This window comes from Monodelphis domestica, chromosome 4 (assembly GCF_027887165.1).
Source record: "Monodelphis domestica isolate mMonDom1 chromosome 4, mMonDom1.pri, whole genome shotgun sequence".
In the NCBI taxonomy this organism is placed as follows: Eukaryota; Metazoa; Chordata; class Mammalia; order Didelphimorphia; family Didelphidae; genus Monodelphis; species Monodelphis domestica.
In genome coordinates, this window is record NC_077230.1 from 281,238,926 (window position 1) to 281,383,104 (window position 144,179).

Genomic DNA, 144,179 nt, shown 5'->3' on the forward strand with positions numbered 1-144,179 from the left:
CTGTAATACTGATACTCACAGTCGTCTCGTGAGTTGGGGTGATTCAGTTGAGGCCCAGACTAGTGAAAGGACTTGTCGTCCAAGGTCGCACTGCTGGTTAGGTGGCAGCGGAGCTGCTGATTCAGGGCTTTTGCATCCCAAGTCCAGGACCTTTCCACTGGCTCACATAACCTAGTCCTAAACTCGGGTCTTGCTCTAATCCTCAGGAACAGGCGACCGGAGGCTGGGCTGGGGGCGCGGCTCAGCCGGGCAAAGTTTGCCAGTGCGCTGTCCCTCGGGGGCGGGGCCGGGGGCGGGGCCGGGCCAAAGGGGAGGCCACACCCTGAAACTACCTGAGTTCAGGAGGAGAGGAGAGTAAGAGTGAGAGCGAGAGCGAGAGTGAGAGACTCCTGGACGGACCAGAATTGGGAACGGACTCCTCGGGGCACAGTGCCGGCCTCCCGGGAGGGGAGCGGAGTGGGACCGGGACCCCACCAAGCCGAGCGGGAATCGCGGGAACACCCCTTCTTTCTCTTTTGTCTGTGCCCGGTGATTTCTGCAAAGTCGCATCCCAGGCTGCGATGGGAGTGGGCTGCTCGCCGAGAGCGCGTTGCTGAGACCCCAGTCTGGTTCCATTGGTAGGGCCGTCCTTCCTCACACCTTTCTATCGGGGACCATGAAGAGCAACCGGGCCCAGAAGGGCAGAGGCGGTAAAAAGGACCTTGGCGCCGGGCTTAAGTACAGTCAACAATCCCAGGTGAGAGTGGGGCCCAGGGTCCCGCTCCTGGGCAGCTCTGGGCTGGCTGGGGAGCACCCCGGGAACCTAGGAGACCTTGCTTCCTTGGGGGCGCCGAGTGGTGGGGAACTTGAACAAGTTGTGGGCGGGGTACTAGCTTTCCGATTTCTGGGAGCTGCTTCCTGCTTAGGTCTGGAACCCATTTCTAGAGAACAATTCAGGGTAACAATAGTTCTCCTCCCTCAGGCCGCCGCTGCCTAGCTTCCTCGGCCCCCGTCGGGTTCCCACCTTGCGCCGCATTCCCTATTTGTATCTCACGACGGGTGTGGGAGAGAGTCCTGCAGTGATTTCGGTCTCTTCTTTCAGTATCAGAAAATGACTCCCCTCCCCTCTGAGGCTCCTCTCCGTCTGGGACTGGAGGTCACCGAAACGGAAGCAGGGGAATTGTAGAAGTTTCTCTCTACCTTCCCCTTCCCTTTTCCTGGCCTGGATTGAGACCGCCTTATTTCCCTCCAGGCCCGGGGCCCCTAACTCCCTCACCAGCCCAGTGAGCTGGTCTTTGGAAAGGGAACCCACTAGCTCTTTCCCCTTTTGTTTGTTGCCGGCCCTTACCGGACAGGTGGAATTTCCTGTTAGGCAGGTGCCTGGCCTCTGCCTGGTGAGGGAGGGCAGGGAAGAAGGACTGAAGCTGTTGGATTGTGGATGCACGCCAGACCTTTGGGAGCAAACCCCAACCAGCTGAAAGAAAATGGGGGAGTTAAGTACTCTAAGTTTGAGAACAAATGAGGCAGAAGAGTGGTAAGGGCTAGGCAATGGGGGTCAAGTGACTTGCCCAGGGTCACACAGCTGAGAAGTGTCTGAGGTCAGATTTGAACCTACTACCTCCAGTCTCTAGGACTAGCTCTCAATCCACTGAGCTACCCAGCTTCCCCCTGTTGTTGTTTTTTTTTTTCACTTTGTAAATATCCCTGGGCACTGCATATTGGAAGGGCTTTTTAGGTCCATTACCAACTTTTCTGCCTTTGTACCTACTCTCCTATCCTCTACTTCTCTCTCAGTTTTACTCAGCTCTGCTGCCTTAAGCTGCATTAACATCAATGAACCATGCTGTTACATTTGCATCTGGGCAAAGGAGGCGGGAGAGTTCAAATCCTGATTAGGTTTGGATGGGAGGAAAGAAAGAAAGCAAGGCATAGAAAACATTTTGCTGTGGGGTGGACCAGCCTCCCACAGGAGATGGGGTCTTGGAGGTGGGACGGTGTCAGCAAGGATGTTTTAAGGCAACTTCTTCAGTATAGATTCTCAACCCCCCATTTCAGGATCCACAAACCTGTGATTTCTTTGATGTAGGGAACTTCCTGTGTGAAAAGTGATGCAGATCTGCAACTTCTCTGTAACACAGCCTTACAGATTCTTTCAGGGGCAGATCTGCCCATGTTCACACAAATAGTATGTACCAAAGGAAGAACCATCCTAAGGCTGAGTCTATACTATATCATGGAGGCAAAATAAAGACATTAAAGCAGAAAGCTCCAACAGCTTAACCATGAAAAGATGAAGAACCCCTTCTCCAAAGATCTCAAAACAGAATCATAGAATTTCAGAGTTGGAAGGGATCTCAGCAACCATCTCACCCAACCTATATATGAGAAGAATCCCTACCCCAGCATATCCAGTTGTGCTGAAAGGCCACCAGTGAGGGGAAATCTAGCCCTTACAAAGTAACCTATTCCATTTTGGGGCAGTCTTAATGGTTAGGAAAGTTTTCCTGACACCAAACTTAAATTTATCTTGTTAAAACTTCCATACATTGCTCTGGGATCATTAGTTCTGTCACAACTTTTTTTTTTTTGAAAATTTTATTTAATTAGTCAATTTAGAATATTTTTCCTTGGTTACAAGAGTCATATTCTTTCCCTTCCCTCCCTCTCCCCCCTCCCGTAGCCAATGTGCAATTCCACTGGGTTTGACATGTGTCCTTGATCAAAACCTATTTCCATATTGTTGATGTTTACACTAGAGTGATCATTTAGAATCTACATCCCCAATCATATCCCCATTGACCCATGTATCACAACCTTTTAAATACCTAAATATAAGATATGTACATAGATCTTTTTCTCCTCTTCCCTTTCTCCAAGTTAAATATGTCAAGTTCCTTCAACTGATCTTCATGTGACACTTTTTGTCCTGATATAAGACAGAAGAATGTAGTAGTTTCTATTCTTTTTTTTCCTACTTTGCACTGACTTGTGAGTCGCTTAGTTTAGAGATCTCTTGGTATTTTGCAATTTATAGTCTTTGTTGCTTGGCACACCAAAAAGGAAAACTCCAACATATGGCTGGATTTGAACTCAGGTCTTCCTGATTTTGAGGTCAGCTCTTTATCTACTCCTCCATAATATCTAGTTCTTAGTGCCTTAGGAAGAAAAACCCAGGGTAGAACTATCTACTCTCTTTAAAAAACAACAACAATATGGGAGCAGCTGGGTAACTTAGTGGATTGAGAGCCAGGCCTAGAGATGGGAAATCCTAGGTTCAAATATGATCCCAGATACTTCCCAGCTGTGTGACCCTGGGCAAGTCACTTGACCCCTATTTTTTGTGTGTGACCTTGGGAAAGTCACTTGACCCCTATTTTTATTGATTCCAAGATGGAAGATAAGGGTTTAAAAACAACAAAAACCCCTTACCTTCTGTCTTAGAATCAAATCTGTATATTGGTTTCAAGGCAGAAGAGTGATAAGGGCTAGACAATGGGGGTTAAGTGACTTGTCCAGGGTCACATTAGTAGGAAGTATCTGAGGTCAAATTTGAACCTAGGACCTCCCATCCCTACAGTTTGGCTCTCAATCCACTGAGCCAGCTAGCTGTCCTGGAGCCATCCATTCTCAGTGTAGACACAGCACTCTCCCAGTCTGAAGTGATATCCAGGTAATCAAAGCTCACATTACTCTGTCTCACCAGGACCCTGGGTGAGAACTCTGAGAGAGACACATTTTCAGGCTCTTAGAGTTAGGTTAGGAGCTTTTGTTACAGTGTAAGAGATGGAAGAGTGACATTGCTTCATTCTCTACTTCCTTTCTTCTCCTGGATATGTGCTTCCTCCCCTGTGGTGGAGAACAAAGCTGTTGATTTGGCTCCCCCATCCCTCCCTCCCCTACTCCTGAGGCATATTTCTAAAGCATTTCTGATCTTGTTAGCCTGTTTTTCCTCTCCAGATATTCATCCTGAGGTATAGCGCTTACAGAGATGTAGTTTGTAGGGCTACCTTAGCTACACAAACCTTGAAGGACAATTGAAACCTGAGAGCTGTGGTTTTCTTTTCTTTCTCATTCCTTGAGAAAGGAAGTAATCAGAGCAGGTCCCTAGCTAGACTTTAGTCTCTGTGTATTCTATCTATGATTCCACCCTTGATGTGCAACACATATACTCACTTATCTTTTTGTTTTCCTTATAGTAATTGTGGTGTTTATGATTTCCTGATAATTGCCTACTTGGGCTTTAGCCTCCTGCCTCCTCAGCAGAGATCCAGTTATTTGTTATTTTAAGATTGTTTTTCTCCTGTGCCCTCAAATCATCTATTCTTCCCATCTTTCATTCCTTTGGGGACTGCCTCCTGCTGACAATGGAAACCTTGGTCTCACTTATTCTTTATCATCTCTTGGTTCTATTCAATACACACATGCATTTGCTTTATTCAGAACACTGGGGGGGATACAGAGTCTTCTATAATCAAGTGAATTTCATGAAGAAATAAAAAATAATATTAAATGCATAAGAGATACAAAGTAAGAGAAAGAAAACATCATTTTCTACTTGTGGTAGGAAGGAAGAAGATCCCAGAAGGATTTATGAAGGAGATGATATTTGAAATGGAATTTGAAAAAGTGGAAATTCTTTGGGGGGGGGTTATAATCAAAGGTTTAAAAATACATTTAAACAATAGCTTTTGTTTTTAGAACATCTATCTTTGAAAAATATATCCTTATACTGAATACCTCATACCTCCCTATTATGGGGAACAAATTAGATAATAGATGTAAACCATTTCCAGAGAGCCATGCAACATTCCTTTTCACAGAGAGTCAAAGAAAAAAAACCCCACTATTCCACAAAACTAAGTAATATATTCACTAATAATCTCATGTGTATACTGGTCTCTATCCCCTCATGACAAAAAGATTGGAAGGACCTTTGTAAATATCTTTTTGGGGACCAAATTTGGTCATAATTTAATAGTATTCAGTTTTAGTTGTTTTGTTGGGTCTTCCCATTGACTTGGATATATTCACAGTATATAATGTTTTCCTGGTTTGCAGCCTTTCACAGTAATCCTCCACTGCTTCTCTGAATTCATCATTGTCATTATGGGTTTTTTTGTCTATTTGTTTTACAGCACATTGACAATATTCATTTCATTCATGTATCACAACTTCGTTAGCCATCCAGAAGTAGGATTTCAATAGGTAGAGATAGGTGTATTGAGGAAGAAAATGATATTTGAAGTGTAAGGATGAGTATGAGCAAAGGCTCATCCTTCCATTTTGGTGGGAATATAGCATGAATGTAGAAAAGTGTGAAACAAGGCTGGAAAAGTCATAAGGTAGCACCAAATTGTGTAGGACCTTGAATGTCAGGCTAAAGAGTTTATCCTCTGTGAGACAACAAGAAATTATTGAAAATTTTTGAGAAAAGGAATGACATGAAAAACAGTATGAGGTAATAGGAAAAGTGCTGGACTTGGACTCCAGAAAAACTTGTGTTTGCTTTCTGTTCTTCTATTTACTATCTAAATCACCATGGCAAGTGACATCTAGGTGGTTAATTGGACCTGGACTCAGGAAAACCTGAGTTCAAATTTGGATCCTTAATAACTGTATGATTCTAGGCAAGTCACTTATCCTCTGTTTCCTTATCTGTAAAATGGGAATGATGATAACACTTCACAGGATTATCAAATAAGATATTTTTAAAGTATTTTAGGAGTAGCTCTGTGACTAAATGGATTGGAAACCAGGCTTAGAGATGTGAGGTCCCTGGGTTCAAATATGGTCTCAAACATTTCCTAGCTGTATGACCCTGGGCAAATTACTTAATTCTCATTGCCTAGTCCTTTATTGCTCTTCTTCCTTGAAACCAATACACAGGATTGATTCTAAGGTGGAAGGTAAGCGTTTTAAAAAACAAAACAAAACCCTGTAAAGCACTTTGCAAACCATAAAGTTTATGTAAATGCTAGTTATTATTATTAAGTCATTTACGCTCTTTGAGGCTTAGATTCTTCACCTGTAAAATGGGAACAATGATACATCTAGTATCTGATTGTTGTTATGATCAAATGAAATAATGTGTGTAAAGTATTTTGATTTTGTTTTTAAAATCTTTACCTTGATTCTTGTTGAGACTCAATTAGCTAGCCTTTGCTATTTTATAATTTAAAGGTGAAGTTAAGATTTATAAGGATAATAGTAGTAGTTTTTATTTAGATAGTATAAATTTGGGTTAGTCAGATCAGGGAGGATTAGTGTAGCCTGTGAAACACAGGAAAAGCAGTTCCTTGTTGGACCTGGGAGTTTATTTGGGTGGATTTGGAATCCCTTCGAATTAGAAATCCTTTATTTATTCTTATATATTTCAATAAACATTTTAATAATAAGAGTTTCTTTAGCATCCTTGTGCCTGGCCCTAAAGGGAAATTCACATTTGAGCTTCACTTCATCACTGAGGATACTTTTGATTGCATCTATCAAAAGTATCCGAACAGTTTTGGAACAGTTTTGAACCTATATTGGAACAGTTTTTCCATCTAAATATTTTATTTTTATAACTCGCCAAATTTATTTTTACAATACTGTGTATTGGTTCCAAGGGAGAAGAATGGTAAGGACTGGGCAATTGCAGGGAAGTGACTTGCCCAGGGTCATACAGCTAGGAAATGTCTGAGCCCAGATTTGAACACAGGACTTCCCATGTCCAGGCCTAGTGCCCTATCTACTGGACCACCTAGCTGCCCCATGTAAAGTATTTTGTAAACCTTGAAGTGATATATAAATGTCAATGATTATTATTATCATCATCATAGTCATCATCAGGTTTGTACATAACAAAGACTAATCTGCCATTCATATAAAGGGTGGATTGGAGTGTAATAAAAACTGGTTTGGAGGATATTGTGATAGTCTTAAGTGGGAGGTAATGAAGGCCTGAACTAGGGTGGTGGCAGAGGGAACAGAAAGGAAGCAGGCATCATGGTGTAGCAGTGGGAACTCTGTCTTTCGAGCTAGAAGACTTGGCTTGAAATCCAAGTTCTGCTAGTTATGGATGCCCTTTAAGGTGTCTGCTTCTTCACTTGTGAAAATGAGGTCACTGGACCAGATGATATTTCAAGGTTCTTCCAGCCCCAAAAGCTGAGATCTCTGAAGGGACAGAATCAAGAGATATTAGGGATGCAGAATGAATATAACTTGTCAATTGATCATTATAACAGCTGACATTTCTATAGCCCTTCAAGCTGTACAGAAGTGCTTTTGGCCCATTATCTTATTTGTTTTTCACAACCCCAGGAAGATAGGTAGGTACTACAGGAATAACTAGCTTCACTTTTACAGCAAAGGAAACTGAGGTTTCAAGGTCAAGTGACTTTCCCTTCTATACAGCTAGGAAATGTCAAATCAAGAATTCTGAAAAATGAGAAAGTTAGGTGTTGGCTCTGAATCTGTGTCAGCGATTATCATTATCTCCCTCATCATCATCATCAAATCAGATGTTAGGTTGTCAGCAGAGACTAATCTGCCATTTGTATGAAGGGTGGAATGGTGCTTTTCTCTGCCAAACTTTCCCCCTACTTCCTTTTCCTCACACTTTATGTAAGAACAGAAGTTCATATTTGCCATCCAGGGTCATTATTAAACTGCCCAAGGCTACCAAACCCCTTTAATTGTCCCTAGCCTTATTTACTATTGGTGTACCAGTTCTTCTTCATTCCACTGAATCAGCAAGCCCATCCATTCAGTTATTCAGTCAACTCTATTGGTTGAACACCTACGATGTGCAAAAGTACTGTGAGAAATACAAAGATTGAGCCTCTGCTCTTCCAGATCTTATAGTCTAGGAATGTCATATAGTTGAAAGGTGTAGCCCTCGGTTCGAGCGACCCATGAGCTGTCTTCTGTGCAAGAGTCCAACAGAAAGCTACTTAGTAGCTGTGGCAAGTCATTTTATGCCTCAGTGTTTCATTTGTCAAGTGGGAAAAATAATAAATTAGCTGATTCATAGAGTTGTGAATAAAGATCTTTAAAAATCATAATGCATTTTACTAATGTGAACCTTGTTAGTAGTAGTAGGGGAGATAATTAATGCACAGGAAAATCTCAAAGTGTGATTAGTTAGGTACAAAGTCCTGAGGGGATTACTTCCATCTGGTGTAAATCAAGGTATGCTTCTGTGAGGGAAGATAGCGTTTGAGCTGGAGAGGTCTTGAAGGATGGATAAGAAGAGTTGGACAGGTTGAGCTGGAGAGAGGAATATTTCAGGTAGAAGGAATATAATGAACAAAAATACAGAAGGGGAAAAACTTGGAGCATGTATTTGGCTAAGTTTGGCTATGATTATGGAGTATATGATGGAATATATTGGGAGATTACCAGAACACAAAGGAGAACTATTGAACATTTTTGTTCAATGGAACTTGACTTGATTAAAGGCCCTTTGGAATTCTCTTCCTTATCCATATGTTATCTTATCCATTTAAAGTCCAGTTTATAAGGTACCATCTTTGTATAGCTAGTCCTAATTTCCTAATGGCTTTTCTATCTCCACTTCCTACCTTCCCTGGCTTTCTTCAAATCCCAGCTTCTTTAGGAAACCTTTCCTGATCTCCCTTAATGATAGTGCCTTCCCTCTGTAGATTTGCTTCAATTTTTCCAATATTGCTTGTTTGTAAGTATTATTTGTAAGTTTGTAAATATTATTTGCATGTTGTCTCCCCATTAGATTGTGAGCTTCTCAAGAGAAGGGACTGTCTATTGTTTTTTTTTGTATCTCCGAGTGGTTAGTACAGTGATTGGCACATAGTAGGCACTTAATAAATGTTTATTGACTGACTAACCATCCCCAAACTTTGGTAATCTCTGCTTCATCTGGACTCCTTTTTTATGACACTTTAATGACACTTAGCACATTCTAACTCCTATTTTTTCATACTTATCCTGTCTTTCATACTTATGCTTACTAGCTTATAAGGGAGACAGGAATAGAGCCCTTTTGTATTTCACACAGTGCCTTGTGAATAATATCGTCCTTGAAAATATTTGTTGAATAGGTTTGAATACTATTGTTCTAGGTGGTGGGGTCAGGGAATGGCAACCTATTTGGATAATGTCAAGGTGAGAAGAGATTTCAAGTCATCTCAGCCAACACATTTTACAGATGAGGAAATAAATTCACAGAGGTTAAGGAACTTGTCTAGATCACACAGGTAAATGATACAACAGCTGGAATTTGAACTCTTCTCCTCAGACTTTCAGTATCAATTTTTTTCTATTGTACCATACTGATTGTTTTATTTAATTCATAATAAACTGAAATCCTGAAGAACTGTTCCAAATAATTTTCACAAGATCACACATAATCAGCAAACTTAAAGCTTATGAACTGCTTGATAAAGGAAGAACTAGGCACTTAAAACAATTAGAGATCAAATTAGTCTTGGGATAGCTAGGCATCACAGTGGATAGGGTACCTGTCCTGGAGTCAGGAAGACCTGAGTTCAAATCTATCCTCTAGATACTTATTAGCTATGTGAGCCCCTGGACAAGTCACTTAATTCTGCCTCATTTTCCTCATCTATAAAATGAGCTAGAGAAGGAAATGGCAAAACTACTCTAGTATCTTTGCCAAGAAAACCCCAAACAGGGTCACAAAGAGTCAGATAATGACTGAAATGACTCAACAAAAATAATCTATAGCAAAATACTTACTTGCATGGTATAATCAATAGATATAACCGTTGCTGGTGGGATGAATGAACCTTTGAAGTTATTAAGTATAGTGAGCTCCCATTGTGGAAAACTCTTCCTTAGATGAAAATTGTCATCTTCAACTTGTCTTGACTGTTGAATGTCTTGTCTATAGCATGGATCCACATCTTATGCCTCTGTAAAAAGTATAATGGGAGATCAGTGTTCTCATCAAAAATATCTCTTTGAATCCACCTTTTCTAGAGTGATTTGAATATTCCCTTCCTTCTTGAAAATTGAGTCATTAGTCTCACTTTTCTGTTTCTGTTATAACAAACAGCCACACAGACGACTAGTGCTTACGCATAATGTGCACTCTTTAACCTCGTGTACACACCTGTTCTGGTGATGACCCAGCTGTTCATGTGGCTTGGGTGTGGTTCTTTGCATTTAGTACTACCTGCAAACATTTACTGTCCCCTTTGCTAGAGAATGACTGGGATCCTACTTTGCCCAGTTAAACAGAGCAATTCTAGTCTTAAGTCTTCTGTGAGCATTGGATTTAAAAGCATAGAATTTCAGAGCTGGAAGGGACCTCAGGAGCTATCTAGACCAACTCAATGCAAAGAAGAAGCTCTCATTCTAGCACAGGTGGAAAATAATTGCTCAGACTTTGCTTGAAAATTTCCAGAAAGAATACTATGCCCCGAGGTAGCCCATTTTACTTTGGAGTACTTCTCAGTGTCAGTAGACATCAAGGCCAAATACACTCCATTGCAATGCGACTGAATGGGTAAAAAAAGTGTGTATATAATAATAAATGTAATAAATAATAATACATGTAATAGATTATTGCTTAGTTGTAAGAAATAGTGAGTATGATGAATACAGAGAAGTATGGAAAGACTTACATGAAGGGCAGCTAAGTGGTTCAGTGAATTAAGAGGCAGGTCTACAGGCAGGAAGTCCTGGGTTCAAATGTGGCCTCAGATACTTCCTAGCTATCCTGGGCAAGTCACAACCTGCATTGCCCATTCCTTACTGCTCTTCTGCTTTGGAACCAATACGCAGCATTGATTTTAAGACAGAAGGTAAAGGTTTAAAAAAAGACTTACATGAACTGATGCACAGTGAAGTAAGCAGAGCCAAGGAAGCAATATACCCAATGATTACATTGTTGTAAATGGAAAGAACCACCCACGAAACAATCAAAATGAGTATTGCAAGAATACAAAGAACAAGCATGGCCTCAAAGTTGGGAAATGAGAATATTCCTTCCTTTACTCATTTGCAGTGATGGGGAAGTGCATGAGTATTAAATATATTGTTAGTTTTTTTCAACGTATTAATCCAATTGAGGATTTTTTCTTTTCCTCTTTGAAAAAGTTATTTTTTTAAATATATGCTGGTTCACTAGGAGAAGAAAGGGAAAAGGGAAAAAATATAGGTAGAAATCTGGGTGACAATAAAAACAAGAGATATTAATAAATTATTAAAAAAAGATTCCCAGGTCCTCTGTGATTCATAAATGAGATGGATGAGTGATTTTGAAGTTGCTGCAAGGACCTCTAGATGTACGCATTCAAAGAACAACCTGAAGTGTGATGTTATATTAAATATGGGGCCATTCTTCTGTCATATGCACGTGTTGATTTCATTTTTAAAAAAACTTACCTTCTGACTTAACCATATATTGGTCCCACTGCAGAAGTACACTAAGGGAAAGGCATTGGGGGTTAAGTGATTTTCTTAGGGTTGCATAGCTAGGAAGTATCTGAGGTCACATTTGAACCCAGAACTTCCTGTTTCTAGACTTGGCTCTCAGCCCACTGAGTCACCCAACTGCCCACTATGTATAGATTTCTATTGAAAGTCCTTGATCAGAACTGCTTTGAGCTTCTTGTCTTCTGCCTTTGACCTCATTTAGAAGATTGGTCCCATTTCACTTGTCCAGTATCTTCCTCAACCTACCCTTTCAAGGTAACTTTATTGTTCTTATTCTTTCTTTCCCCCAGTATCAGTTAAGAAATACTCATTCAGAAGTTTTAACCTATTATCCTTTTAGAGTTAGAAAGGCACTTAGGGACCACACAGTGGTGAGAGGACTGAAGTTGGAGTCAAGAGAGCTGGGTTTGAGTCTTGGTTTGGCCACTTCCTAGTTTTCTCTTTTGTAAAACAGAAACAACAATACATGCATTACTTACCTCTCAGGGAAGATATTTGGAAAACATTTGCTGTATGTTTTTAAAAAATGTTTAAAATGCTTATTTTTTATTGATGTCTTTTGTTTGTATATCACCTTAATTTTCTTATTTTCTCCTTAAGCTCCTAACTTTCTGCCTTAATATTTATTCTAAGAAAAAAGATAGTGGCTAGGGCCAGGCAAGTAATTTTTCCATGGTCACCTAGATAAGTAATGCTTGAGGTAAAATTTGAACCCAGGTCCTCCTAACTCCAGGTCTGCTGCTCTATCCACTCTGCTACAGAGCTGCCTCCTTCATTTCCAGCTATCTCTGTCTCCCTTAACTACTCAGAGAGCCTTATAACAAAAAATAAAAGAAAGAAAAAGAAAAAAAAGCAACAAGTAATACATCAAACTGAGGATATGTCATTCTCCATGTCCATAATCTCCTACTCCCAATGAAGTGAGGGAGTTGTATTTTTTTCATAATTTTTTAGGGTCAAATTGGACTATAATTAGACAGTGTTTCCATCCTTCCTTCCTTCCTTCCTTCCTTCCTTCCTTCCTTCCTTCCTTCCTTCCTTCCTTCCTTCCTTCCTTCCTTCCTTCCTTCCTTCCTTCCTTCCTTCCTTCCTTCCTTCCTTCCTTCTTTCTTCTCTTCTCTTCCCTTCTCTCTCCTCTTTTTCTTTTCTTCTTTCCTTCCCTCCCACTTACACTTTTGTGGCCATTTTGTACATTCCTTTCTTGGTTCTGCTTTTACTTTGCTTAAATCTACTCAGATGCCTATGTAGTCGTCATATTCATTGTTTCTTGTGGTGCTTTGTGGTTTGGTTGTCTTCAGTCATGTCTGACTCTTGGTCACCCCATTTGGGGTTTTCTTGGCAAGATGTTAGAGTGACTTGTCATTTCCATCTGCAGTTCATTTTACAGATGAGAAACTAAAGCAAAGGGATTAAGTGACTTGCCCAGGGTCACACAGTTAGTAATGTCAAATTTGAACTCAGTTCTTCTTGACTCCAGGCCTGGCATTCTATAAACTGTTCCACCTAGTTGCCCTTTCTTATGGTGTAGTAATATCTATTTCAGTTCTATGTCAGAATTTGTATAGTTTTACTGCAGTCTATGGACATATATTTTTTTTTTCTTTCAGAGGGGCTGTTGTGAATATTCTGATAAATATGGGGCCCTTCTCTCTTTGACATTCTTCAAGTATATATGTCTAGTACCTAGATCATCAAGGATGAGAGCATTTCGGTCACTTTTTAAAGATTAATTCCAAGTTGCTTTTGTTGAAATTGTGAATTAGTCCAACCTCTTTGAAAAGCATTTGGTAAAAACTGATGTAAACAAGAGCTGTTATTATCTAGGCCAGACCTCTTGTTTTAAATCATACTTAAGACATATCAGCTTATGAAGCCTCAGTTTTCTCATCTGTAAAATGAGGATAATAATGCCTGCCCCACCTATTTTTACAAGTTTGTTGTAAGTCTCAAAAGTGAGAACTGGGGGCAGCTGGGTAACTCAGTGGATTGAGAGTCAGGCCTAGAGATGGGAGGTCCTAGGTTCAAATCTGGCCTCAGACACTTCTTAGTTGTGTGACCCTGGGCAAGTCACTTAACCCCCCATTACCTACCCCTTACCACTCTTCTGCCTTAGGACCAATACCCCGTATTGATTCTAAGATGGAAGGAAAGGATTGAAAAAAAAAGTGAGAACTTCAGTTTTTTCCAAACCTTCATGTCCTTTATAAATTTTTTATGTTTTATATTTAAATCATATTTTATATATATATATTTAGAGACAAGAACCCAGGATATTAGAGCTCTTTTTTACATGCCTCTTTGCCTCTTTCCTTCCTGCCTTACACTTGGGCTGTGAGATCCTGAACTTGCCCCCTCTTCCCAACCTCGCACAGATACCAAAAGACTTGACTGCCCTGGAACCTGGTTCACACTGTGTTGCCTAGCAGGTATATACATGTCAATTAGTACTCTCATTATGGGGAACTATAGAACCTGCCTTATGAAATAGGCTGGATCCTGCAGGGCACTTGATGGTAGAGACAAACTTTCCTTTCTGCATCCCTTAGTTCCTTCCCAAACCAGATACCTGGACTGGATCTAGAAATGTTCAGAGCTAATCTTTCTCTAGGAAATTTTGCTGTAGCCCTAGGTTTAAAGCTCAGAAGAAATATTCTCAAACATGGAAATTGGCATTAATAATCTGAGTTTTGAACCCAACAGTAAAAGGAAAAGCAGCTCACTGCAAATGGCATCTCTATGGTCTTGTAGATCAAAGAAAGATGGAGTCATCTTCTATCTGTAGAAAAAGTGAAGACCAACTACATTGACTGGAATAAGCTAGAGGGAGGATCATAATGGATTATGTGGCCAACACTGGCTTCATATTTTACTAGTAGAACCTTTAAAAACTGGTTCATTTTGGAGACCTTTATAACAGCAGCTCTCCTAGAAGTCTTGCTTGAGGGCTTCTATTACCTCTCAAGATGGTCTTGAATATCTCTAACTATTAGGAAAATTTTCCTGACATCAAACCTAAATCTACTTCTTCATAGTTTAAATCTACTTCCACTTATCCTTTGTTCTCACTTCTTGGGACCATGTGAAAAAAATTTATGTGGGCAGTCCTTGAAGTATGTGAAAATAGCTATATCTTTTCATCCCCAGGTTTGAACTCAACGTTCTTCAACTCTCTAGCTTATCAATGAATGACTTTGTTAAAAATGGCAGCCGAGACAGAACATAATACTCCAGATGTGGTCTTAAAGAGGCAGTCACTGACAGAACTGTGGTCCCTGTTCTTAGAAATTATGAGGCTCCGGAGCTGGTTGGTTGTTGTGATGGAGGAGATGCCAATATTCCTTTTTGTGGTTGGGATTAGCAGTCAAGGCTGTTATTTAGCACCTAGTCAGTTTGGATTAGATATTTGCTTTTTCTGGAAGCCCTTTAGACTTTTCTTCTTTCATTTCATAGCAGGACTAGCAATGATAATAGATAACACTTTAAGGTTTACAAAGCACTTTACAAATATCTCATTTGATCCTCACGATAACCCTGGGAAGTAGGTCCTATTATTATCTCCATTTTACAGATGAAGAAACTAAGACAGGCAGAGGTTAAATGACTTGGCTGAGGCTGGTTTTGAACTCAGGTTTCCCTGATTTCAGATCTAACATTCTATCCACTATACTAACTGAGAAGAGAAAGGATTATCATATCTATTTAGCAGATGGGAAAAACTGAGGCCCTAAGAAAAGAAGGAACTGACTTATTGGAACCCTTGAGTCTTTGTTCCCAACTCACTATCCCATTGAGCACAGCTACCTTTTATAAAAATAATCACAAGACTCTAAGTTCTACCAAACTCAATCCAAGATACCTTGTTCTATGTTCAGCCTTTGGTTCAATGCCTTAGTAACCACAACTTCCGTTGTGAGTATCATACCTGTGGCTGTCTGTCTCTCAGGATGTTGTGGTCTCCAAGTTCCCCATTAGGTTTGTCTGTCTCTGGTTTGTGGTTCTGCCCAAACAGTTGGCTCACCTCTCTCCTAGGGAAGCATTATGTTTAGGAGATGTGGAGGAACAAGAGGCATGTTTTCTATACAATGGATCATGGGACCTTTGGCTTTTAGTGGCTTGCAAGTGTTCTGTACAAACTAGAACATCTAGAATATCAGCAGGAAAAAAGTTCACAGGATCTTACATTTAGAATCAGAAGAGATAGTAGTAGTTGGTCTAAGGGGCAGCTAGGTAGCTCAGTGGCTAGCGTGCCAGGCCTGGAGAAAAAAGGTGTTGGGTCCAAATCTGGTCACAGACATTTCCTAGCTGTGTCACTTAAACCCCATTGTCTAGCCCTTACTGTTCTTCTACTTTGGAACCAATATGTAGTATTGATTCTAAGGCAGAAAGTAAAGGTTTAAAAAAAAAAGAAGTCATCAATCCAATTCCCTTATTTTACAGATAAGGAAAATGGAGTCCAGGTAGTTGAAGTGAGTTGCTTACAGTCATGTAAATGGTGGATGGCAGAACTATGGTCAGAAAGTCTTTGTCCTCTTCCCCTCTCAACTAAACACCTCTCACAGTTGCCTTAAATCATCACAATGCAAGTGGGAAGAAATATATTACCGAGACTGGAGTTGAGTTGTATTTTGAGGGGATTCCGGATAACTATTTATTTCATCTCTCTCTCTCTCTCTCTCTCTCTCTCTCTCTCTCTCTCTCTCTCTCTCTCTCTCTCTCTCTCTCTCTCTCTCCCTCCTAACCTCCCTCTCTCCCTCTCCCTCTCCCTCCTTCTCTCTCTCTCTCTCTCTCTCCCTCCATCTCCCTCTCCCTCCTTCCCTCCCTCTCTCCCTCTCCCTCTCCCTCTCCCTCTCCCTCTCCCTCTCCCTCCTTCCCTCTCTCTCTCTCTCACTCCCTCTCCATCTCCCTCTCCCTCTCCCTCTCTCTTCCTCCCTCCTTTCCTCCCCCTCTCTCTTTCTCTTTCTAGATTATAGATACACATATGTAATTATTATTTAATATTTTTATGTATATGCCATATATATGATTCTGTGAAGTGTGAAGCTAAGCAAAACATGGTATTGTGGTTATAATATATGCACTCCTGGGTGCAGTATTTCTCAGAATTAATGTGTAGACTACCCTCCAGGGCATTTGGGGACTGTCCCAGTGGGTTGTAATTTGTTCATTTTATACTTTCTGGAGAATATGAGTAAGAGTCTGAGACTGAACTGATACACTTAGTGATTATCTAGTGTCATGGAAAGATGGGAATTGGCCAGGGAGAGGCTTTCTAACCTTTTGTCCAGCATTGTTTCCTTTGCCTCTGCTTTGGCCTTAGATTCTTAGAGGGCACTTTATAAAACTACATGTGATGGATGAATTGAAGCCCTCTAGACTTGACCAATGTCCTAGTCACCTGTCCAAGGCAGAAATAGGCTTAACCTTGTTCATTAGAAAAATGGTAGGATATGTTGTTAAACAGATGAATTATGAAAACTTACAAAGGCATCTCTAATTAAGATGATGAACCTTGCCAGACTAACCTCATTTCCTTCTCTGTTAGTATTATTATATTAGTAGAATAGTATTTGCTTTCAGCAAAATATTTAGCAGAGACTTTTGTGGTACTATTTATGTGGAAAAAATGAAGAAATGGAAACTAGATAAGTTTAATTTGGTGAGTTTTAGTTGACTCAGTAGCTTGCTTATCAAGGAACTGAAGCACACTGCTGCTAAGACTTTATGCAGATACACCTGGAACATTAGCATTCTAACTTCCATTTTGAACCCAGCAGTGGATTAATTCTGCTACTTATCATTTTAGTCCTACCCTTCAGAGTGTGCTAATTTCCCAGTCTTGGTGCTCTAGGCTTCACTGTTTTTAGGAGCATATACATGTTTCTAGGCACTCATTACTTTAAAAATTAATTTTTATTGCTATGTTTTGTTGTATCAATGAAGTTCCCTCATTTCACTTCCTATTCTCTTCCTTATTGCTCTTTTGCCTCAGAATCAATTCACAAAATTGGCTCTAAATTCTGGCTTTCAATCTACTGAGCCACTTAGCTGTCCCATTACAGAACTTTTTTTTTTAAAGAAAAAGAGACCAAAAGGGAAAAAAAACATAACTGATCAATACATTGAAAAAAAAGTGAAACTGTATGTGGTATTCTATACCCATGGACTTCCCGCTTCTGCAAAGAGGTGGGGGAAGTAACTTCTCATATCTCTTCTGTGGAGCCATACTTGTTCTTTGTAATTTTTCAACCTTCATTTTTAACTGTTTTGCCTCATTCCTATTTCTTTCACATCTCTTCTTCCCCCAAGACCACTCTTAAAATGGTTTACTCATCTTCTAGCCTATTCCATGTGGTCTTTATAATACCTTCTGTAGTCTTAAAAAGCTCCTTATGTCCTTGAACTTTTCAATCGACATTCCTTCTATATCCTTGTTTGTCCTGGAACTTTGTAGAGAATTGCATCCCTTGTGACCTTCTCCATTGGAAGCCTCCATTGGATTGCTTTATCTCTCCCTCTCCCCTCTCTCATAGCAGGGCCAGGAGGAAGGTAAGTACACTTCTTGTTCTCCATTGTACCTCCAGATTATCTTTCTACAACCATCTATCTTAAGGACCATTCAGAGTATCCTTATCTTTACTGTTGTCATCGCTTAGTTTTGTAGACACTCTCAATTTTCTCAAAGTATGTCTTTCATGTTTTTACCTCAATACCATATTGAAACATCACTGGAGAATTTTTTGAAAGCCCTTACTTTACATCTTAGATTCAATACTGTGTGTTGGTTCCAAGGTAGAAGAGTGGTAATGGCTAGGCAATGGGGGTTAAGTGACTTGCCCAGGGTGACACAGCTAGCAAGTGTCTGAGGTCAGATTTGAACTCAGGACTTCTCGTCTCCAGGCCTGGCTCTTAATTCAGTGAACCATCTAGCTGCCCCCCTCACAGGAGAATTTTGATGGAGAAATAAATCAAGGGTCTTTTAAAGGATCATAAAAACCTAGCATCAAGAAACAACTTGGGGGCAGAGATCAGCATAAGAGGAGAGGCAGCAGAGATATGAAGACTCTGGGTATCATCTCTCCTGATGAGAAGATGGTATGATCCTCATCTTTCAGGTATGGGAGAGGAAAAATAGCAATGGGAATCTGGTAGATAGATACTGTCTTAACTTTTGTCTTAGCCCTGGACTTCAGTGCCTCTGGAAGAGAGAGTAAGACGGAGATTTTGAGGAATTCTGCCTCATTTAAATCCAATTCAGGCATAAGTTATGAATTCTCCTCTAAAAGAAGGATGAACAACAAGGTAAAAAAGATGCACCTACACTATCTCAGGTCAGAAGAGGAGATGAACCAAGGCTCAAGGATGGCACACCATATGGCTCTTCCTAGGGAGAAAGTACAGGGACCTCCTCTTCCTACCAGATATCACCACCTTGTGACAAAGCCCTGTTCCCCCACGTTAGTTATAATTCTGGGTTATAGCTGAGAGATCTCATAGAAGAAGGCCTCAGTCTTCTAAGGGAAGTAGGAGACTAGGTCATCTGCTATGACTCTTGGGGTATGGTTACATGAGAAGAAAGAAAGAACAGGATTGGAATGATAGCTCCTGAGGAATGGGATAGGGATTTGGAAAGGAGAGAGCAGAGGATTGTCAAGCAGCAGCAAGAACCCAGCTAAGGTTAGGTAGCATGAATATGTAGTGGGTGAAGTCAGCTCAGTTCTGTGACCTTCTCTAGGGATATTCTACAGCCCTGGAAAAAGAGCAGAGAAATCAGGATGGGGGTTACTTAGGGATAACGATTCACTGGTCAGCAGTGGCAGAAGGTCAAGGGAGTTGGGTAGCAGTCTAGTAAATTGTTAAAGTTTCAGACTTTTAGGGGAAGGGATCAAGGTTGGTTAAGAAGACAAGTGAAACTAGATAGTTGGAGAATTTGGGAGAATATTGGGGAGATACAGATGACTTGAGGGTCCAGGAACCATAGTCTATAATTAGGGCAAAGAATGAATAGGTAGGGAGAAAGGAAGAGGTCTAAGGATAGCAGATTGTAGATGATAAGTATAATTTCAACATTTCAAATATTGGAAGGGGTAGAATTCTGAACTAGAGAGGCAGCAGGGAGATAAAGCTTCAGAATCAGGATTCAAGTTTCAGATTCTGAGATAGACAGATAGACAGACATAATATCACAGATACATACATATAAGCTGGCTGTGATTTTGAACAAATTGAACAAATTACTTGATTCTCAGTGCTTCTAAGCAACTTTCTTTAAAATTTTTTGTTATAATTTTATATATAGTATATGTCATAATATATATATATAATTTGTTATAATTTTGCCAATTATCTGTAAGAACAGATTTCCACAAAACTTTTCTGAACTTATATAAATCAAATCTCCCTTCTTCCCTTCCCTCCCACCTCTTGGAACTCTTGGAAAGCAATGTGATTGGGATCATCCATGTATTACGCAAAGCATATATTGTTCATTTTTGTAAGAGAATAATCATACTTTCTAAGACTTTTAAGCTTCTAAATAGTTGAGGATCCATATTAGCTGAAGAAATCTTTCTCACTCAGAACTCCTCACACCAATCTTAGATCCAGCCAAAAAATAAAAATATCCTAGCCAAAGAAGTGAAGCCTGATGTGTGTCCATGCTGGTGTGTAGTTTGTGGAATGATATGGAATGGAATGATGTGGAATGATAAAGTTCAGCTGTTACAAAGTGAGTCCCATTATATTCAAGGAATCATGCCAAGGTGCCATCCTGCCTTTCTAGCCTTGATTCATATTCCTACCTCTCTGTAATCTGCTGTAATCAGCTGGAGTTCTCTGTGCAGTGTTTGGTATATAACAGGTACTTCATAATTGTTTATTTCTTTCCCTTTCCCTTCTGTTCTTTTCTCTTTCCTCTACTTTTATATCCACTCTTCTCTCTGTTTGGAATGCTGTCCCTCCCCTTCCTCATCTATTGAATTCCTACCAGTTCTTTAAAGTTCAACTTAAATGTCCCAGACTTTCCCCTTAGGACTCTCAAAGTCATTTTTCATCTCCACTGATGGTGCCATATTGTATCTTGTAGCCATCTATACTGGTGTCTCATCCCTACTAGATTATGAGTTTCAAAAAAGGAGTAACCTTTCCTTATGTAAACTTTGTGTCTCCTATGATATCTCTATCATACTCTGCACACAGTAGGCCTTACCAAATGCTTTTTGAATGAATAAACAAACAACTGTATTTATAGAATAATGATGTCATCTTAGAGGTTGGACCTTAGTGGTGTGCCACAGAGCTGTATACTGGCCCCTCCTGTTCCAACATTTCAGTGAAGTCATAGATGATATGCTTATTAAATCTGCTGAGGATACAAAACTGGGAGGGATACTTTATAGACTTATTGGGTTAGGGCTGGAAAGGACTTGAGAGACGAACTTCCTCCCACCTGTAAAGATGAGGAGACTAAGGCCCAGGGAGGTTAAATTCACACCAGTAGTAAATTATCAAAGAGATAATTTAGGTGTTTTGACCCAGGTCCTCTGACTTTAGAACTACTGTTCTTTTCCTACTCTTCATTTAGTTAATATTCAAATCAAGCCAACAAGCATTTATTAGACCTACTATGTACCAAGTAGTGCTCTAAGCTATGAAGATACAAAGAAAGACAAAAGGTAATAATCTCTGCCCTCAGGGAACTTACAATCAAATATATTGGAGGTCTGAATCAATATTCTAAAGTACTTCCTTCTGCATTTAAGGTCCCTGCACAATCTGACTTTCCAGCTTTGCTTGTCCATTTCAGTTTTGTCTAACTCTTTGTGACCCCATTTGGGGTTTTCATAACAAAGATACTAGTAGTAGTTTGCTATTTCCTTCTCTAGTCATTTTACAAATGGCAAAACTGAGGCAAATGACTACTGGGTCTGTATTCCAAAGAGATAATGAAAAAGGGGAAAGGACCTACTTGTACAAAAATATTTATAGCAGCTCTTTTTGTAGTGGCAAAGAATTGGGAATTATGAGTATGTCCATCAATTAGGAAATGGCTAAACAAATTATGGTACATGTTGGTGATGGAACACTGTTGTACTATAAGAAATGATAAACAAGATGATTTCAGAAAAACCTGGAAAGATCCGCATGAACTGATGCAAAGCAAAATAAGCAGACTTGGGAGAACACTGTACATAGTAACAGCAATATTGTATGATGATCATCTGTGAAAACTTGGCTACTCTCTCACCAATGCAATGATCTGGGACTATCCTGAAAGACTAATGTTGGGGAATGTTATGCACCTCCAGAGAAAGAACTGCTGGAGCCAGGTAAATACAGATCAAAACATACTATCTTTCACATCAGTGTATTTATGATTTTATTTTGGAGTTTTGGTTTTGTATGATTGTGCTCTTACATCAAGACCAATATGGAATGACACATGTAAAACCCAGAGGAATTACACATCAGCTATAGGAGGGGGGTTGGGAGAGGGCAGGGAAAGAACATGAATCTTGTAACCATGGAAAAATATTCTAAATTAATTACATAAAAATTTCCAAAATTAAAAAAAAGAAAATATCAGGGAAACAGAGTACACTGATGACTTCTTGTCACTTAACAAACTCAGCCCATATCTCTTAGACTGTCAATTAAGACCCAGCCCAAACTGCAAACTTGTAAAGTGCTTCAAATTCCATATAAAGAATTTTACATTAAAAAAAAGACCAATATGGAAGTGTGTTTTGCATGATAATAAACAAACCCCCAAACCTAAGGCAAATGCCCTGGTCATACAGCTAGTAAGTGTCTGAGGCTAGATTTGAACTCATGAAGGTAAGTCCCTGATTTCAAGCCCAGAGCTCTATCCATTACCCTACCTAACTGTCCTCTCTAGGGTTAGCTAACACTTATTTCCCTTCCAAATATCATTTGTCTTAGTCAACCAAACTACTTGCTGTTTCCAGAACATAACCATGGACCCTATGGTCTTTGAATCGTAGATCACACAGTCCTTTATGCGCATGATACATTCTTCTCTCCCATCCTTTACCAGCTCAAATGCCTGCTCTTTCCCTAAACTTCCCTATCCATTTTGGCTAATAGTCACATCCTCCTCTAAACGTACATTGTGCCTTGGTTCTAACTTTGCTACATCCTTCACTTACCACATTCTGCTTTGTTTTTCAGTTTGAATGCTTGTCTTCTTTATTGGATTGTAAACTCCTTCAGAACAGATAATATTTCATCCGCCTTTCACTCCCTCAGTGCCTAATCCTATGCTTACACATTAATTGTCATCCAATACATCTTCATGGAATTGAATCTTGTGAAATTTCAACTTATTGAGGGATGATGGGCCAGAATGAAAATGATAAAACTTCTTAGGAACAAATGTATATTATGTAGGCATTTAAAGCAGTTAGTTATGCATACACAGCATCAGGGACATTTTACTTCACTGTCCTTCATGGAAGAGAGTCTGAGAGGTTGTAGTTTATTAAGAATTTCCTCAGCATTCTTCAATAGACAGAATGTGACTGCCAAAAAAACTCAATGTGGAGGCTGCCACATATCCAGATGACACAGAACAAGGAAGCTCCCAGCTCCACTCTACCCTGGGACACAGCGCACAGGGTCTCAGGTTCTGTTCTTAGGTGCCATCTTTTAGGAGGAACATTAATAATATGCTGGAGTCCAGGAAAGGGCAACCAGGTTGGTGTGTGCCATATAAGCCATATAAGCCACTGTTGAAGGAGCTGGTAATGTGAAGCTTGGAAATGAGAAGTCTGAAGTGTGGCTTGATGGCTATCTTTAGATATTTGAAGGGCTGTCACATGGAAGAAGGATTAGACTAATTACGTTTAACTCTCAAAGACATGAGAAAGTGGGGGCGGGAAGACAAATAACCATGAAAACGCCTGTGCTAAGGGCTTCGGTGTATATTATCTCACTGATCCTCTCAACATCCTGTGAGGCAGGAGCCATTTTTATAATTATTATTTTTAATTTTTAATTAATTATTTTTAATTATATACATATATAATTAATAAAATTAATTATTTTTAAACACTTACCTTTTGTTTTGGAACCAATACTGTGTTTTGCTTCTAATACCAAAAAGTGGTGAGGGCTAGGCAATGGGGGTTAAGTGACTTGCCCAGGATCACACAGCTAGAATATGCTTGAGACCATATTTGAACCCAAGACCTCCCATCTCCAGGCCTGCCTTTGTATCCAATAAGCCACCTAGTTGTTCTGTAGGTGCCATTATTTTTATTTTATTAAATTTTTTCCCCATGGTTATGTGATTTTTGTTGTCTTCCCTCTTCCCTCCCCATTCCCAGAGTTGATAAGCAATTCCATTAGGTTATGCATAGATTATCACCAAAATCCCATTTCCATATTATTCATTTTTGTAATATAATAATATTTTAAAATCAAAACCTCAAATCATATGCCCATATAAACAAATGATAAATCATATGTTTTCTTCTGGATTTCCATGCCATTATTAGCCCTCTCTTTTATAGTTGAAGAAACTGAGGTAGGTAGAAATTAACTGACTTGCCTTGAGTCATACTGCTAGTAAATGTCTGAGACTGGATTTGAACTCAGGTTTTCTTGACATTAGGCAGTGTTCTGTCCATTACTTGCAAAGAGGATTTCTGTTTCATGTATAGTTGGTTTCTGAAAGCCCTTCACTAATTCCCTATCCTTTTTTTTTTAAACCCTTTCATTCCATCTTAGAATCAATGTTGGGGCTCTGTGCTCCATGATATAAACAAAAGGTAAGATGAGAGGTAGAGTATTTTCAGAACCTCTGAATGTTAAAAGATCCATGGAATCTTGCCCGGTTAGAAAGTACCTTCAAGATCAATGTTATATATTGGTTCCAAGGCAGAAGACTAGTAAGGTCTAGATTGGACATTAAGTGACTTGCCCAGGGTCACATAGCTAGGAAGTGTCTAAAGGTAGACTTGAACCCAGGACCTCCCATCTCTAGGCATGGCTCTCAATTCCCTGAGCCACCTAGCTGCTCCCTAACTTGTTCCACTTTTGCAATTCACTAAATATCTTTGGGGTAGCCAAACTAGCTCATAATAATGCTTGATATATATATATATATATATATATATATATATATATATATATATATATATATGTGTGTGTGTGTGTGTGTGTGTGTGTGTGTGTGTAAGGAGCTACAGAGAAAGCAGCTGGGAAAACCAGTAAAGTCTCCTCTTTCTTTCTATGTGTTTGGTTTGGTTTCCATGGGAATCCACTGGAGCAAGAGGCCAGGACAGTCTCTACTGTTGGAGGCTTCTGTTCAGAACCCGACAATGGGAGAGCAGGAAGCTGGAATGACAGAGATGGAGGGGCAGCTTCAGGACTAGGGGTAGAATCAGAATATATTTAGTGGGGTGTTCCTTTGCCCCTTGCAAAAACAGGCTGCTGGATCTTACATTTTCTTAGAGCTTGAGACAAAATTCTTGGGCTGTAATCACCAAAATAGGCTGAGTCAAGTGGGGTTCTCAGGAACAAGGTTAGTAGTCTGGAAAATCAGACTGGGATAGCAGCCTGAGTGGAGGGGGAGGGAGGGAAAGAGAGAGAGAGGGAGGGAAAGAGAGAGGGAGGGAAAGAGAAAAAGAGGGAGGGGGAGGGAGAGGGTGAAAGAGAAAGAGGATAGAGAAAGAGGGAGGGAGAGAGAGAGGAGGAGAGGAAGAAGGGGGAGGGACAGGGACAGGGATAGGGAGAGAGAAAGAGGAGAGAGATGTGTTGTCTGTGTGTGTGTCTGTGTGAAAATTGCTATAGGGAGCAAGCCTAAAGGTAACATCTACCCTAGCTCTAAGGGGCAAACTTTAAGTGGGCTATTGCTATAAAGCAGGTGGTCTTCAGATTAATAGCCTCCCCTCCACCAGGCAGCCAATATTGAACTAGACTGTATCTACTTGAGTGCAGTAACTCCAGAGTGGAGACATTTGGAAGCATTTGTCTGGTGGGTGACGTGAACATTTTGCCTTCTTCTAAGGGAAGAATGGAGGGAGAATGGATGAAAAAAGGGCAGACCTTTAAATCATGGCACTGGAAATTCCCCAGGAACCTTGCAATATATGAGTTTGTTTGCATTAGAAAGAACTTCTAAAACTGTTGTTTGTCAGTTAGCAAATATATATTGAGTGCTCCCTTGATGTTCTAGGCACAGTGAACAGTGCAAAGATATTAGATTTTGATCCTGCCTTTTGTTCTACACAATGAAACAAGAATAAATGCTGCCTTTTACTCTCCATGTGACTTTGGGCAAACTACTTAATCTCTCTGACACTAAATATCCCACATCTGTAAAATGAAGGTAAGATAGGTGAGGTTCTGTCTAGCTGTAAGTCTTTGATCATTCAAGAGACATTCATTCAGTTTCATGCACTTACTAGGCACAGAAGATGAAAAGAAAATGTTGAAATGCTCCCTGCCCTCAAGGAGCTTACATTCTTAGTAGATCATAGGATCCTATGAAATACTAAATGAATGATGCAGACAATTAGTGTTATAGGTGATGAGAGGAGGGAGGTATTGGAAATATCACTGTAGACTGGGCTATTCCAGACTTCTCTCCTGAAGCAAACTCTCAGCTCCTCTCCTGCTCTGCTGTCTCTCAGAGAGGCCATCACTTCCCACCTTATGGAGATGCCACATCTCTTTACATCTTTATTCCTCTAACCCTCCTTTGCTGTAGGCTCAGAGAATATGGAGGACCTTTTTCTTGCCAAGATTCCTTGCCACCCTCACCTTATACACACTGGTATTTTTTTTTAGCTCTCTTATGGGCTAGACCAGTCTGACAGTTCATATTTGGGACTGCAGTGAAATACTTTGAGATATTTTAGAAGATATTTTAGACCTTCTAACAACTAACAAAAAAGCTTCCATAGCCACAACATGAAAAAGATGGTTAGCAAGGATATGGCTTTAATTCCACTGGATATCAGTGTTGTATCTAACTTAAGGGAGAAGCCAGCGATTCTTCCTGTATTTGTTTTTTTGTTTAGGTCATCAGAAAACTATACTAATGGCTCAAGCCTCTGGGCCAAAAATGTCTCAGGGACTTTCACTACCTTTTTTTGAGGGGGAAATTAGCATAGTCTACATGGTAAGTATTTTAGTATATGCAATTCCCACTACATCTTATCAGTTATTTCTTTATTCTCCAACATGTTCAGTCTCTTTTTCCTGATGTCTAGATATGTAATCATATCTGGTCCATCTTTTCAAAAACTTTCCCATGATCCTGCCATCCTTGTTCTTTATTGTTATTCCCAGTCATCGCCAAACTCTTGGAAAGGGTCGTACAGATTTAATGCCTTTACTTCCTTACCACCTTTCCAATCCTTTACCATCTTCCTTATAATTCTATCAATCCAATAAAAATTTCCTCTTTGTTTTTTAATTACCAGCGAATTCACAATTAATAGTCAACCTGGTGACTTTTTTTCAGTTTCCTTCTTGACTTTTCTCTATCACTTGACACTATTGGTCATTCGTTTTTGCTGGCTACTCTTCTCTTTCCTGGACTTCCATAATATTGTGACTCTAAACCTCTTCTTAACTGTTTGACCAGTTTTTCTTGGTCTCTTTCAGTGGTTCATCATCTTCCTACCCTCTAAGTGTGGCTATTCTTCAAGGGTCCTCTTCATTCTGTAACACTTGATGATTTCATCCACTCCCGTGAGTTTAATTATACTTCTGTGCATATGACTGTCAGAACTATATATCAGGTTCTCATCTCTCTCCTAAACGTAAGGAAGGCATTTCCAGCTACCTTCCAAGTATCCCCACCCAGATGTTCTATCATGACCTTAGATGCAGCATGTTTAAAACTTAACTTTTCATCTATTCCTGTATCCACCCTCAAGTCTGTCCTTCCAACTTCCTTATTTCAGTCAGTCAGTTAGTCAGTCAGGCAACAACTTATCTGTTAAGCATGTACTTTGGACCAAGCAATGGGCTAAGTCACTTGAACATCATTCCTATTGTTTTTTTCAGCTTGCCCCTTCCCCAACATCTAGTGAATGTCCAAGTTCATTTGATTCTGCCTCTCACATCTATTACATCTCTCCCTTTCCTTCAACTCATATCTAATATAGTAAATCTGGCCCTTAGTACTTTGCCCTTGGTGTATGATAAAAGCTCCCTACCACTCTTCCTATCTATAGTTTTCACCCTTTCTAACCCATCCTTTTTTGTTGTTGTTTTGTTTTTTATTGACACTTTATCTTTTAAAATTATTTTTAATTTATTTTTATGTATTGTTCCATGGTTATATGATTTATGTTCTTTCCCTCCTTTCTTCCCTCCCCCCTCCTGGAGCTGATGAGCATTCTAATTTTAACAACTTTAAAAGTAATCTTCCTGATGTATGTTTGATCATGTTGGTTCCTGCTAAAAGCAAACAAGAACATTTAGCAAACTTTCATGGCTTCCCATTGCCTATAGGATTAAAAAACCCAACTCGTTAAAGCCCTTTTAAGGTTCTCTGCAATTCAGCTTCAAACTCTCTTTCTTTTCAGTTATTTCAAATTGCTTCTCTTCACCAAGACCACATTTAGCCAAATTGGTCTAGTAGTTGTTTCCCAAACAACATGTTGTCTCTCACTTCTGGAATTTGCACAGAACATACCATGTCTAGAATGCCCTTCTTCTGCATTTCTACTTTTCAGAAGCCTTTCTTCAAGACTCAAGTCCCCATTGCCTAGCCCTTACCACTCTTCTGCCTTGGAGCCAATAGACAGTATTGACTCCAAGATGGAAGATAAGGGTTTAAAAAAAAAAGACTCAAGTCAGGCACTACCATCTTTTCCAAGAAGTCAAGATGAAAGTAGTCCTTCCATTCCCAAATCTCTTCCTACAACACTTTGTCTGGATTTCTCCTTGTCTTTATCATATTCTACTTCTTATTATACACATATATGCCATTATGACTTTCCTAGTAGAATGGAAATTCGTTGAGGTCAATGCCTTATTTTTTTAATCTTCATCTCTTCAGTGTCCAGTTTAGTAAATGTTTGTTGATTGAAATTGGTTAGTGAAAGATTTTTCAGAGAGTAGACCTTAACTGTGGCCTTTTAAGAAGATGGGTTGATTAAGGTAGGCAGAGTGGAGGGTACATGGATTCCACAGTCTAGACTAGATCTAATCTACCAGTTACTTTCAGGTTTGGGACTTCTAGCTGGATTGGGAAGGATAAATGTTGAAATAGCATCTCATGGAAGATCAGCTCAGGGATTGAATTCCAGCTAGGGCAGGTCTAGGCAAAGGAGTTTGTGATTAGAAGAAAGAATGGTGAAAGATTTTAGTACTTAGGATGATGCCACATTCATGAGGCTCCGAAGGAACCCACCTCCCCTTAATTGACTTTCTGTGATTACACCTTGTAAGAATTTAGAACAATTGACTCCCTCCCCATTCTGGGTTATTTACTCATTCAGTACATTGGCTTTTAGTAGGTTTCTGGACAGAGTGAGGAAGGACTAAACAGAAGTCTCTGTTTTCCTTCCCATTGGTATATGTGGTCCATCTTGAACCTTCTTTTACAAGGTGGCCGCTTACTTTCTTATGATTTACATGAGCCTAGATGAAGAGGATGAGGTCTTTTGATATATTACTGAATGTGTCTTTTTCAAAAGGGAGAGTGAAATTCCTTGCATATGGCCCAGGGAGATGCTTGGGGCTTATTGCAGTCTGGGTTGGGAGGTCATTGTATACTTGTGAATAGATTTGGGTTATCTTGGGGTTCAAGTGAATTCAATATACATCTGTTAAGGCACTATGCTAGATGCTGGAGATATAAAAGACCAGAAATTAAGCAATTTGGCTCTTAGGGAGTTTACATTCTACTCAGGATCATGTTACATGTGCCACACATCAGTGAGTATTTCTCTGGATAGTATCACAAGGTTAGTTTTTGCTATGCCATTTTTTGGTTTTGCTTTTAAACCAGCATTCCTGACTTCTGGCTGTGTTTATCTTCTCTCCATCCCTCCCAAAGAAGACTGTGTCCTGTTCTAAGTTGGGAGAATACCATTACTATTGACAGTAATAAAGCACTTTCCTTTAAAGAGCAATTACATAATGAATCTTGTGGCACCTCTTCGAGGGAGAACATAGGGAATTATTAAACACATTTTACAATGGGATCCCCAAAATACCAGGAAGGTGAGAAACATGGACCCCAGCTCCCAGTTCCCCTCTTTTCCCTCTTCCTTATTATATCCATTCTCTTCTTAATAAGGGGATAAAGAAAATGGCTGCATAACATTCTTCTATCTTTCACTCTGTTCTTTAGCTCTCTTTTAACTTTGCTATTTTTTTTTATCTTTCTTCTCCCCCCAGGAGTGCTCTATTGCATTTTGGTCTCTGGTTTTATGAGTGGTGATATGACTGTGTAAGTGTCCCTGGCAATGTAGATGGGTAGGGCCTTCTCTGGAAAGAGAAGGGAGGGGAAAGGTGACACAAGCAGTAAAAACCTATTGTTCCCTGAAACCAGCAGCTGGCCAAAATAAATGTATAAGTGTCCCTGGTTTAGTTTCTGTGATCTGACTACAAACAAAGTACTCTGAGTTTGCTGAGTCAGGCCTCCTCAGGGCCTTTCCTTTGGCTTTAGAATGGATGGTGGTCAGCCAGATGTGCATGTGAGAATGTCTGTATGTTTTTTTGGTCTGATTCTTTCTGTACACACTGTGAATTGCAATCAACTTTTAGTTGGCCTGGATAAATAAGGGCCAATAAGAACTTGGCTCGTTGAAATCCATAAATTACCAGGTCCTGAGTTTTATTTTCTTCCCAGGCCAGATCTTTGAATAAATTTGATACAAAAAAAGCAAAAAATACTTTCCTTTTATCTCCATGCTAAGGAGATAGCACAGTGGGCTAAGAAGCAGTCAAATAATAAAGACTCGGCTGGCAGTAGTAGATAGGAAGGAATTGTGGCAGTCCATGAATTGGATGAGGAAGTGACAAATGGGTGAGAGTATTGTGAGTGTTAATCCCAGGAAAGGTATGTGGTATTTAGCATTTAGTATCTGGCTCATTTGGGAAGGCGGGAGAAGGAGACATGGGAGGAGAGAGCTCATTAAGTGCTTACATTCTAATGAGGGAAGACCACAGATAAACAATGGGGAGTTGAAAAGGGGTTGAGGGGGTGGGGATGTAGTGTGAAGATTGCTAAGAAGTCATTTCCAGGTCTGGTTCTGGGCATGATAAGGTGCAAGGTCATCTAAAAGAGCTCAGGGTTCCAGGGATGGAGTTTGAGGTTCCATTGGGGAGAGGGGATGATCATGATGGTTAGAGTCCAGACAATATGGCTTAGCGATGGTTGGAAGATGTAAATGTTTGTTGAATGGATGAATGAATAAATGGATGCCCGTTTCCATAGGAACGGTGAGTGTGAAGATGGCTCTCTCAGACTCCTGAGGGCTCCTAAGGGTGCTGTATAGCCTACTGAATTGGTCGTTGATCAGAGTACTTAAAGCAAGAGTGACATCATTTTCCAGGCCCTTGTTGTGCCATTGAGCGTGACTGCCTAAAATAGGTTGATGGAATTTCTTACATAACCAGTTCTTTCCACAGATGAGAGGAGGTGGGTCAGACAGGGCACCATACCTTTGGCACACACACCCAATGATACCATCCTAAGGAAGCCTTAATTTCTCTGCGAACTTCCTGTTACATCCATGTAATCACAGCCATAGTCCAGGTCTGCTGATGAGATCTGGTTATAGATATGATATTGCCCAAGTAGCTCCTGAGGCACTGGGAAGGTCCTGAAAGTCCGGAGCTCCTCTTTGATAGATGCTTGTTTGTTTGTTTGTTTTTTAAGAATTAGCATAAAATAAGTTGAGACTTAAAGAACTGGAAATGAAGGGGGTGCCCATCAATTAGAGAATGGCCAAACAAATGATAATATAGGAATGCAATGGTATACCGTTGTTCCATGTTGTTGTTCAGTTGTTTTTCAGTGATGTCTGACTTTTATGACCCCATTTGGGATTTTATTATGCAGATAGAATTCACTCCCCAAGGCTTGTCCAACCCAGCTCGTTTTTACCTAGCATCCCATTTGCATGCTTAAGCTGAGTGCATGCTGGGTGATTCGAGGAGGGTGGGGGGATGGAGGATAAAAGTTTTGGTGTGGTACTGCCCCCTCACTACTTTCAATCATGCAGTGTTCTCACAGAGTGAGCACGTAAATGGGATGCTGGGTAATGGGTAAATGGGATGCTGGGTAATGGGTCTGACAAGCCTTGGGGAGTGAATTCTATCTACACACTTGGCAGAAATACTGGAGATAGCTGCCATTTCTTTCTTCAACTCATGTTACAAATGAGGAACTGAGGCAAACAGGATTAAGTGACTTGCCCAGGGTCACATAGCTAATAAGGGGCTGAAGCTGTATTTGAATTCATGAAAATAGTCTTCCTGATTTATGCCCAGCAATCAATCTACTGCACCACCAATTGCCCTTGCACTGTATTGGAAGAAGTAGAGAAAGACAGTTATAGAGAAACCTGGGAAGATTTGTGTATACTGATATAGAGTGAAGTAAGCAGAACCAGGAGAAAAATATGTAAGATCAACATTTTAAAATGAACAATTTTGAACTACATAACTCTTATCAATTAAATCATTGGTTATGATTCCAGAGAATTGATGATGAAGAAAGCTCCCCATCTCTTGACAGAAAGAGATAATGGACTAATGTGCAGAGTGTAACACACATTTTTAGACATGATTAGCATGGTAATTTGTTTTGCCTGACTGCATATTTGTTACAAGAATTTCTTTTTTGGGGAGGATGAGTGAAAAAAAATAAATGTTTGATAATTTTTTAAAAAATTAATTAATTATGAAGTGATACCTTTCTGAATTACTGGCCCAGGGACCCCAGGTATACATTTTTCTAGAGATCTGGAGAATACAGGATCAAGGTTTTTGAGTCACTCCTTGTCCTTATATCTCTGGCTATCTTTTGTGACCTCAGGCTCCATTGTGTTTCTGAGAACTCAGGAACAGGCTCTAAACTCGGAACTCTAGTCAGGATTTTGCTGGTGGTAGGGAACAGAGATATATTCCACCAGTTATTGAAATCAACTTTTCCCCTTCTTCTTTGGAAAAGGACAGTGGTTTCAGCACCCCAGAAATGTCAGAGACTTTGCCAGTGCTTGTGTGTCCAGAGGATCCTTTCCCTTACTCCTTTAAAACCCAGCAACATATGTTTAACCTAGATAAAATTGCTTACTGCCTCAAGGAGAGGAGAAGGGAGGGAGGAAGGGAAAGAATTTGGAACTCAAAATTTTAGAAAATAAATATTAAAAATTGTGAACATATGATTGGAAAAAATAAGATATTTTATGTTAAAAAAAAAAAAAGCTCAGCAGACCCTGGGGCATTATGGTTCCTGGTGACTGCTAGAGGTGATATTTCCAGTTCTTTGCATGTACCTCATTTCAGTCATTAGAGTCATTGAAAGTGGGAGTAAATAGAAACCTCTGGAGGTGAGTGGTAGTGTTAGCAAGGAGCCTACTTGAGAAACCTTGGTCCAAAGTCTCAGGTCTGAGTAAGAAAACAGGTCTCCAGAGCAAATGAGATCATTCTGCTTCTCAGTCTCCCTCTAAAGCGCCAGTGTAGTAGGATATCAATTAGCACATGATAGCCTTTAATTATCTCTCCTGGGCCACTTTGACAGATCATCTGAGTTAATAATCCACCCAGCCAGCTCTGCAACCTAATGACCAGACCTAATGTCCACTGTCTCTCTGTCTGTCTGTCTGTCTGTTTGTCTCTTTCTATCTCTACCTGTCTCTCCCTTCCTCTCCCCCTAAATGCATATGTGTGATATGCTTTTTTAGGGGGGAGACTAAGTCTCCCTCTCTAACCCAAGCTGGAAGTGAAGAGGCTATTCCCCAGCCCAGTCTCAATCATCACAGGGGCTTTGGGCTGCTCTATTTCAGAGCTGGGCTGACTTACCCTTCCCTAGACAGGCTAGTCACCTTTTTAATTCAGATTTTGTAGCCATTTCTAGTTTCTGGCGTTATAGTGTGTTTCTCCTTTGCTCCAGGCTCAGAGAATATGGAGGGACCTTTTTCTTGCCAAGATTCATTGCTACCCTCACCTTATACCCACTTGTGCTTTTGAACCTCCCCTTTCTTGTGGGCTAGACCAGTCTGACAGTTCATATTTGGGACTGCAGCGAAATACTGTTAGACTTTTTAGAAGATATTTTAGATCTTCTAACAACCAACAAAAAAGCTGCCAAAGCCACAGCATGAAAAAGATGGTTAGCAAGGACATGGCTTTAATTCCATTGGATATCAGTGTTGTATCTAACTTAAGGGAGAAGCCAGCGATTCTTCCTGTCTTTGGTTTTTTGTTTAGGTCAAGTTCTTTGACACAGCTAGGAAGTGCCTTAATTCACATTTGAACCCAAGTCCTCCCATCTCCAGATCTGGCACTTTATCCGTTGTGTTACCCACCTGCCTCCTGCTTGGTTTTTAAAATCTTTTACTACCTGGCCACAATCTCTCTGTCTAAGCTGGTCTTTCTATTGCTCCTGTTTAGAGACAAATAGGTAGCACAGTAGATAGTTAAAATCCAGATCCAGACATTTGCTAGTTGTATGACCCCGAGCAAATCACTTAACCTCTATTTGCCTCTGTTTCCTCAACTGTAAAACGGGAATAACAATAGCACTTACCCCCCCCCTCCAGTTGTTGGGAAGATTAAATGAGATAGTATTTGTAAAACACTTAACAAAAGCCTTGCACATAGTAGATACTATGTAAATGCTAGTATTATTAATATGATTATTATCATCCTGTTTCTGTGCTTCTGTACTGGCTGTCCTCTATGTTTAGAATCCACTCCCAACTCACCTCTACCTCCTAGAATTTTTCCTTTAAAATTTTGATCAACTGTTACCTTCTACATAAAGGTTTTACTGATCTTCCCTAATAACCAGTGCCATACCCCTTATGTTTGCCCACAAATTACTCTATTTTGTGCATTCTTTTTTAAAATCATATTGTTTCCTCCCCACTCCCCACTAAAATATAAAGTCCTAGAAGAGGCTTCTTTATTTTCTTCTTTTATATCCACAATTTCTAACACAGCACTTGGTGATAACAAATTCTTGTTTGTTTAATTAATTATTAGTCTACATTTCAGTTACTTCTCAGACTGTCATCTCTGCACTGGCCATACTCTCTTCTCTTCCTTATCTTGATCCTTTGATGAATCTGTTCAATTTTACATCCTTTCCACTTGAGTCCATTGCTTCCTTATCCTATTGCAAATTATGCCTTGCCAAATCCCAACCTTGATTGACTATCTCCCCACCTCTTCCTCCCTCCTGCTCTCTTTCCCTTACCCCCCTTCTCCCCACTCCCTCCCTCACGCCCTCCCTTACACCCTTTCTTCTCCCTCCTCCCTCCTTCTCTATACAAACACACACACCTCTTTCTCTCTCCATCTATACATTTCTCTGTCTCTGTCTCTATTTACACACACACACACACACACACACACACACACACATCTTGCTCCATATCAATATCTCCTTCCCCTCCTCCCCCAATCTCTCACTAATCCTCAGTTTCTCCCTACCTTCTGATTGCTTCTTTGCTTCCTGTAAACACACCCATATTTCCTCTTGTCCTTAAAAAACTCTAATTTGGGAGCAGTTGGGTGACTCAGTGGATTGAGCATCAGGCTTAGAGACAGGAGGTCCTAGGTTCAAATGTGGCCTCAGATACTTCCTAGCTGTGTAACCCTGGGCAAGTCATTTAACCCCCATTGCCTAGCCCTTATCACTCTTCTGTCTTGGAACCAATACACAGTATTGACTCCAAGGTGGAAGTAAGAGTTTGAAAACAAAACAAAACAAAACAAAACCTCACTTGATCCTATCATCTCTCCTGACTATCATCTTAGATCTCTCTTCCTTTTTGTAGCTAAACTCCTTAAGAAAGCTCTCCATAATTGATGAGTCTATTTCTTCCTTTACTCAATTCTAAACACTGCAGCTTGATTTCTGATTTCCAACCATTACTTTCTCCAAAGTTATCAATGACTTCTTGATTGCCAAATCTTATAGCCTTTTCTCATTTCTCATCCTTCTTGATTTCTCTGCAACCTTTTACATAGTCATTATCTCTCTTCTCCTGGATACTCTCTCCTTTCCTTATTTTCATGATACTGCTTTTACCTGGTTCTCCTCTCTTCATCAAAATTGTGCATATTAATGGCAGACATCTCCCAAGGATTCACCCTGGGCCCTCTTTTCTTTTCCCTATACCCTATTTTGGCTTGCTCTTCATATCACTTCCCAGGTATTCAGGTACTATTTTTTATGCAAATAATTATCAAATCTATTTATCCAGTCCTAACTTCATTCCTGATGTACTATTTATGTCATCTTCTGCCTACTGGACATTTTGAACAGGATGTGCTATAGATATCTCAAAATGGAAACATCCAAAGCTAAAGTCATTATTTTCTTCAATTTAAGGGGTCTGGAGGGTGGGAAGGTGGTGTTGAGGAAAGGTATTTATTAAGAATCTACTATGTGCTAGGCATTATGCTAAGTGCTTTACCAATCTCTCATTTTATCCATGTCATTCCCTTCCCCCCAATGAAAACCAGTGGCTTCCTATTACTTCTGAGATCAAATATTAAATCCCCTGTTATTACTTTTAAAATTATATATATATATATATTTGATTTCCAAATTCTCTCCATCTCTCCTACTCTCGTTCCTTCCCACCTTTTCCCTATCCCTTAGACAGTGAGCAATCTGACATATAAAATTATCTGTCATTTTAAGGCTTATTACAAGCTGACTTCTTTCTATCTTTCCAGTTTCCTTATACTTTACTTCTTATACTCCTTATACTATACTAATTACTTTGTAATACTACAAAACTGTCCTTGCTGTTCCTTGAACATAGCATTCTATCTTCTGATTCTGTTTCTTTATACTGGCTGTCTCCCATGTTTGAAATGTTTTTATTTTCTGTGGTGACCTTAAAAATTCAGTGCAAATCTTTCCAAACCATTTTCTATTTGATAAATCTGAGTCTGAGAGAGATAAAAAGAACACTGGATTATTAGTGAGCAGTCCTAGATTGGAATTCTGGCTCTGAATTAGCTGTATGATCTTGGATGAATCACTTGCTGGAGGCTTGCTTAGTGGGGCAATAAGAGGGATCCTGTAAGGCTTACTAGGATTTGACTCTTCTCTTGTAAAAGCATTGCAGGTGGGAAGAGCTATATTGCCATCCTCATCCAGCTTCCTGGAAGGTGGGCAGAATAGCAATAAATAATTGGAGAAAATGACCAGAAAGTTATGAATCTATCAATCAAGTCAACAAGTATTTATTAATGACAGGCATTATTCTAGGGCTGGAGATTCTAGTGAAATGATCCCTACTTAAACCATAGAACCATAAAACCATAAATATTTATTACTTCTGCCTTTTTTTTAACTTCAGCTGAAGGTGTTCTAGCTCTTTACTTTTACTTTGTGTGTATTTTCCTCCTTTTAATGTGTTTCTTGTAGACAGCATATTGTGGGATTCTGGTCTTTAATCTACTCTGCTATCCTCTTCCATTTTATGGGTGAAGTCATCCCATTCACAGTTATGATTACTATATATATATATTTTCTTCCATCTTATTGTTCCCCTATTAGCCTTATCCCTCCTTTCAACCTTTCCCTGTTCATAAATGTCACCTCCCTCAATTCACCCTCCCCTTTGTCCATATCCCACTTCACTTGTTCCCCTTTCCTTCCTACTTCCTTATAGTATAAAATAGGTTTCTGTAGCCATCTGATCATGAATGCTATTCCTTCTTTGAGAGAATTCCAATGAGAATATGGTTCAAAAATTGAACCTCTAGCCACCTCCCCAATCTTCCCCAACACTGATTGACTTTTACATGCCTCCCCATCTATCATTCCTTTTCCCTTTTTTCCAATTTGTTCCCCTTTCTTGCCTCTTAATTTTGTTTTTTTGGATATCATTCCATCAAAGTTAGCTTACTTCTTGCCTTCTGCCTATGTATCTCTGTCTCCCTGCCCTATTAGTAATAAGATTCTTAAATATCTTGAGAACCTCAAGTACTTTAAGTTTCTCTTATATCATAGATATCTTAAGTATTTTAGTTATCATCTTCCCAATAGGAATATAATAAATTTAACCTTGTAGAATCCTTTGAGTTTTCTATTAACCTTTTCCTGTTTCTCTTGATGTTGAATTTGATCATCTAATCATCTTTCTAGCTCTGGTCTTTTTGCCAGAAATGCCTATAAATCCTCTATTTCACTAAATATCCATTTCTGCCCCTAGAGTATTATGCTCAGTTTGGGTGGGTAGATGATTCTTGGTTGTAACCCCAGATTCTTTACCTTGTGGAATATCATATTCCATACACTTTAGTTCTTTAATGCAGAAGCTGCTAGGTCCTGTGTAATCCTGACTATGGTTCTGTGGTTCCATTACATTAAAAAAATTTTTTTCTGGCTGCTTACAGCATTTTATCCTTGGCCTGGAGTTCTGGAATTTGGCTATAATAGTCTGGGGAGTTTTATTTGGAGATCTCTTTCAGGAGATGATTGATGGATTTTTTTTTCCATTTCTATTTTCCCTTCTTATTTGAGAATATCAAGGTAGTGTTCCCTGATAATTTCTTGCAATATGGTATTTAGGTTATTTTTTTATTGTGGTTTTCAGGTAGTTCAATAATTCTTAGATTTTCTCTCCTGTATTTATTTTCCAGGTTAACTGTTTTTCTAGTAAGATAGTTTAGATTATCGTCTATTTTTTATCCTTTTGAATTTCTTTTATTGTTTCCTGATATCTTATAGAGTCAGTAGTTATTTTCTTCTTTAAAAAAGAAGCAAAAGACATCCTTTGCTCAAGGAAATTACATTTTAATGATGGAAAAAATAAGGACATGCAAAAATATATAAAAGAATAAATATAAAGCTTATATATATGTTTATATGTATATATAAACATATATATATACTGCGTACATATATAATCTAAAATTTAGAGTCCCCCTTTACTTTAAAACACAGCTCAATCACCATTTTCTTCATGAAGCTTTTTCTGATCCTTTCCCACCTGACAGATCCTTCTCTCCTAAATAATCTTATACTTAACTATTTTACTTCTATGTGGATATGTGTATTTATTAACTTTATATGCTATATGATTTCATATATCTTTGTCTCTCCCAATAGAATGTGATCTTATTGTGATTAGAGATGATTATGTTCTTTATATTTGAATGCCTAGCTTCTAGAATAATGCTGGGCACTAACTACTTATTGATTAAATGATTTATTGCTCTGCATTTTTCTTCTCCAACTTTCTAATAATTTCCTTCTGCTATAGCTGTTCTCATCTAATTTGGAAGTCAAATAGAAATGGCAATGTACTGACTTCTCTGCTTACCAGCTTCTTTAACTGTGCAGAATCTCAACAAACTTCGTAGGAGTCTTCCTAGAGATCCACTAGGCCCCCAGTTTTCTTTCTAGATTTTCTTTGTATGTATCTCTGGCAGGTAGATTATCCCTGTGTAGGCAAGTGTGGATATATGTGCATGAGTACAATATTCCTTCTCTTAGCGTTTGGAAGTGTGTAGAGTTGTTCCCTATATTGGATGAGAATTACCCAGCCTTCAAAGGGGGTATTTGAGAGATTGAGTGATGTGTTAGAAAGAGCTGACTCTGCTTTCCTGTCAATAAAAAGAGGAGATAGAATCTGTAAAAGCCCGTCCAGCCCTTTTAATTTAAATTTTAAGAGGAGCCTAGGCTATAGAGGGAGATAATTTGGTAATTAATTAAATGTATCTTCATAGTTGAGCTCAGATTCAGAATTCAGGTTTGACCAACTTGAACTCTTGAGTTCAGGCTTCAGATCAGAGAAATAGTGTCCCCAAGTCTGAGAAATTTGCAGAGTTCTGTTAGAATGAGAATTCCTGAAACATAGCTTTTCGTTTTACAATATAGTCTGTTAGGAGAATATCTTTATCCCCCTCTTGCTGTGTGCTATAATAGAAAGAACACCAGATGAAGGCCTGGGTTCTAGCCTCAGCTTTGCTACATTATCCACTCTCCACCCATCCTTACTTTCTAAGTAAGTGAGTTATTTACTGGTCAAATTATTCTCTGAGCCTCTGTTTTCCCATTTGTAAAATGATAATAATGATCTTCAAATTGACAAGCATTTGTTAAGGGCCTGCCCATGCAAGACTTTGTACTTGGCATTGGGGACTACAGAAACCAAAACCAATTAGTCTTCTGGAAGCTTAGATGTCCTGCCAGACACACAGGATTGTTGTGAATATCAAATGAAATATAATGGATAAAAAAGTTAAGTTGTTTTCTTAGTACAGGTAGTAATCTTAGTAATTATTATTGAGGTGGTGATATTATTTCTAATGCCCCATCCCCCTATCCAGGTTAGACTGCCCTGGGGTAGCTGGGTATTTGTCTAGTACTCAGTGAGATAAAGCATTATTTTGCACCTCTCCATAGTTCTAAAGATACCGAAATACTCAGTGCTGCCAGAATTTGGCTTGGATTTCCATCCCGGGGATTTCCCTGCATTATTTTGGTGTAGTTGTGTAGCTTCCTGAAGAGGCATGCTAAATCCAGACGCAAGGAAAGGGCATGTAAAGTCTTTAGAAGCTTCTTGGAGCCCAGGAGGAAGGAAAGATCCCTGAAACTTAGAACTAGAGGTGATCGTCAGGCTCAGCAACTCCTCTCTTTCATAGAGGAAGAACCCTTAAAATTAAGTGTCTTGCCCATGATAGTAAGTGACAAATGCAGGGTTCAAACCCAGATCTTCTGACTCCCAAATAATAGCACCTACTTACAAGGTTGTTGTGGGAATCACATAAGAAAATATTTATAATCTGTTGAGCACAGTGCCTGGCACATAGTAAGCGCTCAATAAATGCTTCCTTTCTTCACCCCAAACCATTGTTCTTTCCATTGACCGTCCTTGTACTGCATGTGACAATTTGAGAATTGCAATGACTCCTCAGCTTGGCTTTATGAGTGAGTGCTGCATTTGCCTTTGTCTTCCACCTCTGTGGGGCTGTCCCTTTGCAAGGGCCCAGGGTAGATGCCCACTGATGGGGTCTTTTCTATTTTCGCATTTTCCTGCTTCTCAGCATTCTTTCAGATGGGAACCTTCTGGATATGGTGTTCTGTATTTTACTTCCCAAGTTGGATTTCTGTTGAGTCAGTGGAGGTCAAAATCAACACAGTTTGTTCCCAAACAGAATAATCAGAGTAGCCCAAGTGTGTTGCCACAAAGCCTTTTTTCTTGGCTTGTTAAATGTTGGCTGGGGTCCACCTCTCCCTACATGGTTCACCTACAATGTAAATAGGCGACCCATTCCAGCTGGAGCTGAGAACTTGAATTTCTGAGCCTGAGAAAATTTGTTTCTGAAGCTGAAACACCCTGTTCTTTTTATCCTTAGCAGAGCTTTGAAATCTTTGGAAAAAGTTGTTCAATAACTTCAGGGACAAATCTCTCCTATACTTTTCTATGTCCCTTGCCCAGATCCTTAGCATGGTTGCCCAAGTTAGTCTTCAAATTCATTTGGGAAAGTATTTGTGCATCAGTATTGTGCTAGGAACCAGGGACACAAAGACAAAAATAAAGTCACCTCTAACTTCAAAGAACTTACATTCTTTTGGGTTGGGAGGGAGATTCTTGTAAGGATCTGCTATAGCACATGCATAAATAAGTAAGTACAATGTTATTTGAAGTTATTATTATCAAAGGGAGAAAGTATTAATTCCTAGAGGACTCAGGAAAATCCCTCTGTGGGAGATGTCACCTGAGCTGTGTTTGATGGAAGTTAAAAATTCTTTTTTTTTTTAACCCTTACCTTCTTTCTAAATATCAAATCTAAGACAGAAGAACAAGCAAGGACTAGGCAATGAGGGTTAAATGACTTGCTTAGGGTCACAGATCTAGGAAGTGTCTGAGACCAGATTTGAACCCAGGTCTTCCCAACTCTAGATCTGGCACTCTATCCATTGTGCTACTTAGCTGCTCCTTTTGAATTTTTAAAAAAGTGTTTTTATTTTTAAAAATACCTTACTTTCTGTCCAATGGACTAGGCAAACAGAGTCAAATGACTTATGTAAGGTCATACAGCTAGGAAGTGTCTGAGACCAGCTTTGAACCCAGGTCCTCTCAACTCCAAGCCTAGTGCCCTATCCACTGAGCCACTTGGCTGCTCCTGGAAGTTATAGATTCTGTGCTAAGGAAAAGATAAAAATGTGTTCTAGACATCAGGAATCTGCAAAGGTAAGATATGGAATTTCACATGTTGAGCTTAGGTAATAAATCCTTTTGACTGTTAAGGAGAGTAACAGAAAATTAAATTGCAGAGGGAGGTGGGAGCCAGGAAGGAAAGCGTCTTAACTGTCAGACTGAAATGTATTCTATCCTAGCGACAGTAGCAATCTACTGGAGATTTTTGAGTAATGGAGTTACAGGGTCAGATCTTATCAGCTTCCCCATATTCAGTTATCTCTGTGCAGATGATTATCTGTTCTATTTATCCAGTCTCAACCTCTTTTCTGCTTTCCATATCTCCACCTATCTATTAGATATCTAAAACTATTATAGGATAGTCAAGTTGAAAGAAAAGTCAAGGATGACTCCAAGAATGAGAACCTGGGTGATTGGAAAGGATAGGAGTAGAGTCAGCAGAAATTGAGAAGTTTAGAGAAGGGTTTGGAGGAAAATGTAATGGATTCTGTTTGGAACATGTTGGGTTTAAGATGCTTACAGTACATCCAGTTGGAGTTGTCCAACATATTTTTCTTCTCTCCTTCCTGAACATTTGGTAATCTGGCTTCCAACTCAACTAAAATTACGGTCTCCAAAGTTCCCATGATTGCTGAATGACCACATCTGGTGATCTTTTCTCAGGACTCATCCTTCTCAACCCATCAGTTATATTTCAGATTCTTGATTTCCCTAGAGTCCCGGACTCCCTCCTTTCTGAGTTTTCATCACTGTTCTCTTTCCTGGTCCTTCTTCTCCTCCCTTTCTGATCACTCTTACTCAGCCTCTCCTGCTGACTCATCATTCACATCATACCCCTCCCTAATGATAGTTGTTCTTCAAAGTTCTGTCCTAGACCCTCTTCTTTTCTATAGTAGGATCTCGTCTTATGAGACCAAAATATTCTAAGAGCCTTCGAATAAGTTGAAAACCATGCATAAGTATTTCTTATATGAACACCCCTGGATACTTTATGACATTCTTAGGCTTATCAGAGCTTCCAGCATTACAACTCTTGTATTTGGGGGTCATTATTAATTACTAAATAATGTTAATGAAACAGAGAAGTACCGCTCTGATGCAGACAGGACTTGTCACAAGCAAAAACTCATGGAAGAGCTAATGTTTACCACAAAACAATGTAATGATCTCACTAATGCTTCTTAGAGCAAGAATGAGTGTGACTGAGCCAACTATATTGAGACTATACAGCTTGGGAAAATGGTGCAGATGTAGTGTGTAATTAAAACTTTTTATTTTATTTTTTTTTGCCTTTTTTAAATTTCCAATTGCCTATACCTGAGTTTGCATGTGTTCAGTTTATCTAAAATGATAACCTATTATACTTTCTTTCTTGTGTATTAATTAGAATGTTTGAAGCCTTTGGGACTTTATCCCCCAGAAGTCCTTCAGTATTTCCCAGAATTCCTCTCCTCTCCCCACCACCTTTGTATATAGTTCAGTGTCTCCACCCTATTTCTTCCTCTTTCTCACGGCTTGAGTTAGCTCCCTTTTAACTCTAGTTTTTATTTTAATAAATCTTATAAATATAATACTTGAGTTATTATATATTAATTTTGATTTTCACACTTGGCAATCTCATTATTTTCCCTGGAACTGTTTCCATCCAGTCATCTGCATATCATCTCTGTGCACATATTCCCAGATCTCTATTGACTTCTCTAATCTTTTCTTTGAGTTTCAATCATACATCACCATAGTTCATATATATATATATATATATATATATATATATATATATATATAGTTCAAACTGGATGTCCCAGAGACATTTTAAAATCCACATGTCTACAGTAGAACTTGCGCTGTAAATCCTTTCCTCTTCAAAATACCCTACTGACAGCTAGCTGGGTCAGTGGAAAGAGCACACGACTTAGCGTCAGAAGACCTGAGTTCAGATATGGTCTCAGATACTTACTGTGTGACCAAGGGCAAATCACTTAATCACTGTTTGCCTCAGTTTCCTTATCTATAAAATGGGGATAATAATAACACCTACTTCCCAAGGTGGTTTTGAGGATCAAATGAGATAATAATTGTAAGGATTTAGCACAACACCAAAGCATAGTAGCATTATATAAATGTTAGTTATAATTTTTATTATTGGGGCAGCTAGGTGGTATAGTGGATAGAGTGTTGGGTTTAGAGGCAGGAAGACTCATCTTCATGAGTTCAGATCTGGCCTTAGACACTTACTAGTTGTGTGACTTTGGGCAAATCACTTAACCCTGTTTGCCTCAATTTCCTCCTTTGTAAAATGATTTGGAGAAGGAAAAATACCAGATGGAGTAATGAAGAGTTGAACATGACTGAAAAATTACTAAACAGGAACATTATTATTACTAAGATATGATCTTTCTATTCTCTCAGGTTCATAATATTGACATATCCCAGACTCCTTATTTTCTCTAACCCTATATATTCAATCAGTTGCCAATTCTTGGTTGTTTTGACCCTCATAACATCTCTCAAATATGACTCCTTTTTCCCATTCCGACAGGTACCACTTTAGCTCAGGATCTCATAACCTCACTCCTAGAATATTGTAATAGCATCCAAATTGGTTTCCTTGTCTCATGTTTCCTCCTACTCAACTCCATTGCACACACTGCTGACAAAGGAATTTTCCTTAAGTGCAGATCTGATTGTCCACCCTCTTTACTCATTTAATTCCAGTGGTTTTCTAGTGCCTATAGGAAAAAAATATATAACCTCCTCTGTTTAGCTTCTAAGACCCTTAAGAGTCTGGTCCCAACTTATCTTTCCATCTTCATTGACCATTGCTCTACCTCCTGCACTTTGTGAACCAGCCAAATTAGCCTTTCTGTCCATCACACATTACACTCCTCATCCTCTCCCTGGACTTTTGCAAGGGTTGTTCCCCATAACTGGAATTTTGTTCCTGTTCTATGCCTCTCAGAGTTTCTCTTGTCCTTTACAATGAAGTACAAGCATCATCTTCTCAAGAAGGAAGCCTTTCCTGATCCCTTCAGTCCCACCAATTGTTAATGCCTTTCTCACTATATTGTATACATTTTTATTTATTAGCTTTATGTTTTTACTATAAGTATTTTTATATTTACTTTTCTCTCCCATTAGAATGTAAACGCATTGTGAATAGAGGTTATTTCATTCTTTGTATTTATGTCCCCAGTGCCTAGTATACTAACTGCACATGGTTGCTAAATAAAAACTTGTTGATTAAGAAAAAAACAAAAAAAATCCTTGTTGATTGATAGTGAGAGAATTCAGGAGAGAGATCAGGGTTGGGAGTTATCTGTTTACTGATGGCAGTTGCACTCATGAAAAATGATGAGATTGGGGCAGCAAGGTAGCACAGTGGATAGAGCACCAGTCTGGAAGTGGGAGGACCTAGGTTCAAATTTGACCTCTAACACCTCCTAGCTATGTGATCCTGGGCAAGTCTCTTTATTCCATTTGCCTAGCCCTTGCCCTTCTGTCTCAGAGTTGTTGTTACTGAGACAGAAAGTAACGGTAGAAAGAAAGAAAGAAAGAAAGAAAGAAAGAAAGAAAGAAAGAAAGAAAGAAAGAAAGAAAGAAAGAAAGAAAGAAAGAAAGAAAGAAAGAAAGAAAGAAAGAAAGAAAGAAAGAAGGAAGGAAGGAAGGAAGGAAGGAAGGAAGGAAGGAAGGAAGGAAGGAAGGAAGGAAGGAAGGAAGGAAGGAAGAAAAGATCACAGAGAGAGAAGAGATATATAGAAAATAGAAACTCAAAACATGATTCAGTGGTCACTCAGGGGATAAGACATGAATGATGATCTCAAAGGAGCCCAGAAGGAATGATTAAACAGGCATGGGGAGACCCAAGAGGGACTAATGTCACCAAAGCAAAGGAGGAAAAGTTAGGAGATTGGTCAACTATGTCAAAGGGATTAAAAGGGTCAAGACTGATGAAGACTGAGGGAAAAAAAACCCCAAATATTTGACTTAGCAGTTAAAAGATTGCTGCTAACCTATGGGAGAGCAATTTCCATTTAGTGCTAGTTATTCATGGTATCTTAAATTGCCAGATTTAATGGCCTTTTATCAGCTTTTATCCTTCTTGACCTCTCTGCAACTTTTGACATTGTTTGTCACCCTCTTCCTGACACTTTCTCCTCTCTATGTTTTGTAAGCTGATCTCTCCTGGTTCTCTTTCTACCTGTCTGAACTGTGTTTTAATCCTGTTGCTAGATACAGGTCATGCCTACTAACTAGGTGTACCACGAGGCTCTGTCCTTGGACCAACTGTAAGGTCATGATTGTTTTTTCCATGATTAGCAGTGCCTGACACGTGTTATTGTTCAGTTGTTTTCAGTCATGTCCGACTCTTCATGATCCCATTTGGGTTTTCTTGGCAAAGGTACTTGAGTGGTTTGCTATTTCCTTCTCTAGCTCATTTTACAGAGGAGCAAACTGAAACAAGCAGGGTTAAGTGACTTGTTGAGGATCACATAGTATCTGAGGCTGGATTTGAAATCAGGTCCTCTTCTTGGCATTGGTGACCTTTTTCATTCTGTTCTCCCTTATGGTTGGAATTTTGGGGTGGCATTTTAATTGTGAGTACAGGAAAAGGTGCCATTCAAATCCTGGCACTGTCACTTATTTCTTGGGCAAACCCACGTTATTCCTTCTAGGTCTGTTTTTCCCTTTCCTAATTGACAGGGTTGATTTAGATGACTTTGAAGTTCTCTCAGATTTAAATAAATGATTCTGTGGTTCTCCCCCTTCCCTCCTAGAATATAAATGGCATTGAGGAAGGAGTGGAATTCTTGCCAGCCAACAATTCAAGGAAGGTGGAGAAGCGAGGACCAAAGCGCTGGATTGTGCTGTTGGCATTGGTGACCTTTTTCATCCTATTATCTCTTATGGTTGGAATCTTGGTGTGGCATTTTAATTGTGAGTATAGGAGGACTCTTTAATATATTAGTAGGTGGAGGAAGTGGTCCAAAGGGGGCTTGGTCAGAGGGTGGGGAAATTGGGAGCCTAAATGGTGGTCTGACAGGAGGATAATGGCTAAGGATGGGTAGGTTATGATCTCAAACTCTGATGGAAATGGGCCCCACTAACTTGTACATAAGGATCCTTTTGGGCTATATATTGACTTAGAAAACCACACAATATTATCTATGTTTAATTCTATTTTTGCTTACTTGATTAAGTATTTCCCAATTGTATTTAGTTCTGGTTTGAACTTCACTTGGGAGTCACATATTTGACACCTTTGGTCCAGGGTTCTTTTCTTCTTTCTGAATTCCTCTGGGCCATGGAGGCTAAGCTAGGAGACCCCAGAGAGTTGATGTAATAGGATAAGGGGTGCGGAGAAGGGGAAAGAAGAGATAGGCTCATCATTGCTTTACTCTATTTCCTGGCACCATCTGCACTAGGGGTAAATGTCCTAGGAACTCAGGTCATAGAGATAATACTGGGACAGATTTTAAAATCTATATAATGAAGCTAGGATCTGGACTGAGAGTAAATCTAAAGTGATGGGAAGGTGGACACAGCCCTGCTCTTCTTATTTATTCTATTTGCTTTGGTTTCTTGTAGATCAGAATGCAAGGGTGCAGAAAATCTTCAATGGCTACTTAAGGATTACAAATGTGAACTTTATAGATGCCTATGAGAATCCCAACTCCACAGAATTTGCAAACCTGGCCAGCAAGGTTAAGGAAGTGGTAAGCCATCTCTTCCAGGATGAAGCTCTCCAGACAAGGAGGCACAGCTACCTTGTTGCGTTATGTCTTTTCATTCTGGTTAATGGCACTGGGGGAGTATGGGTCTGTCAAAGGCACTGGGTAGGAGGGTATCTAAGAATAGACATAAGGTTCCTGAGTACGGTGGGTGTGACGTTCAGGCCATGTGTAGGTCAAATAGTGGAGTCTGCTATGACCTTCCTCTCTTCTTCTTCCATTTTTTTTCTCACCTTGTGCTCCTTGGCAGCTAAAGATTTTATACAGTGGAATCCCAGCCCTTGGACCCTTCTACAAGGATTCTGGAGTAACAGCCTTCAGGTAAGGTACTAAGGGGAGAGGCTAGATGGGAGATGGGGCAAGAGATCAAATGGGAAAAAGCAAAGAGCTTCTCTACTTGAGAATGACCTGCCCCTGGACTGGGGTGGTGGAAATCATCTGGAATTCCAGTTTTGGTAAGCTGGGTAAAGTTGACAGTATGAATTGTATGAGCCATAGGAGAACCCTTACCATTCGAGCCCTAGGGTGGGTTCTGGTATGGCACATGAGCCATACCAGATGGCCAGGGCCCAGAGGAGCAGAGAAGCAGCCTTCCACATTCAGATGGAAAATATATTGTGGAAAGAATTCCAGACTTGGATTCAGAACATTTGAAACACTTTTATTTTTTGGAAAAGGTTTATTAATGCATCTTGTTAGAGAGAAAGAAAAAGAGAGAGGGGTGCATGCAAACGACAGCCCTTTGGCCATCATCAAGCCTATCTATCCCTGGCATGGCCCTGGGCACTCTGAGGACCTCTGGCCAGCGAAGCTTCTTCCTCCTTAATCTCTGACCTTTTTCAGCCCTGTAACTGTGGGCAAAGTCACTTCTCATGTGAAGATTGTTGTAAAGAATGTGCTTTGTAAACTTCAAAGCTCTATGTAAATGCAAGATCTAAACAACTGACTGTTGTTATTTAATAAAATCTAATTAAAGAGAAACTAGAATATTAACAGTAATAATAATAGCTGACATTTTACTTGGCCCTATAAGGTTTACAGAGCTCTTTACAAATATTGTCTCATTTGATCTTCACCACAGTTCTATGATGTAAGTGCTATTATTATCCCATTTTAACGGGTGAGAAAATTGAGACTGAGAAATGTTAAGTCACACACCCAGCCATGTAGCTAGTGTCTGAAGCAGAATTCAAACCCAGGGCTTCCTAATTCCAAGTCTGAGGCTCTATCAACTACCATACTTTCTTGGGAGCATAGATACCTTTCCTGGCTAGAGACTGGGGAGAATAGGCAGGTAGTTCTAAATCATGGCATAAACTGAAGGTCTATTTATGATCCTAGTTTCGTTGAATCCAGAACCCATCTATGCCAGTAAACACCTTATCCCTACTTCCTACAATCCTAGACTGTAAATGCTATTGACTTCCCTGGTTGATTATCTCCAGTTTATCCTGTCTACATCTTGGTTGCACATAGTTGTTCTCTTGGTGTCCCCCATTAGACAGCTCCTTGAAAGCAGGGACCATCTTTTGCCTTTCTTTGTATGTCCTTCACTTAATCCAATGCCTTCCACATAGTAGGTACTTAATCGCCCAAAAAACTTATTTCATATCCTTCTCTCATTTCAGTGAGGGCAGTGTCATTGCCTACTACTGGTCAGAATTCAGCGTCCCCCAATACAAAGTTCAGGAGGTTGATCGAGTCATATCAAAAGAAAATGCCATAATGCTACCTCTTAGATCCCGAGCCGTGCAGTCCTTCACTGTGGATTCAATTGTGGCTTTCCGTGAGTTCTGGGCTTGGAGGTGAATGGATGAACCAGAGTGAATAGAGGCAAAGAAGAGGGAAGAGCTGGGAGGGATGGAAAAAAAATGAGGGCTGAGCCAGAGCTTGACAGATTTAGATCTGTCCTTCAAGGGTCAGTCTCTGGAATTGCCTTCTTATAGACCAGAGATCCAGCAGTCTGGAATTCACTGGGGATCAGAGTACTGAGCTTACTGAAAGAGCATCTCCCTTGAAGTAAAAAGGAAGCAGATGAGAAGGAAGTGCAGAGTACCTATAAAAACCCTTCTGCTCTTTCTCTCCTTTTCTCAGCCACTGATGCCAGAACAGCACAGACAACGCGAGATAGTAAGTAATACTGCCTGGAATGCTCTTCCTCCTCATCTCTGCTTCCTGACTTCTCTGGCTCCCTCAGGTCTCAGCTGAAATCTTGCCTTTCCCTAATCCTCCTTCACTCTAGTGCCTTCCCTCAGTTATTATCTTCAATTCATCCTGTATTTAGTTTATTTTTACATAGTCTTTTGCCTTATGTCTCTTTCATTAGAGTGAACTCCTAGAGGGCACTAGATAAATGTTGGTTGATTAGCCACTGGCTTCTCTTGCTGGTGATACAGAATGGGATGTGGTCAAAGCTTAGAGATGACTTAGAAACTCCCTTTCACCTCTTCAATTCTTAGGGGTGGAAGTTTATTTCAGGATCCTGTGTCCAGGATGGTACTATAAGTCTTTGTGATACTAGGCTTACAAAGTAACTTCCAGGGTTATGATAAAGGATGATGGACAATAAGGCTTATGGATTTCTCCTTAGGGCACTAATCAATTGCCCTCCCACAATCAAAGGATCTCAGGGAAGGACTCTAGAAGTGTAGTCTAGACTGTCTCTGCACTGGGACCCCCTATATAACCTCCCCCCAAATGGGTTGTCCAACATCTGCTTGAAGACATCAAGTGATAGGCAATTATCTCCTTCTCAAAGAAACCCACTCCACTTCTGAATCATTCTTACTGCTTGGAAATCTTTCATTATATCAGATTTGCTTAAATCAGCCTCTCTGCATCTTGTACTCACTGTTTAATTCTTCTTTCATACCTTTTACATACTTGAAGATGACTACCATATATACCTTACATCTTCTCTTTTCTTCCAGCAGAATGTTTCTAATTTCAATTTCTATTTATCTTCTATGATCTTTATGTGGTCTTTATTTCTCATTATACTCTGGTCACACTTGTCTAGACTTGTTCGTGTTTGTCTACAGATTGCCTAAAATATGGCGCCAAGAACCAGACCTATAACTTCAGATGCGGTCTGATCACAAAGAAGAGTTTTTCTCATTCTGGATAGTATACTTCTAAGAATGCAACCTAAGATTGCATCAGCTTTTTGGGAGCTGCTTTGTGATTCATAGTAAGCTCGAAGGTCAATCTAGCTTTTCATAGAAACCATTTTCCTTTCATGCTTCCCCATACCATCCTCATGTAGTTGATTGAACTCAAGTGCAGGTCTTTGCATTGATGATTATTAAAACTCATCATTTTTTATTTGGCTTTTCAAATCTATCATCCCAGTTCTCTTGTTCAGCATGTAAATGGTCCTTCCTAACTTTCTGTCAGTTTGATAAGAAATATCTCAAAAGAAACACAAGATGTGCAAATTTAGAGACATCTCCATCCCAAATATTCATATGGACTATTTGTGCCTGACCTGTGGCAGAACCTTCTGAGCTTGAATTGGTCTGATCAAGCAAGTTGGACACATTCTACATTGACCACAACATCATGATGTCATTTTGGTCCTCTTCAAGTACAAAGGACAACCACCAACCAGCTAACTAACCAAGCTTATCCAAGGCACTGATAAAAATCTTAAGCAAGACATCTCCCCCCAAACTGACATAGATTCATTAATCACTGTTCTGTGGGTATATTCACAATTGGGAATTTAATAACCAATTGGGAATTTATGTAACTATGCTATCATCTAGCACATATCTTTATATCTTGTCCACCAAATCTTTATCAGAGACTTTGAGAAACATTTTTCTAAAATATAAGTGTATTATGTTTAGGGCTTTCCTCTGACCTATTAGTCTAGAAACTCTGTCAATAAAGGAAATGAATTTAGTTTGGAACAATCTGTTCTTAATTATATTGATTCTTATTTTTAAAAATCCATACTTTCTGTCTAGAACCAATACTAAGAATTAGTTCTAAGGCAGAAGAATAGTAAGGTCTAGACAATTGGGGTTAAGTGACTTGCCCAGGGTCACATCACTAGGAAGTGTCTGAATCCAGATTTGAACCCAGACATCCTATCTCTAAGCCTGGCTCGCTATCCATTGAACCACTTAACTGCTCCAGTTATATTGATTCTAGTGGGCACTGCTTCCTTTTTCATGCTCATAATTCATCCTTTTAATAATATTTTCTTGTAGTAGGAGTTGAAGTCAAGCTTACTAGCTTCTAGTTTAAAGACTACTTTGTTGCCTATTTTTTTAACTAGGGGGAAAAAGGAGAAAGGATAAGACAAATCTATTGTTTCTAGACTTAGAACGCTTCTTTCTGCTCTCTTCAGTTTTTCCAGAGATCATTGACAGGGGCTTAGTTAGCATTTATTTATATTTGCTGATTCTTTCAGTCCCCTCAGATGTAATTCACCTGATGATGAGCTCATTAAGATAGTTGCTCTCTTAACATCTCACTCATCTTTGATTTCAGTCCCTTATTAGGAATCTTCATTCTATCCTACCTAATTCTGTTCCTTGGTAGGGGAACCCCCCCACAAAAAGAACCCAACAAAAACTAGAAGCAAAATAAGCATCAAGTAATTCTGTCATCTTTATTGTCCATAATCCATGACCTATTTACCTAAGCAGTGGTCTAGTCTCCTGTTTAGTTGTTCTTTTGTCCCCAATATAACTTTTCTAAAAAGCAGCCCTTCTTAATGTTTTTAACATTCATTCATTGACAAATTAAACTCATTCTAGGTATGAACACTCCTTACTCTATTCTTACAGCACCTGCTATTCTTATGTATTCATCCATAGCTATTTACACTTATAGGATAAGATTGCATAGTTAGAGCTAGAAAGGACCTTAGAGGTCAGTTAGACCAGTTGTCTCATTTTACTGATGGGGACTTGGGGCCCAGCAATGTAACGTGATTTGAACAAAGGGATTCTGACTCCAATTTCACTTCTCTCTCTCTCTCTCTCTCTCTCTCTCTCTCTCTCTCTCTCTCTCTCTCTCTCTCTCTCTCTCTCTCTCTCTCTCTCTCTCTCTCTCTCTCCTCCCTTTCTCTCTCTCCCTCCCCCCCCTCTCTCTCTCTCCCTCTTTCTCTCTCTCTCTCCCTCCCTCTCTCTCATCTCTCTGTCTCTTTATCCCATTTTAATTTTAAATTATGCTAAAAAATTATATCCCTTTCTCTACCCAGAGAATCATCTCTTGTGACAAAAATTCTTTTAAAAAGAGGAAAAAAGGTAGTTAGTAAAAGCAGTCAACACAGTTTATGTTGTGTCAGCACAGTTTGTGCCTGACTATTTTTGGAAAATATTCTATGCCCATTGTATTCCACCTCTACAAAGCAGGATGGTAGAGGCATTTTTTTCAGTAGTGCTCTAGGGCAGACTTGTTTATTATAATTTATATAGCAACTAGTGCCTTTTTGTTCTTTTCTATCTACATTGTGTATACTATTTTCTTGGTCCTGCCTATTTCATTCTTTAGGATTTTTGGTGCATGAATACTTCATATACATTGTTTATTAACTATAATATTTGTGTATCATAATTTGTTTAGTCAGTTCCCAATCAGCATGCATCTACTTTGTTTTTGGTTCTTCGTTTCTCTAGAAAGTACTGATTTGAATATGTTTATGTTTTTGGAATATTGTTTTATTCTGAACATATTAAAAAAAAACTAAATTGGCTATTGAGTTCTCTGCATCCACATTGATTTCTTTAAAACTGCTGTACTTTCTTTTCTCAATGGAGTTGCCAAATTCTGTCATTTCTACCTACATAAATTTTTTTACATTTAATCCTCTTTTCACTACACATACAGCCAGCATCCTTGCTGCCTCCTGGACTATTACAATGAACTCTATATTTTTATTTTTTAATTTAATTTTTATTTTTGTTATTAAGTTTTTTTTACCAATTGCATGTTATAACAAATTTCTATAACAAAAAGTTTTCTGAAGTTATATGATCCAAATTGTCTCACTCTCTCCTTCCATATTGTTCATTTTCTACTATGAATTCTTAATTTCTTCCCCTGACTTGTCTTTCCACATTTCAACCCATGCTCCACAAAGCTACTACAGGTGGTTTTCCCATAACACAGGTCTGACTGTGTCTCTCCCTTTCTCAGCAAATACCAATGGCTTTCTATTAATTTTCCTATTGTGTTTCATAACCTGATTCTAGCTTATCCTAAGTTTTCCTTCATGAATCTTTTTGTATCATTTTATTTAAAAAGTTATTTGCAATTTCAATTTTTTCACTCAGTAATAAATATTATAATATACATATGAAGTCATGCAAAATGTATTTATCCATTAGCCATGTTATGAAAAACAATAACAACAAAAGCAAGAAAAATAAAGAGAAAACTATATCCTTCAGTCTTTACCAAGAATCTATCAGTTTCCTGTCTAGAGATGGATAACATTTTTCATCTTCAGTCTTTTGGAATTGTCATAGATTATCATATTATTCAGAGTTGCTAAGTTTTTCACAGTTTATTATTGTTACAATATTGCTGTTACTGTGTATATTGTTCTCCTGTTCATTTCTCTTTGCTTTAGTTCACGTGCTTTGTAGGTTTTCTCTGAAACCATCCCTTTCATCATTTCTTATAGCACAATAGTATTCCTTCACATTCATATAGCATAATTTGTTCAGCCATTCTATAATTTGTGAGCAGTCACTCAGAAGTGCTAAAAAAGATTTTGTATATAATTCATGATTTTTCAAAAATTAAGATGTTTTATTATAAACTTAATCAGAAGACACCAGTATTTCTTTTCTGGATTTTTATTTTATTTTATTAACCAATATTTATTTTCTTTCTCTCTCTTTCACCTCCACCCCAAGTAAAACAAAACCAAAAAAAAAACCCTTGTAACAAATGTGTGTAGTCAAGTGAAGTAAATTCCCACACTGACTGGGTCCAAAAACCTATGTTTCATTCTGCACCTTGAATCCATCTCTTCTTTATTAGAAGTCTATTAGAAGTAAGAGGTGAGTGATATGGTTTGTCATTGGTCCTCTGGAATTTTGATTGGTCCATACACTGATCACAATTCTTTTTTTTAATTAAAATTTTTTTCAATAAACAAAAATTTATCTTCTCTTCCACTTCCCTCCATTAAAAAACAAATAAACAAATCCTTGTAACAAACATGGAGAATTAAGCAAATAAGATTCCTGCATTGGCTAAGTCTAAAAATATATGTCCCTTTCTGTACCATGAGCTTACCATCTCTTTGTCAGGAGGTAGGTAGTTTGCTTCATCATCACTCCTTTGGAATTATGACTGGTCACTGCATTGCACTAATCAGAGTTCTTAAGTCCTTCAAAGTAAACACAAATATTTTACAAAGAACAAGGAAGAAAATTGTCTGGAAAACTAAACCTATTTTTTAAAATTAAAATATACAAAATTTAACAGGATAGTAGTAAAATGTTCCCTTTTGCATTTCCTTTTTGTCTTTTGGGGACATTTAAAAATGTTTTATTGACGTTTCTTATTTACTTATTTTTGCATATAAGTCTACTCACTAATTCATACCCCCCCCTTCCCCAAGTAGAAGCCCTCCCTTAGAACAAATGTATAAAGTCAAGCGAGAAAATCAGCACATTGTCCATGCCTGAGAATGCAGGTCTCCTTTAGCAACTCTTAATTTATAAGCTTTTAATGAAGAGGTAGGAGGTACATTTCATCATCAATCTTTTGAAGTTACAATTGTTTAGTTGCGCCTTTGATCAGAGTTCTGAAGTCTTTTAAAGTTGTTTTTCCTCACACTATTATTGTGGCAGCCTACTTTTCCAACAATCTTATTAGACATTACATCTTTCCTACAGTCAGCTGTCCTACCGGATTTGCCTTTTTGCTGTTCCTCATGTGAGACCTTCCATCTCTTTATTTCCCAAGCCCCCTTTCTCCTTACCATTGCTTCTTAGAAACTTGTCTCTTTCAGACCTCAAGTCATATTCCTTTACCATTAAACTTTTCTTGATTTGTTATACCCCCAAGCCTGTATTTATTTTGTATATATTGTATGTATTTTTTCCTTTCTTTAAAAACAAAAACAAAAAAAACCCAAACAAACCCATACCTTCTGTTTTAGAATTGATGCTAAGTAACAGTTCCAAGACAGAACAGGAAGAGCTAAGCAACTGGTGTTAAATGACTTGCCCAGAGTCAAGCTGCTAGGAACTGTCTGGGGTCACATTTGAACCCAGTATTTCCTATTTCCAAGCCTGGCTTTCTATCCGCTGAGCCAGTTAACTGACCATTCATGTATTTCTTTCCCTTTGCTCTGCTCTGCTCTGCTCTGCTCTCCTTCCCTTCCCTTCCCTTCCCTTCCCTTCCCTTCCCTTCCCTTCCCTTCCCTTCCCTTCCCTTCCCTTCCCTTCCCTTCCCTTCCCTTCCCTTCCCTTCCCTTCCCTTCCCTTCCCTTCCCTTCCCTTCCCTTCCCTTCCCTTCCTTTCCCTTCCCTTCCCTTCCCTTCCCTTCCCTTCCCTTCCCTTCCCTTCCCTTCCCTTCCCTTCCCTTCCCTTCTCTTCCCTTCCCTTCCCTTTTGTCTTGTCTTGTCTTGTCTTGTCTTGTCTTGTCTTGTCTTGTCTTGTCTTGTCTTGTCTTGTCTTGTCTTGTCTTGTCTTGTCTTGTCTTGTCTTGTCTTGTCTTGTCTTCTCCTTTCCTTTCTTTTCTAACCCCTACTTTTCAACTTAGTATCAATACTGTGTATTGGTTCTAAGGCAGAAGAGTGGTAAGGTCTAGACGATGGGGGTTAAGTGACTTGCCCAGGGTCACACAGCTGGGAAGTGTCTGAGGTCACATTTGAACCTCCTGTCTCTGGGCCTTTTCTCATTCCACTGTGTCATCTACCTTCCCCCAAGTAATTTCTTATCTATGTCTATGCCTGCCTGTCTGCTCCTTCAAATTCTCTCATTTTTAATTCTCTTCTGTGCAGATAGCTGCAGCTTTTCCCTACACGCCCACGCTGGTGAGGTGACTCGGTTTACCACACCGGGATTCCCAGACAGCCCCTACCCACTGCGTGCCCGCTGCCAGTGGGTTCTGCGGGGAGATGCTGACCTGGTGCTGAGCCTCACCTTCCAGAGCTTTGATATTGCCCCATGTGATGCTGCTGGGAGTGATACTGTGATGGTCTATGACTCCCTGAGCCCAGTGGAGCCTCGAGCTGTGGTGCAGTGAGTATGCTGGGGCTGGGGTCCCTTGCTTCAAATAAATAGGCTGGTTCTGCAAGGAAAATCCACAGGGAGATGACAAGATGTCATCATCATGCTAGCGAGCATTTATAAGGATTGCAAAGAACATCACACACCTCATCTAGCTTCCTGTATTCAGATGGTGTCTGAAGGGTAAGCTTGAGCCATTGGTTTTATATTGTAGAAATGTCATTCAGTCACTTTTATTTTTACCCCTTACTTTCTGTTGTTACAAGACAGAAGGGCAAGGGCTAGGATGATGGGTTAAGTGACTTGCCCAGGGTCACACAGCTAGGATGTGTCTGACGCCAGATATGAACCCAGAACCGCCTGCCTGGTGCTCTCTAGACTGTGCCACCTAGCTGCCCCCATTCAATAACTAATAAAGCAGGAGCTCTTAATCTGGGGTCTGTCATCTTGTTTGTTTTTCCCCCTAGTGTGTTGATAATTTTCCTTCAATAGAATTGGTTTCCCTTGCACTCTTCTTATGATATCATGTGCTTAAAAACATTGTTTTGAAAAGGGATCTGTAGGCTTCCCTTAACTGCCAAAGGGCTCTAAGACTCCAAATAAGATTAAGAATCCTTGGTCTAAAGCAAGGAGCAGGCACAGTGTTCAGAATGGGTTACAAAATAATGTTCTGAGTATCAAAATATGGAACATTTCAGAAGTAATTTCATCCCAAACTGACCATAGATAATTTCTATTCAAGCCCCTGTTCTAATCCATTCTCCACATGGCTGCTCAATTGATATTCCTAAAAATCCACTCTGAGCATGATCCTCCTCTGCTCTAGAAGCTTCTGTGACTCCCTCTTGTAGCTAGAATGACATATGAACTCCTTTGTGCGGCATTTAAAGCCCTTCACAGACCAATTGTCATTCATGGAAGTGAGCGCCGGCTGGGTACAGGTGGGCTGGCGGTCACTTTCTATGTCTGACTCCTGAAATTTGGGGGATTGGAGGCTGGTTCAGATCCAGGTAGGCAAGGATGCTTGGGGGGATTGTCTGCATCTTCTTCCCTCTAGTTCTCCTTCCTTCCCCTTCCACAGGTTGTGTGGCAGCTATTCGCCCTCCTACAACTTGACCTTCCTCTCCTCTCAGAACGTCATGCTCGTCACACTCATCACCAACACTGTCCGGCGCCACCCTGGTTTTAAGGCTGAATTCTTCCAGCTGTCCAAGATGACTCGTAAGGAAAGGGTTGGGGATGGTGATGTGTGGGGAATGAGGTAGTCAGCTAAGTGGCACAGTGGATCCAGCCTCAGACATTTACTAGCCGTGTGACCCTGGGCAAGTCACTGGACCATGTTTGCCTCAGTTTCCTCATCTGTAAAATGAGCTGGAGAAGGAAATGGCAAACCACTCCAGTGTCTTTGCCAAAAAACAACAACCCCAAAACTGAATGGGGTCATGAAGAGTCACACAAGACTTAAAAGACTAAACAACAACAAAAAGGTGGGGGTTGTGTGGAAACCCTAGAGCAGGGATTCTGCATGAGCTTTTTGTGTGTCATAAAGCCCTTTGAACTTCCTCCAAATCATGTTTTTAAATGGATAAAACAAATACATAGGATTACAAAGGAAAGCAACTATATAAAAATATAAGATATATTTGCATTAACATAAAATATTAAATATAGATAAATATATATATATAAATAAAATTATTAAATAAATAAATAAATGAAATATTAAAATAAGTTCAGGGGCCTCAGGTTAAGAACCCCTTCCCTGGAAGATGCTGCTGCCTCTAAAGGGCATAATTAACAACAGGCCACAGATGATTTCCATTCAAACCTCTGTCCTTCTAATCCATTCTCCATATGGTTGTCCAATTGATATTCCCAAAACACCATTGCTCCTCCCTTGCTCAAAAAGCTTCAGTGGCTCCCTATTATAGCTAAGATAAAGCATGAACGCCTTTGTGTGGCATTTAATAGCCCTTCACAATCTACCAGATTGTGAGTCAAACTGTCTTCCCTGACTCCAGGATGGGATTGATTTCACGTGGCTTCCTCTCATGCATTCTGTTCCAGCCCAAGTGGCCTCCTTTGCCATTCCTCGCACAGAGCCCACTTGTCTGCCTTCTTCTCTCTACCTTTGTAGAATTGTAGAATTGCCTAGAATATACTTCCTCCTCACCTCAGCCCCTTGGAATCTTGAGCTGCCATCTTCAAGGCTCAGCTTAGCTTTCCTTCTCCTATATAAGATCTTCCCTAATTCTTCCAACTGTTTCTCCTTCTCTCCCTCAAAATGACTTTGAGTTTACTTAGTAGATGTTCTTTTGCCTTAGAATCTCCCTCATTTCTCTTCCAGCCATTAGATGTGATCTCATTGAGGGCAGAGACTATTTTTTGCCTCTATGTTCCCAGTTGGTAATATAGTGCCTAGCATATAGTAGGTGCTTAATAAATGCTTACTGAATTTAATTGAAACCCTCTGTAGTAAGGTTGTTTGGAAAAGGAGAGGCTGGTGGGCAGCCAAAGGGGAGGTTTGGATGATTTGAAATATGAAATCATGGAGCTTCTAGAGCAGGGGTTCAAACCTGGGGTTTGTGAACTTTTTTAAAATTAAGTTTATTTAATTAATTAATTAATTAATTAAGAATATTTTTCTATGGTTACATGATTCATATTCTTTCCCTCTCCTCCTCCCACCCCACTCCTATAGTCAATGAACAATTCCATTGGGTTGTGAACTTTTTTAAAGGAAATATTCTGACAACGATATTTGTAATCATGTGTATTTTATTTTATGCATTTTAAGAACATTATTGAGATGGGTACAGCCATAGGCTTTACCAGATCAAAGAGGTCCTAATACAAAAAAAGGTTACTAACTCCAGGGGGAGACAGCAGCTTGGGTTTGTTTGGAGGACCACCTTTAAAGGGAGCCAGTGAGTGTCTTGGTGGTCTTCCACCACCGTGCAGAATTTTTGGGCTCTCGCTCTAGAAATTAGAGGGGACCAACCTCTTTGTCATCTTACCTAGAAGCTACCATTGAAAGGCCATTTGATTCATCTCTTCTTCTCCCTCCCATCTAAACTCTTTGTCTCTGGGTTCCTCACTATTTCTCATGTTTTTTGACTTTCAGAATGTGGAGGCTACCTAAGTGGAGAGCAGGGGACATTCAATACCCCCTATTACCCAGGTCACTACCCCCCCAATATTGACTGCACGTGGAACATTGAGGTAGGAGCTGGGTGTGTCTAATATGTGTAGTTGGTAGAATAAGGAAAGAGAGAAGGAAGAAGGGATGGGAAGAGGCTACGTGTCTCTGGGTCATTGTGAAGAAAGACTTTTGAGAACATGAAAGGACAGCCCCAAACCTCAGTGAAGTTCTGAGCTACTTAAGATATTAAAACTTAAATTACGCTTAAATCTTTGGGCTACCCTTATAAATAGGAATTATTTTTATCCATATTTCCAGTGTCTTTGGTGCTACCAATATTGGGCAAAATGTCAAGGGAAGGAAATGATAGAAAGCAATGAGTTTGAGAAAGGGAATAAGAAAATTCAGATTTATTGGTTTTTTTTTTTTTTGGAGCAGATGATGAGAGAAGGCCTTTCCTCCCAGGACCTTGGGATAGAGGGTGGAGAGAAACAATTGCTGAGTTTCATCTCCTTTTGCAGGTCCCTCGTAAACAAAATGTCAAGATTCGTTTCAAATTCTTCTATCTGGTAGAACCGCATGCAACCCTTGGTACCTGCATGAAAGATTTTGTAGAGATCAATGGGGAAAAGTAAGTGCTCTGGGGAAATAGGGAGGAACCTGAGAATTCTCAGTGATGTTTCTACCTAGAATTATCTGTAATGGAAAAAAGGGGGAAGGAAGCCCTGGTTTCATGTGTGTGACTAGGTCTTCAACCTCTCCGTATCCCCCAGCCTTGTCCCCTTCTTAGGGGTCTCTCTTAACTACGCCTGTCCAGTGGGGAGTTTCCCAGCCTGCTTTGTGGCCCATCATCCCTTCCCATCCCCTTAGCTGGGGTTCGGTGGTGGTCCTAGCAGTGTGCTCACCAGAGATCTGCTCCTGTCACCTCCAGGTACTGTGGAGAGAAGCCTCAGTTTGTGGTCACCAGCAACACTAATAAAATCACTGTAAAATTCCATTCGGATGAGTCCTACACCGATACAGGTTTCTTCGCTGAATATCTCTCCTATGACTCCAGTGACCGTGAGTAAAGATGGGGGTGGCTTTGGAAAGTTAACCTGTATGGAAATTGGCCCATGATGAGCTTTCTCCTTTTTTCATGTTTGTAAAACACTTTTTAGCCATTATCTTATTTAATCCTCATACAATCTGGTGAGTTAAGGAAGGTAGGCACGTTTACTGCCATGTTATAGATGAGAAAGTCTGAGGTCCAGAAAGGTTAAGCAATTAGTAAGTGACAGAACCAGGATTAGAACTAGGATCTCCTGATGCCCAATCTTGTGCTTTTAAAAATTTATCATAGTGTCTCTCTGGAGTTTCAAGCCATTGAACCTTCCAAAGAGATTTCACTGGCGTTCTCTGATCTGTATCCTTTGGTGTCCAAGGCTAACTATTGTTATAGTCTTTGCCCTTAGATGCTGAGTATTGTTTTTTTGGAAATCCAGCCATTTGATGGGAGTGGGAGTTTTATATTTGGAGTCAGTGGGCTTTGCCCTAAGCTTATCCGGCTCTGCTGGCTCAGGGTGAAATAGATGTTTTCTGTTCTATTATTTTTTATTTTTATGAATATAAAAATGCCCTGATTGTACAGAGAGGGCAACAGTCTGCCAGGGGAGGGTTAGTAGAGTAGCTATGAGAACTGCAAGCCTAGCATGGGTCCCCCTCTCACCTCCTCCTCCCCCACCCCCCAGCCTGCCCTGGCATGTTCACCTGCAAAACGGGACGCTGTATCAGTAACAACTTGCGTTGTGATGGCTGGGCTGACTGCACAGACTTCAGTGATGAGCTACAGTGTGGTAAGTCGAGGAGTCCACTGTGAGATGGATTTGGTCTCCATGATTGTAGTCTTGGACCCTATGACTCCTCAGTTCAGCTGTCCTTTTACTTGCCTCTTGTCTTACCCATATGGGGACTCGATACCCATGACTCCTTAATCCCATACTGCTAGACCTTTCCCATTCCCCTCTTAAGCCCCCCAAGCTCCCAAAGTGGCCATCATAGGATGCATCTAGAGCTGATTGGGGAGACTCTTCCATGAAAATACAGCATGGGCTCCTTCCCTAGTCTGATTTATAAATCTCTTTAATTCTCAGACTGTGGTGGATATTAAGCATTTCTGCATCATTAGTCCTGTAGCCCCTTAACACTCCAGGCATGACTTTTCCTTCCACTTGGGAGAGATCATTACTTATCTAAGTCTTCGGAGTGAATTACCAGATGGGGTACTCGAGGTTCAGACCCCTGGGTCCGAGGTGCCCTCATTCCTCCATCACCCTCCTGCTCACAATTCTTCTGATCTCATTCCTCCAACAGTGTGTAATTCAACCCACCACTTCACTTGCACGAACAAACTTTGTAAGCCCCTCTATTGGGTCTGTGATGGCCTGAATGACTGTGGGGATAACAGTGATGAGCTTCAATGTAGTGAGTATTCCCTCCAGGGTTCCCCGGGAATTCTGGGTTCCTGGGGAAAGGGCTTGGGTTCTTTCCTCTAAGACAAAGCTGATGCCTGTCCCAATTGACCCTTTTTCAGTATTCCAGGGGAGAAGTGTCAAACTTGCAGTTGGGCCACAAGCAACTTGCAAAACTGTGTGTGGCCCAAACTATATTAAAATATAATTGGGAAATGTTGAACAAAATCAATAAAAATACAGTAAAATGGATAATGTTAATTTGTGGTTTTCCCAGTCAATATGTGGCTTGCTGAGATCCATTTCTATTTGAGTTTGACACCACTGTCCCCTAGGACAGAAGCAGCTTGTCTTGGGATAGTGAGATGTTGTGGGAGAGAGAGAAACAATTAGCTGCTTGTTGAGACGGTGTGCTTTTTCAGACTGCCCAGCTCAGACCTTCAAATGTGGCAACGGGAAATGCATCCCTGAGAGCCAGAAATGTGATAAACAGGATAACTGTGGAGACGGCAGTGATGAAGCTGAGTGTGAGAGTGGTAAGGACTGAAGAAAGAACTGCCCTAGCACAGGGTCTGGCTCTGGGCTCCTTGCAGAGGTTGAGGACCTCTTGGGAATTTGGGGTTCAAGATATTAGAGATTTCCCCTAGAACAGATAAAATTCCTAGACCATAATTCCTCTGGGGTTGAGTGTTGTGGACCGTTCACTCCATCCTTTCCCCCTTCTTCAGTCATCAAGAACTTTGGATTGAGTTATACATCTTTTACCTTGTGCAAAAGTGAGAAATAGGAGGGAGGAGACATGGCTCTGACTTTGGAGAAGACATACAGGCCAAGTGGAATATAAGGCCCATTCAAAGACATTCCAATGCATACAAAGCAACATTATCTGCAAAGATATTTAACAAATGCAAACAATATTATATACTATTTGGTGAAGGCACAGTTGAGGGGAATGGGAAGTTAGGGAAGAGTTCTTAAAGGTGGTAAATCTTGAGAAGTGTTTTGAGGAATTGTAGGGATATGGGTTGATGGTCTTAGGTCAGGTGGGCTGCAAACTGCATTAGAAGTTAATGGACTGGGGACCAGAGAGGTGGCTCAGTAGGTAGAGCACCAAACCTGGATTTAGGAATTCCTGGGTTCAGATCTGGCCCCAGACATTGCCTAGCTTTGGGACCGTGGGCAAGTCCCTTCTCTCCATTTGCCTAGCCCTTGCCTTTTAGTCTTAGAATTGTTAGTAAGACAGAAAGTAAGGGTTTAAAAAAGAAAAGTTAATGGGCTAAGCATGGTGGTGCATACTGTAATCCCTGCCACCCAAGAAGCTCAGTCTGATGAATAGATTGAGTTTACACATTCTGACCTGCAGTAGGACTAAAGCCTAGTGAGTGTCTGCATGAATGTGGTGAGCCTCAGGACTGCTCAGGGTGTAAAGCAGCCCAGATCAGAAAAGCGACATGTTCGAAACTTCTGTGCTGACCAGCAGTGGGATTAGGTTTGTGCATAGCTGCCTGCATGTCCATCCTCAGTGAGATGGGGAGACTTTGTCTCAAAAAAAGCCAAAAAGCCTAGTTCATGGGTTGGAGTCATTTCTGTCTGGGTACAGCAAGGATATTTCAGTTTATAGTAACATCCTGGCCCTGAGAGTCCCATCTCCAGCTTTGACCTTTCTCCTCTTCTCCCATCAGTTTGGACCGTCTCCTGTACCAAATATACATATAAGTGCCGCAGCGGAGTGTGTCTGAGCAAAGGGAACCCGGAGTGTGATGGGAAGAAAGACTGTAGTGATGGCTCGGACGAGAATAACTGTGGTATGGACATCCAGGCAGGACCGGACGTGGTCCTCCCACTTTGGGTCTCTGCCCTGGGTCTGTAGGCTCCAGCTGAGGGAGGTTAGCCTCTTTGTTCCCATCAAGAAGCGAGAAAAATAGAGCATGGTTTTCCTTGGCCAGCCATTGGAGGCCCTTTCTCCCTACTCCTCGTCAGCTCTGTGGGCTGCCTGGCGAGTGTTTCAAGCCATGAATCTGGAAACGGCTCTAGTGGTCATGTGATTCACTTTTGCTGCTAGGGCCTCTTAAAATGTTCTGTGCAAACATATGCAAAGGAGGAATGGCTTACAACCTTTGAAACTATATGAAAAAATACCCCCAAATCAGAAATTCTCCTCATTCGTGTGAGTTGGGGGAAGAGGGACTAAACCAGGTAATTACCTTCAAAAGTGTCTCTTGGGGTACAGGTAGGGGTAGGAGCTAAATAAACTCCCTTAGGAAAAGGTGAGCTGACGAGGCAATTGACCATGCTTCAAAGGGCCCATGATAGTTATAATTTTATTATGAGTCCATATTGGTGGTGGCTCATAATATCTTTATTCTAAATCTCTGGGACCAGCAGAATGGGGTCTCCCCTTTCCAGCTCACATACCCTACCTGAGTTCTCTCCCATCACTCACTAGATTGTGGGCTCCGGTCATTCAGTAAGCAGTCACGGATCGTCGGAGGTCAGAACTCAGATGAAGGAGAGTGGCCGTGGCAGGTGAGCCTCCATGCAGAAGGCCAGGGTCACGTCTGTGGGGCATCACTGATCTCCTCCACCTGGCTTGTCTCTGCAGCCCATTGTTTCCTGGATGAGTTGGGAATCAAGTAAGTGGCTTTGTGCTCCTAAAGGCTCTACCTGGGACTGCAAGCATGGGGAATGGGGCCAGGTGGGAGTGGGGAGCTTCCCTGCATCTTCTTCCAATCCCTGGCAAGATTAGGACAGGTATTTCTACTTTGTGTTTTATGAAATGCTTTACAAAGCATCTCAGTCTACTCATCCCTAGAGTCAAACCCGCTCAGGGGCAAGGCAGGACTTTTAAAGAGAGGACCAGAATGGAGAGTCTTTCTAGGAAGACACCATAAAGGATACCATAGGGCGACCAGCCGATTTAATATCCACAATAACTGGCAGGCAGTGATGATTTAGGACTGAACACCCTCTGAGTCAGGAGCTGACCTGGTCAGACCTGTGACTTAGGAAGATTATTTTGGTGGGAATGGATTGGAAAGGGAGAGATGGAAGAAGGATGTTATTTTAGCAATCTACATAAGAAGTGATAGAGATTTTGTCACCGGATCATAGATTTAGTCACAAGGGACATAAGAAATCATCTCCCTCATTTTCCAGACAGGTAAACTGAGGCCCAGGTTGTTTACATAGGATTGTATAGGTAGGAAGTGGAAAAACTAGGATTTGAATCTTGGACTAATGTGGTAGCATTTGAGTGGAGACATTTGATTTCCTGTGTTTGTCTTGGCAGATAGATTCCTAAGTATTTTATATTGTCTAGGGTGATTTTAAATGGAACTTCTCTTTCTAATTCTTGCTGCTGAAATGGGTTGGAAATATATAGAAATGCTGATGATTTATGTGGGTTTATTTTGTATCCTGCAACTTTGCTAAAGTTGTTGGTTATTTCTACTAGCTTTGTAGTTGATTCTCTAGGATTCTTTAAGTGGACCATCATATCATCTGCAAAGTGATAGCTTGGTCTCCTCATTGCCTATTTTAATACCTTCAATTTCTTTTTCTTCTTTAATTGCTACTGGTAGAGTTTCTAGTACAATGTTAAATAATAGAGGTGATAATGGGCATTCTTGTTTCACTCCTGATCTTATTGGGAAGGCTTCTAGTTTATCCCCATTGCAGATGATGTTTGCTGATGGTTTTAGATATAAACTGTTTATTATTTTTAGGAAAACCCCTTCTGTTCCTATACTTGCTAGTGTTTTCAACAGGAATGACTTTTATTTTGTCAAAGGCTTTTTCTGCATCTATTGAGGTAATCATGTGATTTTTGTTGGTTTGCTTGTTGATAGGGTCAGTTATGTGGATGGTTTTCCTAATATTGAACCATCCTTGCATTCCTGGTATAAATCTCACCTGATCATAATGAATAACTCTCTTGATCACTTGCTGAAGTCTTTTTGCTAGTATTCTATTTAAGATTTTTACATCTTAAATAAGGAGATTGGTCTATAATTTTCTTTCTCTGTTTTTGACCTTGCCGGCTTGGAATCAGTACCATATTTGTGTCTTAAAAGGAATTTGGTAGAACTCCTTCTTTGCTTATTCTGTCAAATAGTTTGTATAATATTGGGATTAGTGTTCTTTGAATGTTTGATAGAATTCATTTGTGAATCCATCTGGTCCTGGGGATGTTTTCTTAGGGAGTTCTTTGAAGGCTTGTTCAATTTCTTTTTCTGATATGGGGTTATTTAGGTATTCTATTTCTTCTTCCTTTAATCTAGGCAGTTTATATTTTTGTAAATATTCATCCATATCACCTAGATTGCCATACAATTGGGCATAATAGTTTTTAATGATTGCCTTAATTTCCCCTTCATTATAGGTAAGTTCTCCCTTTTCATCTTGGATACTGTTAATTTGGTTTTCTTCTTTCCTTTTTAAAACTATATTGACCAGTACTTTGTCTATTTTATTTGTTTTTTCAAAGTACCAGCTTCTAGTCTTATTTATTAAATCAATAGTTCTTTGACTTTCAATTTTATTAATTTCTCCTTTAATTTTAGGATCTTTAATTTAGTTTTCATCTGAGGATTTTTAATTTGTTCACTTTCTAGTTTTTTTAAATTTGCCTGCCCAATTCATTGGCCTCTGCTCTCTCTAATTTGTTAATATATGAACTCAATGATATAAATTCCCCCCCTAAGTACTGCTTTGGCTGCATCTCATAGATTTTGAAAGGATGTCTCATCATTGTAATTTTCTTCAATGAAATTATTAATTCTTTCTATGATTTGTTCTTTAACCAATTTTGGAGAATCATATTGTTTAATTTCCAATTAATTTTTGATTTGCCTCTCCATGTACCCTTATTAATTATTATTTTTATTGCATTGTGATCTGAAAAGGTTGCATTTATTATTTCTTCTCTTTCGCACTTGTTTGCAATGTTTTTATACCCTAGTACATGGTCAATTTTTGTGAATGTACCATGTACTGCTGAGAAGAAGGTGTATTCCTTTTTGTCCCTATTTATTTTTCTCCACATATCTACTAACTCTAATTTTTCTAAGATTCCATTCACTTCTCTTACCTCTTTCTTATTTATATTTTGGTTTGATTTATCTAGTTCAGGTAGAGGAAGGTTTAGGTCTCCCAATAGTATAGTTTTTCTATCTATTTCATCTTTGATCTCCACTAGTTTCTCCTTTAGAAATCTGGATGCTATGCCATTTGGTGCATACATGTTGAGTACTGATATTTCCTCATTGTCTATACTGCCTTTTATCAGGATGTAATTACCTTCCCTATCTCTTTTAACTAGATCTATTTTTACTTTGACTTTGTCAGATATCATGATTGCAACTACTGCCTTCTTTTTCTCAGTTGATGCCCAATAGATTTTGCTCATCCACTTTCCTTTACCCTATGGATGTAAATCTAGATCTTCTATTTTGTGGATGGGGTGTTTCATATTTTCCTCAATTTTTTCATTCTTTTGATTTTGTTTTATAGTTTACTGCTGCCTTGTTGTTTGCTTCTAGTTGTTGGATTCTAGTTTTTAAACGCTGAATTTCATTACTAGATTTTTGGTCATCCTTCTTCTTCTGCTCTGATTTTCTTTGGAGGTTATCTTTCATCTTCTTTGTCTCATCTTTCATCTCCTATGTCTCATTTCAAGCTGATTAATTTTGGCTTTCCAGACACTATTTTCTGTTTCCAGATTATTTATTTTGCTTTTTAATTTCTTTTCCCAGTTGTCTTCAGGCTCTCTTAATTGTTTTTTGCATTGTATTTTGAGTTCTTCCAAAGACTGTGTCTTCCAATTCACTAGAATTTCTCTGTTTTTGCTTGGTGTTCCTTGATCTTCCTCTATTCCATTTGCTCTTTGTTCATTGCCTGGATAGAAGCTGTTGATTGTAATTTCTCTTTTCTTTTTTGGTTGTTTACTCATATTTCCTCCTTCTTTCCCCTCTGTAGTTGCCTGTAGTCTTGCTCCTCTCATTATGTGTTGGATCTGTGGGTTTGGACTGTTCTGTCCTGAAGGGGCTTCTTCTCTTTTCTTCTGATTGATCAGGTTAGTAAGATCTTCCCCAGCTGATAGCAGAAGCTGAAAAGGAGATGGACTTCCCACCCTGTCATCAAGGTTGTTGCCTGTAGTTTGTTGCAGCTTTTGCCCTTGGAGCTTAGTTAGCAAGGCCCTCAGATCAGTCTGTGAGGGAGGGGTGTTGGAGCTTGAGCTTCCCCTGCCCTCTGATGGCTTCTTATCTGCCCTATTGATAAGATTGAGCCATGGCAGAGGAGTTGATCTACAAAGCTGGATGTGCCCTGAGGCCAAAACCTCCAGAAAGGGGTGGTCAAGATGGAAGGTCTTGGCTGCAACTAGACTGCCTGCTCTGCACTTCTCCTCCAGCTGCCTCTACTCTGTCTGTATTCTAAGCCCTGAGCCTAGCACAGCTTTGCTGGCAAGGTACTCCCTCTGGACTAGTGCCCTTGCCTGTCCAGAGATTCCAGCCACCACTGGAGGGAGGCTCAGCACTATAGTTGGAGGAGGGGTCCTGGGACCTCCTTCTTCCTTCCCCTTAAACCCACGTTTTTTTAGAATTCAGGCTTTTTGGGGGGCATACCTTTTAAGTCTGGTCCAGGAGAAGAGTTCCCTAGCTCTGTCCTGTTGTTAGATTTATTTTTCATCCCCCTTGAAGCATTGTATTTCTGATCAGTGAGAGAGGGTTTAAGGAGGTCTGAACTGTTGCTGTCTCTAAGCTTCCATCTTGACTCTGCCTCCCTAGATAGTTGTGTCTTTTTCAAGAAGTTTGAAAGTGAAGAGAAGAGAGGAGAGATATGGGACAGAAGGTGGAAGGGTCACCTAGAAGTCTTTTTTCCCACTTGGGAGATGTAGAGCTATTTGTAAGGCTGGTGGGAAAAAGTGAGTAAAAAGACAGAGATTGAATATGCATGAGGGAATGACTGCTGGACCAAAGTCAGGGATGATGGAGGAAGGAATGGGTCCAATGTGCAGTCAGAGAGATTAATCTTAGTGAATAGGAGGGATATTTCCTTTTTCTGTGATGAAAGTGGAAGAGAGAGAAAGTAATAAAGCTGAGAAGATTTGAGGAATAAAGGGCAGAGGGTTGAGGAACCTCTTGAGAATTGGGGAGGTGACTTGTCTGCTATCTCATGGGGGGCCCTGGAGCCTGGATTGGTGACATGATTGCTGAAGTTTTCCAGTTCCCTCTGACTTTTCCTTTCTAATGCAACTATTAAGCACCAGGGGCATTACTTGCCCCCAGATGTCTCCTGATTCCACATCCACCATTCTTTCTACGATATCTCCTTGCCTTTCAAGAGCAGGAACTTTATTTGTTGAAATAGTCAATATCAGTGTTCCTGTTTTGAAGCATGGAGGTTGTGGTATGTACCCCCTTGATCACTGAGTCAATCAGCAAAATAAAATTAAGACCTGCATCCAGAGCCCTCTTTTTCCAGCCTAGTCCCTTCCTTGTTCTCACCAGGCCCACACTGTCAAATGTAACATTTCTCTCCTCTTTCCCAGATACTCTGACCCCTCATTATGGAAAGCCTACCTGGGTCTGCATGATCAGAGCAAGCGCAGCACCTCTGGGGTGCAAGTGAGGGGATTCAAGCAGATCATCCCCCATGCCGCCTTTAACGACTTCACCTTTGACTATGATATTGCTGTGCTTGAGCTGGACAAACCTGTTGAGTATACCTCTGTTGTGCGGCCCATCTGCCTGCCTGATTCATCCCACACCTTCCCTGCGGGCAAGACCATCTGGGTGACGGGCTGGGGGCATACTAAGGAAGGAGGTAAGAGTCTGGCTCCTGGGCTGAGGCACCCTGGAAAGAATCTCCCTCTGTTTGTCACACATTTGTGTCAGTAGCTTCCCTGCTCTCTCCTGATTCCCCTTTGCCTTTTCTGTTGGGCTTGCTTCCTTGGACAAATAACTCCTCTAGTTCCTAGGGTGGATGTTTACTACAGTATAAATACGTGCTTTGGGTTTTTTCTTCTTAGGAGGAGGCAGGGCTGCAGGGGGTGGGGAGGATGCTACCTGGATGTGGACTAGAGGGGATCAGGCTCTGTGGCTCTGCTTTGGGAAGCTGGGCCAGTAGAGGAGCCAAGTACCACATGACATTTTTCTGCTTCTTCCCAATCTCCAGGCTCTGGGGCATTGGTCCTTCAGAAGGGGGAGATCCGAGTAATTAATCAGACAACATGTGAGTCCTTGCTACCCAACCAGGTGACCCCCCGTATGATGTGCGTTGGCTTCCTCAATGGGGGTGTTGATTCCTGCCAGGTAGGCTTCTGCCAACTTTGGAATGGGGAGAAAAGGTTCTTCTAGAGGGGTGATGTCCTGAGATGAGAAGGGGGGAGGGAGAGAGTGAGAATGGGACAGGGAAGGGAAGGAGAGAGGCGGGAAAGAGAGCAAGAGAGGGAGGGAGACAGGCAGACAGAGTTAGAGACATAGAGAGAAAGAGAAAGACAGAGAGTGACAGAGTGAGACAGAGAGAGACGGACAGAGAAACAGTAAGACCGAGAGATAGAGGGAGAGAGGGAGAGAGACAGACAGAGGGAAAAAGAGAGACAGAGGCAGAAAGAGAGAGAGACAGAGAAAGAGAGAGTCATGTGTGTATATGAATATGAGTGTGTATAAGATGGTGTTTACAAGGGGAGGGTGATAGGAGGGAATGAACTGATGAGGAAACTTTGAGGATGTTTGGGAAGTGAGGGGTGGTACAGGGTTAGGGACTGGTGATGGATTGGGTTTAGGAGGTGGAGTGCTTATGTGAGATTTTTACATCATTTGGGATTTCTTTTCTTCTAGGGTGATTCAGGAGGCCCTCTCTCCAGTGTGGAAAATGATGGACGGATATTCCTGGCTGGAGTGGTGAGCTGGGGTGAAGGCTGTGCTCGAAGGAACAAGCCAGGTGTCTACACAAGAGTCCCTGTGCTTCGGGACTGGATTAAAGAGAAGACAGGAGTGTAGAGGTTGCCCTGAATGTACTATCCTCTGCTTACATACACATATATGAAGACTGAAGATGGAACAATGGACTTGTCCTTCCCCCGAGGTTTCTTCATGCTCTGAACTACATCTCCTTGTCTCTGGGGATCACGAATCTCTCTGGGGAGCCTCAAACTTATCTCAGGCCCAGCCCCAAACAAACTCCTAGGAAATACTCGGGGATAGGGAAGCCCTGGGCAGCACCTGTGTCTCAGCCTAGTGTCTGAAGTTTGGGGACACAACTTTTCCTCCCAACCACAGCTCCAAGTCTGGATCTGAGAGAGTTTCCTAAGCCTTCTGTGTTTTCTCCGGAATGAGGAACTCTGCGTGTATCTCTCCACTTTGTCCAGATGGACATCCTATGTAGTACCTATGGCGGGACGCTCTTGGCAGTGGCGTTCAGCTCATGCTTGACCCTGGAGAGAATGAGGACCAAGAAGCTGAACTGTTTTTCTTGACACCCAGTTGGTTTGAGTGTGTGTGTGTGTGTGTGTGTGTGGTGTGTATACATGTATAGTTTTTAATACTTCTAAAATTAATAATTTACATCAGATTTTATTTCCTTTTTCTACTCCAATTCAGAAATGCCTGTGTTAGATCCACACACTCAGCTCGGGGAATGAGAAGTGGGGAGGGTCGAGGAGTACCAGATTCTGTGAGATTGTGCCAAGGGGAGAGGATGGCCAGTCTTACCTTGACCTCCAAACAAGCCCTGTAGCTTCTCTTGTAGCACCTTAGAAGAGCAGAAATTCTGCAGCCTCCAGAGATGTAAAAGGGGTCCTTAGTTTGGGGAAGAGGTTGCCAGCGGGTGGCACCTGCCCTGAACTTGGTAACACAGAGGTTGCTCTTGGAAGCACCAGGCTGCTCTCTTGAAGCTTTTGTTTTAGGAGGGAAGGACACTCTCCTACTCCGAGAAGAGGGCAATAATGGGACACCAGTGTGCCCGTTCGTGCCCTACACACGGATGGGCTGCTGGTTGCATTCCTAGACTGACTGAGTGATGTTCTTGAACCACAGAAGAACAATATCAGAATTTTGACACCCTTAACCTCCCTTCGTCCCACACTTTGGATTCTCTTTGCCCCAGACACAGTAGAAGAAAATTTGACTTTTTTCCTTTAATTTAGAACATTCTGGCTTTTGTGCTTGGGATGGCCCACTAAAGGTCAGAGTTGGGTACTTGTCTGCAGAGCTGGAGAAGAGTTCGATCTAATTCAAATCAGCAGAGGAGTTCTGTGTGGACAACACTGTGCTTGGTACTGGGGGAGGTATAGAGTTTAAATAAAAGAACCCCTGCCCTCCCGAAGCTTATACATCTGGTAGAGACTGGGTGTCCCTTGTCCTTAGGACAGGAATTGGTGTCGTGTGTTGCTTTTCTCAGCCCAGTCTGACTTGTTCTACTGTGTCTGGGGGACAGCTGTGGTTCTGTCCACGTGGGATCCCACAAAGCATTGTACATGAGTGGGCCCCCTTCTAGGGCTCAGGGAGAGGGAGGGGGCTTCAATCTGCAGTGGGGTGGGGGAGGGAGGATCGATAAAAGGAAGAGTCAGAAAATGATTTCCAAAGAAATGACTTATGTGTGCAGTTTATTATTGTAATTGTTGTTGTCTTCTTGACCAGAGCCCTAGCTGGGCTTTTTCTCCATTCAATGTATTTAAGGTGCTGGTGCCCCAGGGAAGATATTGGGGACCAAATGTACATTAAAGGGGAATGTTTTACATGACTCCAGCCCTTGGTGTGGTTGCCGAGTATGCAGCACTTAACTCAGTGGCCAGGGAGGATGCACCCCACCAAAATGTTCTTTCTTTGCCACAACACTATGATGAGGGAGGAGGAGAGGAGAAATTGCCCCAGAACCTGCCCATCTAAACCCCTCTTCCCTCACTAGCTTGCCCTGGTCCCACTTTCCCTCCTATTATTACTCCCCCAGATCGGACAAGGAGGGCCTTGCTTCCAGATTTATTACAAAGCATGCATTTCTCAAGGACGTGAAGGCTCTGCAGCCTTCCTCCCAAATAACAGGGGTTGGCTGCCACTTTGGAAGACATAGCCTGGCCCGAGAGATTGAAACTCAGGGCAGAAGTCTCTGAGCATGGAAGGATGGGACCAGCAGCCCCTGGGTGGCCGGGGTGTTGTGCCACCAGAGAAGAGGCCGGGGTAAAAGGTCTGGATCGGTTTGGCAGGTGGAAAGGCTGTAAGGGACAGAGCAGTCTCATGTGTTTAGTGCTAAAGGATGAGTAGGGTTATTTATTTATGTCTTAAAGTTTTTTCCCCATGGTTACATGATTCTTGTTGTCTCCCTCCCTCTTCCCTCTCCTCTCCCAGAGCTGACAAGCAATTCCACTGGGTTCTACATATATTATGTGAGTAGGGTTTTTTTTTTGGAGGAAGAGAGGGAAGCAGGAAATGGTCAGGAGTGTGTGTGTGTATAATCATCTCTGTCACACACACACACACACACACACACACACACACACACACACACACACACACACACCCTATTTTATACTTCTGCCTCGGAAGGCTACCATTTTGATTCAATCATGGGAGCTCCTTTTGGATTCGATGTTGCCTGGGAATCCGCCATGTTGCGGAAAGGAGGCATGGCCGCGATTTTACACACCTCCCTGGTACAGATGGACTCGGAAGGGCAGGAACGAACACACAGCGTACAAAGCCGTCTGGCTAACGTTCTTAGCGGAGGGCTGAGTTCTGCCTAGTTTCACAAAGGTGAGTGTGAGACCGTTCAGAAGCGAGCGCTCACTGCCTGGTGACAAACACCAAGTTCCCTTTGACTTGAGACAAACAAGGAAACATCACTGCGTGTTCCCGACAGCTTCCTAAGGCGCCCATGCCCAGGATGAGTACGACACATTGGTTTAAGCAACACATTATTTCCAATGATTTCCAGTTGTTCTCCCTTGCCGGAGGTATTAGTCCCAGGTTAGCTGTGACACATAAACTGGTTATATCGGGGTGGCTGGTGGGGGGCGGCGCTGGAGACAGAGAGGGAGGGAGGGACGGTCGGGGAAGCTACAGGGGTTCAGAAGCTCTACTGCTTCCCACTTTTCCTTTGCTCTCTACCTCACATCCGTGAAAGGCTAGTAGAAAAACAAATTTCATTTCACTCACATACAATTTGATGTTTGCCTGTTTGACATAAATTTGCATTTTGAATCCAAAAATGTCACTGCAAGCATGTCAAGTAAAACACAATTGAATTGTTGTAGTCTTCAGTTGTAGCCAAATGCAGCATTCAGGGCCTGAAATGAATGACGTCTTTTCAATCCAATAATCTGGAGGTGTGCCTCCGTACGGGGCCCTCCCCTTAGGCGATAGTGTGGCCAGCCTCTACCCTCCCATCTGACACTCTGTCATGCCCTACAAGAGACGCCAGGAGTTGGTCACTTCGGAAGTGGAATTAACGGAATGGCCTGTGGATAAGCTTCGGGAGGGAGTCAAGGGCAGGTGTTTGGGAAGGGAAGGCAGCAGGAGCTTCGGAGAGGGAATGGCCTTTTCCGCCATCTATGCCAAAAGACTGCACCAAACGTGGGAGATGTGGAGGGGCCCAGGAGCGAGCTCTGGTTGGCATCTGCATCGGCGGTCGGTGACCAGAATCTGTCACTCATGAATTCCCATCTGGATGATGGTGTTCAATGGATGGCCCATTCTCCAGCTTAAAAGCTGGGAAACGTGAGCGGTGATATTTTCCTGATGTTTGGACTCCTTCTGATGCCCCAGGAATCGTCAAAGGGACCATCTTTCAAGCCTGCTTTGGACCCCAGGAATGTCTACCAACTAGCCAAGAAACTTCAATTAAGGGCCTATTTACATATGTTCCGTACAGGGGCAGCTGGGTGGCTCAGTGCATTGAGAGCCAGGCCCTAGAGACGGGAGGTCCTGGGTTCAAATCTGACCTCAGACACTTCCCAGCTGTGTGACCCTGGGCAAGTCACCTGACCCCCATTGCCTAGCCCTTACCACTCTTCTGCCTTGGAGCCAATACACAGTATTGATTCCAAGACAGAAGGTAAGGGTTTAAAAATTAAAAAAAAAATTTTTTTAATATATATGTTCTGTACAGTCCACAAAAGCAAAATCTGGAACCTTGTCACCTAAGAGATACACCCAGAAAATCAATGAACTACCACATTCCTCCCACGTGCCAAGGACCAATATTAAGGGTGGGGGAAAGAGCGACCTAAGATGGGCTTTTTCCTTATGGGGCTTACCAGCTAGTCCAGTACAGCACACTGCATATATAATTGTTTATTAAAAACCTTACTTAGAAGCAATACCATGTATTGATTCCAAGGAAGAAGTGCAGTAAGGGCCAAGCAGTGGGGAGGGGGGTAAGTAACTTGCCCAGAGACACACAGCTAAGAAGTATATGAGGTCGAATTTGAACCCAAGACTTCTGGTCTCTAGGTCTGATACTAATCCACTGAGCCATCTGGATGCCCCCCGCACGTAGGATTTTAAATAACTGTTGCCTTGGGCTGAAGGGAACACAGCATTTTCATGTCTGAGCTCAGGGCTAAGTAGTATCTCAGTGGAGGATGCATCCATTGGAACAGACTTTCTGGACTAAACGGGATTTCAGGAACTGGCCCCAGCTGGAGGCTCTCATTCTGTCTCGGCTCTATTTGTGACTCCGTGATAACTCCCTCTCATGCTAACACCCTTTTCTCTGGGGGAAAACTGACTTCCTCGGCACTGCCGTGGCCTCGTCTCTTTCTTAGGTTTACTCTTCTTCAGTCTAGCTCACCAGAAGGTTGCCAGCAGAGAGGATAGTTGATTTTCAAGTTGCTTAGTCTGAAGGAGATTAGGAGAGAGCAGGGGAAGAGAGACAGAGAGGCAGAGAGGAAGGGGGAGAGAGACAGAGACAGAGACACACACACGCACACACAGAGACAGGGCCAGAGACCAGAAAGAAACAGAGAGATGGAGACAGAGAGAGAGAGAGAGACAGACAGACTCTCGGGGGTGGGGGGAGAGAAAGGGAGAGATTGAAAGAGAGAGAGGAAGAGAAGGAGAGATTGAGAGAGAATGGAGAGATTTAGGGAAAGGAAGAGAGAGATTGAAAGAGATAAAGAGGGAGAGAGAGATTGAGAGAATGAGAGGAAGAGAGAGAATGGAGAGATTGAAAGAGATATATAGAGAGGGGAAGAGAGAGATTTAGAGAGGGAGAGAGAGATTGAGAGAGAGTGAGGGAGAGAGAGATTGAGAGAGAGTGAGGGAGAGATTGAGAGAGATAGAGATAGAAGGAGAGATTGAGAGAGAATGGAGAGATTTAGGGAAAGGAAGAGAGAGATTGAAAGAGATAAAGAGGGAGAGAGAGATTGAGAGAATGAGAGGAAGAGAGAGAATGGAGAGATTGAAAGAGATATATAGAGAGGGGAAGAGAGAGATTTAGAGAGGGAGAGAGAGATTGAGAGAGAGTGAGGGAGAGAGAGATTGAGAGAGAGTGAGGGAGAGATTGAGAGAGATAGAGATAGAAGGAGAGATTGAGAGAGAATGAGGACGAGATTGAGAGAGATAGAGAGAGATTGAGAGAGAGATGATAGATTGAGAGAATGTGGGAGAGATTGAGAGAGATAGAGTCAGAGAGACAGAGAGATTTAAACCCTTAGTTTTTACAAATGAGGAAGACAAAGACCAAGGGGTATGTAACTTGTTTAAGGACACAGTGCAAGTGTAAGGAAAACTCAAACATGAAAACATTTTCCAAGTAAATGCTGGTCTTGGCAGACAGGGTTGAGCCTTGAAGAACAGCAGGAATTTTTTCAGATCTTTGGGATCACTTACCATTTCTGTGTTTCCCTAGGAGGAAAAGAATCTCATAATCTATGACTTCTATTACTAAAAATGTTTACTCATCCAGCTGTGCATGGCTTATTCCACCTTGGTTCAGAGGTGTTGTTAGCTAGAAGCTAAGCCAGAGAGCCCCAGTCTTCCTGCCCCAGTCTGCAGAGGGAAGAGATTGGACTTGGGCATCAGCAAACATGGGTTTGAATCTTGAATCAGACACCTAATAGAGGAACACAGCCAGGTGGAGAGGAAAGAGTTGGGGATGTGGCACTAGAGAGCCCAGGTTAAAATTCTAGCTGTTATTACTTATGTGACCTTGGCCTAGTCACTTTACATTTGTGAGTGGGTTGGACAGTAAGGTCAATTCAACAGATATTCATGATGTAGCTAGGTAGCCCAAGGGATAGACTACAAGTCCTGGAGGACCTGGGTTCAAATGTGGCCTTAGACACTTCTAGCTGTGTGACCCTGGGCAAGTCACTTGATCCCCATTGCCTAGCCCTTCCCACTCTTCTGCCTTAGAATCCACTGATGGTAAGGGTTGGGGAAAAGAAGTGCCTACCACATTCCAGATAGTGCTAAATATACAGAGACATGAACAGAAAGAGTTCCTGCCCTCCCAGAGCTCACCTTCATTCTATGGAATTGGACGCAAGTAAAATGCACATATGTAAGTAGATATGAGATAGATCCAAAGCAATTACAGGGTGTGTTCCAACTCTAAATCTATCCTCCAGTATGTGATGAGGGGGGGAGTAACCTGCACTCCTAGTTTCTTCATCCATAAAATGGGCATGCTAATACACTCCACACCTCATGGGGCAGTCTGACAGCTTTAAAAGAGCTCTATGAGACCAGTTGTTTCTGAGGGACGATGACTCTCCATTTTTCGGAAGCCTTGAGAAGGAAGGAGAGAAAGATGCGGAGAACGAAGTTCCTAAGAAGAACTTGCTCCTCTCCCAGCAATGGGAATCCTGATGGAGAAGAGGAGCTTTATGAGATCCACCAGTCTGAAGAACGATGGTTCTAGGACGCATTGGTTGGGATCCCTTGCGTAAAGCCAATGGTTCATCTTGGTTGCTCATCTGGTGCTGGAAATGCAAAAAGCCAGGCAGAGGAAGCAAGAAATGCCATCAGAGAGGCTGATGGGATCAGAGCCAATAGAGACCCCCCAGAAGCTGTCTAGTCTAAGCCTCTCATTTTACAGATCAAGCCTAGACAGGTGGATTCCATTTGCCCAAAGTAAACAACTTTGTAAGTGGTAAATCTAGGATTTGAACCCCATTTATATTGCAGACAACACACTGTTATTAAACTCTCACTCCTAATGGGTGACATGGTTTGAAGTCACTTTTCAACAGAGCACTAGTGCTTGGAAGCTTGGGGGGGAGACCCCAATATAGCGGGGGCATAGCCTGAAACACAGGAAACACAGTCTTTGAATGTCAGGTTGAGCAGGATCCGAAAACTCTTAGTACCACTCTCCTCCCCACCTCAATTCATGTTCAGCAGCGTTCTTCCCTCAGTCCTGGCCGGGAGCCTGGAATTCCATAGGTCTAACTGGAACCATCACACCTCCCCCTTGTTCCTTAAAGTCATCAAGTTCTTTCCAGAGACTCCTGGAAACAGTTCCATTGTCTGTCCGTTCCATTGTCTCAGATTCTTCCATCAGGGATGATCTGGGCTTGGCTTTTCCTGGGATGCAAAGCTAACTTTCTTTTTCCCCTTGGCTGACCACAATTTGCTTCCACTACTGTTCTTTCCCCTCCACTTATAGGCTTTTTCCTTGACCTCAGCCCTGAGATCAAAACTGTCTCCTTGCTGGGTCAGAACCACGGTCCTCTCTACACTTAAACAGATGTCAATTGGGCCCTAGACAGTGAGCCCAGTATTGGGCAACTGATGCTGATTCAGAACCAGAGAAAAGAGTTTTGGATCCTGCCTGTGTTTTTACCACCTATGTGACTGTGGACACTTAATTTCTCTGGACCTTTTTTCCAATTTGTATGATGAAGGGGTTGTGGGGCAGCAAGGTGGTACAATGGATAAAGTCCTGGGCCTGGAGTCAGGGACACTCATCTTTTGGAGTCCAAATCTGGCCTCAAACACTTACTAGCTGTGTGACCCTGAGCAAGTTGCTCAACCTTGTTTGCATCAGTTTCTTCATCGAAATGAGCTGGAGATGGAAATGGCAAATCAGCTCTGTGATCTTGGCCAAGTTACTTAACCCCATTTACCTCAGTTTCCTCATCTGTAAAATGAGCTGGAGAAGGAAATGGCAAATCACTCCAGTATCTTGGCTGAGAATATCCCAAATGGGGTCCTAGATATGACTGAACAACAACCAAGTGCTCATTTCAGTGAATGTCCAGTGGAGGAAGACCGGGGATATTAGAGGTTAGGGCCAAAAGACTAGTGCATCAAGACTGGGGGCGAGAGGGGAGGGAGCTGCTTAACCACAAGAACTCAAATTTATGTAACTATAGTTACAAAATACCTTCTGTATAGTTATTGCTCTATCAGTCATCCATCCATCCATCCATCCATCCATCCATCCATCCATCCATCCATTCATCCACCTACTTACCTAAATGCCTACCTACTTAGTTACCTAACTACATAATAATCTGTCCATCCATTCATTCATTTATGTGTGTTTTTTTTTTAATGTAACCATTCCTTCCATCTCAGAATCGATCCTATGTATTGGTTCCAAAGCAGAAGAGTAGTAAAGGCTAAGCAATGGGGTTTGTGACATCCCCAGGGTCATACATCTAGGAGATATCTAAGGCCATATTTGAACCCAGGACCTCCCATCTCTACGCCTGGCTCTCTATCCACTCAGCTCTCTAGCTGCTCCCTCCATATAGTATACTTTAAAAAATGGATTTCGTCCCGTGAAGCAAGAACTTCCCTTTTTAGACAGGTAATAAAGTATGCCCGTTGCCAGCTGGGAATACAACTTGGGCGTCCTGACTCCCAGAGGTGATGGGCCATCTGCCGACTTTGCCAGGGTCCCACACTGAAGCCCGGGAGAATGTCAGAAGATGCCAGGATTTGTAGGCAGAATCTTGCTGGTCATGTGGCCCACACCACAGGAGGAAACGGAAGCTTAGAGGTTAGTGACTTACCCAAGGCCTAGATCTTGGCCCGGAGTTCTGAAAAATGTGTGCTGGGCCGTGTTTCCCCCAACTCGCTGGAGAGGCCTCAGGAGCACAGCCCAAAGGAGCGCTGGTGGCCCTGAGTGAGGAGGGTGCCTCCACCTGCTGCTCTTGGGCCAGGTGCTGTGTTCATTGGCTCAGATTATGTTTGGGGAGTCAGCTGGGCACTAAAATGCTTTCTGTAAAAAAGAAGGGATTTCTGGCGCCTTTTCCCCACGGCCCCGGGTTATTCTCTTCTCCCATTTGGGTCCGAGAGGCTAACTCCTACGGCCGGCAGTCCCCGGCCTGTTCCCCTGCCAGGGTGGCCGGACATCTGCTTCCTTTTATTTCTCTGCCTGGGCCAGTGCTGAGTGGAAGGAGACAAAGGTTTGCTTGCTGCTACGGTCCAGGCCAGCAGGACAACATGTTCCCTCCGCTGATTCAGAAGGACCAGCCTCTGCCCCCTTCGTCCGCTTCCCAGAATGTTCACCTCTCCAGATGCTATTTTGACTTGGAGAAAAAGAGCCAGAATGGAGCGCAGAGGCCAAATGTGATGGGGAAAATCTCCACCCGGAGCAGTGTGTGGGAGGAGAGGAGTTGCGGGGGAACCTCGGGTGGAATCATTTCAGGATAATCCCCCGAGCCGGAAAGGGTCTCCCAGGCTCTCGGATTCGCTGCTAGGATACGAGGGTCTCTGCCAGGGCCTCGAAAGGAATCAAGTTTCCACTGGAACCCAAGATGCCAACCACCATCCTTCATGCGGAATAGTCCCACGTAGGCGTGTTGCAGGGATGATGGAGAAACATATTCAGATGGGAATCTGCGGGGATTTGGGGCTCGGAGCCAAAGCGCTGGGAGTTAGGATTTCTGCGAACGGAACCAGACTTTTGATTTCTTTGTTCAAAAACTTTATAAAACCTCCGAGTGTGGCTATTGAGCTGTTTGTCCTCTGGTGTCCGCGCGTGTCCCTAAAAGGCCTTCGAGTCTGTTAAAAAATGATTTTTCTTTGGTGTGGGACTCGGTAAATGTGATTTTTTTGAGGTTTGGCCCAGGTCAAGACCTTTTTGTTGTAAGAGCAGTAGAGGGCGCTCATGTACCGTCTTTAAACATATCCCTGAAAAAAGGGGGCGACGATGGCAAAATCTGGAAACCCGGACTATTGGCATCCTCCTCGCCCTCCGCCCGGGGTTGGAGCACACACTCCATTCCATGCCTTTCTGCAAAATCTACCACCAAAGACTAGGCGCTGAGAAGTCAGGACAATTTCCCTGTTCGGATGCCCTCCGGGTAGCAGGAGGGCTCCAGCCTGCACCCTCCAAGGGCATATTCTTTCCTAACCCTTCTCCCCACCTAGCGTGCTATCTGGCAAAGGGGGGACTGTTCTCAGTCCAGAAAGGATCCATTCGCTACGGCTTGGAGAAACTGGATGGCATTTTCATTTCAAGAACTATTTACTTTATTTAGGAACTTGATGGCCAACTTCAATTCCTAGCCTTGGAACGTAAACCTCTGGGTCTTGATGGGGCCCAGAGGGTGTGTTATGGGAGAAGGGCAATTCCCTGAATCATTGGAAAGACCTTAGCAGGTCTGACAGGATTCGGGGTTATGGCTGCAAAATCAGGGTACAGAGCACCCCGTCCCCTTTTTTAAATGGCACCACCTTATCCCTCGAACTTATTCATGAATTACTCATTTTCTTCTGTTCTTCTCTGATGCCTTAAGAAAGTTTATGCCTTTTTACAGCTTTTCTTAAGTAGAGTGCCTTAAAAAAAAATCAGGGGCAGCTAGGCTGCTCAGTGGATTTAGAGCTCTGAGGTCCTGGGTTCAAATGTGTCCTGAGACCCTTCCCAGCTGTGTGACCCTGGGCAAGTCACTTAACCTCCATTGCCTAGCCCTTACCACTCTTCTACTTTAGAAGCAATACCCAGTATTGACTCTAAGATAGAAGATAAAGGGTTTTAAAAAGAAATCTGTATGTCTATCAGCAAACAAGTTCCACAGAGGTTGATGCATTTATAGTGCAACTTTAAATGTTAAAGTCTAGTATCAGAACACATCTATTTGTTTCTGATCTCATATTCGCCTTCCAAGACCTTATTATAAAATGTCTCTATCAACCTGTTCTCTGCCTTTTCCCTTTTACTTTCAGTAATAAACTGCCAATTAACCAGTTCATGGGAATAAATTTAATGATGTCACAAGGCATAGTTGAAATTTTGTTTGGTTTTATATTTTACTCAATATTTCACTGGAAAATGCCATGAGGATAAAAATCTATCCTTCTGTCCTCAGGTCCTAAAGTAGTTTAAAATAACAAATACTCGATGTTTGGAACTTTCTTTCCTCCATTCATAGTGTACTGGTGTTGCCTTCATAGATTTAAGATGAATGCCTAGTAAATTCCGCTAGCACAAATTCCAATGGATCAAGGACACCCAATTTTCCCTTTTTGGTAGTGATGAGGTTTTCGGTCTGCAGAGGACAGAGATAAAAAGGGCTGGGCCTCTCTTCCCACAGTGACCTTGACATGCATGCATACTGACCACAGGGTGAGAGGGAAGTGCTCTGGGCACTTTCCCCCTCATTTCCTTCAAGCTGCTCAACTACCTTCTCTGTCCCTTCCTCTTCTCCTCCTCTCTATTCCTCCTTGCAATCCCCAGAACTCAGTACATCATCTCCTGATCATGGCATATCTCTCATGCCTGCCCTGCTATATCCTGCTTCCTTCAAATCCCAGCTCAGGTTGACCTCTCCAAATAGAAGCCAATCTTCTGATAGCCTTAGCTGGTAATGCTCCCCCTCTCCTCCACGAATTCCAAGCTATCTAATTGCAGGATCCCGTGTGCTACAGAATATAGGACGTTTTCTATTTTCCATTTGTTGTAATGGGAATTTATTTGTATCGTTCTCCAAATGGGGGCATCAGAATTAAATGTGGCTTAAAAAAAATCAGAGAAGTGATACTAATTTTTATTAACAGCATAAACCAATTTACAGTAGGGATGCTATTATCAGGAATGTATCATTTATTTTTAGGACTTTACATTCAAAGATTTTTCAACCATTTTTCAACCACTAAATGTAGCTTTTTCATAAGTGCTTTTCATAAGTAGATTTTGGCTACTACAACCTGAATCACCTCAAGTTAACAGCAGTACTATACTTGATCTTATGTTCAACTTGTGGTCCATTCTGACCCTCCCTAGTTATTTTTAGTAGCCTTTGGGCTTGGTGATTCATTCCCAATTTTGGACCTTTAGATTTGTAGATGGGATACCCATTGGGGTGCAGGAACAAACTGTAACTAACCTTCGACTAAGAACATTGCATAGGCTGTGATCCACTTTCCACCTAGCCCAAGAGTAGCCCTGGAGAATGGGAATGGAGACCCCCTTGCTTGAAGGCTTCCACGTTGGAACTAAGAACTGTGCTATGCTGGCTAGGAAGCAAAGGCCCAGATGAGGCATCTGGTTCCCATTGGAGTTGGGGGGGTTGCCGGACTAAACTAAGCAAGTTTTTCCTCTGCTCTTGGCTGGGTTGCAGCCCCCCACCCCCAACATACACTTTACAGTGGGAGAGGAATTGGAAAATCCACTGACTCATACAGGAGCTGGAATAACCAGTGTGGGGGAGAGAGGCTCCAGGTGGAAAAGGGAGAGCCGAGAAAGTGGGAACAGGACTTCATCAGTTCCCAGTTCTGGATCTAGATCTGCTGGTCTTAGCTAGCGGAGGCAGCTTTCCAAATACCAGGAAAGCACTAATAAAGCACTTTTGGCGGGGGGAGAAGGGGTGGAAGTGTGGATAGTTAATTAGGCTCAGTGACTAGTGAGGGGAAAAGGGCATGGCAGAAAGCCAGAACTGGAAGCATATCACCCCAGTTGGGTACCTGTTGAATTGACAGGGGATAAAGGAGGGCAAACACATTTGGGTCTTTGCCATGATGGAATGGGAACAAATAGAAAAGTTGGGACCTCTGAAGGAACCCGAGTCCCAGTGTTCTGATACAGTTCTGACTCAGGTGCGAGGATCATGAGTGATGATAGCATCAGTAAAGTCCACTTAATTCCAAAGGGCTGGGCTTAGAAGTCAGGAAAATTCACTTGCAAGGGACCTCAGAGGCTATTCAACCCTTATGCTAAGAAGAAACCCCTCTATAGCACCTCCAACATGGAAGTCTCTTCTATAGGCCATTTCAATCTTAATCTAGTATAAAGCCCATTTCTGTCTTACTGTTACTCTCTTGCTAGCACAAAGCTGCACATTTTGGGCCAAACACAAATAAAAATATTTTTAAAGTCCTCTAATTGAATAAAAATATATTTATAGAGTAATCAGCAAGCATATATTAAGTGCCAGGTCCCTTGCTGGTCAATATTTTTAAAAAATAAAATTTGTGACTGAAAACATGAAGATACTGTTAACTCCCTTCTCTCCCATTGTTTTGGCATAATGTCAAAACTATACTGGTTCATCTTGCCCGAATGACCAACTAGGAAAAACCCTGCCTTGTGCTGACTAAGAGGTCTGTACCTGTGCAGACATCTGTGTAGGTTGGACTTGGAACATATACTGATTTGTATATGTGCAGGCAACATCTACAAGCATCTGGGTTAGGATGCTTATATGGCATGAGGACATGTTAGGAGATAGTGTGGTGTCCTGGAAAGGGCAAAGGATTTCTTCAACTAGATGCACTTCAGGCAAGTGACTTTTCCTTATCTATAAAATGAAGGGATTAAGCTAAGAGGCTCTGAAGATCCTTTCCAGCTCTAAAAATTTATGATTCATCTCTTCTTGAAATTCTCAAAGCTGGTCCAATCACACCTCCATAAGATCTTGACAAAACCAGCCTTGATGTGATCTCCTAATTAAGAACTCCTCCAGCCTTTATTCAACACATACTTATGCAGCACTTCACAGAATCTTATACACTACCTGTGTACACAGGCAGGGATTATAGCTTGTCCTTCTGTTCCAGTAACCCACTCTGCAAACTCAGCATCATTCTTGACTTCTTATTCATCTCATATAACCAATCTATTGCAAAAGCCCGTTGATGGATTCTACCTTCTTAATGTCCTGTGTGCACTTCTGCCACCACCATGACTCATGATTCAGGCTCTCATCACCTCATGCCCGTACTACTATATTAATCTGCTGTTTGGCTCTCCCAAGTCTCTAAACTCTTCCCCACATTGGTCCACCTTCCATTCAGCTGTCAAATGGACGTTGAATGTAGCTATGAAAATGTGATTCCCCCTTTCAATTTTGGTGGCTTTCTCATCATTTTTAGGAACATAAAAAGCCGTTTGGTATTTCAACTTCTTTATCTGTTCCCCTCTAACCTTTCCAGGGTTTTACACTTTACTTCCATGGTCTTTGTGATCTAGCGACTGATTCTCCATCTCCCAGAGACTAGGCGTTTTCGACAGACACTCTCACACGCTTTTAAATATTTTCTCTACTCATCTCCTCTTGGCTACCCTGTACTATTTCAAGACTCAGCTAAAATCTCACCAGACCCTTTTACTGCTAGCAATTTCCTTCTGTTAAATCTCCCATTCAACCTGTATACATACATACATATATATATATATACATATATATATATATACATATATATATATATATATAATTTTGCTTACATATATTGGCTTGCATGACATCTCCATTAGACTGTGAGCTTGGACTGTCTTTGGCCTTTCTTCGTATCAAGTTTAGTACAGTACCTGGCATACAGTAGGTACTATATATGTTGCCTGTACAGAGTACATAAAATATCTAGTAACACTAGATCCTTATTGAATATGCAAATGGATTTTGTAGAAGTATAGAAACATTCCTTTTTTGTGTAGTGCTAATAGACTATAGAAAGTGAAAAAGAGGGGGGAGGGACTAGTGGCTTAGTGGACAGAGCCAAGTCGAGAGATGGGAGGTCCTGGGTTCAAATCTAACCCCCAACACTTCCTAGATGTAACCCCCTAGGACTCCCTTTGTCTATTCTAAAACAGAAAGGGTTTAAAAAGAAGTCAGACCTTTAAGTCCCTAAATAAGAAGGGATGTGTGTGTGTATGAACTTGAATAAAATCACCCAAAGCCTCTAAAAGGTAAAACTTGAGTAGCAGAGAATGAACCATGGTTGCCAGGCTTTCCCCCTTTTCCTTTCCTTCTCCCCCCCTGGCTCTTTCTATCTAGAAAACCCCATAGCTGCTGTCAACATTTGGCTTGAGATTTTCTGAGGGCTCTCAGTGATGATGGTTTATGCTGGGGAATTATGCTTCCTATATACTTATCCAACAGATTATTCATAAGACCTGGAAACATTTTGGGGCTGGATTTTTTTTTATTCAAAAAACAAAAACATTTTTTTTGGTCATAACACCTTTAGTCTCTTATTCCAATGACGTCTGGGCTAGATCTTCAAAATCATCTATAACAAGATACACTTACCTCATCTCGTTGAAGCTGTACCCTGACTAGACTCCAAGTATTAACTTGTCAAGAGTAGGGACTCCAGTGATTTCTTGAGTTTTATTAACCAAGTCTGTTACAACTAGAAAATAAGTTGAACCAAGCTGTGTAAGAATAGCTTTTTTTGTTTGTTTTGCCGTAACAACTTTCACCTGCTTCTCCTTTATGGGCCCAGGGTAGGTCTTCCCCACACAAACCTTTTCAATCATGCCCTCTCCCCATCCACCTTGTCTCCTCTTTTCCAGGTTAAGTACTCCCATTCACTTCACTCAACCCTTCACAATTGGCTGCCCTTCTCTGGGTCAGTGGCACTCAAATCTAAACACAATATTCTAAATGTGGTCTGATTAGGTCTGAACATGACTACTCTGTCTCTATTCTTGGAAGCTGTGCTTCTCAATGTAGCTCAAAGTTACATTTGATTTTTTTTTTGTTCTCACATTGTTGCTGGCTTAAATTGAAATTGTAGTCCAATTAAAATCTTCAATTCTTTTTCAGATTGCTAATATGTCTACCATTTGAACTATGAAGGTGATTTTATACTTTTGCAAGTTTATCAAATAAGAGTATATAAAGCACTTTGCAAACCTAAAAAGATGTTTAGCTACTCATCAATTCTATTTTTCATTTATTTATATTCACCTCGATATTATCTGTTCTTTAAAGATTCTACCTTGTGATCTAATGTGCTATTCTTGCCAACTTTGTGTCATATACAAAGTTGTCACCTTTGATGTTATCCAAGACATTGATAAAAATATTAAATATCATAGGGCCAAGCATAGTTCTTTGGAATACTACATGGAAGTACAACTCTTGCGAAGTTGCTATCAAACCACTAATGGCTAGTTTTTGGGCCATCACCTGGCTTTCATTTAGTCCATATTTTTCCATCCTGTCCACATAATATACTGTCAAATTCTTTGCTTTTTAGGCAACTGGTTAAACTATCTACAGCATTCTAATAATCAGTTTAGTAATCCTGTCAAAAGGGAAATGAGGCTGGTCTGCTATGGCCTGTTCTTGGAGACCATATTCTTTTTTAAATTACTGCTTCCTTTCCAAATGTCACTTCCTTTCCACTTTCACTTGATGCATTTTAGAATTTTCACAGGAATCAAGTCAAGCTCACAAACATACAATTTCCTAGACTCATTTTGTTCCTGTACTGATGTAATTGTTTCCCAAATATCACTGATGATAACGCAGTAATTGTCTAAATAATTCTTTCAGTACACATTATCTTAACTAAGCTAGGCAACTCAAATCCATTAAATGCAAGGTACTATCTTCCAACTTCCTCCTTTATCTTAGGTCTATCTTCTCTGTTGTCATTCTTTTAATCCATCTCATGCAAAGTCAAAACAGCTTCCTTTCCAGGCTCTACCCTAGTCTCTGGACTTTTTCTACCATGCCACATCTGTCTCCTCACCTTAGACTTCTTGCTCTGACTGCTTAAAATGGAGGTTCTAGGAGGAACTAGTTAAAGGGTCCCAGCCAACCATGTCTTCAATTCTCTCTAGGCTCTACTTCTGTCTGAACTATCTCTATCAGGTCCTTTTTCCTCTTCCATCTCCAGCTTATTTTTGTCTTCTCCCATTAGAATGAGTTTCTTGGGTCAGGAACTGTGCTTGCTATTTGTCATGTAAGTATGTATTTTGTGGATCTCTTAACTCTTCTAGCTGGCTGGCTTAGCCTTCGGGCATTTGTAAAAGACTTGAGGCCATGGATTTTACTATTGGCTTTTTTTCTCCTTTGGACTGTATCCTGGGTATTTGAGTCAAAACTTGTTTCTTCTCATACTTTTCATTTTAAAGCTCTTTTGGTTTTGCAAGACACTTGGCAAATGCAATCTTACCAATCTTTGTTAGGTATATTATATCTACTCAAATTTTGTATTCCAAGTTGTTTTCCCCCCTTTAGATACTATCTCTTATTAGGTGTTTACTTTCCAAATCAACTTTCCCCTTCCTTTACCTTCAATGGAAAAGTGAGGAAAATAATGACTTCAGTTTTCTTTAAATTTTCATAATCTTTGTTAAAATTTTCTAAGTTACTTCTATCATTTTTGCCCACATGGTACACAAAGTTACAAAATAAAAGATGTAAAATTTAAAGGACAAGAACAGAATCCTAATTTGCGAGGCTATCATAGGACTGATCTTGGGAGGTCAGCTAGTCTCTCACCTCTACTTTCTTACTTTCTGGCCTTGATTTCATTCCGTAATGACTCTGAACTTATCCCTCTACTCCCATCTCCCCACTTCTAAATCAAAGGCCCAGGAAGCAGAGCTCCTAATAAAGCCGATAATAGGGCATTTGGTTAGGACTTGATTAGGCTTTACTTTCTGTAGTCGGATTATCTGTGGTCTAGATTTCAGGCAAGGGAGATGAGATCTAACAGCAAATAAGGCTGAGGAATCCTGTTCCCTTAAATGTCCCCTAATCTTTTAGTGCAGTAATTTAGACATTTGTATTTTGTACACGAGTACAATTTTCCATTTAAACATGACACTTAAGCTTCCTGGCTTTCATTTTACTCATTTCCAGACACCATGTAAATCTAAAAGTCTTGCTTTGCTAAGGATTTTTCAAATTTATCCCTTTAAATCATCTTCCAGAGTTCTTTAGAAGCTAGCTCATTCTCATTTTTTTTCCCTCAAAAGCAAAGGAACTAAGTGGAATCACAGGATCTCAAAATTATAAAAGGCTTCAGAAGCGAATATCATGAAGACCTTCAGAGAGAAACCCCCCCACTATTTCCCAACATATCCTATTCTGCTTTTGTGTAGCTGTTAAAAAAAAACAAAACAAACCATTACCTTCCATCTTAGAATCAATATTGTGTATTGGTTCCAAGGCAGAAGAGTGGTAAGGGCTAGGCAAAGGGGGGTTAAGTGACTTGCCCAGGGTCACACAGCTGGGAAGTGTCTGAGGCCAAATTTGTACCTAGGACCTCCTGGCTCTAAATCCACTGAGCTACCAGCTGCCCCGTTAGAAGTTTTTCATTACATCAAATCTAAATTTGCCTCTCTGTAATTTCTATCCATTGCTTTCATACTTATTCCCAAAGGGAATAATTAAGCAACTTCTATATGATAATCCTTCAAATAATCAAAACCAGCTATTATGCATTGGTCTGTTTCCCTCCTCCTTTTATGATTGAGTTCTTTCATTATCCGGGGTGTCTTCTGAATGCCTCTAGCCTATCAATGTCCTTCTAATTCTGTGACAATGTTGACTCATACAGAAACATATTCTTCCAAACTCCTGTCTCTTTCAGAACTGTATCTTTCCCCTCTTTATCTTGCCTTGAGGCTGGCATTATATCACTTACCTTACTCCGAACATAATCAATTTGGTCAATGTCTTGATGGTCTGAGATAAGCTCCAATAGTTCCCTATTGGTTTCAGGAGCAAATATATGCTTTGTTTGGCATTCAAAGCCATTCATAGCTTAGCTCCTTCCCATTTCTCTTTTTACATCTCATTCCCCACTATGTACATTTCTATCCATTGACACTAAGCTCTTAGCCATTCCACAAATGAGATGCTCCATGGGAATTCTATGCTTAGTACAGTGCCTGGGACACAATAGACACTAACTAGTTTATTAACCGATTAGATACTGATTCTGTCATCCAATGTATTTGCTTCGCTTCTAGCATTTTCAAGCAAACTTGATAAGTGAACCATCAAAGTGACCTTTCAGAGCTAATATTTCTGTTTCTGTATCAAACTTGGATTAAAAATATTTTTATTTGATCTTTTAAGTCCTAAGAGATCCCACTATAGCATTCCTGAGGTCTTTATCTTTTAAGAAGCATTTTTCTTTAAGACCTCAACCTGTCTGGGGCGCCAAGATAAAATTTGTTTTTTAGGTCTTCTTGCAATCGAAACAAGATTAAGTCACTCACCTCCAGCCAAAGACAGCCATTAAGTTAAAATGCTTGTGGACGTTAACTCAATTAAAAAGCAGAGTTAAGATTAAAAAAAAAAACAAACAAAACAAACTCAACACTAAGTATCAATTTCAAGGCAGAGTAGTAGTAATAAAGACTAGGCAATTGAGGATGAGTGACTTTCCTGGGGTCAGGTCAGATTTGAGCCACCTAACTACCCCAGGAATAAATAAGTGGCAGTAAGGTGTCAGGGGTAAGAGACACACATATTATTCTATGACTCTCATCGGAGGCAAGAACTGCCAGTTCAAGCCTTTGAATACTCACTTTGCCTATTAACTGATCGTCAAATGATGTTCTAGAAAATGAGGCTAAATAGTCAAGTGACTTTTCCAAAGTTATACAGTTGATTATGATACAGCTGGGACTCTCAATAGAGAAAGGAATTTATGCTATAAGAGAAAGAAGTCATCTCTAAAATAGTTGTGTACTCAAACCAAGCATCTGCATGGGTGAATAGGATATATGCAGTTAATTAGTTAAAGAACTGGATCTTCTACTAGGCCTTGCTCACTCTGGCTGGAAGAAGAAGAGAACACCAGGTGAAATGGGGGGAAGAAGGGGAAGGTGCAAAAGGATAAATCTATGAAACATAAGCTTCAGGTGGTCTCTTTCTTCTAAGGAATTAAGATTGCTGAAGGGTGGCAATATATTCTGGATTTTGTCAGGCTGCAAGCTGCTTATTTATGACTTGTTTTAAAACTTCAAGTTTGATATTTAGATCAAACTTTCGTTCCTCCCCTCCCCCTCCCCCTCCCCAATGCATTCATTTCACTTCTTCTAGTAAAAATCCTACATCTCCTCTTATGAAATCACTAAGCTTCATAATCTAAAAGATCTAAGTCTCAGAAATCTCCCTTTCTACACTAGTTCTAAAGTGGCGGACGAATTAATGGCTTAACATTTTCAAAGTTAATTTCCCTTTATACTCTTTCCTCAACAAGATCAGACAAGGGGATTACACAATGAACCTGTATTTGCCACTACCAAGCTGGATCTCAACTCTTTTCAGGTTCTCATGTATCTATTTTATCATGAGGCAAATTTTCTTCCTGTTTAAGTCACTGTTGGTTGTAAAAGTAACATGGCTTAGAAGATGCATGAACTTTTTCAGGCTTTTTGGGGCAAATTTATGCTGTAGGATTTTCCATGACTGAGAATTCACACTAGGAAGAATTGTTCAGTTCTCTATACATTTACCCAAGAAACTGAGACACAGCATCAAACATTATGCAGGATTTGCTCAATAAATCTCTTTCCAAGTAAGTCCTTCCTTCTAGTGAGACAAGTTAGGAATACTGTGTATCTCATTTCTCTGCCCTCAGATGCCATTCACTACTTAAATTGTTTGTTTAGGCAAGCAGGCAAGCAATATTTGGTTAAATAACAACAGAAAAATTTCACTCCATAAAACATTAATAATATATTTTAATGAAAAAATCTTAGCCTCATGTTTCTAACCAAAGACACTCAAAACTAGTGTTTCCCTGCCCTTTCTGCCCAACTGCACCTCAATTTTGGACCTCAATAAGGACCAGTTTAGAGAATTTTTTTTTTGTATTTTAAAACTTTTCTTTAAAGATTAAACAACCAAGCTAGCAAAAAGTACTCAATACATATTCTCCTTATATCAAACAAGCTAGTATTTCAGTACAATGTTACTATACAGAATATATACAGTACACATAAGATCACAAAGCAAACACTACAGGCTCAGAACAGATTTGAAAAAACATGATATTCACATTGATTACAATAACTCTAAAAATGATTGTAACGTTCAAACGGCACTTAGTTTACAAAAGTCACAAAAATATATATATATATATATGTACACATATATAGCCACCAAGAACTATGGTTCCTGAAAAATACTAATTGCCAGATACTAGTATATAAAATGTGAATTTTTAAACATTGTATACATTAAACAAAAGTAAAACAAAAACCATTTATGCTGTTGAAAGTCAAACATGCCAAGTAACTTAGCTGTGGCCACTGTCACCAAAAGAAGTTATATTTGAATGAGATGCTAATTGGATTATAGAGCTGGTGATTGGAGACTGGCACAGTTAAACATTTTACTGTTGCTAGGGAAAAGAGGGGGGGCAGGAATGGAAGAATACACAATACCCTCCAACATAATTCAATTCACATTTTTCCTTCCAGCAATATTCTATCTTAAAGGGTTTCACAAATTGCCAGTGCCCAAAAAGTTATAAAATGACAGGGATAAGAAAACCACCCCTTATTTCCTTGTTGCCAGGGATATAGGCAAAATATTTAAGCATGCATCAATTAAACAAAACAGTCACCCATCCGGAAGACAGTGGGGCATAGATTTCATCTATACTGGTGGCATGAGCAAGTGCTCTAGTTTGTTTTTATTTTTTTGGTGGGGCCAAACCTGTTAAGTTCTGTAAAATACTGAGCTACTATGGCAGCAAATATGAAATCATAGAAATGAAAGCACGTTTTTATATAAAAATCTAGTTCTCTTGCATTAAAATCATGAATTGTTTCCTTCATGTATCTCATTATGGGTCATTGCTTTTCATAGTATTTTGCATTCACCACCACAGATTTCTTCTATGATAGTTAGGTTATGGCCTTTGACCTCAATTTGACTATCTTTTTATGTTGCTATAGAAAGACAATTAGGAAGTCTTGGAAAGTTCATTTTATTCTAAAAAAATGAGAATTTTAAATTTTAAAAAAAAGGGGTGCATTCTAAAAGTATCTTTCACAAATATATATATTTAAATATTAAAATAGGTTACTTAGGACTTTTACAAAATGGCTTTTGAAAAGATGGTATATGTGCAATTGGGACATATACTATCCTCCAAGTTGGATATAAGGTGCCACAAAGTTGCCCTAAAAAGAGGCAGGCAATGTCTGATGCGCCACGAGGCACCAGAAACCAGAGAAATTAAATACTCTTGGAAACTTAGACGAAACCCAAGTTTTGGGAGATCACAGGGGTTTTAAAAATAAGTTTAAAACAATATTTCAAAATTTCTTGTAATAAGCATTGGAAGTCATTACTTGTTAGGAAAAAAAATGAACAAAGTTCGTGGCCTTTTTTCTTCCAAATACCTGATGTCATTCATATCAGGCACGAGAAAGTTGAAAAGCAGTGCAATTTTCAAAACTCTGCTATCCTCTCAGTATGAGAGACGTTAAGATAGCATTTGCCAACATGAGAATTAAAATTGATAATCAGAATAAGTCACCTAAGGAAACACAACATTTATAATTTAACAACAGAGATTTTTGCTATAAGAAGTAGCTGCTTCTGGGGGTCTAGAGACAGGCTTCTCTTAAAATGAACATAGTTTCTACTAATGCTAATAAGAACTTAATGTACATCAAGAGGGAGATAATTAGTGTTCCCTCGAAGCAGGGAAGAACTATTTGTCCCTCAGCAGATGTACTTTGGTATGTGAGCATTCATCAATGAGATTTTTAACTTGTCCAGAAACTGATTTTTAACTCAGGCGTGAAAAGGTTTCCTTAAATTGCATTATAAAATTTAGCTATAGTTAAGAAATTTAGAAATTGATGTGTCTAGAAAACCAAGGAATTTTGTGAATCACAGAACTAAAATTGAATGAACAAAGTGATAATATGTCAAGAAATCATAGATAAAATCAGGACTAGAGGCTTAATCAATAAGTTCAGTCAAATTAAAAGGGAGAGTCAACAACTGAAGAATCTGTTTGAAATTAGGCACTTCAAAATCAAATGATTAAAAAAGTATTTTTTAAAAAAGTATGAATAAAAAAAATTACATTTGCAATCAGTTGTCTGAAATCCTAAGCTCTCTATAAACTATTATATACACTAGAACCTCACTATAACAGTATTTGCTATAGAGTGAAATTTGGTATAAAGTAGATCCAACTTGGAACCTAAAGAGAGGGGAGCTTGGTTACTGAGGCATGAAATGAAACTTGTTATGACAATCTCACCTGTCAGTCTGAATTATGTATCTCAGCAACATTATATGGATGGGAGCTACAAATACATTACTATTTATAAGCATCATGGACATATCTCTGGAGAATTCAGTGTATAAGGTAGTAAAATTTTTTCTGTTTTAAGAATTTCACTTTCACAAACAATTCTGTTATGAGTCAGCATTTTTTCTATCACAAAACTATTCATTATGATACAATAAATGTATCTAAGAGCATCAGTTTATTACAAAATAGAAAAATGCAGTGACTTTTAGTTTGAATGTAAAAAGGAATTGGTAGGTTGAAGGAAAAAGAAAAAAAGATTACTTTTAACATTTATCCCCAAAACAATTTGTAGGCTCAAGTAACTTGGAGCCTTGGCTGTATCAAAAGTAAAATGTTTTCAACTATCAGAGGTGCTTCTTTGTTGGTTGTGATATTGTTTCAATGAATAGTTAATTCAAAATAACATGTTTTATTACTGACTACTAAAAATCACAGGCTGATCGGGGGAAATCCTAAGCAAATATGAATAAATTGCCACACTATTAAGACAATTTTGAAATCAAAAGAAGGAATATAGGTATAAGACTAATGGAGGCCCAATTTAATGACTTAATTTAATTTAATGGGACTATCCATAGCTTTATAAACCACTCTGAGTACATTCCATAATACCATTTTCCTAATTTCATTTTACTACTTAAGGAAACTAAGTTTTTCATTATTTTCTCAAACTAATGGTCAAAATCTGTAGTATTTCAGTTTTACATCAATAATCATAAATGGAAATGTCATTTTGATATTTTTTCCTTTCAAATAATTTCACTCTTAAATCCATGTAATTTGAAAAATGATTTAACTACACTCATATTAGGTAGGGCGAGTATATGTTATTGACAAAGGAAATTGTTTTTGGAAGCAAGACAGAGAAGTAAAAACGCTGGTTTTTAACCGCATCCTAAATTCTTCATAGTTAAGCCATAAAACTCTTCAGTTAAGGATAAATTTCTTTATGTGTTACCATGAATGCAGAATAGTTATTGAATCATACTGTATATAATTACTTTTTTGGGGACTGGTTATAAAGAACCAAAGCATTATAAAAAAATCTTCAACATGAGAACCAATAAACAAGATCTTTCTATAGCTTTGGTTACTATACTTTTAGCTCAACAAAAAATCTTAGTAAATGTTGGGGGGGGGGGGGGAGAAAATTATCTTTGTCTCCAATGAATAATGCTTGGAAATGACCAAATAAAATATTAAAAAAAGGTCTTAGTCTTAGTAAAGAAATAATTTAATACTAGCAGACTGAAAAAACTAAATTAGTTTATAAGGAGTTCCTTCTAGTCAAGCATGTATATGTACTAGAAGAATTTGGCTCAGGTGGTATAATCTAGTAGAGTGATTAGGTTTGCTAAACATTCTATGAGATTTAACTTATTGAAAACAATTTTAGCAAAATAATGGGTTTCTGGTTTTTTAAAAAGAACTAAAGGATACATATGTTTACTGTAAATCAGAAGGGAACTCAAAACACATTTATATAATAAAGTGTAAGACTGAATAAGCTTTGGTTAACCAACTGAACATTTAATCCCTTTAAGTCAACTTATGTACTTTGACTCATAACATTTGAAAACTTTAAAAACTGGATGTGATTAAATATATTTGTCTTAAATTTAACACCATCAACCCCCCCCCATCTATCACCTCTTATAAAAAAATAAATCACAAAACACAGAAACAAAATGCCAATTCCTCCCCCTTCTGATTTAGATATATCCCCTTTTCAACATAGATTTGCAATTTAAATACTGGAAAGAAGAACACTGGTGATTTTAATGTGACTGTAATGCTTTCCATGGACTAGATCTAAAGGACTGACTAATACTTGTTATGCGTAGGGGCTAATGGAATGAACAGATTGAAGGATCTAATGAAGCTGTGACACTTAGCATCAAGGGGTTAGTTATGAGCACATTTGCTCATTTTTAAAGTTCATTAGAATTGTCTAGTACTTAAAAGATTGAAAATAAAGGCCTTTTTTATATAAAACCCTTAGTTTAAAAAAAGGCAGTTCATCATACATCCTAAAACTTTTAAGCCCTTTAAAGCACAATACTGTTTTTGGGGACATAAAAAAGCTAGCAATATTAAATAACCTAAATACAAATATTCAGATGCTTAGGTATTGTGGTGATAATATCTGGGGGAAAACAAAATAAGCACTGGTATTTCATCCATTTTATATGCTCTCCTACAAAAATTGTTTTCAAGTCTTTTTTAGAGGAATTAGAAACATAATTAAATACTACTTGCAATAATTCTATAGCTTAGTTTCTTAAAAGACATATAAGTCAAATATCCTTGTATTAAATGTATTTCAGAGAAATAAACTACCTCTGCCCCCCCCCCCCCAACTAGGGATTTCATTTAAATAAGTCTCACACAAAATACTTGCTAATATACATGTTGATTGGGGTGGGGAAGGGATATGCAGAAATAAGGAATTTGGTAAGCTTAAGATGCTGCTGTCACACATTAGACAAACTTGGAAATCTAGACACCTGAAATTTCCATTTGTGGAGAGTAGCTGATGTTGCACATCTCACATTCAGAATATAGCCAGGATGCATTGAGAGCAATACTGTATGGCCCTCTCTTACCTTACTGTTTGGTTTACAGGATGTGAGTGACAGGACCTTGGATGGAAATATTTAATTCTCACTTCTTCCCTTTACCCTGAAAACTGCTTTCCCCCACTGTAGCTGTGCAATAGACATTAAATAAAAGGGAAGAGATACTAGAATGGCAAAAAGAAGGTAGAAAAGAACACTTCATAGTCTTTAAAGATTCTTCTTCCTCACTTTTCCCTATTCAAAGAAATGGGAACACTATTAATTTCTTGATTTTCTAGATGGGGGAAAAGGATGAAGGAAGGCCCACTTTCTTGCCTTTAACAAGCAAGGATTAAATCTAAAACTTTAAGTTTCATTTATTATGAAACAAAAAGGTGGGATAGTACATTAAAATTAGGATGAATCACTATTTTAGAAAGATCACAAACCACTGTAAAAAGTAAATCAACCCAATCAGTAAATAAGTGTGACTGGTGGTATACAACTTAACTTCCTGAAAAGCTTACAGAAAAAGCCCTGTATTTGGGAACAAAATGAGCAATAACTGTTTCATGGAAGTAAGGTAGGGAAGTGGAAGCAAGATTGGAAGATGAGGTAAGAACACTTTGAAAAAGACTGAGCAAGTACCTTTATTCTAAGAAAAATCTGCATAAGTTAACTTTGCCCATTTTTGTATTTGTAAAAATTAGAAAACATTTGATGTTAAAATCTCTTAGAAAAAAAGTAAAAAAAAATCTCTTAGAACAAACTAAGTTCTATTATAAAGAAATATAATTTATAATCTAACTTAGAATATTTCTATCTTCATAAAGAAAGGAAAGATAAACAACCCAAAATTTGATTAAATTGAGCTACTGAATTATTCCATTTTTGAAATGGAAACTAGTCCAATGAAATTAGCATGTTTCCATTAAAAAGAACTCTACAAGTACTGCCCAGCACTTGACAACAATGCAAATATTTTGTTTTAATCAAGTTACTATTTATGCACTCTCTTTTCATATTCCACCCAAATGTTTTTATAATTTGCTTTAGGTAGTCATGTAGAGAAATAAAAGATAACTTCTGATTTCATAACCCATGGAGTCAACATATATTTTCTTTGGAGGCTCAAGATCAGTGATGCTTTTAATGGCACTAGATGTGCTACAGAACATAATCACAAGCATCACAGAGGGTTCAACTCTTATTCAGAGAGTTGAACACCATAGCAGCATGAAGAATACCCACTAAAATCTAAGGCTCTAATGTTACTGTTATCCCTAACTTGGTACTTGTCATATCTGGTGCAGACACCTTCATGAATCTCAAACATCAGTTCCAATTGAGCCCATTCTAAAGATGGAAAGATGAACTTTTTATTTTTATTGCTTGCACTGTTTTTATAAGCTCTAGTAACTGCTGTCTTTAATAAACTTGGCATTAGTTTAAAATATTTTGGAAAATGGAAAATTTATCACTGTCATATAAACTTTTTGTAAACAACCCCTTGTTGGGTTAAGAACTTGGCCTCTACAGAAAATTCCTTATTTTGTCCCAAGCAGAACAAAAATCCCCTACAGCAAACATACATATATATAAACAAAAGACTCCAATATTTTTCCTTTAGTAAATTTTGCTATAATAGGGTCAGTATTTGTAAAATAAAATATAACTGCAGATGGGGCAAAAAGAAAATGGGCTTGGACAATAGACCATCTTGCCAAATGTTCATAGCTCAGGCAAACAAGTTTTCAGCCAAAAAATTATAACATGAAGATGGGTAGACTGGCTCCTGTTAGGACAGGATGTATATTATTCTCATTGCTGATGTTCTCAATTTCCAAGTCCACAGCTTAACTTAAAAAAAAAAAATTTTTTTAAATCACACTTTCTTGCTAACCTCAACATAAGCAAAAAAATGTATCTGGAGGAGTGTTCTATAATGGTGAAATATTAAGGGTAGATAGAGTGCCTCTCCCAACAACAATCTACTCATTAAATGTCATCAAAAAAAAAAGACAAAGCCTCAAAAATTTTTGTTTAGTTTCAGAAATATTTACCATAATAATTTGAGAAGAAAAGCTTTACTGTAAACACTTCAAGAAAACAGCAGGCTCTACAAAATATTGTTCAAGGTCCTGAGTAGAGGGATATGTTTCTACTTAGGACATAGGTCTGTACAGTAATTTATTTCTGGCATATATTTGCATTTTAGTCAGATTAAAAGTCTTCTGATTTCTTCTTTACCCAATAGCCTGAAGAGAAGAAAGAGACAACCTACACTAATGGCATAAGAAGAAATTGTTATGTGTTTTATGTCAGTTTTCCTTAAGTGTATGACAGCTTCTTGGACATGATCTTATTGTACACTTAGTCTTAAGAGAGATCTCTTTGTCATGAAAAAATGTGACATCTGTTGCAGTTTTCTGTTTAAAGCATAGCTAATAAAGTATAAAGGATTTCTCCCCATTATATCCTTTCATCTTTTAAAAAATTAAATTAAAAAATGTACAGGACCAAGCACAGGCACTTTCTAAAAATCAAATAAAAATGAAGCCAAACCATAAAATTATTCAATAGTAATTGAAGACAGCTCCAATTTTGGGGGGTCATCTCTAATTGTCTCACTACTGGCACTGGTCTTTGGCTGCTCTGGCATTTCTTCCTCCTTTTCTGTCAGACCACTGAGAGACCCCAAAGGAAAAGTGCTTTCACAATTCTGAGTTGATGAGACCTGTGAAATGACAGGCATTTGGACAGAGGAATTGCTTTCAAAACTGTGTTCTCCAAGTTCGTACTGAACAAGAGTCTCTTCTTGCTCCTGGTTTAAGTAGTCCGGTACTAGGAAATCACTAAATGAGGAACAAAGGACAAAACACAAAGTTACTTTTCAAAGAAGTATTAAATATAGCAAAGACCTTGCCCTACCAAAATAATACTAAAATTACAAGGAAAGAAAATTTGACTTGCAACATAGGTATTTTTATAGCATTGTTCTTGAGTAAAAACTGGAAGGAGACCAAATATGCAGTATTTTGTATTGCTTATATTTCTATAGCAATTTTATATCCTACTTGATCATCCTCTCTGAAGTTTCTTATTATAATCATATCATATTTCTTTTTAGCTAAAAAAATGATCTTTAGGGTATTTCTACACTCCAATAAAAGTTCTGAAAATGTTAAACAGGGAATATGAATTTCTGTGCTAAACAAAAGTAAAAATGATAAGCTAAGAGGTAATGTATACATCTTAAGGCTACAGAGTGTAAAGATAATGAATAATTTGAGGGGGGCAGCAGAGAGGATATTATAAAAGTACATATAAATATAAATATAAATGTGTTAAGATGTGAAGGGGGCTGAAGAAAGCTTGCAGAACTATATCAGAAAATAAAATCTACATAGTTGGCATTTGGAGCAATTATCATAACCTTTTATTTTAGATGTGCCTCGTTGTTTTATTGACAAAAGCTAAGAACAATTACACCAACATATCAAATACCAAAATAACTAAATTTTTCTTAAAAGAAAAAAAAAACAACAATGCATAGCTATTTAAAGGCATAGAGTAAATCTAATTGTCAAAGTATCTAAAAAAGCTGAGAAAGGCAATATGCTATCTAAAATTGTTTAAGAATGGAATAATCTCATTCTTCAGATCAATCTTTGCATTTTAAAAATGTTGGCCCAAATTCAATGATAGAAAAATATTTGCCTATGGGCAAATTAAGGGAGGAATGCCCACTTGCATGAACACAAGACAAAGAATCAACTTCTGTTTTATGTTGATTTTAAAATTATTTGTGACCATCATTGCCTAGCCCTTACCACTCTTCTGCCGTGGAGTCAATCAATACACAGTATTGACTCCAACACAGAAGGTAAGGGTTTAAAAAATAATAATAAAATAAAATAATTTGTGAAGCAGGGATTTTGAACATTTTTACCTAACAAAACAGGTGGGAAAAAAAGGGCTACATAAAACATTTCTTCTGGTTATTAGTACTCAAAATAGAAAATTAAGGAATCTGTAAAAATACTGTATTTTACTTAAGTGATTTTATAAAAAAAATTGCATGAGAGTCACTATTATAAATGGTACTTTAAAAGGATGTGAAAATTATTTCTAACAGTATTTAGATGACTCAGTAAAATACATTCTCACACTCTAAAAACAATTGTGTTTGAATGGCAAATTATTTTAAGAGGTGTATTTTCCAGTTCAAAGATATCCATGTTATGTGAGTGTTTTTAAAAACATTTTGCCAGAAGAGACAGTCTAAAAATCCTACCTTTATTAAAACACAAAAAGGATTCTATCACTGTATCCATTTAAACAACTAAAAAAAAGTGTAATTATTTATTAGATAGAATTTTATTATAGACTTGGATAGAAAGAAAAGCACCTAGGCTAATCTGATTTTACTGCTTGTGTCTCCATTTGCCAACAAGAGAGGCTACCAGGAAAGTCAAAAGGGACAATCTAGCTTTCTAGCTAAAGAATAACTTTTGAATGAAATGTCAATATTGATATCTCAGTTTCTTACTTTTCTGGGCAAATCCTCCATGTAAACCTAATTCTAAAAAGCTCTTAGGCAATAAATTTAAGGGTTTTCAACCATACTTGGATTTAGTAATATATTACCTAGTAGAAAAATCATGAACTAATTCTCTAAACAGGATTTTCAGTCAGATTCTAATGCCAATTTTTTAAACAGTAGCAGAAGTGATGATGGCAGTAGTGGTGTTGGTGGAAGTCATAACAGTAGCAACTTGCATTTGTATAAGTGTTTTTAGGTTTCAAAGCAATGAATAAATATTATCTCATTTTGTTCTCATAACAGCCAACTCTGAGAGGAAGCTGCCAGATGTTCAGATGAAGAAATTGAATAAAAAATAAAAATAGAATAAAAGCGAAGTGACACTATCAGGGCTATAGTTATTAAGTGCGTAAGGCAGGTTCTGAACTCATGCCCAATGTTCAATCTGTACCATTAACTAGTTGCTTATGTATATTTCACTACAGAAGGGATAAATTTTGATCTCTAAAAATCATTATTTCAGAATCTTTAATTGTTTTAAATATTTTATCAAATCTTTCATCAGTTCTAAATTAAGGAAATTTTGCTGTTAGGAATAACTTTTTTCATGATTGGACATTGTTGTATTTGATTATTTAGCAGTAATAAAAAAAACTTTTTTTCAAACTTGGGTTCAAACATTTATCCAACGTATAAATTTTGAGAAAGTCTTAAGATGTTAAGAAGGGAGACTAGGCATGTAACACAAAAGAAGCATAATTATTTACTCTTCAAAGTATAATGTCTGAAAGTAAGCTTTGTTGGTTCACACAGTCAATAGCTTTGTTGGTTCACACAGTCAATTAGAATCTTATTTCTAGCTTAGAGAAAACTGTACACATACAGTTAATGCCCTATAGTATAACAATCATAAAGATATAAAAATTTCAGTTTACCAATTTAAAGGACAGTTAAAACTTGGACCCTGTATGTTTTTAAAGCTATAAAGAAATTATGCTCCCTAAATAACATTGTTTTGCTTTCAGTTAAAAAAGAACTTTGGTAACAAATAGAACACTGCCAAAAAACAAAATCCTTTTATAAATGGTAACTTGAAAGTTAAGAATGTTACAATGCTCATTAGCAATTAGTATATAAAGTTTTCATTAAGTACCAAAAAAAGGGGGAAATAGAAATTTAACTTTTCTGAAAATGATTATTTATATTAGGTTACCTAAAGGAGAAAGATAAAAGAAGGATGAAGAGACATCATTGATCTCATACAGATGAGCAAAAAGGGAATAAATGCAATTGATCAACTACAGTTTGTTCTAAAGTTCCTCTATAAAAAACATTCCATTTGATAAAAATATTCTCAGAGCTTAAAAAACAAAAGAAAATGGTCAAAAATCTTTTCCTAGCCAACATGTCTGGAATAATTCATTATAGTTCATTATGCAGATAATGTTAATATTATGGAATTGCTTTAACTTTCTTTACTTTAAAAATAACAAAGTGTTCTGATACTATGAAAAAAGTCTTAATAGTGAGTACATAAAAAATGTAAATAATTCAGAACAATTCAGAAGTGATCAGAGTATGGACAGTGGAATGAGGGTTAAGAGTGATTATGATTCAAGTTAGCTGGCAACCTGATAAAAAAGCACAGCAGGCTGCCTGAAAGTAGGAAGAGAGAGTTTAGAAAAGCAGTTTCCCTGGTTAGATTTTTGTTGTGCACCTCACCTGCTCTGGAAGTAGTTTGCTAGCTCTGACGCTTCATGGTTCAGACTCCTCAGGTGCACGATTAAATTTCCAGAGTTGGTGAACATGGCGCCACAAGTTTTGCACTCGTAAATCCGAGGCTTGCGGATAATGTGCCGGGAAACCCGCATGTGGTGTTTATATTCCCCGAAGGAAGTGAAAGTGGCACTACATATCTGGCACCGGAAACAGCGTTTACCTTCGTGCTTTAGGCGATGCATCTTTAGCGAGTAAGCCCGGGTGAACTTTTTCCCACAGCGGTCACACTGAAATGGTTTAATGCCTGTGGAGAAGAATATTGATTCTATGAAAGAAGCAATGTTTGGAGCATAAATGAAACATTTTAAAAAACATGTCTTTGCTTGAAAAAGCAAAATAAGAAAAATTCTTTAGAATATTTCAGAAACAAAAGCCAGAATATTGACGCATGCCACTCTTGCTGATCATGGTAAAAATCAAATAATTATTGCTGTGAAGCTTCAAAAGAACAGGTTTCAATGCGAGGATAAGGTATATCATGGTGATGCAGCAAACATTAAATTTGCAGATAACAAAGCTGATAGGGATAATACAATAAATGATAGAAAACAAAATCCAAAATATCTCTGCAAGATACTATTAAGGCAAGCTTATGAGATGAACTAGGATAGATGTAAAATCCCCTATTTGTTTTAAAACATTCAATTATACAAGCATTGCATAAAGGAGAAGATGCCACATAAGGGTTCATGTAAAACAAATCCTGAGGGTTAATGACAATTACAGCAATAGACTCACAATTAAAAAGAGATCTAATATTCACATTGTTTTCTTCACAAAAAAGGGGTAAATATAGTCTATATAAAACAAGAGAAGTGATAATCCTGTTAAACTTTTGTCTTCAAAAGGTGTGCAATTCTAGGTACTATGTTTTAAAAAGGAAAGCTGATGAATATCTTAATGGGAGAGCCAGGCTGATGCTGAGACTTTAAAATTTGACAAACAAGGTCTGATCAAAAGGACTGGGAATGCTTGGCTTGGGGAAAAAGAAAGTCTTGGAAAGCCCATGAATTAGATGGTAGTTAGTTTGGTAGCAATGGTGGCTCTGGTTATAGAAAAGGGAGAGAATTTATTTTACTTGACCCTCAAAGAAAAAGCTACAAAGAACTTTAGGGGAGAAGCTTTGGAAAAGCAAAATTTTGTCTCCACCCAAGGAAAAAAATACTCAATTATTAAAAAATGGAATGTGTTGCTTTAGGAAGTAATATTTCTCATCAAGAGGAAGATTATTTCCTGTCCCCCAGTCAACAAGTAGGATACAAATATAAAAGTGAGTTTGCCTAGGCACTCACTGATCTTATATTGTATTGGAGAACACAATTGTGCTCTAGCACATGTGCAAGATATATACAAAACCAATATGAAGTAACAGGTAGGGGGAGTGCCAATGACTGGGGCAATCATTAGGAAAGCCTTTTTTTGTGTATGTGCTTTTTGATTTCTCTTCTACAAAATGACTAATATGGAAAATGTTTTACATTACTGTAAAATCCATCAGTTTGCTTCTTCTTGGGGCGGAAGGAAAAAGGAAAATTTGGCTCAAATAGTAAAAAAAAACCTAAAGATTAAAAAAAAAATTTTTTTTCATGTAATTGAGAGAAAAATAAAGTATTAAAAAAAGTCTGAAGGTTCTTTAAGTAGAAGGGATACTATCTAGGGTATGTTTCAGGAAGGGGTAGAATGAATGATCTCTGGGTTTCTTCCAGCTCTTTTGTCTCTATAGACTACTTTATTTGAAGCCAAGAACCAAATAGCTTCTGTATAAACAAAAACATTTTCCATACAAATCCACACTTTTGTTTTAAGGCTGGGCAAATAAACAACTGAATTATTTTAAGCAAGTCAAAAAAATTTTTAATGATTTTTTTCAAACTTATTTCCTGGCTGATAGATTAGAAAATCAGTATATGAAGACTACAGAAAATAGAGAATATCCAGAATCTTGTACACAAATTTTAATAGTTTAAATAAACCACCACAGAGAAGCTAATATTACCTGAGTGGATAAGCATGTGCTGCTTAAGGTTCTGAATGCGGGTGAATCGGACCCCACAAGTTGGACACTGAAAAGGCCTATCTGGACCATTTGGACTTGGTCGTTCTGTGCTGCTGGTAGAAGGAGCAATGTAGAGTTGGTAGGGGTACTGAACATTTTCCAATCTAAAAAACAAACAAAAAACCAAGAACCACAAAAGGCATCCACATTTTCATTTTAAGGCTTAGCAAATAGATAATTGAATTAGTTTAAGCAAGTCAAACAAATTTTAAATGATTTTTTCAAAAGTGTTTCCATGATTGATATATTAGAAAACACAAAAAAAGTTGACACTAGGAATGAAGAATATCCTGAATTATTAATTAAACTCGGATCTAAAATCACAGAATATATGCAAATGGTTTGACGCTTTCATTCTTTTAATTTTAATAATCCTTAAATCAAATGTTTCTCAGATAAACAATAGTAGTTATCTTACTAAAGCTTTATACATGCGCTTAGTTAGATTCTTGAAAGACTTTCTGTCTCCTTAGAATATAAATTTTTTGGGGGCAGTTAGGTTGCTCAGTGAATATAGAGCCAGACCTGGAGACAGGAGATTCTAATTTCAAATCTGATTTCAGACATTCCTTGCCTATATGACCCTGGGTGAGTCACTTAACCCAACTGCTTAGCCCTTACTGCTCCTCTGCCTTCAAACTTATTTAGATTCTAATACAGACAGTAAGGGTTTTAATTTTTTAAAAATAGAATGTATTATTGATGCTTAACACAGTACCTGGCAAAGGATAACTATTTAATTAAATGTTAGCTGAATTAATGAATGGATACTTTATCTGCTCAGGTCCTATCAGTTTTGGACATGTGAAACAATATAATTTAGAGAAAAATAATTCAATGTGTAATTTTGAAAATATAAAAGTATTTTACAGAAATTAACATTTATCATTTCTCGGTTTTTCGAATAAAATGGAATATAACTAATTTCTACATCAACTAGTAAGATTACATGAATTTCACAAACACCAAGAAAAAGTTTTAAAAGTTTCAGAAAGCACAACCATGTTTGATAAAGAAAATTATGAAAAGAGATACTGCTCTTTAAAAGAACCCTTGGGCTAAGGTAGAAAATTTAGGAGTACCGATAGCAATTCTTCCTACCTGAAAAGTTATATTTCTTGCTCTAGCATTATAATAAAGAAAAACATTTAACATGTTGATATTTCCATAGGGAGGTCAAATTCTCTATTAAAAAATTTGCTGACAAACACGAACAAGAACTGCACAGGATCAATATGGATGGATGGAGATTAGTAGCAGCTGGAATGAGTACAAGTGGAAGAGACCATAGCATCCTACTAAGTTTGTACTTACCGATCTTCATCATCTGCATGAGTATTAGTGCTGGAGGTGCTCTGAAGTGTAGGTAGTCCTTCAGTGACTCCTTCATCTACTGACCCTATAAAGAAGAAAAGACAAAACCCATTAGATAGTCAACCAGATGTTCAAAGGACGAATAATTCAATGGATTACCTACAAACAATTTCTCTTGGTCGGAAATAGGCTACTACCTATGGCCTTAATTCAATGAAATAAACATTTATTAATATATCTACTAAGTGTAAGGTGCTAGTTAGTAACAACTGACATTCTTATTATAGTGCTTTAATGCAATGATAAATAGACTCTGTAATGGCAGAATTTTTGTGATTAAAATACAATGGCAGCAGACTGCTGTGTTTATGAGTTATGTCCGTTTTTAAAAGTTGTTTTACCTTTTCCCTCACTAAGCTAGCATTTCTTGCTGTTGCCAGTATGTCTCCTCTAGCAGTTTCCCACTTGGCTTCTAATCTGCTATGGACTGAGAAAACAGAAAACCAAGATTACCAACGATGTGTTTAAGACATGTACAAACAGGCTCTCACTGAGGGCCCGAAAAGCCTCTCCTATACAAAAAGTTCATGAACTTCAATGTAGAAAATGACATCTATTTTGGTTGCTCAAAGATCAGTTCCATACTTCCTGGTTTTTGGTTGTGTTCCAGCTAGCTCCATTCACCAGAAAAGCATTATCTATATAAGTACTATTATATTTCACACAAAAACAAAACTACTCAATGTAAAGTTTTAGCTCAGTGATTTCTTAGGTTCTGCTACGACTGCTTCTTTTCCTAAGCAGAGTCAGGGTAGGTCTGCTATGATGCTTATAAAGAAGAAATGAATATATCCTAGCAACTTCTTTTAGCTATGAATTAGTTTAGAATTGTTTTTAGATATAAATGAGCTATTAGAATCAGTATGTCTAATTTTCTTGTCCAATTCCTGGCCCTTATATAGTTCCTATAGAGCAAAGAGATCATCAATTGTCAAAAAGTAGAAACATTCTGTATTTATTGGCATATCTACATTAAATGTTCCAGAAGCCAGAAATAAAAGTCATTCTGAGCTGATTTAGTTGAGAAAAAGAAAACCCAACATAAAATCAGGGTATCTGTAAACCTTAACTACACAATAGATGCCATTTATATACTCATCACAGAGCAGACTGTGATGATTAAAAAAACAAACAAACAAACTACATTAGTAAGGCTTAGAATTCAATTTAATTCAACAGAGCCATATTAGATCAGGAGATAAGACTTTAATGAAATAGCATTTTTATAAATTACCAAAACAAAAATTTTCTTGCTTACTCAAAGCATTTACTGCTACAAATAGAGGAGTGGAATTCTGACAACTGTCTTCTTGTGAACAAGAGAGCTAAGTCAAGGAGAAAAACTTGCTTTTATAAGGGAAGAGTAAAGTAGCTCAATAAAGAATACTATCAGGTAGCCTGGTTTATGCTAAACTTTACTTCCTAGTTTTATGATTATTCTGTATCCCATTTTACCTTTCCTCATTCTACAGAATGTAATGTTGTATGTCTTCCTGTCATTAATATGCCCTAGGGAAGCTCCAGCTCTTTTTCACCACTACTCTTGTTATTACCTACCTTACCCATCTGACTCATGGCAATTGTTAATTAAGCATAAAATGGTTTTTCTGGGATTAAACTCAATTTTCACATTATTACCTTTGCCTCAAGGATGAGGTTGAATGCTAAAGGATGAACTGTTATAAATTCTTCTTAACTACAATCATTCATAATATACTTTCATTCATTTCATACAATCGTTCATAATATACATACATAATATACAAGTGATTTATACTCAATAATAGTAGCTAGCATTTCATTTTGCAAATGTTTTCTGTATATTATCTTATTTAAACCTCTCAAATCTATGAGGTACTATATGCATTTTATAATTAAGTAAAGTAAGGATCAATATAATATGAAAAGATTTGCCCCTGTTTATATACAACTATTAAATGTCAGGAGTGGCATCTGAACTCAGGTTTTAACTCCAAAGCCCTTTTGTAGTAAAACAAACAAACAAAACCAAAAAAATCTTTACCATCAGTATTGAATCAATCAAGTATACTGGTTCCAAGGAAAAAGAGATAAGCATTGGATATTAAGAAAGCTGCCCAGGGTTACACAGATAGGAAGCATCTGAGGCCAAATTTGAACCCAGGATCTACTGTCTCTAGGTCTGGCTCTCAATCCACTGAACCATTTAGCTGCTCCCTTATTTTCTGTCTTAGTAACAACTCGTAAGACAGAAAAACAAGGGCTAGGCAAATAGCTAACAAGGTTCAGTGGCTTGCCCAGGAACACACAGAAGTGTCTGAGGCTAGATTTAAACTGAGGTCCCAACTCTTGCACCACCTAGCTACCCTTCCAAATTATCTTCAGATGGAATATTTGTATGTGCCAAGTCTGATGGTCTGGGAATTCAAAACAGTTGAAATTAAATAATATATTTTTCTGTCTTAAGCTAGAAAAGATAACGGTTTGACTTTAAAGGCATCCTCATATAAGACAAAGGTATCATGGCTTGACACAGGAGATTGCATTATAATGAATTCCATGGATAATCAGAATTGTTGCACTGTAGAATTTCAGATAATTACTGCTAGAAATTACATTTCTAGGACAATTCTAATCACCCAAGCTCAATAAATACCTCTAAGAGCCCTCCTTGACATTCTCTCTTCCTTGTTCCTTGTATTCAGTCACCAAGGAACTGAATAATAAAGGTGACTCCCAGCAATACTTTTAGTGAATTGTAATACTAAATCCAATGGCTTCTGTTCAGTCCTTTTTTGATCACAACTCCATTTCTGAGTTTTCATAACACTACGCTTTTGGAATGCAGATCAAAGCACACTGTTTTTCATTTTGGCTTGTGTTTTTATTTTGGGATTAATATGGAAGTATGTTTTACATGATAATACATGTATAACCCAGATCAAATAACAGAAACAAATAACTTCCCCTCCTCCTCTCAATTACAGTACACTTTTCTGGCTCTTCCTCTAAACTTAAACATGGTTTTTCAATATACTTTGTTGACTCATTTTCCATGTCTTGGGTCTTCTCTCCCTAGACTCTCTGTTGAATTAATTAGCTCCCATAGGGTCAATTATCTCTATACAAATGATTTCTATCTACATATCAGCTTCCATATCTCTCCAAAGCTACAACTCCACATTATTACCTACCTGTGGGACATGTTCATAGATTAGTCATCTCAAACAAAAACAGCTCATTTCCTTTGCTCTCCCAAAACTCTACCTTTGTAACTCTTCCTAAATTTGCTATCTCTGTCAATGTTATCATCAATTTGTAATTTGAAACTTATCACTGCAAACTCTGCATTCTCTATCTCCCATACACAATGAATTGAGTCCTTATCTGTCCACTCATACAGGCAACACTCTGGTTTAGGACCTTATTACCTTACAACTGAACCACTGCAAGAAGCTATTTATTTTATTATCTATTGTGTGTGCAAAGTAATGTGCTAGGTTCTGAAAATGAACAAACTGAACCGGTTCTAAAATAATTTAAAATTAAAGTAGGTACCCATCACTAGGGTAATGGTTGAGCAAAATGTGGTACATGAATAGATGGAATAGAATACTACTAAGAGATAATAAATGTGAGGGATTCAGGAAAGCATGGGAAAATTTATATTAAGTGATTTTAGACCAAAGAAAGCAAAATTTGTCCTTTTATAACTTCAACCCATTATTCCTAGTTTTGTCCTCCAAGGTAAAAAACAAGATTAATTTCTTTTCCCCATAATACTACTTCAAATATTTGAAGGCAATTCTCATGTTTTCACTTCCTTAGGGGTTAATCATCATCAGATTTTTTTAGGCCTTTTAGTCTTTAAGGCCTTACCACTGTTTCCTTCTTTAGAACTAAAGACTATATTACAGATGTAGTATGATCAGGGTAGAATATGAGGGAATCATCATCTCTTTTATTCTATATACTATGTTTCTATTAAAAGTCTAGATAGAAGAACATAAACTATTTCCCCCCCTCTGTCATATATCATTGTTTCATAACTTGTAACCCACTAAAATTCCTAGATCTTTTTCAAGGTGATATTTTTCCTGTGTTTTGTGAAATAGGTTTTTGGAAACCAAGCATAGACTTGTATACTGGCACATATTAAATTTATCCAATTAGATTCAATTTAATTTGTTTAGTTCTTTGTGGATCCCAAATGTTAATCATGTTATTAGCTACTTCACCCAGTTTTCTATCACCAGCAAATTCTGACAAATATGTCTTCTAGTAAAGGAGTAAGTTCAATTCACTAAGAGTTTAAGAAACAGGGGGCAGCTGGGTGGTTCAGTGGATTGAGAGTCAGCCCTAGAGATGGGAGGTCCTAGGTTCAAATCTGGCCTCAGACACTTCCCAGCTGTGTGACCCTGGGCAAGTCACTTGACCCCCATTGCCTAGCCCTTACCACTCTTCTGCCTTGGAGCCAATACACAGTATTGACTCCAAGATGGAAGGTAAGGGTTTAAAAAAAAAAAAGAGTTTAGGAAACAGAATCCAGACATCAGGTGAAAAATCTGAATTAAAGACATAATTATGAGAATCTAACAGTACTTGGCACAGGATGAGCAATTAATATGTGCTGAATTAAATTAGGTCAACCATATGACAATGGAATATATAGAAATAAAAGAAATTGTTAAGGGAAAGAATGCAGACAGGACCAAGGACAGAATGCTGGGGATCTTTCTTGTGTAAGGTATTAGGAAGAAGAACTAAGAAGAACTAGGAAAGAGGAAGTAGAATTATTACAAAATCTTGAAAACCACAGGACAATAATTGTCAAAATAGGATTAAAAGGTAGGGAGGTTAAATATGCACTAAGAAAAAATAAGATTGCTATGAAAGTAGAGAGGTCATTGGTGATGTTTAGTGGTAGGGACAAAAACCAATATTGGTCATAAAAAAGTGGAGGATTGGAAGACCTGAGCATAAGAAATTAAAAAACAAAAAACACAGAAATCCTTGCATGAATAAATAAGCTGTGATTTTGGCATAGGGAATCCCCAATTTTGAGAACACTCTCCCCAAATAAATACTTCAACCTGTTAAAATTTAAGATTTGATAAATCTTTAAGAGTTGCCTGAGGTACATAGAGGTTTTATGTCTTGATTAGTCAGGTAACATCACTTGTTCAGTATTTGAACCCAGGTCCTCCTTTCTCCAAGCCTGGAATTCTTTCTGCTTTGCCATGCAACCTTGAGTAGATCAGATATTTTGAACCCAATTCCCAAATAGGATGCTTAAAGGATGATGATGAAAATCTCAGAAATTAAAATTATTAATTCCTCAGTCCTCATTTTCCTTGAGCTCTCTTTTATTGTTTTAAATGTTGTTGGCCAAAAACTTTCTCTTTCAAATTTGTTGACCTTTGTATGCATTACACTACATTATTCTAATTTTCCTTTAATTTCTCTTGTTTACTCTTTTGTCTCCTTTGCTGATTTAGTTTTCTGTGACTTCTTAAAGATGAGTGGACCTCTAAGGTTCACTTTTTTGCCTTCTCTTCTCTAATCCTTCTCTGGGTCAACTATCATTTTTATGCATATCCTATCACCAAGTCCTAAGAAATCTTCTTTTATAATAGCTATTATATATATATATATATCCACATTGTCCTTTCTAATTATACTGCTCCCAATCCAGTTCAGGTCTTTTACCATCTTACAGATGAACTTTTGTCTTTCTAATTAGTTCTAAACAATAATGCCAAATTATTCCCACATTATTCTCCTGCTTCAAAGGGGATATGGGGGAAAGGGTAGATAGAGTAGAAACAATTAAGATCTCTACTGTCCCAAAAGTCCCAAATTCTGAAAGTCCAATAATAAGGTCCTCTGTAATCTATTCCCAATCTTTCTTTTCAGCCTTATTCCACACTACTGCCTCAATAGAACTCTCCATTCTGATCAACCTGTTTTACTCCCATAATCTATATCATTAACTTGATAATTAATCAGTTTTCTGATATTTTTTGTATCTTACACTACCTTTGTATTCTCTACAATTTAAAGAACAGTACAAGGCACATAGTCACTGGGTTAAAAATTCTCATTTATGTAATTGACTAATTATATAACTTTGGGCAATTCATTTAACACTTCCTTATCTGAAGAACGAAGTTAATTGGACAAAACATACTGAAAAGAACTTTAGAAATCTAAATCTATGGTCCATAAGGAAGACTTTTTAAAGCCTGATTAAAAGACTTACTGGATATTTTTTTTTCAATCATGCTTGAACCTCAATGTTACTTCCTGCCTGCTATCTACTTATTCCATTGGAAGCCATTCATCTGTACTTTCTTTTAAAATATTAAATACAAAACAAATACAACTTACAGCAACCTGGTCATTAACAAAAGATAAAATCCCATAAATTCCCCCAAAATATGACAATGAAGGGTATTGTCAACAACTACAGTATTATAATATGTAAAAATACAAAAGACATTATACCTATAGAGGAAGACTGGGGACTAATTAGAAGATCCTCCTGAATTTGCTCACTTCCTGGCACTGTCTGCTGATCACTCAGGGAACTCTGAGATGCACTGACAGGCTGGGACACTTCCTCATGAACTTCCTCATCACTTAACCTTTCCACTTTGACCCGTACATCTTCTTCAGTAACCAGAGGCAAATTAGCCTTTGTACTCTCACATGTCATATAATCAGTCATTCTTCTAGCTGCCTCAGATGGGCCTGGTAGTTCTAAAGTCCTGGGATTTTCTACCTGCTTAACCTTCTCTGACTGAAGCCTTCGATCAATTCCAAATGGAAAAGTCCAGGGAAAAGATAAGGAAGAGTCAACTGGTTGATTTCTAGGCTCTGAATAGGAAGCTGAAGAATTTAGCACTTGGGGAGAACTTGTCTGTGTGCTACACTTAAGTGGACTTTCAGGAGACATAACTATGTAGCTTTTACGCTTTCTCCGGGACTCTCGGCAGACAGGAATGGTCCTTTCTACCACACTGCATTCTGAAGACACTGGAGAAAGACTACCATCTCGAGAAGTAAAATTGCAGTTAGAACTGTTTTCTTGCCCAGCATCTAGGCCCTTTTCTTGTTGGTTGTTGGGTGTATTCCATAAAATGCTTGATTTCATGAACTCTGAGCAGGTGCTGGCAACACTAAACATTTGCATATAGCTGGCTGCAGCCAGGACATCAATAATATTTTCTGTGTTAATTGACAGAGTTGCTGTATAAGCATACTCCAAAAGGGGTATAAATCCAGTGACTGTTACATGATGCAAATCCAATACATTCTTGCTGTCATCCTCTGCTTGGCCAACAAGTTTGGTGCGAAAGAAATCACTGCAAGCTGCCAGTACCACCTTGTGAGCCCGAAAGATTTTGTCCTGGACACGAATAGTGATATCACAGAAATGTCCATCATTTCGAAGCATATTTAACTTTCCAAGCATCTCCTGGCTGTGGGAAGGGGAACTATGAGTAAATGTTTTCACACCCATCTTTTCCTTCCTCTTCTACAGATGCTCTTCAGTGATGCAAATGAATCAGAAATGTCCTAAAAGATATACAAATAAAACATTAATTGCTATTTTAAACTGTTTTATAAAAGTGAAATTCAAAGTGATTTGGGTCATTTTCATATGCCCTCTATGCTACCAACAAAGGATGGCAGATCACATAGGAGCAGATTCAAGGTATTCTAACTAGACAGCCCTGGGTGTTTTCTATTTTTGAGCCAATTTAGAGAAGTTTTCTGGGAATCTGTGAAGCATAAAAAAATGGTCCCATAAAGTATACATTTTAAATCAGCTACAATACAAGATCAAGAATACTCTTATAAATATGGTAAGAACACCCTTACTGAGTTGCTATCCTCAGAAAACAGGTTTAGCATAATATTTATAAAAAAAAATATTTAGCATAAAATGTGATACAGAGAGGTATTAGCTAATCTAATCTGCTTTCAGATATCAAATTTACATGCTACTTAAGTTAACTGAAAAACTTATTTCCTAGAAATGAAAAGAACTAAAAAATCTTTTAAAATCTTGTGCCTATGCATACACTCCAACTTAGTATAAAGTATATTTAAATATACTGATTTATATAAATAAATATATATTATATTTTATAATTTATATTAATAAATTAATATAGTGATTTATGTAAATCACTATATTAATTCAAATGAGTACCCAGTTATTGAAATAAAATTTTTATTGTCTAAAGTTGAAAAAAATGTTTTAAAATTGTAGTGGGCAGCTGACTGGCTCAGTGGATTGAGAACCAGGCCTAGAGACAGGAGGACCTAGGTGACTCAAAGGGCAACAGAGAGCTGAATGCTAGGCAAAAATCAGGCTGCAACTTATTACTAATGAATACTTTCACTGAAGGGATATGGTACATCATTCAGAAAATATACAAAGATACCAAGTGCTGTACTACTGAAAGCAAAATGCTTAAAAGAAAAACACACACACACAATTGTTTTTATAGGAGGGAAAAATTCCCCTACCAATGCAGGGAAAAGAATGCATTCTTATATCTTTTCTTAGAAAAGAAGCTTGGCCATGATAATTTCTCAATATTATTTCAATTGGTTTGTTGTTCTTTCCACTTGTAGTGTTATATATATCTAGTTAAGATATGTATTGTCTTCCTGATTTTTTTTTTAAATAAGTTGTCTTTTTTTGTCATGGATCTTTTTGGGATATGTCTAGCATTTTTGACACTTTCTTCCCAAAATTCCTAATTTTTCCAGAATGGTCAAACCAATTTTCAGTTCTAATACCAACTACTATTCCCTTCTTTTGTCACTATCACTTAGCTGAATGAGATAAAATCTTAGAAGTTATTTTGGTTTGCATTAAAAGCATTTTCCCACATAATTGCAATTTTCCCCCTGAAAATTGTCCATATCCTCTGACCACTAATAGATTGGGAACTGGATTTTGCTTCTATATAGATAGGACAAATGCCTTATATATGTTGAACACAGGGCCCCCCCCTCCCCCCGGGAATATTAGATACAAAAATTTTTCCCAGTTGACCACTTTTCTTCTTGCCATAGTTGCAATGATTTTGATTTATGCAAAAAATTTAAATTCCATGAAACGAAAACTATGTATTTTATCTTTTGTACCTATTCTTCTGCCTTATTTGGTTAGGAATTCATTCACTAGCCATTGCTGCAAAAAGTACACAATCTCAATTTGATCATTTTTATAATCCATTTTGAGTTTATTATGGTATATATAGTAGTCTAGACCTAATTTTTACTGCCACAAAATCATCAGTGATATAGAGAAAGGTATTCTCTAAGATTAGGGTCCTTAAGCTTTTTTATCACTGGACCCATTTTGTCAATATAGTGAAGCCTCTGCATGCCTTATTAGAATGTTTTTAAATGCTTAAAAAAAAGAAACTAAAGGAAATAAATTCTATTGAAAGTTACCAAAATATTTTTAGAAACCTATTAAAATGCTATAACCTGGGGACAACTGGGTACCTCAGTGGACTGAGAGCCAGGCCTAGAGACAGGAGGTCCTAGGTTCAAGTCTAGCCTCAGATACTTCCCAGCTGTGTGACCCTGGGCAAGTCACTTGACCCCCATTGCCTAACCCGTACCACTCTTCTGTCTTAGAACCAATACCTAGTATCAATTCTAAGATGGAAAGTAAGGACTAAAAATAAATAAATAAAAAATGAACGAATAAAAGTGCTATGACCTTTTTCTGTATCATTGAGGGAAATCTCACACTGATGAGATCCTTGGGTTACCTAACACTAATATTAATAAGCACCTACTGTGTGCAGGTCACTGTTAAGATGTTGGGAGGGCATACATGGCTCCTGTCCTCAGAGTATATTATACTAAAGAAGGGGGATGAGATACATAGAAAATATGGTAACCATGCTAACTTCCATGACTAATCATGGTGTGGAGGTGACTGAGTTCTTGAAGCCTATGTCAGTGATGTGCAAGCGATCCTACAACAACCTAGAAAGACAGTATGGACTTATACACTGAGAACCAACCTAGCTAGTTATGGAGACATTCACCAACAGGAGTCTGACCACAGGTCAGAATTTTTTTCTTAAATTAAAAACTTATGAAATATGTATCCTTGGCTTGAGAGGACAGAACGAAGAGCTATAGTTTTGAGCTAGAAGAGTTCTAACAATTACACAGCTACTTCAAAGTGGAATAGCATCTTAGAAATGTAGGAAGGAATGGCAAGAATATGATTAAGAAAGCTAAAGAAAAAAATCCACACATCTTTTCACAGCAGTTCCACAATAGTTTCACAATTATTGTGAGGAATGATGGGAATTCAATAGGGTTATATTAAGAGAATTGCTGAGCAGTAGTGGAAAGCTTAGCTGAGGTTTACAACTAAATACAGAGTGGAAGAAATCAGCTCCAATTCATTACTATTTTTGTTGATGCTCAGCAGCATAGGCCCCATACTAGAATAATCAGTTGCTAGTGGTTGGTTACTTAGGGAGAATTATTAGGCAGGAATGAAAAAACTTCTGTGAGACACATTTTGGGTAGAAGCTACTTAATTATTAAAAACAAGCTAGAAGGTCAAGCCAGGAAATAGAGGAAAGATACCAAAAGAGGGCATATAAGGGATAGAAATTATTGGTATAGGGAATTCCTGGTGAGGAAAATACTTCTACCAATATAAACTGAGAGGAATAAAAGAATTAGTTATTAGAATGAAGCATGGGAGCAAATGTGAGGGTAACAGAGAAAGGGAGGGAGGATAGGAACGAGGCTATGAAAAAAGAGAACTCTGTAGTCTGAGAATTTCAAAGTTCTAAGATCCTGAAAGTAAAACAGGTTCTATTATATCCAGGTTAATTAAGTTTTTCCTTAAAAGATATATACTGAAGTCATTCTTGATATTAATTACCCATGAGACTATACCACTGGTGCAATTTTCTGGTGGCTAAGGTTTAAAAGCCAACACAAGAAGTGAGAGGTGCCTCCCCTGATACCTGCAAATCATGGGGGCTGAGAAACTATACCCAACTGAATCAATACTATATCTTTGCTTAATTTCCTTTCAATGCTACAGTCAAATAAACTTACTTTTTAAAAGTGTTAAGATGAGCTATAAGTATCTTATTTCAGTCCAATTCTGAACTTGAACCACTGGATCAGCATGAGACAGGACTAGCCTACCATATTTAATAAAAGGTACCATATTGGTATATAGCTGAAATGGTGACAGGAAGAGGTTAGAACTGAGGTGATTGGGGAACTGTGTGGACAATGTTTAAGACATTATGATTAAGACTGACGTTGATGGCAGACAGCAGGCATTATAGTAGAGGGAAAGATTGATCCCATACTGAAGTAATTGAATTTGGTAAGGGACATGATAGTAAGGGAATGACAAAAGTATATGATCAAAGAAGTATAATAGCAGGATGATAACTCTAGTATGAACAAATTTCTAGGTTAAGTTTTTCTTAGTTTTCTTCAAGTTTTCACTGTAATTTCTTATTAGTTCACCTTACTTTTATCCTTCAGGCCCAGGTATATCTCTCTCCAATCTCTAAAAAAGTCAGATCTTATATGGAAACTTATTTGGAACTGCAGAATTCTGCAGAAGGAAACTGAGCAAGAACAAAAAAAAATTATTTTATATGAGCAAAAAGAAAAAAAAATTCTTTTATATCATTCCCATACAAATAGGCATTCTATTTCTCCTTTAATACTTTTCCAAGGATAGGTGGCTCATTAGTTCATGAAACAACTAGTTCTGACTTTTGAAAAGTTCTAATAGTAAACCAGAATCCAATTCCCTGTAATTTTTTGTTTACTGGCCTTTTGGAGTTGAGCTTTTTGAAGAACAACTGTCGATCAGTCAATTCAAATTTATTAAGTGCCTACTATGTGCTAGGCACATGATAGTTCTTCAACTATCTGCAAAAGTTTCTCATTATTTTTTTCCCCAGTCTACAATCTCATGCATAATCAATACCCTTGATCCCTCATTTCCCCTGGTCATACTATAGTTTGTTAATGCTCTTTAAATGTGATGTAATATACTACATGTGATTTTAGCAGCATAGAATAATACCATAATTTTTCCATAATCTAGATATGAATAAATTCTGTTAATTCCTTAAACAAAACAAACCTCCCTTCTTAGAAATCAATAGTGTGTATTAGTTCTATGGCAGTAGAGGGGTAAGGACTAGGCAATGAGGATTAGGTGATTTGATCAGGGTCACACAGCTAGGAAGTGTATGAGGCCAGATGTAAATTAAGAGCCTAGCTCCCTAACCAGGGAACTACCTAGCTGATCCCATTAGTACTTTTAACAGTAATTTTTGTGACTAGCTTTACCTTTGGTCCTGGGCATGCTGCCTGCTTTTCAATTTTTTTGAGCCAAGCTCCTATACCAACTCATATTGCAGAGGGTAGTCCTATATTGCTCAAGTATCAAATATGTACTTAAGTACCTACCATTTCAAAATTAAAAGAACAGCAAGTTCACTGTAGGTTTTTAAAAAATATTTATTTATTAAAAAAAATTTTTTAATGTAAGCTTTTAAGCAGAAGTCTCACAGTAAATAGAGACCCTTACTGACAGCAGTATGTAGGTTGGATAGGAAAACAGAATGTAGCCAAACAGTCACATAGAAAACTAATTATGCTTAATACTAACCCTAATAAAAATACAGCAGTTGGGAAAATTACAAAAGAGATAATTTCCCAAATCATATTTTTTCTGTTAAAATTAAGGTATATTATTTTAATCCTGATTTTTACCTTGTACCTGACTTTCCACTGATATTACAAGTAGTTTCTAACATGAGGAAAAAATGAATCTTTAGCTTTTGGAGAAACTGAAATAAATGACAGTAGGAAATCTCAAGTTACTATTTTATGATTTAAAAATAAAATTTTATACTTCTCTGAAGTTTAAAAAAAGGGAGAAAGAAATGATAAGGTAAATTTTAACAGAGAAAGCACCACTATATACCACAACAATTCATCTCCTCACAACATATTGCTATTGCTGTGTAGATTAGTTGTGTCTGACTCTTTGTGACCATTTGGGGTTTTCTTGGCAAAGTTACTGGAATGGTTTGCCACTTCCATCTTTGGCTCATTTTACAGATGATGGAACTGAGGCAAATGGTTAAATAAATGACTTTCCAAGGTTACATAGTTACTAAGTATAAAGCCACATCTGAACTCAGTTCCTCCTGATTCAGGAGGGACCTGGGAAAGAACTGGGAGAAAATGTTAATTCAGATTTACATAACAAAGTAAACTGAGAAGTCCTTAAAGTAAAAAGAAGTAAGATTTCATAACAATATTAGCCACTTGAACTGTTTTTTAAAATTATAAGACAATTCAGTTTGAGAGATAACCAAGAGAGCTCCAATGGAGCTGTACTTAATATAACACTGTCCTTTAAGAATAAGGTTGTAGGGGGCAGCTGGGTAGATCAGTGGATTGAGAGCCAGGCCTAGAGATGGGAGAGAGACCGAAGGTCCTAGGTTCAAATCTGGCCTCAGATACTTCCCAGCTATTTCCAGCTTTGTGACCCTGGGCAAGTCACTTAACCCCCATTGCCTAGCTCATACCACTCTTCTACCTTGGAACCAATACACAGATGGAAGGTAAGGGTTTAAAAAAAAAAAAGAATAAGGTTGTATGGGATGAGATTCAGTGTGTAATTCTCAGAGTAGAATTTAGCTTGTGAATCCAATTCTCAAGACTCCTTAGTGTTACTATTTCTTAGACTAAAACTGCACCCTTCTTTCATAAAACTTATAGTTTTCCTGACCTATTTTCAAAAACCTTGAGAAGAGTTTCTGTACCCTGGGAAGAAAGCCAACTATAAGATAAGCTGAATGAGGGGCAAATACAGTGTTTCAAAAGTATCGTTATGGTCCCCAGGCTGGGAATCCCATTATAGTCACGGGTTTTTTTCTGGATCATGGAGGTCTTTAGGGGTATGTAATGTTGAAAATAATGCAAATGTCCTCAAGACTGTAAATGTTACAACCACCCCCCTCCCCCTTCTGTGGAGTTGGTCAGAGGAGGAGAATCTTGCATTAAGATTGTTATAAAAGTCTGCTTGTACCTAGGAGAAGAGAGGATATTTTTGCTCTGAGCAAATAAAAACAATTTTTCTCTGCCAGCATCTTATCAAATCTCCTGTCTGCATATTAGAATGATTTCTGGAGGTAAATCCCCAAGAGAGCCTCCCCAAAATTCCACTCCATGAAAGGTTAAAAAAAAGGTGTCTAGCATGTTGAGGTAATGCTTTTTATAGAAGAACATTAAAGAGAATCACAAAGAATGAGAAAGTATGGAAGAATCTGAAAAATAAATGGCTCACCTATACTGATAAGAGAACCGACTTCATGCAATCAGAGGTCCACTGAAATCAGTGTCATAGAAAAAACTGAGAAATTAACACATTAAATCCAACATTTATATGGTGCTTTAAGGTTTACAATGCATTTTATGTTACCCTCATTTCATCATCAGAACAATCTTGTGAATTCTATCATTGTCATATTGCAGGTGAGGAAAATGAGTTTAAAAACTAACAAATGTTTGAGGCAGGATTTGAACTTCATAACTCCTGGTCCAACATTCTATCTAATAAGCCAATTAACACTCTTTAACACGCTTAATTAGCAAAGCAGTTCAGAGATTAGAAGTAAGCCCCTTCCCCCATAGGATCAGAGATCTAAAGTGGGAATAGACTTTTTAGAAGCCAATTTACAGATTTTATAAATGAAGCTGAAACTCAGGATTAAGTAATTTATTTGTCCAGTCATAAAAATAGCAAGCAGACCAATATCTTGAAAAGAGGTAATTCTGATTGAATGCTCCCTCACCACCTTCTGCCCCCTACCTATACCAGGCTATCTCAAAGGCCCTAAAAAAAGTAGTAAAAGAAACTAATATATATATAATTTTTTAAATGGAGTACACTATACTGTTAAATCTGTTTATGTATATATAGCAAACTAATAAATTTTAAGTCATCCTTTTTGAAACTCAGTTTATTCATCTATAAACTGAAAGAGATGGACAAAACAGCTGCAAAGGTCCTTTCCAACTCTAAATCTTTGATCCTTCTAATTTATACTTTGTAGTATTTCATGTGATTCTTATTCTCCATCCTTTATTTGTATGATACAAAGTGAATCTCTTATTTAATTAGAATCTTCCTAGAAATTCACTTTAAAGTAGCCATGTAACTAAAAATACAGAATTTGAAACATAATTGTACAATATTCCACAACTGCAACAATGTTTTTACTAATCAAAAAAACTTCCTATCTTTTCCCCATCAAAATTACTAATGAATTACTTGACAAGTGTTTATACATATAAAAAACCCCAACAACTTTGCACTGTGACAGTACTGACTTAAGAATTAATTGGGGGTAGAGGGGTGGAGAGCTGTGGCTGTGGGGCCAGGCAGCTAGATGGTTCAGTGGCCCTTGGTTCAAATCTGGTCTCAGAAACTTCTAGGGGTATGGCCATGGGCAAGTCTTTTTAACCCCAAATGTCTAGTCCATACCACTCTGTTTGGTCTTGGAATCAACATTTAGTATAGATTCTAAGACAGGATGAAGGGATCATAAGCACTGATCAATCCTGGGATGCATGGTATGCCCACACTGAGACCTCATGGTCTAGTATAAAATAAGATCAGGAACCCACAGAGTTAATAAGTGTTCAAACCTTCAATGAAAAATTTATTAGTGGGATCTCTACCAAATTAACTAGGTCAATCTGGCATTGCTCAACAGACTATCTAGGAAGCTTAGACTGCTCTAAACAATGACCATTCCTGAAGCTTCTGATTATTCTTACAACCAACATGGGAATTTACATCTATATTTAGTAAGACAATAATAGATATATTGGCAATCCTACTGTCATCATTAAGTATATTATTTCTTTTATCTTTTGTATTTCCTTAGCAAACATTTCAGAGACATCAAAAATGTGAACTTTGACTGTAATAGAAATTTGTTATGAACCAAGTTGTAACAGTACTCATTATTTTCTATGTCTTTGATATTAATCAGTTAATTAATGATTATTGAGATGCTAATAAAAGCTTAAGTCAAAAGCTGCTCAAGGGGGAGGCCAGTGAGATTTTCCCTATATCTAATCCTTTCTTTGAGTCTTCTTTACTCTTCCTCCATTCCATGTTCCATATGTATAGTTCCCCCAGTTTAAGAACCTATTCTGACCTTTATGATAGGCTGTAGGTAACACAGAAAGTAAAGGTTAAAAAAAAATTAATCCTTCTACTCAGGGAAATTTTGACTGCAAAGAATGTTAAAATCTATTCCGCCTTGCTCTTTCAAGGCATATACTATGCATAGGGCTATATTCTCAATAAAGATAATGTTTATGAAAAATAACCACAGGATTTGTTAAAAAAAAAAAAAAAGGAAAAGTTGCTATTTTGGAGGAATTGTGGCACAGTGTTGGCCTCAGACCAGTGTTCAAGCCCCATCTCTGACATATACTGGCTATATGACTGAATAAGTAACAACCTCTCACTGCTGTAAGTACTATAAAATCACAGAAGTTACAACTTTTTATTGGTCCTTCTTGGGAACTCTGAACTTCAATGAAATCAGTTCCAGGCCCTAGCCCATGACATTTAATCCATTTGTCTTTTATACCTTTTGTGTTCTAAGGATACCAGGGTAAGGGTGACAGAATACAAACTTGAAACCTCTGAAGAGATGAAATATAAACTACATTGAGCTAATCTAATCTGCATGATTAAATAATATTCTTTTCATTGTTGCACATCAGACAGTTTTAACTGACTTCGGAGTCAGGAAGACGTGGGTTCACATCTCACTTCTGACACATACTGGTTGTGTAACCGTAGGCCTATGCTGGTGAACCTATGGCACATGTGCTGGGGTGGTGGTGGTGGTGGTGGTGGTAGTATACACAGAGACTGTGGGTATGCTAGTCACAGACCCAGCAGAGTTTGTTACTAGAAAGCCAGAGGGACCATTGCTCCCTTTCCTATTAGGGCCATCAATGAATGCCCTAGGAAATTTAACCTCTAAAGTAACTTGGGGAAACTCTCTAAGCCTTAAGTTGTAATGCAGGTACTCATCTACATTAACAGTTATTTTCAAGGGGAATTCTATCAATGAAATCACATATACACTACACTATTCCCATCTCTCTTGGCTACAATAATTCCTTCTAATATTAGCAAAAAATTACAAGATTTAAAGACAAATCTTGCTTATAGTAGAAAATTCTGTAATTGCAATTCATATCAATGAAAAAAACATTTAAAATGCACAGGGCATAAATGCATTTCATTCACCCAAACCTGTGGTGGCATACCTCTACTAAAATGTGGGTCAAATAAAATAATAAGAAATTAAAGGTTTATGTTTCCTAAAGTTCTGGCAATCACAACTAAATTTAGTTCAACTAATATTTATTGAGCACCTATTACAGATGAAGAACTATGCTAGCATATTAGACTTTTTAAAGGATATTATTTTATAAGGAATTGTTCTTACCCTCAGGAATTTATAATAGCAATGGGAAGAATACATCCATCCATAAAATGATTACAGAATATGACAGTCCATGATCAAAGTTCATATACAGACAATCAATGCCTTAAGTGGTTCAGAAGAATGAGAATTGTATGATCTAGTTAAGTATCATGGCAGCAGGCCTTGCGAAGGACTTGAAAGAGAAGATAAATCCAGCCCAGGCAAGGAATACATGAGCAAGGACATTAAGAGAACGAGAACTTCAAGTTTTGTGAACAGTGAAGAAACAGGCTTAATTGGAACAGAGAGGGTTCATGTTGGGAAATGAGAAAATAAAGGTTGAATAAGGTAAAAATGGGTCACATTCTGTCAGAATAAAGGCTTGATGTGATAGGCATTGGAAAATCATTATATATTTTTCAAAATCTTGAGACTGTCTGTTACATATGAAGGCATGATGCTAGGGATTTTCAATCATAAACCACAATTTAGATTTCCAAATGTGTTCAGTCATTAACTCCTAAGTATAATATAGTTTTGGGATTCAAAGTCAGATCTGAACCAAGTCTAGTCCATAAGGTTACTTAGATGCTATTCTGAGTAAGAAGTTCTTTTGGGGGAGTCTCTGGATTGACATTACTGAAAAGACTGAGCTTTTTAGAACAGCCCTGGAACCAACACAACCACTAATGATCATTTACTGTGGAAATATAGAATAGTAAAAAGAATACTGGGCTTACAGTCAAAAGAACTGGCTTCAAGTCCTGACTCCACCATTTGTAAACTCTGTGATCTTAAGCCAGTCACTTAACCTCTCCGAGTCTCAATTTCTGTGTCTGAAAAATGGGAAAAATACTTAAATCATATTTAGTTCCAACACAATATTGTTGATCATAAACAATGCAAATGTTTAAACTTTAGCAGTGTTGATTTCCAAGTGTCAGTTTGGTTTTGGTTGCCAAATGTGTACAGACATTTATTATATACCTGCTTTCCTTAATTGTTGTGATTTTATTAAACAATAAGTCAGCACTATGGTACTAAGGGTAAGGGTGCTTAAAGTGGTAACATATCAAGTACAAGGATTGTATCTTCTAGACAATTTTCATCCTATCAAAATTACTGAGATCTCACTATGTAAAGGAAGAATAATGTAGTACAAACTATGGCAATTCTAATTTAATTTAAGTCAGAAGCCCTGGGTTCAAGTTTTTAGTTTCATCACTTTATAAGCTATGTGGCAGTGAGAGGGAGAAAAGAGCACAGGGGAGGTTTTACACACTTTACTGCTCTGAGTATTTCCATTATTCCACAGAATACTAGCACTTTCACACTAAGTGCTAAGAAGAGTTAAAGAAAATTAGTGGGAATAGAATTAGTGAATTCAAGTGTTTTTTTAAAAAAAATTCTAAATATTATGCCAAGTTGAATAATAAAAGAAAGTAAGGTCCAGGTTGGTACCCTCTATCAGTATTCTCACTTTAGGAATTATTAGAAAGAGTTGTGATACCACTCTCTTTCATTTATTCCTAGAAGAGGTTGTGAAGGTGAGTCAGTGATGCAGAAGAGAGCTCACTGGATGTGGAGTCAGGACAAGATCCAAATCCTGGTTCTGCCTTGTAATTTCTTCACTTCTATGGGTCTCAAATACTTCATGTAGAAAATGAATAAGAATGATCTCAAAGGTCACTGCTAGCTTGAAATCTTCCTAATTCACAAATTAGCATTTCCCCCCCATAAGATTTAATAATACTACAGAAATAATTAAATTCTCCAGTCATGATAACTTCCCTAATATTTTTTCTAATTTCAACAAGTCTAGCCTTCACATGCAATCTGTTCAAATTAGTAAACTATAAGAGACAATCCCCTTATATAATTAAAAGAAACAGATTTTGCTATGAAAAAACTTATGACTTGTTATAGTAAACCATTGTAAGTTGTCAAAATGACGAAAAACCATGTAAGTCCTGCAACAAAATGATGTAAAATGGTCAAAATAGCTGTAAAACTTTGATTTAAAAAACCCCAAATCTTAGCAGTACTAAGTGCACAATTACTTTGATTATCATATAACGTATATGATATCCCTACAACTTTTCAATTGCTGACATAAAAATATAACATATACTTAAAAAACCTACTAATCTGAATGTTCTTTATAGATTTACTCTACCGCCCCTTTTAATCATTTACTTATTAAATCACCTCATATTTTAACTCCATTTTAATTCTTATTATGTTTTCAATTCAGCCACAAACATACTTGTTTATAGCTGCTGGCATCAGAATTCAACAGTGGAAATTCATGTGGAAAATTCTAGCAATATAGCTATAGATACAGAAAAAACTAAAGGTGATGTATCTATAAGTGTTAGGGAAAGGGATAGGAAAGAAGGATGAGTTCAACTTAGCTTGGTCATCCAGCTGCTTGCTTAAATTCTTGAATTAGATTCTTAAGTCTACCTTTGCCTCTTTTGCTTTTTTTCAGTGCTAATCCAGATTTCCAGATCTTGGATATGCTGCTAGCTTTCAGCCTTTGTTTGTTACCTAAGGATAATTTGAAACTACTGTTTTAGGAATACAAAACAAAATATTATCGGAGCCATTACCAGAACCATTCTGGCCAAGGAAGCACAGCAAAGGAGGAAATTGTTGGAACTGGGAGTCAGTATAAATCAGAGTTGGAATGTGGCTCTAGACATCTACCAGTTGTGAAACCCCAAGTCCATTCACCTCTAAGCCTGAGTTTCCTCATCTGTGTGAGATAATAGAAACCTATGAGATAAGCCTATTTTTCAATGTAAAATTGTAGCATTATCCACATTTTCAAAAAGTTTACAATATGCATGAAAATTATAATTTCATGGCCTTACTGTATCACAATATATTACAAAATGGAAAGACTTCTAGTAAGAGTCTGGTGAGAACCACTGCCTGAATCTACTGTGTCTGCTGAAGATCAGTCTATTTGACACAGAGATGCTCAATTTACCATAAAAAATCTGGTCCCAAGATGATGATTTTTTTTTTACCAACTAATCAAAGAAATTACAACTATAAAGGTCCTCAATTCTGTATAGGGCTTCTCTGTAGTGATGGTGGCAGAAAAGCAGGCATAAAGTACTAAGAATAATTCTTACTTTTTTAAATAAACATTTTAGTGTACATATAATCTTGTATTAAAAACTCAACACCATAAGTGAAACTGAATATCCACTCATATAAATTTGTGTTATAAATAAAACCAGAAAACATAAGCTATAGCTGAATGAAAGGTCACCTCATAGGTCCTTAGATTTAGAGGCAAAAAAAGGAACTGGCAGGGTTGGCTTTATAATAGAACCAAAAGCAACATGACATTTTGGAGAACATTTGGTTGAACATTTGGTTGTTTCATTTTACGCTGATCATCATGACTAGAGGCCACTATGAAGATACTTGTAACTTATATTCTAACATCTGCTGCAGATCACGAAGTAGAGAAATTCTAAGAACTTGACAAGTCAACATGTACATTATTTAGTGTCTTCATTCAATGAAGGTAAGAACAAGGGAGAAAGGAAAAGTTAAGCAAGAAAATATGATTTGAGAACAATAAATGAGGACATATGTTTGTAAAACTACAAAAAGCTATGTCTGTATATTTTCGAGGAAGAAAACGTGCCAGATGTGATGAAAACCACACATTACAAAAAATAAAACCACAGAGAATTCAGTTTTCTATGTATTCAAACTATTAACTAGCTAGGGTATGGAATAAATGTTTCTGAAGTAGTTAGTCCCCATGAATGAAGGCTGTATGACCATTTGCCACATATGCCGAAGACAGAATTTCTATTCATGTAGTGGGTGGACTATGATCTTCAGTTTGAAGCAAAGATCAAAACCGATATGAAATCAATAATAAAGATCCTGAATGTGATTTATAACATTTCAAACAAACCCTGTTTATAAAAGCTGTTCTCTCAAAAAAATGTGAAATTGGCAAAAAATAAAACATCTTTTGACTATCTGTGTTTCTTAGAGAAGTTTAACTGACCAAAAAAAACTATTACTACAACAAAAAGGTGTAAAGACTCTAGAAACCAGTTTAGTCTGCAAACATTTGATCTCCTTAAAAAGCAGGACACAGCTAAGCATACAGGTGCCAGTCTAATCACAGCAGCATTTTCTTGTGATAGAGCAAACAAGTATGGATGCCCATAAATTGGTGAATGCTAAAAAAACTGTGGTATAAGAATGTATTAGAATACTATTGTCCTATAAGTAACAATGAACATGAAAAATTCAGAAGCATACAAAGACTTAAAAATGAACTAATGTGGGCTGAAATATGCAAAGGCAGAAAACTACATACGATGAGGTAAATGAAAAGAACTACCACCAAAACCCCCTTCTAAATGCTTTGTAATTATGTCTACCCATGCTTTCTTCTTCCTTCTATTTTTTGCATACAAGGGAAAAATATTGGGAGTATGGAATACTTCATATGCTGTCAGATGACCTATATGGTTGTGGAACTGAATTGTCTTCCACTTAAAAAATATTTTACAAGGAATATAGCTTTCTGGATAGAGGTTTTTAGACAGTTAAGTAACTTAATGGAGTCAGGAAGACCAAGTTCAAATATGACCTTGGATACTTTCCAGCTGTGTGACCCTAGGCAAGTCATTTAACTTCAGTTTGTCTCAGTTTCCTCATATATAAGGGCCAATAATAATTCCAACACTTTACAAAACTGTTGTGAGGATCAAATGAAATGATAATTGTAAAGAACTATGTAAGCACTATGTTAGTTGTTGCTGTTTTAGGTCTGACGAGGGATGTTTTTGAAAAATAACAGTGATATAAAAACAAAATACAGCAATAAAAATTAAAATAATTTTTAAAATTGATAGTAAGGAAATAAATGAAGGAAGATACAGGCCTAACAATCATAAAACCAATAACTATGAATGCATTAAAACAATCCAATAAAATATTTTGGAAGAGTGACAGAGGATAAGAAAACAAAACCCAGCATTCTTGTTGTAGTTGAGAAGATACATTGAAAAAAACAAACACATACAAAAAATAATATCTATAGCAATTAAGAATCTGCTTTACACTAGACTATTAGGCTTATAAGACTATAAAACTCCCCAAAGGAACAATTAGTGGCTTATTTAGACTTTGTGTATCTTTCAACATTTAGCACAGAGTTATACTTAACAAGGGAGCCTAATTATTATCTCTTATATTCTAGGAGGCTCCATGGCTTTCTTATCTAATAGACCTTCTAATTTGTCCCAGTGACAAATATATAGGTGATTAATAAGTATATGCCAAAAGAGGTCTTTGAGGGTAGACCACCTATCTCCCTCAATGGGAAGTACAGTGCTCTGGAGCTTTAGTGAATGGTTTCTTCTACCTCTTTTATTTGCCGGGAGAAAAAAATCATGTACTATATAATTTTTTAAAATAGCAAAAAGGGGCAGCCAGGTGGCTCAGAGGATTAAGAGCCAGGCATAGAGATGAGAGGTCCTGGGTTCAAATATGATCTCAGACACTTCCTAGTTTTGTGACCCTGGGCAAGTCACTTAAACAACACTGCCACTCTTCTACCTTGGAACCAATACAAATTCTAAGATGGAAGGTAAGGGTTAAAAAAAAAATTTTTTTAATTACACCTTAAAATTAGAAGCCAGTAGTAACAAATTTAAGCCTCTCCTATTTTCCTCTAGTTCTTATAACAACACTTGTGGCTTCAACTCTTAATTTGGGGTTAGCTCTAAGTTTAAGGACCCATTCCTCTCTCCTTCTAGTTACTAGCTTTGAGGCCTTGGGCAAGCATTGGCCATAATTTATCAATCCATAAAAATGGAAAAATTAATACCTGGACTACTTATGCCTCACAGTATTAAGCTCATTTTCTAATCTCTAAAACAATCTTTCTGAACATAATTTGCACAAATATTCCAAAGTTATCAATTATTAATAGTGATTATTAATAAGAGGAATATATGCTTGTCAAAGGTGTGTGCCACTGTCAGAGATAATTCAATGCAAAGTTCAAAAAGGGGGAATTCCTGAAAAGATAAGATCCTCTAGATGCCTCCATATTCAGGGAGATCACTTAATTTCATGTTTTTAAACAATACGCATTCTTGATCCACTTAATTTTTTTGTGAAATCTAGATTTAGAGCAGGAATGTACTTCCAATGCATCTAGCTAACTCCATCTTAGAGATGACAAACAGGCTCAGAAAGGTTAAGTGATTTGCTCAGTATCACACTGCCAATAAGTGGCTTTCAAATCCAAGTTCTCTAACCACAAATTTGTAACTTTTCAGTTCTACTAAACTTGTTACCCACTACATAAAAAGAATTTTTTTGGGGGGGTGAGAATAAAAATATAACTATATACTCTTGCTTTAAATATAAATTTGCATTATGTAAATTCAACTCTACATAAAAAATTCTGAAAGAAATCCACATTCCAAAAAAAAAATCTTGAAATTTGCTGTGCCAAGTAAGTCAGTTTGTGTCTGTAGACAGTGAGTGATACTATTCTGTAGTATCTCATGAACATAAGTGAATAGACTTGGAAATTAACATGAAAATAATTATGAAATATGTAGGAGGACAAACGTGGGCATTACTAACATGCAAACTTAGTCTTGGTGTTGACTGTGAACATCACAGTGAAGGATGCTTCTCTGATAAAGGAAAATGCAAAATGCAAAAGGCAGTGTTTGCATAAAGTTGACTTATTTATGGAAACAGAAGATGCTAACTTAGAGATGGAGAAACTATTAACAGACAAGATGACTACTCAGAAGAATATTCCTTGAAGCTACTTTGAAATTTAGAAGTAAAATATTCTGAAAGAACACAGGCATTTACAGAAAACAGTGGTTGGTTTGCATTACTTAAAAACTGTGCAAGATTTCATATAGTGCATGGGGATGCTAGTACAGATACTGCAGCAGTGAAGAGGTTCCCAGTTTCTGCCAAAAAAAGAATAATAATAGATGAAGGTTCCTACATACAGGGACAAATCTTTAATGTAGATAAAACTTCGTCTATTTTATCCAAGAATGCTATCTCAAATCTACATTTTAGTGGAGGAAAAAACTTTAAAGCAGAATAAAGCTTTGAAAAAAAGTTCTGCTTGGAGATGGAATGCATCTGAAACTGTTAGGGTCCGAGTTGCAGACCACCCAAGAAGCACACAAAGACAATGCAATTCAAGCAAGGGAAAGCCTTTATTACTAGCACACTATCACTACCATACTAGGGGAAAGCTCAGCAAAGGAGTTCTGTTCTGCCAGAGTTGGGACCCTACATAATATACCTCACAATGTTGCTCAACCTGGATGATTGTTTAAGCCCTGGAGCACTTTATAGCCAGTTATTTCGCTGAAATGTTTCAGTGTAACCAAATTGAAGTGCAAAGCATTTACCTGTACTTTTCTCAAACCTGTCTTAAGTAGAATAATAGAACCTTCAATTTAGTTTTCTTTTAGCTCAAAACATTGCTACATTCCTGATTAAAATTCTAATCAATATTATTCCAATTTATAATTTGTTATATCTATTTCATACTAGAATTCATAGTATCAGTTAGTATCTCTATTCATTACTCTTATTGAAGTGGAGCACTTCATAAAATGAATCCATACACCCCAAAATTCAATTATTAACTTGTTACCTGGCATTCCAGCCTGACCTCTTTGATATTCCTGAAATTCCTTTTGTTTCCCGACCCTAATTCTCATCCTTTGGCTAATTATAGTCCATTCTGTGGCCTGCCTAACCTGCTTGACCTAAGAAAAATGTAGGAAGGGATGGATCTGCTTTATCTACTTCAATTTAATTGTCTTCTCTTATTGGGACTACTTCATTATTTCTTCTGGCTTCTCCTCTTTACCATTATTGTAAGTAGAGGAAAGGCACTATACTGTATTTAATCCTCATGACAAGGCCTCTCGATTTCAGGGCTGGTTAAATGTGTCTTGTTAAGGACATACAGTTTGCATATCATAAGCCCTTAACCTTTTTAGGTGGAACAAATATAGTACAAATGCACACATAATTTATGTCTGAAAAAACGTTCATCTCTAGATCACAAATTCCTTTCTATGCATTTTGCACATTTTAAAAACAATTCATATAACCTTAGTCAAAGAAAATACTGTTTAGCTCAGTACTAGTATTATTAAATCCTATGCACAGATTACCCACTTTAAAACGTTTTGTATGTCATGAGTACTTGTTGCTAGTTCTGACAGCACATAAATTAAAATAAAACTGATTTGAAAAATCCCAAGTTTAAATTCTAGAATAAGTTCTTCTCAACAACATAACAGCTTCTTCTGGACGACTTTTACATCTATAAGGTAGCCAGTACAATTTCTGAACTCAGAATAAAACATTTCTTCTCTGTGTCAGGTTGGCTATCAATCACATTTGGATAATTCTCAAAAATTCACTGAAACCATTTTGCATTGCAAGATCTAACAAAACAAACCTCTAACCATGAGTTGTTTCTTGTTTTTTGTTTTTTTGTGCTCAACAAAATCTGGCTAACATTTCACATTTAACTGACAAACAGTAACCACAATACATTACATTTGTACCATGTCAAAATCATTAGCAATCCTCTCAAGTTGAGAATTAATTTTAAATGAGAATTGCTAACCGTGGAGTAAAAAATCTCCCTTTTCTGCTCTGAATTTCTCTCTTTTGCTCCTTTGGGGGCCCATCCAAAAGAAAGAGGGAAAGATCATTGAACAAGTATTTGCTTTTGTCCTCTGTTGAGGATTTTTAACAGTAGGAACGTTCAAGCTTGCCACTCTCCCCTTTTTACATAGAGATGAAACTGTGACAAAGATAAACAGTAACATACAATGCTGAGACAAGAATGCGTTGAGAGAAAAAATAGGTGTTTTTAGGATCCATTCTTAAGAGGAAAAACATATTTGCAGGGAGAAAATTCATTAAAACAGTTACAGCGTACTTGGGGAAGCTGTGATGAACTAAGCCATCTGATTGGCTGAGCTGACTTTCTTGTTCCATAGCTCTCTGAACTGATCTATCAGAAACTGACTCTGACTGTGCTCTTATAGTATCTGGATAAAACTATCTGCTCCCAAATGAGTTGAAGGTGAGCTGTTCCTGAGGCTGGCTGGGTTTCTCAAGGAAAGACCTTTTAAATCCCCTCCTATTCAGATTCTCTCTCCTACTTGGAAGCAGGCACAGCCCCTCCCCCATAACCTACCTGGTGGAGGTGCAGGTGGGGGAACAGCCATTACATTCCCTGCCTTATAGTCACTCCCAATTTATGGGCATGGGCTTTGAAGTTCAGATAATGGCTCAGGATCAAGTCCAGGGGGACTGACTTCCCCTTACCCATTACTGGGATGGAGGAAAGGATCAAGGGCAAAAAAGAAGAGGAAGAGAACAGGACAGAGAAGTGTTAGGCAGAGTGCCAAACAGGATTTTTTTCTGTGGCTCAATAACAAAGAGAATAGACAGACAAGAATTCTCTTTCAGGGGTTGGAGCTTGCTCAAGGCTCCAGCCCACCTTCCCTGGTGTCTAAAAAGAGTCAGTGTCCCTTTTACTTGTCCTGTGCCTGCAGTGCACAGTGCCCTTTTACTTCATCTGTGCCCGTAGTACATCCACTATGGGGCTTACTTTGTCAGGGAATCGAACCCCGAGTCTCAGGGACCTGAACCCTGGACAACCAGAGACTCAAACTCTGGTGCCCCCGCTACAATGGCTGGGCAGAGGGACTCAAACCCCCTAATTTTCCGGGGAGTGGGCACCGGGACAATTCTCCCCACTCGTCTCACCTCAGTCACTTCCTACCTTTCCGAACCTGGTTCCTCCCCGAAAATAGGAAATGCGGATACTCGGTGGTCCACACTGAGAAACAAGTAAGGATTAGGACTTTACCCTGGGGGCTTGGCATAGGACAACCCCTATGATGGGGGACGGGGAGGGGGGGTATGGAATCTCCCATCCACTAAACCTTATGTCCAACCAGAGTCCAAATCCCCCTATACACATTCATACAACCATTCACACTTACTCAGTCGGTTCACTTTGCTCACCTCTTGAGAATTGTCACGGGACCTGGAAAGAGCTTCCCTTGTCACGGTGGTCCTCAGGGGGTCATACGGACGAGCCCCCAAATGTTAGTCTGAGTTGCAGACCACCCAAGGAGCACACGAAGACAATGCAATTCAAGCAAGGGAAAGCCTTTATTACTAGCACGCTATCACTAGCACGCTAGGGGAAAGCTCAGCAAAGGAGTTCCATTCTGCCAGTTGGGACCCTACATATATACCTCACAATGTTGCTCAACCTGGTTGATTGTTTAAGCCCTGGAGCACCTTATGGACAGTTATTTCGCTGAAATGTTGCAACTGGTGTTGCAAAGTCCTGAAACACCCTGCAGTCAGCTATTTCGATGAAATGTTGCAACTGGTGTAGCAACTGGGCAGCATAGCTGGAGGATGTGTTTATCAGATGTGTTGGAGGTCCTGTGCCCTTTTTCTTTTACTTCAAAACTTGGAAATAAAAAACCTGTATCTTGCACACCATTTAGAAAATTCCAGAGTATATTAAGATATCAGCAAGGCAACACTACTTGTGCATTAAATTTCACTAAATTTAAGGCATAGATACTTAGATGGCCTAGAAAAGCACTCACTAGGCCTCAAGGAGATAAAAGGTCAAATCTGGTCTCAGACACTTACTAGTTGTGTGACTCTAGGCAACTCACTTAACCCTGTTTGCCTCAGTTTCCTCATCTGTGGAAAAGGAAAAGGCAAACCACTCTAGTATCAGGGCCAGGAAAACTTAAAACAGGGATAATCCTAATCCTCTTTGAACAATGTTTATACACAATTCCATTCTTTTGTTTTGTAATAAATCTTTCAAGATTCTACTAATTTTGGATAATGCCCCAGGTCACCATAGCCAGCTAGAAGATAATAGAAATGCAAAAGGGCAGTAGTTTGTTAATTTCTACAAAAGAGTGTAATTTGCCCAGGCAATAGCTTTAGAAGCAGATAAGGATTGAGTAATTTCTGGAAGTTCTCTAAACCAAGCAATCTGGAATATTGCTAAGGTTTGGGAAGTAACAGAAACAAGTCTGACAAGATTTTGGAAAAAGTATGCTGGCAGTTTGTTTCTGATTTTACAAAAATGAAAAGTTCGAATTAGTGAGTAACAAGATTGTAACATTAGCACAAGAACTGGAGTTGGAAGTGGATGAGAATGATGTGGAATTTGACAGAATCTCATGGTGAAGCACTGTCTAATAAGGATCTGATTGAGCTGCTAGCTACACATTGCAGAAAAAAAGGGCAACTTTGGAACCCAAGGTTGAACCAAAAAGGTTTACAATGAAACAGCTGACAGAAATGTTTAATAATGAGTGAATTTTTTTGTGTTGAAAAAAAAAAATGGAACTAAATACTTTTAAAGATTTTTTAAACTTCAAAACTAATTAAGACAATATAACTTGCTATTTGTCACATATACTAATGATATGGGGGTACAAGTCTGCCCCCCCCCCCACGCTCCATGCTCCAAACTCCAGAAGTGTTCCAGGTCAAGAGGCAGGAAATTCCTTTCTAATCCCAGAATGGATCATCCCCCTAGGACTTTCCTCATGATCTTCAATTAACAGATATGCACCTCCTAATTTCACCTAGAGAAGCATTGGGTGGTACCTAATCTAATCATTACCTGAATTCCACTTCTCTTATATCCCCAACCTCAATGAATTAGCTCATTCCTGATTCACCCTATCCCCCCTTCCTTATCCTCTAACCCCAGCCCCACCTTGTCAAGAGTCTAAAATCCTCAAACCCCAGACCCTATCTCCTCCAGGAAGCAGTGGTTCCATTGTTATAGTTTCCTGGCTGTTCGATATGGCTTCCAAATTAATAAATTTCTCTTTTTATTTTTAAGCTCTTTATAGAGTCTTGCATTCTTACAAAGGGCAACCTGTCCTGAAATTGTGGTTTCACCTTAAAGCTCTCTCACAAACAGTAGGAAAAAAAGAGCCACTTTGCAAACATTTTTCAAAGGCTTCATAAAAAAATTTGTCCAGTTAACTACCAGTGATAAAGGCTAGATGTAGATGGGTGTGGAAGGGGAATTATACTGTATGTTAATTTTGCTGTGTATACTTTTTCATTACTTTTATCTTTCATTTAATAATCCTATTTATTATTATAGTACAGTATTTAATATCTATATTTTAAAGTTCAGCAAAACATATGAATGCCCTTTCTCCTCTATTTCAATTTCTGTTTACTTCTTGCTTTAGGGATTACAAGATTTCAATTTAGCTCAAAGGTCTCTAAATATAATTTTTGTATCATTATAGTAAGTAGGATCGAACTACTTATATAAGAGTCATAGAAAAGAAATGAAGCAAATAAAGACTACAGATATTTTATACACAGGCAGCTAGTAGTATGATGGATTAGTGCTGGGTCTGAAGTCAGATTTTGTCTTGAGTTAAAATTTGGCCTCAGATACTTACTAGCTGTGTGACCTTAGGCAAGCCAGTTTGCCTCAGCTCTTTATCCAAAAAACCTCTACAACAGAACCCCAAAAAAGATCAACCAAGAGCTGGGCACTCCTGAAACAACTAAATACTAACAAATATTTTATGATTTGCATAAAGATATTGTGTGTGTGTTCCTTTTTTAAGGCTAAGGAAAGAATGTGGGGGTAAGGGTAAATTATATAATTTATATATATATATTATAATATATAAAATATATCATATATATAAAAATCACTTAAGGGTCTTTGAGAACTGTATACACATGGATTACAACTATGCGAAGAGAGGTAACATAAAAAAGATGTACTATGTTGGTGCTAACTTTGTTTGACCAAACTGGTAATAACAGAAAGATAACTTCTACAATCATTCCCAGACATTTCATTTTCTATTTTAAAGATTAGGACAGGTAGTCAACAAGGAATTTATTAAATGCTTTACTATGTGCCAGACATTGTACTAGTGTTGAGGATACAAAGAAAGGCAAAAAACTAAACAAAACCAAACTGGTCCTTGACCTATGGGACCTCAGAAGTCTAAAGGGAGACATGACATGTAAACAAATATGTACAAACAAAATAGAGGCAAAGGTAAATATGCTGGAGCCTATTCGACTAGTTCCCAGCCTGCTTAAATTTTCAGTAGATGCCTTTACACCCCAGAAATCAACAAACTACAAATCTTGTTTCATTTGACTGTCTAGATTTAAGAAAGTGATGGAGATGTTAATGCAGATTAAATTTGAAAATTAAACAAAAAAACTTTCCCCTCTAGATTGAAATGTTAAACATTTACCAGCCTATCCTAGCATACCTGACAAACAAGAGATAATCTCAAAGGGAAGTAACTATTAAGGAAAGGCCCTTTTACCTAAGCTTGAAGTTCAGAGGTTACTGATGCTGATCAATCCAAGAACTTTGACAGGTATCATTTCTGGCCTAAGCTGGCTTGCCTCTACTTTGGCAGTTCTTTGTGAAGGTGTGGATCAGAACATTGGATGTGGAATCACTTAATCTCAACTATAAAACAGGATGACCTCAAAAGTTTCTTCCATTTGTTTGAACAAAAATATTTTCACATCCTAACTTTATCCTAGTTTCTCTCTTCTCTACCCATAGAGGTAAGTTGAATGAAACAAAGTGTCTTAAAAAGTGGTAAGCCCTTAATACTTGTTGATCTGCTAACTACATCTGTGGCCAGAATTCAATTCCTGGCTAATTCCTGGAACACATTAAAGGGAGGATTTATAGCATTTAACAAAGTTTCATGAAATGTCTGTGGATATATATCTTTGTGGATAAAATAAGAGAGATACGGGTAGGATGATAATACAAGTTAGGTGACTCTGAAACAATTACATCCCCCAAAATAGTCTTTAGTTGTTCAATGTCAAATTAAGAGTTTGGGCTCTGGTTCTTGGTTCTCTCCTGTTCAACATTTTCATTGAAGACGTGGATGGAAACAAACATGGAATGCTGGTTAAATATGCAAATGGCACAAGTTTGGAATAACATTTAAATGTTGGATTACATCATTAAGATCTCAAGAGACATTGGCTTGGCCAAAGTCACTTTAATGAGAATTAAAATATCTCATATAAGCCTCACTTACCCAGTTAATAGTCAATATTATTGTTGGCTAGTAAATGACTAAGCCATACCAATGGACTAGATTTTTTTTCACATTGCTAACTACTTACACAGCAAAAGTTTGAGCATAGAATATGTGCTTATTTGTAAAATGCACTATGAAACAGAAACTTTCCAGCCTTTGTGGCCATGCCATGCCTTGGAACATACAACTCTTTTAAAGTGACGAACTTAATTGCAAATAGATGCTTTCTAGTCTTTATTTATCTCGGGTATCAATAAATCAATTTTTTGAACTATACTTTCCAATCCAAACATTATTATCCCAATAGGAGAAAAAACAAGCAAAATAAGAACTGGGCTATTCCCAGTCATTATTTCTTTTTTCACTTCTCTCTCCCCCCAAAACACCTACAACAAATAAAACAACCCAACCCTTTTGTTTTTCTTAGCTTTCCCTGGCCAGCACTGGCTCTTTCTAAACTATTCACAAAATATGCCTTTCAATTTAATCTTCAACTCTGTCTCATCAATTGTCACTCTTCTAAAAAGCTCACTGAAGTATATGTATGACTTTTGCCCTCTATTTCAATTTCATTTCATTTCTTGCTTTAGGACTCCAGATTTCAAATTAGGTCAGATGAGATCTCTAAACATACTTTTTAAATCATCATTATACTAAGTGGGCTCAAATTACTCATTGTATAGAAAAGAAACTAAACAAAAAAATAGAGTATACATACATCACATACTTTAGAATTCTACATAGAAGTCTATTATTAGTAAATAACTGTAATGTGTGTGTATGTATTATGCACGTATGTAAAACAGGAGTTGGTAATTTGATCCCAGAGGTAATATGGAACCCACTGGAGTTCACTGAAGTGGCATACTCACAATTGTGCTTCATTTTGGATAGATTAGAGAAGGTAGAAATTTTAAGTAGGAAGATCAAATAGGAGAAAAAAGATGAAAGGCTTGAAATAGAATGATGGCTAGCTATGTGAGTGATGAGGAGTTTGGAAATATGCTGAAGGCAGGACTGATAGCAGCTTGGTATCCCATATATCTTGCAATATTCTCCACCTTATTTATCTCTGCCTGACTTCCTTTAAAACTCAATTCCAGGAAGCAGCTGGGTAGCTCAGTGGATTGAGAGCTAGGCTTAGATAAGGTCCTAGATTCAAATGTAGCCTCAGACACTTCTTCCTAGCTGTGTGACCCTGGTCAAGTCACTTAAACCCCATTGTCTACCCCTTACCACTCTTCTGCCTTGGAACCAAAACAGATTCTAAGGTGTAAGGTAAGGGTTTAAAAACAACCAAAAAACTCAATTCCACCTTCTGTAGGAGTACTTTTCTGATATTAGTCTCCCTGAACAGTGTGTTCTCAACGAGATTACCTTCCACTTGCATTGTATTTATCTTATGTGAACTTGGTTATTTGTCCATAATTGTCATCTCCCATTAGAATGTCAACTCTGGGAGGCAGCTGGCTAGCTCAGTGGATTGAGAGCCAGGCCTAGAGATGGGAGGGTCCTAGGTACAAATCTGGTCTCAGACACTTCCCAGCTGTGTGACCCTGGACAAGTCACTTAATTCCCTTACCTAGCCTTTACCATTCTTCTGCCTTGGAACCAATACACAGTATTAATTCCAAGACAGAAGGTAAGGGTTAAAAAAAAAAAAGAATGTAAACTCTGAGGGAACAGATCATTTTTTGCTTTTCTTTATGTTTAATGCTTAGCACAGTACCTAGCAAATAGTAAATAGATTTGTGTGGTAAATTTGGGTCAAATGGTCACTGTTTTGATAGGTAGAATGAATATCTTGATGGAAGATGACTGGGATCATTTCCAAATACAGGAGAGTCCAAGTCCTTTCTCTGAGAGGCACTTAACCCGGCATCTCTGCCAACTGGACTCCCAACTCAACCCCAGGTGGGCTGTATGGGTACCTCACATCTTGGGGTCCTCGTTAGCAGGGTGGCTCAGGCAGCTGGGACTTCAGATCTCTGTGGGATCTTCAAAATGTTGACAAAAAAACCACAGAACTATTAAATGTCAGAAAAAACACTCTTTAATCAAGGGAAAGAGGTTCAGTGCGATAGTAGGCCTCTCCACAGAGCTGGGCGCCACATGCCTACCCAGAGTCTGAGGATTGAACGGTTGACTGAACTCTGGTCGCTCTGGACACAGACCCCTGGGAAAGCCAACTCTGCTAGATTGGACAATTCCAAGGTGCCATTAAAGTTGGGAAACTGAAATATCCTTCTAAAGGGAACATGGGGGCTGAGGATGAGAGGGATAATTGATTGACTTTACAATGGCAACAAAGGAAATTGTGGAGCCCCAGACAGGAGTAACAGTGAGGGGCTGAAGATGCTTTACAAAGGACACAAAAGGGAAGGACCCAGACTAGGGCTGGGCCACCTAGGTAAAGGACTTTGGCCTAAGGGGAAAAACCATTGGGACAAGAGATTCCTAACATCTGATGGGATTAGCAATTCCCACCCAAACTACCTTAAAGTCTATTGTTAGTCTGTGAGACTGGGGAAGTAGGACTTTCCCTCAGGGAGGAACTCTCATGCAAGTAAGTAAACTGGGATTCATTAAATCTTTCTAGGCTACAAGTGTGTGGGTTTCTATAGTCCACTTTGACAAGTTCAAGAATTTTTCAGTAAATCTGGGGTCATTTGCTCAGGTCATCTAGACTAACTTTTCATTTTACAGATAAGGAAACTGAAATCCAGAGAGGTTAAGCAGCCAAGATCACAAACATCACATGATCTGCATCAAAGGCAGGATTTTATCTATTAAGTATCATTAAGACAGACTTTTATCTAATTATCTAATGACCCACCCCTCCATTCTCAATCTAAAGAGCTGGTATAGAAAGTAATCATAACAGTTAATAACAATAGCTTTGGAGATGAGATGAGGAATCTTATGGTAGTGGAGGAGAGATTCAGATACTAGTCATTAATGGTTTGATATTGACTTGGAAGGAAATCTCCAATTGAATGCCATAAAGACCTGCATTTGGCCCAATGTTTTAACAGTTTAAACTGATGACTGGATAAATGTATAGATGGCATGCTTATAAAATTTGAAGATGATACAAAAGTGTTGGGTAATATATTGGATAAAAAGATTGATAGGCAAATGTACTGTGCAAAACTGAGTAATAACCTCACAAGATGGGGAAACATAAAGAACTAAGGGTTTCAGGATACTGCAAGCCCAAGAGTAAGACATGGATGAGGATTTACATTCTAATTGAATCACAACCAGCTCAGTGTTCAATTCTTGGCACAACATTTTAGGAAGACCTAGAAAGTGTCCAGAGAAAGGTAAAAAGACTAATGAAGGAGTTCTAGTTCTAAGCCATGTGGGGATCTGATCTGTTAAAGAAACTGGAGATGTACCTAGATAAAAGAAAAATCAAAGACAAGATAGCTCTCCTCAACATATCTGAAGGGCTTTCAGGTGGAAGGATTAAATTTCCTTTCTTGCCAGAAGTAAAATTAGGAACAAGGGGTGGGAGTTCTGAGGAGGCAAATAAATATGATTTTTAAAATACATTATGACAATTAGAGATATCAAAAAATGTAAATGAGCTAGCTGTGTGTGTGTGTGTGTGTGTGTGTGTGTGAGAGAGAGAGAGAGAGAGAGAGAGAGAGAGAGAGAGAGAGAGAGAGAGAGAGAGAGAGAGAGAGAGAGAGAGAGAGAGAGACGGGGGAGTAGTTTCCCTCTCATTTTAAATTTTCAAGCAAACACTGAATACTCAGTCAGTATATTATGGAGGGAATCTTTTTTCAGGATGAGTTGAACTATATGGTCAATGATGCCCTTCCAAATCTGCCGTTCTGTGACTAGCAAGCTTGTTTTAATGACACTCAAAACTTATCTCAAGTGATTTCATATCAAAATGTCTCAAACCAAGTTTACAATACTTTTTCTTTAAAAAAAAAAAAGGCAAAACACCTTCAGAAAGGAGTTTGTGGCTATTTTAAAGATAAAATCTAAATTTCTATTAATCCAGATATTTCTCTATCTAAAATATGTATCTAAAACTCTGGAAAGGGTGGCATTAATGGTCCTTTTTTATGAGTAGGATCAAAAGATTATTGTGGAAAAGTTTAAAAAGCACAATTATGTTGGGAAAAATTAAAAGGGAGAAAATAGAAGATTTGAATGTCAGTGCAAGGAAGTTGCATGCAGCTTTCAGAGGAAAATGGAAAACCCAATGTTTTTCAATTTTTACTTTAGCCATAAAGGTCAGCAATGTGAAATGACACTTTTATCATGACACAACACAGTAATTTATTAAATGGTCACTTTATATAAAAATAAGCTAGCCTCTAGATCACACCTGGCAGTTAACTCTTATCAATACTGAGCGAGCAGTATTCCTGCCCTAAATCTGTGATTGTATTAAATTGATTTAATAGCAAGAGTGGCTTAAGTTTAACCTTCTATAGAAGACTACTATATATATATATTTTTTTTTAATCTACTTTTATTTTGGATTCCAATAAGCAATTTAAAAGATATATCAATCTTCATTTGTTTTTTCTTACTGCCTACAAGTTGTGTTCCTGAAAAGTTGTGAATTTCAAAGACATTTTTCAAATGACAGCTGAAGACAACCAAAGATTTGGAGTTGTAATGTACCTTTGAAGTCAACTAAGGGTGCGAGGTGGTACAATGGATAGAGTACTAGGCTTGGAGTCAAGAAGACTGGAGTTCAAATTTGTCTCAGAACATTTATTAGCTGTTTGACTCTGGGCAAGTCACTTAACTTGTATTTGTCAGTTTCCTCATCTGTAAGAGGTGAATGGGATGCTGGGATTTAGAGTCTTGGGGAGCAGAATTATAATTATACAGAGGGATAACAATAGCATCTGATAGAAGTTGAAGCAAAGATGTCCATTGTTACTGCTATTATTTGAAATATTTCTACAGCAATCCTCAAATGGATCCGATCTCACTGACTTAGGAGTTCTGGGCAATGATGAAGACTGTTACCAATCTTTACCTGTGTCTGTAAGGTTATGTAGAGGCAGCTAGATGGTGCAGTGGAAAGTTTGGGGCCTGGAATTAAGAAAATTTGACCTCAGATACTTACAAGTCATGTTACTTAAACTGTTTGCCTCAGTTTCCTTAAGTGTAAAATAGGTATAGTTGAGGATCAAATGGAATAATATTTATTAAGGATGTAGCAAAGTACTTGGCACAAATTGGGTACAATATAAATGTTTATTTCCCTTCCCAATTCTCTTCCCTCTTGTACATGTTTCCCCCCAAAGTTTCATACAGGGGTTCTACCCAATGAGTTGGAGGCTGGATTTCCTTGTTCTCTTCTAACATCAGAAAGATAACTATACTTTGGCAGGCCACCTGTCATCTTTCATTCTTGCCACAT

The 144,179-nt window shown here is 38.7% G+C and overlaps 2 protein-coding genes across 15 annotated transcripts in view; one reads left to right on the plus strand and one right to left on the minus strand.

Moving 5' to 3' along the window:
- The first annotated feature begins 311 nt into the window (after positions 1 to 311).
- ST14 (ST14 transmembrane serine protease matriptase) lies at positions 312 to 73,026 on the plus strand. The gene is made up of 19 exons (XM_007495130.3): positions 312 to 736; positions 46,529 to 46,688; positions 47,340 to 47,467; positions 47,733 to 47,803; positions 49,111 to 49,268; positions 49,577 to 49,612; positions 56,463 to 56,703; positions 57,773 to 57,912; positions 59,816 to 59,913; positions 60,355 to 60,464; positions 60,765 to 60,895; positions 61,564 to 61,668; positions 62,186 to 62,296; positions 62,706 to 62,819; positions 63,966 to 64,088; positions 64,730 to 64,916; positions 69,833 to 70,107; positions 70,459 to 70,595; positions 71,124 to 73,026. Exons 1-19 carry the CDS (start codon positions 656 to 658, stop codon positions 71,283 to 71,285), a joined length of 2,568 nt encoding a protein of 855 aa, XP_007495192.2. The 5' UTR covers positions 312 to 655; the 3' UTR covers positions 71,286 to 73,026.
- A 19,071-nt stretch (positions 73,027 to 92,097) lies between these two features.
- Positions 92,098 to 144,179, minus strand: part of ZBTB44 (zinc finger and BTB domain containing 44) — a 62,977-nt gene continuing 10,895 nt past the window's right edge. For 2 of the 14 annotated variants that reach the window (XM_056794632.1, XM_056794631.1), the window contains 5 exons: positions 113,515 to 114,588; positions 106,969 to 107,053; positions 105,595 to 105,758; positions 103,542 to 103,842; positions 92,098 to 100,128 (listed from right to left, as the gene is read on the minus strand). In XM_056794632.1, the coding sequence (XP_056650610.1) occupies positions 99,846 to 100,128; positions 103,542 to 103,842; positions 105,595 to 105,758; positions 106,969 to 107,053; positions 113,515 to 114,532 (1,851 nt within the window). In that variant the 5' untranslated portion in view covers positions 114,533 to 114,588 and the 3' untranslated portion in view covers positions 92,098 to 99,845. Of the gene's footprint in view, positions 100,129 to 103,541; positions 103,843 to 105,594; positions 105,759 to 106,968; positions 107,054 to 107,369; positions 108,033 to 113,514; positions 114,589 to 121,411; positions 121,478 to 125,326; positions 125,423 to 144,179 lie in introns of those variants that run through there. The other 12 variants (XM_056794637.1, XM_056794636.1, XM_016421830.2 and 9 more) reach the window with 11 other exon arrangements.

Bases quoted from the DNA above. Each gene is read 5' to 3' on its own strand.
- ST14 (XM_007495130.3), top strand. From the start codon at position 656: ATGAAGAGCAACCGGGCCCAGAAGGGCAGAGGCGGTAAAAAGGACCTT. The intron at 47,804-49,110 runs GTAAGGTACTAA...CTCTCATTTCAG, and splicing joins TCTGGAGTAACAGCCTTCAG to TGAGGGCAGTGTCATTGCCT. The intron at 70,596-71,123 runs GTAGGCTTCTGC...CTTTTCTTCTAG, and splicing joins GGGGTGTTGATTCCTGCCAG to GGTGATTCAGGAGGCCCTCT.